General features: G+C 52.2%; 1 protein-coding gene and 22 non-coding genes across 23 annotated transcripts; 7 read left to right on the top strand and 16 right to left on the bottom strand.

The window, feature by feature from the left end:
* The first annotated feature begins 4,735 nt into the window (after window positions 1-4,735).
* Window positions 4,736-4,836, top strand: TRNAL-UAA (transfer RNA leucine (anticodon UAA)). Its single transcript is given in 2 exon segments — window positions 4,736-4,773; window positions 4,791-4,836. It is a non-coding gene; the product is annotated as a tRNA-Leu (tRNA).
* Window positions 4,837-11,418: 6,582 nt separating this feature from the next.
* On the bottom strand, window positions 11,419-11,490 carry TRNAC-GCA (transfer RNA cysteine (anticodon GCA)). Its single transcript has one exon. It is a non-coding gene; the product is annotated as a tRNA-Cys (tRNA).
* A 4,050-nt stretch (window positions 11,491-15,540) lies between these two features.
* TRNAS-GCU (transfer RNA serine (anticodon GCU)) lies at window positions 15,541-15,622 on the bottom strand. Its single transcript has one exon. It is a non-coding gene; the product is annotated as a tRNA-Ser (tRNA).
* Window positions 15,623-21,713: 6,091 nt separating this feature from the next.
* TRNAA-CGC (transfer RNA alanine (anticodon CGC)) lies at window positions 21,714-21,786 on the top strand. The gene has a single exon. It is a non-coding gene; the product is annotated as a tRNA-Ala (tRNA).
* A 6,580-nt stretch (window positions 21,787-28,366) lies between these two features.
* Window positions 28,367-28,439, bottom strand: TRNAF-GAA (transfer RNA phenylalanine (anticodon GAA)). Its single transcript has one exon. It is a non-coding gene; the product is annotated as a tRNA-Phe (tRNA).
* A 5,841-nt stretch (window positions 28,440-34,280) lies between these two features.
* TRNAK-UUU (transfer RNA lysine (anticodon UUU)) lies at window positions 34,281-34,353 on the bottom strand. The gene has a single exon. It is a non-coding gene; the product is annotated as a tRNA-Lys (tRNA).
* Window positions 34,354-42,680: 8,327 nt separating this feature from the next.
* Window positions 42,681-42,752, bottom strand: TRNAP-UGG (transfer RNA proline (anticodon UGG)). Its single transcript has one exon. It is a non-coding gene; the product is annotated as a tRNA-Pro (tRNA).
* Window positions 42,753-47,295: 4,543 nt separating this feature from the next.
* TRNAF-GAA (transfer RNA phenylalanine (anticodon GAA)) lies at window positions 47,296-47,368 on the bottom strand. The gene has a single exon. It is a non-coding gene; the product is annotated as a tRNA-Phe (tRNA).
* A 4,321-nt stretch (window positions 47,369-51,689) lies between these two features.
* On the bottom strand, window positions 51,690-51,763 carry TRNAT-UGU (transfer RNA threonine (anticodon UGU)). Its single transcript has one exon. It is a non-coding gene; the product is annotated as a tRNA-Thr (tRNA).
* A 9,475-nt stretch (window positions 51,764-61,238) lies between these two features.
* TRNAL-UAG (transfer RNA leucine (anticodon UAG)) lies at window positions 61,239-61,320 on the top strand. Its single transcript has one exon. It is a non-coding gene; the product is annotated as a tRNA-Leu (tRNA).
* A 4,926-nt stretch (window positions 61,321-66,246) lies between these two features.
* Window positions 66,247-66,319, top strand: TRNAR-UCU (transfer RNA arginine (anticodon UCU)). The gene has a single exon. It is a non-coding gene; the product is annotated as a tRNA-Arg (tRNA).
* A 7,701-nt stretch (window positions 66,320-74,020) lies between these two features.
* TRNAK-CUU (transfer RNA lysine (anticodon CUU)) lies at window positions 74,021-74,093 on the bottom strand. The gene has a single exon. It is a non-coding gene; the product is annotated as a tRNA-Lys (tRNA).
* A 4,110-nt stretch (window positions 74,094-78,203) lies between these two features.
* On the bottom strand, window positions 78,204-78,275 carry TRNAP-AGG (transfer RNA proline (anticodon AGG)). Its single transcript has one exon. It is a non-coding gene; the product is annotated as a tRNA-Pro (tRNA).
* A 6,512-nt stretch (window positions 78,276-84,787) lies between these two features.
* On the bottom strand, window positions 84,788-90,740 carry LOC142005749 (C-signal-like). The gene is made up of 6 exons (XM_074983099.1): window positions 90,594-90,740; window positions 89,696-89,747; window positions 88,808-88,995; window positions 86,810-86,968; window positions 85,826-85,945; window positions 84,788-85,000 (listed from the first exon to the last, which is right to left on the bottom strand). Exons 1-6 carry the CDS (start codon window positions 90,738-90,740, stop codon window positions 84,884-84,886), a joined length of 783 nt encoding a protein of 260 aa, XP_074839200.1. The 3' UTR covers window positions 84,788-84,883.
* A 3,711-nt stretch (window positions 90,741-94,451) lies between these two features.
* Window positions 94,452-94,523, bottom strand: TRNAQ-CUG (transfer RNA glutamine (anticodon CUG)). The gene has a single exon. It is a non-coding gene; the product is annotated as a tRNA-Gln (tRNA).
* A 3,049-nt stretch (window positions 94,524-97,572) lies between these two features.
* Window positions 97,573-97,654, bottom strand: TRNAS-GCU (transfer RNA serine (anticodon GCU)). The gene has a single exon. It is a non-coding gene; the product is annotated as a tRNA-Ser (tRNA).
* A 7,042-nt stretch (window positions 97,655-104,696) lies between these two features.
* On the top strand, window positions 104,697-104,769 carry TRNAA-CGC (transfer RNA alanine (anticodon CGC)). Its single transcript has one exon. It is a non-coding gene; the product is annotated as a tRNA-Ala (tRNA).
* A 5,023-nt stretch (window positions 104,770-109,792) lies between these two features.
* On the bottom strand, window positions 109,793-109,865 carry TRNAF-GAA (transfer RNA phenylalanine (anticodon GAA)). The gene has a single exon. It is a non-coding gene; the product is annotated as a tRNA-Phe (tRNA).
* A 3,983-nt stretch (window positions 109,866-113,848) lies between these two features.
* TRNAI-UAU (transfer RNA isoleucine (anticodon UAU)) lies at window positions 113,849-113,941 on the top strand. The gene is given in 2 exon segments: window positions 113,849-113,886; window positions 113,906-113,941. It is a non-coding gene; the product is annotated as a tRNA-Ile (tRNA).
* Window positions 113,942-119,546: 5,605 nt separating this feature from the next.
* On the bottom strand, window positions 119,547-119,619 carry TRNAR-UCU (transfer RNA arginine (anticodon UCU)). The gene has a single exon. It is a non-coding gene; the product is annotated as a tRNA-Arg (tRNA).
* Window positions 119,620-123,608: 3,989 nt separating this feature from the next.
* TRNAI-AAU (transfer RNA isoleucine (anticodon AAU)) lies at window positions 123,609-123,682 on the bottom strand. Its single transcript has one exon. It is a non-coding gene; the product is annotated as a tRNA-Ile (tRNA).
* A 6,842-nt stretch (window positions 123,683-130,524) lies between these two features.
* TRNAP-AGG (transfer RNA proline (anticodon AGG)) lies at window positions 130,525-130,596 on the top strand. The gene has a single exon. It is a non-coding gene; the product is annotated as a tRNA-Pro (tRNA).
* Window positions 130,597-138,282: 7,686 nt separating this feature from the next.
* On the bottom strand, window positions 138,283-138,364 carry TRNAS-ACU (transfer RNA serine (anticodon ACU)). The gene has a single exon. It is a non-coding gene; the product is annotated as a tRNA-Ser (tRNA).
* Between the last annotated feature and the right edge of the window lie 506 nt (window positions 138,365-138,870).

The following is a 138,870-nucleotide window of genomic DNA, read 5'->3' as shown; positions in this document are numbered from 1 at the left end:
GGCTGTTTGCCCCCATATGATACTCTTCCACTTAAGCTGTGTGTCTGCCTCTAGCGTGGGCTTTGCTCAGGGACCACGAGAGTGATCTGCCTCCAGCTGGGAGGTCATCAGGCCCCTGCCACCAGTCTGTTCCATCACTCAGTGCAGCCCAGGGAGCTAAGTCACCGTATGCTTGAGTGAAGCCGGGCAGGGCAGGGCAGAGCTGGGTGTGGCCCTGTGTCCGTGGCCATGTTCCCTGTCAGCTGTGCACTTGAGCAGCTGCTCAGGAGAGATTCCAAAGGTGCTCAGACAACTATTTGCTGCTATTGGTGAGGCCCATTTGTACATATCTCAGTGCAAATAGAAATTATCCCACACACGGCTGGAGAAGCTAAGAGGGAACATAGTCTCTGGGTGTCCCACTAGGCTGAGAAAAGGCTGCTCAACATGTGCTGGGCCAGGGAGGTTGTGTAAGTCCAGATGGGGATCCTGAGCTGGGTATGCTCCTGAGATTGTCGGGTTCCATAAAATTGATATTCTCTTTTAAGGTGCGGTGCTTGTTCTGGGGGCTAACGTTAATCCCCATGACACACTTCATTCTGGGATCATGGCTGGAGCCAGGACTCTGTGCCCCTTCCCAAAATACAAGGATCCTTCCCTGCGTCTGAAACTCTGGTCTACGGAAGACCCCAGAGCCATACGTTTGCTTGGCTGATGTCTCAGCTCACTCCAAAAGGTGGGGAGCCAGTCGAAATGCTCGTGTTCAATGGGAAAGGTCATGGCATTCATTTCTGAGTTCCCCAAAGAATGCGATGGCATTCCTTCTTCCTACATCAGTGCTCTAGCTCTTCCTTTCTCATCTCCTGGGTGGGCCTCCATCTTGTTAACAGCCGGCAGAAAAGCAAAAGGTGTCTGTCCCTGTGCCTTAGTGGGTCACAACTGAAAATATCAAAATCAGACCTGCTGAGAAATAGTCAGCCTGGACCCCAAAAGCAGTAGTTAGTCTCCCAGAAGTTGTAGGAAACCAGCCGCAAAAGGGAACATAACTCTATCACCACACTAGCTATCAAAAAATCACACAAGCTGTCTCCTTCTGTGTTTTATCCTTATTTCACCCCCCAAAACATGGACTTTTCTGATGAGTGGCTGTTTGAAACCAATTCCACCGTACAAAAGTATTCATCTGATCCTGAGGGAACAGCCACACACCCAGGTTGATAGACAGCTCAGATCTTTCCATCTATCAGTCTGTGGCCAATCTTTCTTTAGCTAAAGGATCCTTGATGAGGAAAGAGAAAGCTGAGAGTCCAAACTGGCCAATGCACTCAAAAAACCTACACTCCAGAAATGCCATTCAGCCCCATTCCATTGCCTCAGCTTTACTTCACAAGGCTCAAGATGAGGAATAGGCCAGTCTTCGATGGAAAACGCTCTGCTTTCCATCAGCCTTGCAAAGTCGCAAATGCATTTCTATAGGAAAATGCACAAACAAACGTTGATGTATCACTATCAGAGAGGTCATGGTGTTAGCCTGTATCGTTAAGAAATGCATCTGATGAAGCGGGTCTCTGCCCATGAAAGTGAGTGGGAGAAGCCAGGTCAGTGGGGGGAAGCTGTGGTGTGCACCTGGAGAAAGAAAGTTTAATCAAACCCCATTTGTAACACCACTCTGGCTTGGGACAGACAAAGGAACCTGGAAAAGAAGGGTTTGTCCTACAGGGACCTGAAGGTCAGTAACAGAAGCAAGAGTGAAACGTGGGTGTAGGTCAGTGGTAGAGTTTTTGACTTCAGACCAAGTGGTCTTATTTCAAATCCATTCCCTGTCCCCCCAACTTAAAAGGCAACTATTTGAATGACAATAGTTGTTTCACCTTTCTCAATGCACTTTGGGTTTCTATTGTGTGGGGATTCTTAAAATGGAGATGAACCATCAACGTTTGCCAGAGCTGTTGCATGTAAACCAAGCAAACCCATTCCACAGCTGAAATCTGGCTCCACAGGGAAACTGACAGTTGATACTGATATGAGGAGTTTTGGGTCTCCTTTCTATAAGGAGGTGCTCATTCATCGTCTATCAAATGTATCACATTCAGCGACAAGGTATCTGCACACTTTGTAAATGTGTGTATCGAGAGGATGTCAATTAGTCTGGGAATTCACACACAGGGCCATTATGTGCTTCCTCAGCCAGATATTCATACACAAGTATCACCAAGCTCCCCAGTTTCTGCATTTCTGTTAATTCTTTGGTGGCTGCTTATTGTAAAAGAAAAATGAACCTGTTTCTTCACTCTGGGGGTTTCAGAGAAATGTTGCCCTCCAGCCAGGAGGGGTTGACAGCAAGAAGGGCTGGGCTCAGTGGCTGTGCCCACACTTGGCCAAAACTTTGAAATGGTCATGGCCATGCAAAGATTGCTAATGAGGCACTCAATTGAATATTCAGCACCTCACTAGCATTAGGACACTTCTGGCTGCGGCGCTTCCAAAGCGCAACTTTTGAACGCTCGCAGCTCAGTGTGGCTACGTGGGGGTCCTTTTCGAAAAGACCCTGCACCTTTCAAAATCCCCTTATTCCTCTCCGAAACAGCTAAAATTTGTAAGTCCCATTCTGTAAATGGCAGCACCCAAGAGGCTGACTTCTGAAATCTGAATTCAAACCTCTGTGGGACCTTCTGATGCTGTCGTGGTTTGTTGTAAATGTCCCTCTCTCCAAGGGCTGGGCTTCTTTGTACACAGGTGTAGCTGAGTTAGAGCTCTTTATCCTGCTAGATAAGTGAGGCCCACTGGAGCTAGGCCTCTGGTTGGGCTGACTCACCCACATGCCTGTAACAGATTGGGGTTCTGGAACTCATCAGACTGTGTAGAGATACAGGGGGACTGAGGCTGTGCATTGTGGATGGAATTGAGGGGTGGAAAAACAATGGAGTAAGACCTTCTGTAGTGTAGCAGTTATCCCATTGGCCTACCACCCAAAAGGTCCCTGGCTCAGAATGAGGCAGAGGTGTTAAAGTTTTCATTCTTGTGCATCCCCTTTATGCCCAGGATGTCTCATCTCCTTCTGCCCTGGCCTGTCCCTCTAACGAGTCCAATTCCTGTGGGACAGAAGGTGGTGACATCAGTTGAGCATTCCCTTTGCTGTCCGCGTGGGTAAGCTACACGAATTAAACCAGCCATTTTTAGGAGGCTTGTGGCCTGGATCTCCTGCCCTTGGATATTGTCCCCTGGAGGCCAGGTCTTCCTGCTGACCTCCTTTGCTTGAGCTGCTGAAGGAAGAAGTGAGGCAGGAATGGGGCAGAAGAAGGAAGCCAAGACGAGGAAGACAAGAGGAGACCCAAATGGGAAGAAGGGGTTTTCGAATTGAGGGGGATTGTTTTGAAAGGTCCCCAGCTACATGGGCAGCATACGTTTTGAATCTGGCACTTTCGAAGCACCTGTGGCCACCATTATGCTAAGGATGTGCTGCCTATTCCTGGAAGCATCTCTTTAGCACCTTCTGAAAGGAGGAGCTAGTGTGCCCACAGCCAGAGAATCTGCCCTATTGCTGGATTATCCAACAAGCACATTGTCTGCTCCTCTGAAAGAAGCACCCATAAACAGCTGTTTTCTGTGATTTAATGGCGAGGGAGTCTGATTTCATAGCAGCCCATTGCAGTGGGTTTGTTTTGAGACTTTCTTCTCAGCTTCCCTGAAAAAAATGGTCTGGCTCCAGCTGAACTTCAGGAAGGAGTCACTGATTGGTTGTAAACCTTGGATACTTCCACTGGCCCCTTTACTGTCCTCCACTGGCCAAAGGAAGAAGGTGGTGGATCCAGGCTGATGTGTAAGGCACTTTCCCTCTTCGAGATGGGCACCTGGCTCTTTTCTGAGCCCATCGAGTGGGAGCAGGGAGAGAGGTGTCGGGGGCAGGCCTGGATTTCTGGCCATCTCCAGGCACCGGTCACAGAGGGGCAGCAGCTTCCCTGTGTGCTGGTCAGTGGGAGGCCTTCGGTGACTGGTTGTTTGTTGTGTGAGGGGGTGGAAGCAAACCAGGTGTGGTCTGTAGGGCTGTCTGCAGTCCAGGCATGGGCATGGTCCTCCCCTCCTCTCGCCTGGCCCTCAGCTGCTCCGTGGTTTTTAAGTCTCTCCTTGGAGCTGTGAGCACCAGCCGCTTCCTGCACCAGGTGCCTAGAGAAGGGAAGGTGTCTGGGCTCCAGCCTGGGGCCCTTCCTCCCTCCCTCCCACTTTCCCTGACTTTGGATTCTGGCCCTGCTCCTCCTTCCCTTTCGTGCCATGGGGGGGTGGGGCAAGGGGCACAGGAACCCCCCACCCTCACCCCCCCTTTGGACATAAATTCACATTTTGCTTTATTTCTAAGGAAGTTTGGTAAAAAGTTAAAGCTCTTAATCTGTTTAATTATTTTTATTTTTATTACTAATAACTCCTTTCATATGAATTATTACAACCCCCCCTTCTGTTCCAGACCTAATACCGCAATGTGAATAATTTAGTATTTGAGGTATTTTGAAGCAAAAACCAAAATGCATTTGTCATCGAGGTGGTTGGCTGGTGGCCCAGGAAAAGGTTTGTGTTGAGCGGGCTGGGCCAGGAGTCAGAAAGTTCAACTTTCACTGAGTCAGCAAGTTTCACTGCTCTGTTGAGACAAAGACAGGGGCGGTGACCAACCCCTGGGTGGGTGCTGTGGAACAGTGAGCACCAGATGGTCACCAGGCTCAAGGAGAAACTTGCATATGAATTATATTCAAAACTTAGGGCATTTGTCAGGATGGCCGAGTGGTCTAAGGCGCCAGACTTAAGGTGACGCTTTCTCAGTAATCTGGTCTCTGTAGAGAGACGTGGGTTCAAATCCCACTCCTGACACACCCTTTCTTTAGCCTTGTTATGACCTTGGGGCTGAGGGGCTCAGCAATGGTGGAGGGAGGTGAGTCAACATTGTGCCCTTGGAGCCAGGGAGGCTAAAAGCATCTTGGGGGGCCTTGGCAGGAGAGTTTCTGGCAGATCTTGACACTTTATTATCTCCCCCTTGATTCAGAATTGGTGAGGCCACAGCTGGGCCTCATCTTCACTAGCCACCTCCTGGGAAGGGGACATGTAAATGAGTCAGATCTGTGAATTGCAATGAGGTGCTGTATTGCATACGCAACACCTCATTTGCGTAATCCTCACAGCCCAAACCTCAAAGTTCCCTTCCTTCCAAAACACGTACTGAGCAGCATGTTGTGCGTATGTGGGACACAGGTGATAATGAAAGATTCAAAGAGAAGGCTACTGGCCTTTGAGAGGAGTTGTAGTAGAAAGCTCCGGAGAATAGGATTGTTGCGGAAACTCGCGGAGGAGGAATTCTACAGGAAGGCACAGCCAAAAGAGAATCTGTACAAGGGAAGATACAGCCGTTCGGGCATATCTGCAGAATAAATGATGAATTGAAAACCAAGAGCCTGGTATTAGGCATAAGGGAATGTTCAACAAGGAGAGGCAGAGCCCACAGAGAATGGGTAGATGACAAAGCAGATTGGTGCAGAGCTGGGCTACAAAAATGAAGCGACTCCTCATTGGACAGGGAAAGCTGGAAGGAAATAGTGAGACAGGCATGGGACACCAACGGGTGCTGAGCCAATGGTGGTTGATCATGATGATGATGATGATGATGATCCCAAAAGCATCCCTTGTGTGCTCCCTCAACAGCAGCACAGCCACTCTTCAGAGCAGGAAAAGGGGACCCGAAATCACTGATGGTTCTGGCTGGCAAAGGAGACAGGAGACTTTCACCTCTCACACACCAGCGCTTGACTTTCCAGCAGGCCGTCACGGGCACCTCTCAGGACAAATGCCACAAAAACGAATGGCATTTCAGAGCTGGGGTGAAAGACCTCACCAGTAGAGGGGCTTGTGATGTGCGCTTGACATGCAAAAGGAGCCCGAATCAAAAACGGGCAGAAACACGGCCTGTGGTTCTCTGCAGTTCCCCCTTCTGCCCTGCCAGCTGCTCCTTCTTCATCTACTGGGTCAACCCGGAAAGGAAGGTGGGAATGGGGCAAAGAAGTGGGCCAAGCTGAGGGGAGCTGGCAACACTCAGCTTGCCTGCAAGGGCCACAGGGAAGAGCTTCTTTCTCGTGCACTACGGCTGAGCTCGAGAAGCAGCAGTGGTGGAGGCTGCAGAGCAGCTGGCAAAGTACCTCAGCTGGACAAGTGTTGTGCTGAAGCTCTAAAGGTCTTGGGCCTAACCCCAGACTTCGCCAGAAACCTTTCTCACTCTGGAGAAGCAGATATTTGGCTGCTTTCGGGAGACGACAGCTGCCTTTTCCTGGACTCTCATTGTCTGCTCGATCACAGTGTCAGTGTGTGTTTCCTTTCTTCTCTTGTTTGGCAAAGTGGATGAAAAAGGACCTGCTCCTTCGAACTGGAGTTCAACCGGCCACTTGAGGATAACTTGGTGAACATTCCCTATCGTCTTGGACTCTGCCAGCTGAGCTATTAAAGGGCAGCTGGAAGCTGCCTCACTGTCCAGGGAGGCCCCTCTGCATGTGTCAGGTCGAGTGCCTCCCAAGCGGATGGCGTTTCAGGGGAGAAGCCAAAGAGGCCAGTGCAGATTGTGTTGCCCACTGGGCTCTCATGTTGGCCAGGCATGCAAAAGTGCCCCCCAGTTGAAAGCAGATGGAAACACTTCATCTCTTTCTATGCACATCCCCTTTCTGTTCTGTCAGGCGCACCCAGAGATGACGCTGTTCAGACTGTGCTCCTCAACACGTGCAAGAAATCCCATTCAGCCCGGTTCAAGTGCCTCTGGGTATGTCTGCACTAAAAAATTAGGTTAAATGAGTTCAGGTCAATTTTGTAGTGCCTCATTGTAGTAAGAGGGAAGCCAACCTTGGAGAAAAGAGATACATTTGCAGGTTGACAACACAGGGCTCTTGGGGGAGAGGAAAACCAGCAGCGGGAGAATATGGACATGGAACGGACTCACATCTCACCAGATAACACCCCACAGATGCAAGCAGTTTGAGACACCTGCCAAGCAAAGTGAAGGCTCCAGGGTTTCAAGTGGAAGAGGGTCAGGGGTGTGTGATGAGAGGGGAATATGTATATTGATGGAAAGGATCCTGAGTCCCAGATCCCAGCCACATGCTTTGGCACAAAAAGCAATGGCCCCTGCATCAGGTGTGTCGGGGGATAAGAGTTACCCCCACAAAAAGCACCACACCTCAGAAAAGAAAACCACTGTGATGTTACCCAACACGCCCAGCTGCACACCCAGCTCAGCATCCCCAGCTGGCCTTCCCCAAACGCTCAGTGAGGCGCAGCACACACTGAACAGCCCTCCCTTAGTCAGGCTGGGCACCCACAGACAATGGTCCCTCCAGCCTTTTCCAGCCTCATGTGGAATAAATTTCATAGGCTCTGAACTAGTCACCAATGTGTACCACCACCAATGGAAACCAAAGCCTCAGCGGTGAGCACTCTGCTAATCAGCTGAGTGACATTGGAATCTCTCCTGAGCAGTTGAAGAAGCCCACGGCTGACGGGGAACAGTCCCTCAGACACAGCGCCGCACCCAGCCCTGCCCCACATTGGCCCTGGGATGCACTGAGAGGGAGAGCCAAGTGCCCCTGAGCTCAGCCCATGCTGGAGGCAGCCAGACACCTAAAGCAGAACACAGTGTCAGAGCAGGGGTAGACAGATATATTTGGGGAAGGGGTCTGAGATCTGCATCCCAGCCCTGCCCTTGATCCATGGCCCCGACTTCCTCTTTCAAATTCAGCCTCCTGGTCACAGCCTTTCCCTTTCCCTCCCTGGGGGACGGGAGTTGTTCATGGTGCTCTCTTGTGCCATGGCAAATGGCTACACGTAGAGAGCCCCAATCCCCCCCCACCCCCGTGTGTGCTGGAAGCTGGGTTGCTGTTTGAATTCTGCAAACCGTCATTGTACCTAAATGCATTTCCCCTTCTACCAGCACAGCCATTCCTGGTGCTTCTGTGCTTCTCGCTGCTGACTCCAACGGGCTGCAGGGCCACATTTCTCTGAAGGCCCCAGAGTGATGAGATAGGGCCATTCTCCTGTTACAATAACCAGCTGGAGAAAAATAACGGAGATGCAGAGATTGGGAAAGTCGGGTGTGATTGGAGAGGAATATCCGGCCTAAGGAAGACATAATAGCCCTGGCTGTGAATTCCCAGAGTAACTGACATGCTCTCTGCACACACATTTACAAAGTGTGCAGACACCATTCAGCTGAATGTGACACATTTGATAGACTCTGAGTGATCATCCACCAAAAGAACAGTACAGCAGAAAGGGATCTAGGGGTTATAGTGGACCACAAGCGAAATATGAGTCAACAGTGTGATACTGTTGCAAAAAAAGCAAACATGATTCTAGGATGCATTAACAGGTGTGTTGTGAGCAAGACATGAGAAGTTAGTTTCCCGCTCTACTCTGCGCTGCTTAGGCCTCAGCTGGAGTATTGTGTCCAGTTCTGGGCACCGCAGTTCAGGAAGGATGTGGAGAAATTGGAGAGGGTCCAGAGGAGAACAACGAGAATGATCAAAGGTCTAGAGAACATGACCTATGAAGAAAGGCTGAAAGAATTGGGCTTGTTTAGTTTGGAAAAGAGAAGATTGAGGGGGGACATGATAGCAGTTTTCAGGTATCTCAAAGGGTGTCATAAGGCAGAGGGAGGGAACTTGTTCTTCCTTGCCTCTGAGGATAGAACAAGAGGCAATGGACTGAAATTGCAGCAGGGGAGGTTCAGGTTGGACATTAGGAAAAAGTTCCTAACTGTCAGGTTGGTCAAACACTGGAACGAATGGCCAAGGGAGGTGGTAGACTCTCCATCACTGGAGCTTTTGAAGAAGAGGTTAGACAGATGTCTTTCAGGGATGGTCTAGAAAGTGCTTGGTCCTGCCGTGAGGGCAGGGGGCTGGACTCGATGGCCTCTCGAGGTCCCTCCCAGTCCTACTCTTCTATGATTCTATGAAAACGAGCAAGCTGCTGACTTTTGCAGTTCACAAAACTGTCCCTGTTGCATGTGCAGCACCTGCCCATGTAGCTCAGCAAACCTGTGAGAGCAGGTAGGTGACAGGCCCAGCAGCACAGAGGACACCAAGAACCCACACCCCATACCCTGCCAGCCCCAACACCTGCCCAGCTTTGCTGGTGTTTGCATCCTTAAGGCAGCAGGGAAATCTTGGTTTGTGCTGGGTAGAGTCATACAGAACAGGCACGTAAAGGGGCTGTGAAGGAGTAAGGCCAGCACCACCAGTCCCCCCAGTTCAGGGTGTGTGAATCTGACTCTAGGCGGGAGGGAGTGTGGGGAAGGGTTTGGCAAGGTGAAATCAGGTGGAGTTGGTGTGAGAAAGGATGTTTGTTTTTCCTCCACAGCCTGGTTTGTTTTGCAAGGCCGAGTGTTACTCAGAGCGCAAGAAGTCTTGAGTTGAACTCCCTGATGGTCCCTCCCACAAAAAGTGTGTTTGCTGCTCTCCTTGACTGTGTGTTTCCTGACGTTTTTCTCCCACACAGTGTGGTTTGTGATTTGTAGTTGGTTTCTTGCTTCAGTGCTGTGAAGAGACCTTGGAAATGACCTTGGAAAGGTGAAGTTAGGTGTGGTACTTATCAGAGCACTGGCTATTTGTTCAAACCTCGTCATGGCACATATCCAGCACACACTTTCATAAAAGGTGTGTTTGGTCTGGGGGTTAGATACTCCCTTATGGTACCATAAGTTCTGTGTTCAAATCCCAAGCAACGCCTTCATCTGCTTCTTCCAGATTGTCTTTCAGGGTTTTTCCTTCTTATTTATGTATTTATTCTTATTCTTTTTCTTATTCTTCTGATTCTCTTTCTAATTTTTCTTCTGTTCATTTTTTCAGTGTGATGGAGCAGTTGCTTCCCACTGCATGGCTCAGCCAAGGCATTAGCTCTGCCAGGATGTGGCTCCTGCCAGTGACTACAGCCCCTCGTGTTCACTGAGGTAGGACCAGTTGCTGGCGGAGGCCACCAATGCCCAGCGTGCGACTCAGCTGTGTTTTGGATAACTTGGCATTTCCCATCTTCTGGGCTAAAGGCCCTTCAATTCTCTGCCACTCCCCCAGTGCACCAGGCAGTCCCCTTTTTCCCTGCCACAAGCCCAGTCTATGCTACTCCATCAGTGGCTGTTGGGGGAACTCAGGCTCACCAACCTCAGATTCCAGGCCATCCTATGCACCTATACACCCCATGTCTGGCCCTGCTGGGTTCCAGCTCCTCTGCTGGGCAGACTCCAAGCACAACCTAACGGCGTAAGGGTGGGGTGGGATGGTTTAATTATCCCCCATAGAGCCCAGCCTGTCCCCTGTGTCAGCCCCACAGTACCACACTCACCCCAGCTGAGCAGGGACTCAAACACACCTGGAGGATCTGGTGCTTCAACCAGGCACAGGCAAAAGGGCAGCTGTGAGACAGCTGCAGACAGGGACATGGCCAGTTGCTTGTAAGGGAAGGGTCTGTCCCCACAGCTGACTCAGGGGCTGTGGTCTCTCCCAGCTGCTGGGCTGGGCTGGGCTGTGCAGAGCTGGGGAAGGGGCAGATCATTGCCCTGAGGGAGTGAATGTCACACTCCCCACTCTGCCTCTGACAGCAACAGGTCAGTCTGCAGCACCAGCCACAGGTCCTCCTGTATCTCCAACCAGACAGGACATTTCTGGGGCCCCAATGTATCGCAGAAACGTTGGTGAACCAGCCCAAGCAGAGACCCAGCTGCAGGGGAACCAATTCAGCAGGCAGGAGGGAGAAGCCCTCACGCAGGGGCAGCTGGGGAGAAAGAAGCCCAGCCCTGACAGAGATGTATCATAAACCACAAAAAGCTCCCCCTGAGAGCTGAGCTCAGAGTCCTGAGTGCCAATCATTGCACCATGGAACCTGCAGTTTAAGCCCTTTCTGAGCACCTCTGACTCTTGGCAGGCTGCTCCCCTGCCCTCCTTGCCCCCCTCCAGCTCTTTCACCTCTCAGGACACTGCTTCCTGCTCCACTTCCCCTGCTCTCCTCGTCAGATGTCCATCTCCGCCCCTCTTGCTGCAACTCCAGAGTGAGGAGGCAGGTTCATTTTTCTCTGAAAGTGACCAGCCTGGAGAGAACTGGTGGAGAAGGAGAGACTGGAAAGGCTGGTGGTGATTGTAGAGGAGGATGTGGGTGGGGGAGGACACCACAGCCCTGGCTGTGAATTCACAGAGTAATCAACATCCTCTCTTCATGCACTTAAAGCTTCACAGATACACAGGCCTGAATGCGTTGCATTTCATTGACCTCTTTATAGGTATGAGGCCCAACATTGCTCATGTCACTATCTACTGGCAGGTTTATGTGTGTTAGCAGCAGCAATTGTTGAGGCTTCAGCTCTGTTTAAAGAATTCCCATAGAAAGGGAAACCAGAGTGTGTTGGAAACAGGGAGGTCAGTAACCATCTTTCAAAGGGAGTGCTTGGATTTGAACCAAGGGCCTCTTGATCTGCAGTCAAATGCTCTACCACTGAGCTACACCCCCTTAACCAGCCCTTTGCGGTCATTGATCTTGAGTCTCCTTCAGATCAAACACTGTTTTCCCAGCTCCTTCCCCTCCCTGAACCCAGAGTGGTTTCACAAACGCGCAGACGGGGTTTGATGAAACTTTATTTCTCCCTGTGCATGTTACAGCTTGTCCCCTGCTCACCTGGCTTCTCCTACTCAGAGTTACAGCCCCTCAGGGGGGCAGATTACCGGCATACGTGGGACAGTTCTCTCCCAGCCACTTGAAGCAACATCAGTGGTTACAAAGAACGAGGAAAAAACCTACTGCAGGACACACACCAATCAATCAGATATAGTTGGGTTTGCGGTCAGTGTCAGTAACTTCTCTACCTGGCACAGGTGGTGACCCAGCAGCCTGCTTCCCTGAGGTGCTGGACAACAGATCTTTTGCAGTGCTAACATGTCAGCCCTCGTGACAATATGAGCGCACTGTTTTCAGTAAGAAGGTGCTGGGATGCATTGAACATGCCCGTACCAGTGACATTTAATCCATGTAGAGTTTGGGGTTCAACACTTTCACAGTGTCACACACCTTTTAAACTGCTCTGGCAGCACAATTTCCAACAATCCCTTTACCAGTCATATAGTCAGAGGCACGTTGCTGCTAGGAAAGCTGGAGCGCCCTCTGCATAATAACAAACCTCTCACCATTTTCCAGTGATAGAGAGCCTGGCTCAGTGGTGGAACACTTGACTGCAGATGAAGCTCTCCCAGGTGCCCCTGTTTGGATGGTTTTCTTCATGGAAATCCATTTTCACCTCTGGCTCCAGTATGTTTTGGGGTTGCACTGGATGCTTGACATGGATTTAAACACTTCACACTTTCCTCTGCAAATGTGCGAAAACTGAGCAAACTCAGTTCCCAGCCTCTGAGGCTCAGGTTTCTGTTCCCATCGATCAGACAAAGGTGCAGTACGATGCACGTGCGCAGGGCTCTGCTTGCCATGGGCTGCACTGGGCAGGAGAACCGGACTCACAGCCGGGGGGCTCAGGAGTCTGACACAGAAATGCCCTTGGTGCAGGCTGACACACCTAGGCCGTGTCACACTCAGCCAGCAGCAACAGGGACTGACGCAGGCCCAGGAACAAGCCTGTGGCTCTGAGCAGTAAATAGTCACCAGGCAGGGGGCAGAGCTGGGCAGAGGGCCAGGCAGAGCCCTCCCACAGAGGGAGCTGCAGAAAGGACCAATGCAGCAGAGAAACAAACAAACATAACTGCCGAGTCTCACACATTGGCTCAGAGCTACCGAAGCAAGAGACGAGTGAGCCAGGCTGATGCCAGCCCCACAGCCATGGGTCAGTAATTCGCCCTGAGACTGAAGGGGCGAGAGGTCCAGTGAGTGACTCCTTCCCCCAAAAGGCTCATTTGTGAGTTTACCTCTGGGCACCCAGAGGGAACAGACCCTTGGGGCACAGCCGATGCAGAGCACAGTTTAGTAAGCATGAAAGGAAGCACAAAAATCTACCCCACGAGCCCCAGTTTGAACTCTTATTGTCAGAGACAACGACATCTCCACTGCGGCTGCTCTCAGAAAATGGAGCATCCACCAAAATGCTCACAAGTGGCAGACTTGTGCGGTTGACACAACCAGCCCTGTTGCATGTATCTCACCTGCCCAAGAAGCTCAGCAAATCTGTGTGACCAGGCAGGTGACAGGCACAGAAACACAGAGGATGCCAAGAACAGTAACAGCAGGTTACTGCCAGTCACCAGCACCCCTGGACAGAGGCATTTGGAATTCTTTTGGTGATGCCAACAGTGACACCCAGCAACCCCCCACCCTCCAGGCTGACCCCTGCACAGCCCCCTGGGCATCGTAGAGCCTATTTGTCCATTGCAGCCAGGACAACAAGCAAAGGTGAGCTAAACGGTACCGCAGGACTTGAACCCCTCATGGGAGCATTAGGAGACTCCCAATAACCAGTTCATCTTACCAGCCTCGGTGGAAAGGAGCCATGGGCAGCTGCAGAGAGTTTGTGGCCTCTGGAGTGAGATGCGTGGGTCAGGACATTGGCTTATTCCGAGGGTCATTAGCTCCAGGGGTAGAACAGTTGCTGAGCAGGTGAGCAGCAGTGGGATAGATTCCTTCTTTTCCAAGGATGTGCCAGCTGTGATGCTTTGGGGATGGTTAGATTGTGGTTGCTATTTAGGGACACAGAGGTACAGACATTTGAGTGCTCTATTCTGGTTCTGCTCCCCCTCCTGCAGAGAGGGCGAATGGAACCTTTGCAATTGGCCCACATTTCAAATAAGGTATTTCCAAATCATCCATGCAATTGGCAATGCACAAATTGCACCAGTTACTTTGAGATACACCTGCAGGCTAACCATAGGTGCTCAGTGTTTTCCTCTTCCTATTTGGCTGCCACCCCCAAAAAACCCATGCAGCGGTGAGGGCCTCTGAGCTGTTGAAACCAGCCTTGGCGGTGATTGAGCTGAGCTCTGAGGTCTACAAAGCGGTGAGCTGCTCGTGTTTCAGTAGTGCAATGGCTTGGGGCCAATATTGCAAAGAAACGTTCTGAGTTCAAGCTTCCTCTACTGTACCAGATGCTGTTTGGGAAGAAGGGGCTTTTGAAATCCAGGGGAGTGTTTCGAAGGGTCCCCTATTACACTCACAGTGTGTATTCTGAAAGCAGCACTTTCAAAGCATGTGTGGCTGCCATTATGTTAATGAGGTGCTGCATATTCACGGCACTGCCTCATTAACATCTGCCGAAGTGGCTCATTACCACAGCCCTGCTCAAACAAGAGGCTAGCGTGGCCAGAGCCTCTGTGACCTCCCAACCAAGGCTGTTGTGGCCTCCCTCAGCCAGAGATTCCCACCCAGTCACCACCAAGCTTGCCAATCTTTGCATCTCCATGACTTCTTTCCGGACTGGTAACTGGAAAAGCAAAGAAAAGAAAAATGAGCTCTGGGGGCTTCAGAGAAATGTTCCCCTCTGGCCAGTTGGCACGAGTAAACAGTTGGGAAAAAAGCTGGTGAAAACGGCCCAGGGGCAGAGAAGTGTTTCCCTGGACTCTCCAGCATTTCAGAAGATCTGGCTGCTTTGGAGCCAGGACACTGACCTGTCCTGCTGCAGTCGTTACCCCAAAGGGGCTTGGGGTTTCCAGTCTCAGACACAGCACACAAAGCCGCCCTCAGCAGCACTGCAAGAGCCACCCCACAGTGTGGCAGCCGCCATGTGCAGTTTGACCTGAAAGCCCAGAGCTGCTCCTTTCCCACAAGGACAGGAGTATCCAGGGGGCCTGAAGCACTGGCCTGTCACCAGCATGTGAACCTTCAGAACATCCATTGTGGGTCACAACAAAGGTCCCTCCAGCCCCATGTCCTGTCAGGGCCAACATCAGGTGCTGCAGAAGGTAGCAGCCCGGCACCCCTGGGAACTGAACCCAGCAGCTCCTGTGTGCTCCTTTCAGCTGTGGAGCAGGAGATATGTCCCAAAGAGGCTTTTCCCCAGCTGCTGAGAAGCACAGAAGAACTCTAGGGCTTGCTCAGGGGGGACAGTTGAACGGAGACCTGCCCCAGGCTCTGTGGCTGGTGCCGTGGCTGGATCTATTGCTGTCAGGGGCAGAGAAACATTCCTTCCCCCTGGGCAATATCTGCTCTTTTCCCAGATGTGCACTGCCCAGCCCAGGAGCTGGGAGAGACCAGAGCACTGCATCAAGCCTTGGGGAACCAGCCCTTCACTCAGAGGCAGCTGCACCTGTGCCTGACCTCAGCTAAGTCTGGGCTTCCCCTTTCTTGCCAGGGAACTACACCCCTGGCTGTGTTTGGGGCCCTGCTTAGCTCCAGGCAGCAGCACTGCAGGGGGCAGAGGTGGGTGGAGCCGACACTGGAGTCAGGCATTGGCACTTGCAGGGCAAATGAAATCATGCCACCCCCACCTCTGCCAGCTTGAGCTCAGCTCAGCCTCACAGAGTTGTCCTATGCTTGGAGTCTGCCCAGCACAGGAGTTGGGAGGCAGCAGGCTCAGCTGTGGTGGAAGTCGCATCCCACAAGAGGGCTGGGGATCAACAAAGAAAGAGGCGATGAGGACGGGATTTGAACCCATGCACGCAGAGCACAATGGATTAGCAGTCCATCACCTTAACCACTCAGCCACCTCATCTTCTCCTGTCATGAGCTTTTTCATATGTCCCAAAGTCAACGCAGCCAGGAACCTTTCTGCAACTCACTGGTTGGCCAGGGACACAGGATGGGCAGATTTGGCCCAGCAGTGCTACTCTCACTCCTGTTCCCTGCAGTGTGGCTTCCTGGGGTGAGCAGGGCCCCAAACACAGCTGGGGTGCAGTGCCCCAGCCAGACATGGGGAAAAGGTTGGGGGCAGCCCTGGCTCAGCTGCAGCCACTAACATGGGCAGCTACGTCTGAGAGAAGGGCCTGTCCCCAAGGCTGGCTCAGGGGCTCTGGTCTCTCCCAGCAGCTGGGATGAGCTGGGCTGTGCACAGCTGGCAAAGGGGCAGACACTTGCCTGTGGGGTTGAATGTCACACTCCCCTCTCTCTGACACTGAGAGCAATAGATCAGTCTGCAGCACCAGCCACAGGGCCTGAGGCAGGTGTCCATGTGCTTGTCCCACCCTGAAGACCCTGGGGTCCCTGCTCAGCAGTGCCCACAGAAAGGCTCTTAAGAAATAACATAAGAATATCACTACCCTTACCCAATCTATAAGGTGAACATAAGGATGGCCATACTGGGTCAGAGCAAAGGTCCATCTCGCCCACTATCCTGTCTGCTAACAGTAGCCAGTGCCGGGTGCCTCAGAGGAGGTGAACCGAAGACAATGGTGAAGCGATTTGTCTCCTGCCATCCGTCTCCCGCCTTCCACAAAAGGCTCAGCACCATACCTTACACCTTGCTGACAGCCATCTATGGACCTAACCTCCAAATATTTATCGAGCTCTTTTTTAAACTCTGTTCGAGTCCTGGCCTTCACAGCCTCCTCTGGCAAGGAGTTCCACAGGTTGACTGTGCTCTGTGTGAAGAAAAACTTTCTTTTATTAGTTTTGAACCTGCTACCCATTAATTTCATTTGGTGTCCTCTACTTCTTTTATTATGGGAACAAGCAAATAACTTTTCTGTGTCCACTTTCTCCACTCCATTCATGATTGTATTTACCTCTATCATATCACCCTCACTCTCCTCTTTTCTAGACTGAAAAGTCCCAGTCTCTGTCGCCTCTCCTCATGTGGGACCCCTTCCAAACCCTTTATCATTTTAGTTGCCCTTTTCTAAACCTTTTCTAATGCCAATATATCTTTTCTGAGGTGAGGAGACCACATCTGCACACAGTACTCAAGACGTGGAGATACCATAGCTTTATAAAGGGCAAGTATGATAGACATGTTGTGGCCGATATTCATTGTAGGGGTAATGGTTACGCTGGAACCCATCCTGCCCTCCACCTCTGCCCTGCACGGAGGGATCGCGTCCCACTCAGATGCCCTCAGGGATTCAGTGCTGTGCCCTGGGCTTCCAACCTCCTGCTGCCGCTTGCTTGGTTCCTCAAGCTGCTGGCATCCCAGAGTGAAGGTGAGCAGAGCTGCTGCTGTGAGGAGCTGGAGAGGGAGAGCTGGTCGTCATGCGCACCAGCTCGCAGGTACTTCCATGGGGGTGATATCTGTGATCTCCACCCAGTGTCCTCATGTACCCAAAACCCAACTCCCAGCCGTGACTCTGGACCACTTCTTCACCCCACTCCCTACCCAGAGCCTAAGCCCACTACAGCACCCCAGCTGAGAGCCTGGACCCCCATCCTCACACCCACCCACAGTCCTGAGCATCTTCCACACCCAGAGCTCCCTTCTGGCAGCCCAAATCCCTAATTTCCGGAACCTCCCTAAAGCCCAAACTCCCAGCCAGAGCCCTCACACTTCTGTACCCCAACCCTCTGTCCCAGCCCAGAGCCCATCCCCCACTCAGACCCCTTGGCCGCACTCCCACCACATGAATTGTGTTATGTGCACCAGGGTGAAGGGGAGGAGTCACACGTCAGCTGCGTGTTGCACCCCCTCACCTCGACACACATAAGAAAATTCATGCCACTCAGGTGTGGGACAATTCAAGGGAATGCCAGCTGGACCCTGCCTGTGGACCCCTGGTGTCCTGAGTCAGTCCCAGGGCAGGCTCCCCCCTAACTCTGCTTCCCCCCGCAGGCTCTACTGACGGTGGAGGCGAGTGTCCGAGGGATGCTGCACGTGCTCTCCACGCTCTGCGAGAAGGACAATGGGGCCTTTGGGAACTGGGAAGGGGAAGTTCTTCCCTGGTGAGATGTTCCCAGCCCTGCACCAGGACCTCTGGGCCAGGCCGTTCCAGTGACCGTGCTGTCAGCTGTGCCTGTGTCTTCAATAAACACACTGAGCTAACGCAGCAGCCCTGCCTGAGCCGGGCCTGCTCTGTCCTGTCCTAGAAGCCACAGGCTGCACCTGGGTGGAGCTGCCATGTGACCATTGGTTCCTCCCCGCACAGCCAAAGCACAGAGCTGGCCTGTGAAGGAGGAGCTTTGGGTGGGTGGCTGTCTGGAAGGGGGTGGCTGAGGGTGGCAGCCGGGGTGAGGAGGACACCCAGGACCTCACTGTTGCAGAGAAGAGGGCCCATGGAGATCCCACATGCAATGATACCACCTTTCCTGGACTCATGCAGTGTGTTGAATTCGCTGTGCCGAGATATCCCAGCCGACACTCCCTAACCTGGGCCGAGAAGCACCTGTCCCCAAGGCAGGCAGGGGTCACTGGGATAGGGGGGCCAGGAACCTCTCCATACACTGGATCTCTCTCTCTCTCTTCATGTGTCTGGAAGACAGGAGGATACTCTGGGCACAGCTGAGAGAGCCAAACCAGGGCAAATTGCTTCAAACTGGGTGTAGAGGTTGGGTCAGGCATGTGCGCCCCCTCTGGGGTGGAGCAGGCCACAAGACCTCTCCAAATCAAGGCACTGCCTGGTTCTGGGCAGACAGCAGTCTCCATGGGCCCCAGTCCCATTTAACAGGGCTGCAGGTGGGCAGTCAAGGCAGAAGCCCCAGCCCTAGGGCAGTCCATTAGTCAGACTCAGCCTCTACACAGCCAGTCTGTGCAGAAGCCCTGGGCCTGGGGCAGGGCTGGACGGCGTTTAATCAGCCTCAGCAGCTTGTTCGCAGGGCGGGGCAGTCCTAACAATATAAGAGCCCTGGGCCAGGGGCAGGGCGGAGCGGTTCAAACAGTTTGCCAGTGGGTTTTCCCTGAGGCAGGGTACAGCCCCAAGCACACCACCAAGGCACTCTGGGTTGGGAGAGGCAAAGGAGATGGGGAGGGGGCACAGGCACACCAGCTCTGGTCAGTGGGGATCCCCCAAAACACATCGACATGGGCTCTGATGGGGCGTTCCCCCGGCTGCTTCCTACCTCCACCTCCCTTGTCTCAAGGTCCCACGCCGTGTTATCTGGGAGGTTGGGCAGTTCTATGTCTTCTGGGTAAGTCGCCGCCATCAGGTCTGGAAAGTCGGGCACGCCTACGTCATTGGGCTAGTGCAGTGACAGCAGAGCTGTAGGCTCAGGCTGGTTCTGGACCCCTGGGTAGGTCTGGGATGCACAGGTAGCTGGCAGCCAGCAGATCAGGACCTTCCCTGGAGTGATTTCATAGAGGGGCAGAGAGCTCAGGTCAGTCCAGGACCTCTGAGTAGCAGGTAAGCAGGAGGGTCATCTCCACCTCTGGGGTCATGTCAAAGCAGCAGGTGGGCCCTCTGGCCAATCAGCCACCTGGGTGTATGGTCTTTGTCTCCTGATTCCAGGACCTCAGCCAGGCTCCTCTGCTTGGTGTAGAGGCCTCCCTTTTAGTGAGCCCTGGGTCCTGCCATCAGCATGTCCTGTCTCCTGTGTCAGTCTCTGTAGGGCTGGACACAGGTGTTCTGGGCTCACCCACTGAGGCGTCCAGCAGGCATCCCCTTCTTCTGGGGATGGGGATGCAACACCCCTTTGCTATACAGGGCTGCTTACAGCCCAGCACTGGGTGTTCTCCCCACATGGCACCAAATCAGTCACAAAGAGCACATCTGTTGCCAGCCTGACCAGCAAGAAGTCACACAAGCAGTTTTCTTCCACACCCCAGCTTCCCTTGTGCCTCAGCCCGTATCCTCCTCACACAGACGTAAACCAATCTCACCAAATCCACCCAGGTTCTTCCAGTTCCAAAGTACCTGCCACAGCCCCAGGTCAAGGCACCCAGAAGATCTTACCCAAAAGAGCCCACTGGGCCAATCCTTTTGCATTTATTAATTAAAAGAAAGATGAGGATGAGGGTAAAATTGCCAAAACAATCAAATAGTTGCAAAGTTTTTGATGCAGACTTGCAGCAGAAGTGGGGCAGGCTGGTATCTTCAAAGCGTCTACAGCTGGCAGAGAACCATTTTCATCCCTTGACCACTGGGTTATGGGCACAGCACACTTCTGCTACGCCACGCCACTCAGCTGTGACGGCTTTACCCAGCATGCAGTCTGGTGAGTATCCTTCACTGATGCTGGCAGAGGGCGAGTATTCTGCTGGCGAGTGGCTTTGCAGCCATGTGGTGGTCCTGTGGCTGTTAACCGGAAAGATGGTGATTCAAGCCCACCCAGGGACAGTGCTGTTAAGAGTCTGCTACTGACTACCTTTGTGTGAGTTTCCTTATAACTGGAAGCAGCCTTCCCTCTCAGCTTCTTACCCAAAAGGGCAGACTGTGCCAATACTGTATAATCTAAATTCGAAAGCTTTCTTCAGAAATAAGAAAGGGAGAAAATGTTGACAGTCAAATGGTGAGAGCCATCAAATTTCAGAGCCCAATTGCAAAGATTTGGTGCAGGCTTGAAGAGCTGCAGAGTGAACTGCCAGCTGGCTAAAACAAGACTCTAACCACCACCTCCTCCTCTCTGAGCATGGCTCAGAAGGCCTTTTGGGCTCACTTCTTAGCAGAGAGGTTCCACAAGAGAGGAGTTGGAATGAAGACCAAAGTGGAGGCGCCCACCTGCATTCTGGCGGCTCTTGGTCCCACAGGGGAGTGCACCAGGCTGAAGAAATCAGTTTCCCAAACTTGGCCAGAAAAATCACATGAATATCTGAGAGGTGTCAAGCAAAAGGAGTAGCATTGTCCCCTTCAGTGGTGTAACATCAAACAGTCTGCACATTCCCCGCAGTGGTGTAACATCAAACAGTCCACACCTTCCTCCCCCCATTCAATTCCAGGGCAGGGAGGAAAAGGTTTCTGCAGAACTATGCAGAATAACAGCTTCTGTACTGCATCCGTCCAGTGGTCTGGCCATTGGGGGAGGGCAGCAGCCCACGAGCCTCAACCTCTGCAGCTCTCATCCCTTCCTTTGTCAGCCACCAGAGAACCAAGGCCACATCCGTGTTCCCTCAGACATTGCCCATCCTCGGGCTGGTGGAATTTCCTTTGGGGCGGAAAGAATTGTTTATGGGTAACACCAATGCTGGGGTCATGTGTAGATTTGCCTCATGGGTACAAATAAACATCCTTGCTATAAATACATATTTGGAACAGCTCATAGGTATGGAAGACAATCAGATTTAAGCAGCTGATAACTGACAAGGAGCGATGCTTTTGATGATTATTTCATATGACGTCATTCTAAAAAGAATATTAACGCCCCATTTCAGAACCTCTATTTGATCACCCATTCTACCAGCTCCAGCTGTTATACACACCCAGATGGGACACTCTGAAAAAGGCTTGAGAAATAAATCACAGACTTGGCTATTCAGTAAAAGCTTAAAAATATGCCCCAGTGGAAACCCCTCCTCCCACAGACCACTAATTCTCCACTGCAGCTGCTCTCAGAAATGAAGCATCTGCCAAAGCACCGCATGCTACAGACCTCTGCAGTTCACAGAGTCACCCGTTACATGTATCTCACCTGCCCATGGAGCTTAATCAAGCTGAGTCCAGGGAAGGGACTCAGCCCCAAGAACCTGTGCAGAGGACACCAGGCACTACAAAGCCACAGGAGCCTCCCTATCCAGAGCAGCCAGGCCACTAAGTCAACATGCCCCAAGGGCTCACCTAGAGCTGGAAACTGTCATTTTGGCATTATTAGCAGCACTGTCTGAACAGCTCAGCCAGCCAGCTGGTAGGAACGGGTCTTACAAGTGTCGTCTTCGGAAAGGAGCCAGGGAGCTGCAGGGACGTGTGGACTCAACAGTGAGGGGGCTGGGGCACAAATCTGGTAAATAGTCAGGGGAATTAGCTCAAGTGGTAGAGCGCTTGCTTCGCATGCAAGAAGTAGTGGGATCGATACCCACATTCTCCAATGACTACTCCGTTCTCTGCACTTTTCTTCCAAGGCAGTGTGAGAGCAGTGCCTCCTTCCTCCTCCTTCTCGGTTACCCCCCAGAAAGCTCTTGATGTTTAGGGGGGGATCTGTAGCTCTCTGTGCTGAGCTGTGTGCAAGGGCTCAAGAGAGCACTTTGAGCATCTCTTCTCCCACCTGGTGGGAACAGACACACGTTTGATGTGGAGGCTGGATTTGAAAGAGGAGGCCGTGGCCATGGACCCCCTTGGCTGAGAGAAAGTGGTGATGCGCACGTGAGCCATTTACCTCATGCGGAGATACCCCTGCAGCAGGTAGGAACGAGTTGCAGGTGTGTCATTTGGTGTTCAGGCTGAATGCTGCATACACAGAGGTTCTGGAGTTGGGGTGACAGCTGTGGGGTCTGCTCCTGTGGGCTCTGTGTCTGTGGGTAAGAGAGCAGCCAGGGCAGCTGCTGCTCCAAGGCCATGTGCTCTGGGTGAGCTGGGAGCAGCTGAGCTCAGGAGCAGGCAGCAGACTGGGGTCCCTGCGTTGGAAGCACATTACAGTGGGTGGTGATGGTGTTACCCCTCTGCCAGGGAACATGGGCCTTGTTAGTGTCGTTCTCAGGGCAGTGGGAGTTGAGATAGGCAGGGTCTGAGGAAACACCCGGCAGGGGCCTAGGACAGCGGGTGAGGGGCAGCAGGGTCTGAGGGAATTCCTAGCCAGGGCTCAGGGCAGTGGGGAATGGGAGACACAGACTGGGGCGGGGGGCGGGGGAGCCAGGTTGGGGCTCAGGATGGTGGGGGGAGGGGGTTTGGGAATGCCCGGGTGGGATGCTGAGCTGTGGGGGAGGGACAGCGATCTCACTGCAGGGGTAATACTGTCCTTGCAACTGCCAGTTGCTCCTTTCTGAAAGCACCTCGGAGAACCCTGGTCCTCTGTGGGTTGGCTGGCTTGTTTGGTTAACACTGAGCCCTTTGCTACCTCGGAGACAGCTTCAGGGTGCTGGTCTGTTCCCCTTTGCTTGACTGCTAGAGACAGCAAGGGCCAAAGATCAAGGAAAGGCGTTGAGTGGCTTGTAGGGAGCAGGCCAGAGTCCTCCTGAGAGGAGGTGGCAGGATGCAGATGCTTTGCTGGGTGTGGGGGAGGCTCTGCCCTGTATTCCCCTCACTCAGTTACCATTCCAAATCCCCTGTCCCTGGGGTGCTGGTGAGTGACAACCTGACTTGCAGTGCTGGGTGTCTTCTGAGCAGCTGCTGCTGTGCCTGTCACAGCCCTGGGTTCATAAGGGGGTTCTACTCAGCAAAGCTATTTCAAAATAACTCTCCCAGCGTCTACACAAGGCAACCGCTGCTTTGAAATAATTCAGAAATAAATCGGGGTTGGCTTATTTTGAAAGGCGTAAACCTCATTGTACGAGTAAGAGCAGCTCTTGGGAACAGGGGCTGCTAAGACAGGGACTGGAGCCTATTATGAAATCAACCATAGCGTGTCCAATGGCTGCATCTGAAATAGGCTTCCTGTGTGTAGACACTGTATTTGGAAATCTTGATCTCGCCACTCACTGGTGCTGCAGCTCTCCCCAACACTTCCTACACCTCCCACAATATCGACACAACAAATTAAGGCTGACAAAATTGACCTCAGCGCGGAGCCAGTGCAGTTGGTAGAACAGGTCTCTTTTTCATGTACAGCTGCACTGCACATTTCAAGAGACTTTTCTGTGGCAGATGGCCTGGTAGCCCTGCGCCAGAGAAAAAGGCATTAGTGGCTCACAGACTGTTGCGCTTTCCAGCTCTGGGACAAGGGAGCTGGAAGGAGAATCCTGATTCATTTACTGTGCGGTTCCATTGGGGATTGCAGAACCTTAAGCTGTTGTTTTCCTGCCTTCAATATGCCCAGTACCAGCTGGATCAGACTCGACCTTCCCCACAGGGACGTCTGCCATCCAGCGCAGTTAGTGGTGGGGAAGGAGAACACGTCAAAGAGGCTTCTCCTCACGCTCATCTTCCTCACCCTGAATTCTCTCCCCAGCCTCCAGGGCAGAGCTCTCAAGAAAAAGACTCCCTGCAGCAAAGCCCTGGGGGGACTCTGAGATGGCCCCTGTCCTGCAGCCTGTCCCACCTGGCCATTGTTCTGCACTGTCTGTGAGGTCACCACTTCCCACCTCCTTTAACCAATCAGTGACTGCTCTGCAAAAGGTCCTTGTGATGTCACTGCCACACCCACCCCTGCTCTGCAGGGCTCATGTCCTGCCCCCCGCAGCCCCTTGGGTGAACACACCCGAAGGCTCTGGAACAAAAGAGGTACATAAAAAAGAACCCAAATAATCTGTCTGTCTCTCTGTCTGTCTGACTGTCCGTCTGTGTCTCTCTTCTAAATGTTCTGCCCTGCAGGGATCTTTCTCATAGTTCTGGAATTGTTTCCTTGAATTCTGGGGCCCAGAGGTGTGTCACTGTGGAGTGAAGGGCACAACTCTGTCCCAGTACATAAAGGGAGAGGGACATGGATGGTCCTTAGCCAGGAGAGTGAGAGAGGGGAGCTCATACGCTGGGTGTCCCTAGTCTCTGTGTGCCAGAGATGTGTGGTGCAATGGAAAGCGGTCTGGCCTTCTAAGCTATGTCCAGAGGTTGGTGTCTGGTGTTTGCCACAAAGCAGAGTGGTTACCCTCGACTTCCTTTTCTGCAATGTCCCAGTTTCCCTGTGCTACATCTCTGGGGACTCCATACTGCCCACCATTAGATGCAACGCACTTCTGCTTAACACCAACTTCCACATCCTGAGATCTTTAATCTCTCTCAAGGTCACATCCCTTAGTGCCAGGTCGCAACCCTCACACACCAGGGTGGACGCACCTGCTCCTGATGAGAGGCTCCATGTCACAGCACTACTGCTTTGGGATTTCCCAGACACTTCTTCCATCCAGCTCCCAAAGATCTCAGTTCAGCTCCGGTCGTGTCATTGACATGTCTTTTTTTGCCAACGTTCACACAGGCCCGTGTTTCCCAGCTGGTGTTCCGCAAAGTGACTGCCCTTCCGCAGGAGCCTCTGTGTTACCAGCTTCCATCTCTGACTTATAGGTCCACCTGCTCCTGCTAGCAATGAATCTCTCCTCCCTGCCTTTTCCTGCAGGTACAGCCAGAGCAATGGTGGGCGGATACCCTGGCACAGTTACCTTTTGGTTTCATTCATTCTGAGGATTGTAATTTGTTCCGGTCTCTGAATGTGTTTTGTGGCTCTGAGTGTTCAGTTCTTGATCTTCGATCTTTTTCATGGCCAATCTGAGCAGCAGGAAACATGTCAGGCTGCTGTTCCAGGTAAGAAACCCCTCATCCTCCAGACTCTGGCCTCTCTGGGAGTCCCAGGGTTAACTCATAAATGAGCCTTTTGGGGCAGAAGTCACTCCAGGGACCTCTCATCCTTTCATTCTCAAGGCAAGTTGTCACGATCATGAGGGTTAGCCAGCAGCCTGGAAGTAAAAGGATTACCCTCCTGAGCCAGGTGGGGTTGGCCTATAGGAATGGAGGTAAGAATTGAATTTTGGCTCCTCCCTCTTCTCTTCTCTGTCTTTTTCCTCCTTCTTCTTTCCAGCCATGAGGGAGAGAGACACAGAATATCTCCCTCCAAGAACAGACCCTCCAATCTTCTGTGAGTCGGGTAAAGTTTACATAGATCCATTAGGCTTCATTGCTCTATGGTTTGGGAAGTGGGGTCTGATGTCTGTGCACTTTTTAGAAATGTTCTTTTACTCTCCTTGTAACTAAGTTCTAGGCCCATGGTGGAGACTCCCCATGTGTTTTACTTTGTGACTCTTCCATCTCGTCATGAGGCTTGCAGCACAAATATTGTTGTAATAACAAAAGTTCTTCCTTTTTCTTTTTATTAACCTGGTTTTGGTTAATGTTTTTTGTGTCCTGGTTCTTACTTTTGGGGCTGAGATTTCCCACGTCGTCTCTCCCCAGTTTCCTTATTATTACTTGGCTGGTGGCAGTGAATTTTATCCCCAAAGTCTAAGGTTTTTGGATTTTTGAAGGGAAGTTTATACCAAAACCTGGTAGATAAGGTCTTGGAGGTACTTTTGCTGGGCCCCACTTCTGCATTTCTCTTGCTAGAGTGGGGAAGGAGCCATGACAGAAGTTTCTAACCCCTGGCTGTGGGGTTCGTGTTAGCGTGGCTCACTCATGTCTCACTTTGGGGGCTTTGGGCCAAGGCCTGGGGCTCTGCAGCTGGGAACTGTCAGTGACTTTTCTGAGATGTTTTGGCCCTTTCTGCAGCCCCCACTGTGGGAGGGTTTTGCCTGGTCCTGGGCTGGGTTCTTTTCTGGGGCTTCCAGCAGCTCTGCCCCTGCCATTTGAATGTTTCTTGGTCAAAGACACAGGCTTCTTCCTGTGCCTGGGGTGGGCCCTGACACTGCTGGACGAGTGTGATGAAGCCAAAGTGCTGTGAGCTCAGTCTGAACCAAGTGGCCTTTGTGTGTTAGATTCCTGAGCCCCCTGGCTTTGGGCCTGGTTCTCCTGCCCAGCACAGGCCACTGTGAGCAGGGCCCTGCATATCTGTGATGTACAGTACCCTCGTGTGTTCAATGGAACAGAACCCTGAGCTTTGCAGGCTGGGAACTGATCTCCGCTGAAGGATAGGTTTGCTCAGTGCTGGTACATTGGCAGAGGAAAATGATAAGTGTTTAAATCTATTTCAAACATCCAGGGAAAACCCCAAATGGACTGGAGATGAAGATCTATTTCCCTTAAGACAACCATCTGTGAAGGAGCACCTGGGACTTTTTCAGCTGCAGTCAAATGCTCCACCACGAAGCTGTACTCTATACCAGTGGAAAATGGTGAAAGTTTGGTTATGCTGTAGAGGCAAGTGTGATGGAGTGGGAGGAGTGCATGTGTGAGACTCAGGCTGGATGTGTGTGAGAGAAGCAGAGCAACTCCCAGCAGCTAAGGATGACCCTGGGGCTATAACCTAGGCTGGCAGGTAACACCTCTGCCCTGAACAAAGAGGAGGGAAGAGCTGATCTGGCTTTGAATCGGAGGGGGCAGTTAGAAGCTGGAGGGGAGAGGGAGCTTGAAGCCAGCCAGCCGGGCAAGGGGAAGCTACACCTCAGAGAGGAACCCCTCAGGCTCCTCTCCCCAGGACGAGATGGAATGACTTTCTCTGATTGCTGCACTGACTCTTCTGTGAGAAACTGGACCTCTGTCACCTAATAAACTTCCTACTCTACCTGCTGAGTGAGAGTCACTCCTGCCTACGGCCAGGGTGCAGTGCATGGGGACCCCTGAACCCCACCACAGCAACTCTACCTTTCTCAGAAGGAATGCATGTATGCCAGTATCAATAGCCAAGGTAAGCAGGGTGCCAACCTCCAAAGAATCACAGGTGCCCAGAAATTGTTTATCTGCAGGTCCCATGGCGTAATGGCAGTGTTCAGAGCTCTGCATTCTGCAATCTGATTTCAAATCTGTGGGTTTTGCTATAAATCTCTGTCTCTCCAGGGCCTTTCTTCTCCACAGGCGCACCTGAATTGGAGCTTTTTCCTCCTAGTGGATGAGTGAGGCCCTCTGGAGCTCCATCAACAGTATTTTAACTTTAGGGGAACCTCCCAGAAAATGGCCTACGTTCCCTAACTGCTTCAAAGCCCTCCCTGTGGACCAAGCACAAATCTCGTGCTGCATTTTGTTGGCTGGAAAAATATGCAAGGGGTTGCGGACTTTGTTGTCACTCCACCATTTCCTGTTTGTCAGACCTCCTTCCCTTTTTCAGCCACCCACTTGCCTGGCCACTCTTTCCTCATCCAGCAGCTTAAAGCTGGAAACTAAGAAAAGCGAGTCCTTAAAGGCTTCTCGGCCCACCACCTCAAAGGGTGTATCAAGTGGGGAGAGGCAATCTCACATCTCAGGGAAGATGAGCGAGCTCAGCAACTTCTGAGTTGGCTGCTTCTTATTGCCTCAAAGAGAAGAAATCAACAGCATACAGGCACCTAAGTGCAGCAAAGGGGACAGCTACTGTTGGTGGATGTTATTTGTTTCACTAATTACAAAAGTGTTCCCATGTCTCATTGAAAGGTACTGCAGGCTGTCTGATTGCTGGCACTCACGGGGCAGGGAATGCCCGGCTCCAGGCCAGCCATAGAAGCAGGAACACATGCCAGGACACAAATGACATACTGTGTTTTTTGCTGATTTCAGCTTGGAGAGTTCTGTGATTACCAGTGCACCACAGAATCTCGGCTGTGTTCCTCTGACCCTCCCCTGCAATGCCATCCACCACTGTGGCATTTGCTGTGACACCTGGATGGGCCAACCTGGAGAAAGTGGTGGTGAGAGGGCCTCAGAGCTGCCTTTCACTCGCTCGGCGGGTTGAGCAGTGGACTTTTGGGAACACTCAGCAAGATCTGTGAAGTTGGCTGGATCATACTGGGCACAATGGGGTCTTTTTTCCTCCCCTTGCTGCGGAAGAGCAAGAGAAGAAAGGAAGAGCACGCTAGCGCCTTGGTGTCCCAAAAGGGCTGACAACATCTTTTCCAGGAGCATTTGCCAGCAGTAAGGCCCCAAGCAGTCACTAATTGCTCTCTGGCCAACGTTCAGAAAAGCTCTGCTGAAGTTTGGGATTGAACCAAGGACCTTTAGATCTTCAGTCTAATGCTCTCCCAACTGAGCTACTGCAGCAGCCGTTTATGAGGTTTTCAGGTCATCACCTCAATATTGGAGATGTTTTTCTCAGCTATTGCTGTGATAGCAAGTGTCCTTGGGAGGCAGGAGGAACGTTGGCAGCTTCCTGAGTCAGAAGATTCTGTAGGTGTTTGTCTCTGTCGGAGGGGTTGGAGCAAATGCGGTTATATCTTAATGCTGGGCTGTAGACAATGGATCGTGTGGTGCGTCTGGGATGGAAGCTGGAGGTATGAAGGTAGGCGTATTGGAGATGTTTTTCTCCAATCACAAGGCCTTTTACAGAAGATACTTTACCTACAGCCTGAGTCTCACACATGCACCCACACGCCCCCCCCCCCAACACTATCACAATCTGTTTCATTTTTTCACCCCCCATGTGTTACCTGTGGGGGCGGTGAGTGGGTGGCGGGGGGGGCCATGTGTGTGTGTGATGGGAGGCAAGGTCAGGAGCATGGACTTGAAGGCTTTGCCCTCACTGATGTCACTGGCTGGGAATCACAGAGCTATCTTTGCTCCTCAGCCAAAAGAAGCTGTGCCAGGCAAGTGCCCCTGCCTGATCCCACATGTTCAGTCCCAGCCAGACCCAGCCAAAGCCTGCTCCTGAACCTGCCTCCCATCGGCCCCTCACAGACTGACCTGGCAGAGAAGGGGCCAATCCAGCTGGAGCTGCTGTGCTAACAGAGCAGCTGGAAAGGAGCAGAGCGTGACAGGAGGAGACACAAAGGCTGCAGACCCTGCCCATGGCCCTGCTCTGGACCCACCCAGCAGGGACACATGGGCTGAGCTGTGCTGCTCCCAGGGCAGGGCACTAAAGTCCCCTGCTCACCCCAGGACGCAGCTCTGCAGGGGACATGAGTGATCATAGCTCTGTTAGGCCAAACCTGCCCTTCCCGTGTCCCCGGCCAGCCGGTGAGTGGCAGAAAGTTTCCTCGCAGGGTTGAAGTTGGGACATATGAAAAAATTCCAGGCACGTTGGGTGAGGTGCCGAGTGGTGAAGGCGATGGACGGCTAATCCATTGTGCTCTGCAGGGTTTGAATCCCATCCTCACTGAACCTTTATAGGCACCATCCTGCTGAGCTTTGTTGAGTTCCAGTCCTATTGTGTGATGCTACTTCTAGCACAGCTGAGCCTGCTGCCTCCCAGCGCCTGTGCTGGGCAGACTCCAAGCACAGGCCAACTCTGTCGCTCACTAGTGTGGGGTGTCTCTGCAGAGGCAGGTCTGGGGCAGGAGAGGGCCAGGAGACAATACCCACTGTGAATGGGATTCCCCAGTGCTCAGTGGCCCAGGACCTAATGCTGAGCCCTTGGCTGCATAGACCTGTTGGTGAATAACAAGAATCAAGGGCATCACCTCCCTGCCTTAGTAACAGACAAAGGGCTTTGGGGTTCCTCCCATGCTGCCCACACCCACTCTACAGCCCGCTCAGCTGTCCACCTGTCAGTGTCTGTTACTTCTTCCTCCAGAAGGACGGCAGCTGCCTCCTGCAGCTCTCTGAACTCTCCAGCACAGCCCAGAGGTGCTGCAAGGCAGGTGAGAGGCAGCCAGAAAGATTTGTCCATGTCACCACTGGGTGCTGCTTTCCTAATCTTCCCTTACCTGGGAGGTCCATGGGCAGGGGAGCCACAGAGCCTCTCTGGGACTTTTCTCCTAACTCGTTTGGGTTTTGTCAGTGACAAACAAAGGGATGTGAGAGGAGAGTAACTCTCCCTCTCCTGCCCTGCTGAGATTGCGCTGTCAGCAGCTGTGCACAGGCAGTGCCAGAAAGCCACAGGGCTGGGAGGATCAGTCTCTGTTCTTGTAGCCAGAGGAGCCACCTGCCCAACACCAGTTTCCGCTGTGTTTGCCTGAGCTCTTGTCTGTGACTGGATTCTTCCCAATTCTCCTCTCCCATCAGCCTTTGCCTCCCCCAGCCATGACTGGGATTGCCAAGGGAGGGCTTTTTGGTTCCCCAGACACCTGTAGGAAAATGTTGCTCATGATGCACAACAAGGCACCACTGGGAGTTGAATGCAGGATCTGCTGTTTACAAAGCAGGTGCTTTTACCAGTTCAGCCCTGGTGCCCACCTTGCTTGAGCTGTGGGTCCTGACAGGGAGGTATCTGTGTTCGTCTATGTCTTCAGCCAAAAAGCCGTCCTGCAGCACTTTAAAGACAACCAAACGAATTTATCAAGTGATGAGCTTTTGTGGGGCCGACCCACTCTGATGGATGCCCACAACAACCCCTTCCCATTGCCCAGCACAGACATTGTGCCTGACGGAAGCTGGAGTTGCTGCCGAGAGGACATTGCGGATGAGAGGAACGAAAAACCCCCTTTCACTTCCTGTCCCCTCTGCCGTGTGCAGATCAGACTCCACCAATCTACCCTCCTCCCACTCCACCTGCCCCAGTGCCAGGGTCCCACCAGCAGAGCCTGGAGTCCTGCCCCCCTTTGCTCCCTCAGCCTGACTTTCACTCTGTGCTCCCCACACCCTCCTTTCTCCCTCTTCACACCCCAGGGGTGGGGCGAGGAGGGCCCAGCTGTGGGGCAGAGTTATCGCCTGTCTCTCACGGAGTGGGGGATGGGCTGTGCTGCCCCGGCTGGAGCTTTTCAGGGTGAGCATTTGCTGCGGTGTAACTAGCAGAACATTTTGCCTTTCTGTCTCCTTCTGCCCTTCAGTCCCATTTGTGACCCTCCACACAACCCCTTTGGTTTATTACCAGCCCAGTGCAAATCACTGTGCCCTGGGGGTGGGGCTGACTTCCCAGCTTTCCCTGTGTGAAACCTTTGAGCAGGGCCTGGGGCTGTTACTGTGCAGTTGCAGGTCGGGGTCTGCTGGGGGTGTGGGGCTCCCAGTCATGTCTGGTGCCCCCGTCCCGTGTCACAGAGGTGTGTGCCGTGTGGGGTACATACCTGACCATCCACTGCCGCAGTTGGGGGTACCCATGTGTGGGCAAATCCTCCTTTCTGAACAGCTGCAGGTGGGCCATGGCAAGACCCATGTAGGCATCAGTGGGGAGCCACAGACCCCCCCAATCTGCCCTGGATGAAGACTGTGAATGCAGGGACATGAGCTGGGGATCATTGTTGGTCTCTACAGGGTATGAGTAGGATCCATGGCTCCGCACACCTTCCTGGGTGAGGCTCCTGCTTCTGGGCTGGCCGGGGGCTGGGCATCAGTGGGAAGAGCAGAGACCCCCCCATTCTGGTGCCCAGCTTCACGAGCAGAACTCTGGTTCCTTTTCTGACCCCAAGCCTGCTCTGCTCTCCCCTCTGCCCAGGCCTTCGTACCCTTGCTGAAGCAGGCTGCCCAGGGAAGCCCCCAGAGAGGGCTGAGCTGCAGCAAGGTGGCCATCGTCAACATGTGCAGCATGGCTGGCTCCATCCAGAATGTCTGTGGCTCTTATATGGTCCAAATCATCTCCTATCACTGCAGCAAGGTACAGGGCACACCCAGCAGGGCCTGACTGCTGCCTGGGTTTGCTACTTGCACAAATCGCTGTCACTCGGTGTATTCCCCTTGTTCCCCATCCTACTGCCACCATTCCAGCCTCCAGCACTGTGTTGGGCGGGGCCAGCAGATTTTGTCTGCCTGCAATTCACTTGGGCTTTAGATCAGAGTTCCCATCCAGTGAGGAACTTTCTGTTGCGCCTGTATCCCGCCGGAGAAATCCCCACCCTGAGATGGGCTGGGACAGCTCAGCCCCAGTCCAGCCAGTCTTAGCTAAGGGAAGCGCCCCTGAAGACCTCTTCATCCTACCCACTCGTAGTGGGGGACATACCCCTTTTGGAGACCATCCTACCAGCTCAACTCCAGGAGGCCAGATCCTAAGTGTGCCTGTGATGAAGTGGGGGATACCTGTGTGTGTGTGAGTGGCTCACAGAGGGTGTGGGGCTCCTGCTGAGGGTAACCTTGACGACCAGGTAACACCTTTGTACTGCAGACAAAGGAGGAGGTGGAGCCTGAGGGGTTTGAATTGGAACTGGGAGTTGGAAGCAGTTAGTCTGGGCTGAGGGAGAGAAAGACAAAGGAGGGGGCAAGGCCCCAGCTCTGGGGGCCCCTCGGGGCCTCCTCTCCCCAACATGGATTGGACTGGCTGTCTCTGCCAGCTGCACTGACTCCTCTGTACGATGCTGTGTCCTGTCGGCTAATAAACCCGCTGTTCTCCTGCTAAGTGAGAGACTCTCCTGCCTACGGCCGGGGTGCAGAGCTTGGGGGACCCCAGAACCCCATCACAGTGCCGAGTAAAATTATGGGAGAACCAAAAGGAGCAACAATGTTACATTTTCACTTTTTCATATCGGCCCAGATCCTGCATAACCGAGAGCAGCCTCAGCACGGCTCTCAGGTGTGCTCACCTGTCACAGCTCACTGGAAGCTTCTCAGGATCAGTGGCTCATCAAAGTGCAGCTCCACCCACATCTCTGTGGGTTGCTGTCATCACTGAGAGCATGAGAGAGTGCAGCTCCCAGGAGCGTTTTCTTCTCACGAGTGCTTCTGATAAGCTGAGCGCTTTAGTGGTCATGGAGCAGACACCTCAAATGCTGCCCAACTGATTAGCAGAGCTCCCACAGCTGGCAGTGACTGTTTTTATTGGTGGTGCCCATCCGCACATGCTTTGGTGCACATACGATTTATTCTGCACATGGAAAGATGAAATTAAAAGGAACGCTGTTCTCACCCCTTTGTCTGTCTGTCCCATCCCTCCCTTCAGCAGTGTGGGTCATTTCCTACAGGGTTCATTCCCTCCCCCACACTCTGCTGTCTCTGCTCATGGCATCTCACCCGCAGTTCCCCCATCCCCATGTGCCCAGGCAGAGAGGTGCAAGGGTGGCTCTCAACAAAGCCCAGGTGGTGCGTGAGGGAACTCCTTGAAGAAGTGCAGTGAGACTGGAGCATTTAAGTATCAAGAGGGTAATAACAAGACAACCTGGGGCTTTGTTTGGTAAGAAACCTGCTCAGCACACAAGTGGTGGCCACCAGGACTTCAGCGTTTCTGTAGCTGGCAGGATATGAATCCACACAGGGCAATCCCCCCGGTGTCTTTGTCCCTCAAACTCACCCCAAACCCCTTGCTTGCAGTGCCAGGCTTCTGCTCTCAGCCCTTGGTCCTCGCCAGAGGTTTGCTGGGAGCTTCCAGCACATTGGGAAGCCCAGGTCACACGTCTCATGCCAGGTGGCAGTGGTGACTCTGGGTGGTGCTTGGAGCACAGTGTGCCACCCCAGGGCACTCACGCTGCAATGGAGACAGGCACCTCTATGGTCAGTGCCTGTCAGCATCATGTAAAGCATCCAAATGTCCATTGTGGGTCAGGCCAAAGGTCTGTCTGGCCCAGTGTCCTGTCCTCTGGGAGGGGCAACACCACGTGTTCCTGAAGCCAGCAGGCAGGTACCACTGGGAGTTGAACAAAGGATCTCCCCTTTACTAGGCAGGTTCTTTACCAACCAGGCCATGGTGCCTGCTCTAGTTAAGCTCTGCCCTCTGCCCACACCTGACTCCTGCCAGCCCACCCCAGGGCCTGCCTGGCTTCAGTGGTGTTTGGATCCTGTCAGGCAGAGGCTGGAGCAGTTTTACTCCCAAAGGGGGGTGACTCATTGCACAGCCTAGAGAACCAGGTCAGTGTCACTGTGTGAGTCAGGGCTGTAAAACCCACACCCCCTCCTGAGTAAGAGGGACACTGACCTACCCCTGGTGCAGACAGTGCCCTGCCAACCAGACAGCTTTTCCCACGGCACTGCTGGTGGTGGTGGTGGTTGGGCAGTGCAGGCTCAGCACACCGGTGGCCTGTGACAGTTGCAAAGGAGAGGGTTTGAGAATTGTTAGGCAGGTTGAGAACATGAGTGCAAGAAAGGAAGTGCCCAGCATGGGGCTTGAATCCCTGACCCTGAGATTAAAAGTCTCATGCTCTACAAACTGAGCTAGCCAGGCCACAAAAGAAAAGGTCCATACAGCCTATCACAGAGTAGAAAGAGTCAAATGTGCCTGTCAGCTGAGTAAAAGTCAAATGTGAGTGTCAAAGTGCTCACAAGGGCCGGACTCCAGTCTTTGTTATCTGGGCTGCAGGAGGTGAGATGCAAAGAAAACAGACTGTTGGAGTGAATCTTGGCCAAGCCTCTCACTGGTGCTGCTACATCTCCCGAACACCTCACACACCTACGGCAATTTCTGCACAACAAATGAATGCTGACACCATTGATCTCAGCGCAGAGCCGGTGCAGTCAGTAGAAAACGTTTCTTTTTCATAAAGACTGAACACACATTTGCAGAGAGTTTTCTGTGGTAAATTGCCTGTTAGTGACTCTCCAGAGAAAGGGGAGTTAGTGGCTCACAGACTGTTGTGCTTCACAACAATGGGCGATGGGACGAGAAAGGAGGACCCTGATTCATTCACTCTTCAGTTCCACTGGGGAGGGCAGCACCTTAACCGAGTGTTTTCCCTGCCTTCAATTTGCTCAGCATCAGCTGGATCAGGCTCTGACCTGCCCCAGGTGAACGTCGGTCGTCCAGCGCAGTTAGTCAAGAGGGAAGGAGAACGGGACAAAGAGGCTCCTTCTCATGCTCATTTTCCTCACCCTGATTCCTCTCCAGCCTCACGGGCAGAGCGGAGGAAGGAGACTCCCTGTGGGGAAGCCCCGGGGGTGTCTGAGATGGCCCCAGCCCTGCAGCCTGTCCCACATGGCTGGTGTCAGGGACTCTCTATGAGGTCATCACCTTCCAACTTCTTTTAACCAATCGGCTGGGGTGCTGTAAAAGGCCCTTGTGATGTCACTCCCACACCTCCCCCTGGCCAGCAGGGCTCATGTCCTGCCCCTGGCAGCCCCTTTGCATGGCTGAGCTGCTACCCCTGTGTCACCCCCACTCTCTCAGGGACATTCTGGGGCTCTAGCCGGCTGCACATGGGAACAGCAGAGGCTGCTCTGTGCCACAGGCTCTTTGCAGAGATCATCTCATCTGACGACCCTGCAGATCACAGGCCTCCTGTATGGTGCAGTCGGGAGTGTGGCACCAAAGCGCACACCAGACAGGCACTTGGTCTGCACTGGAAGGCGCCCAGGGCTAGAGAAAGCCCCACGCCCCTGGGGTGTTTGGAGGACATTAATGCAGTGACAGGAAGGGAAAGGACCCAAAGTTCACACTTGTGGGTCTGTATCATAATTCACATGCAGAACAACTCTGTGCTCAGGTCTGCACATTGCACAATTTTATTTCTCTCTCAAGTTTAAATTTAATTCTTTGAGCAGTGAGTTCTCCAATCCCTAATCTGGCCACAGTAATGACCAATAGATAGATAGATAGATAGACACCAAACATCAATCAATCAATCTATCCAATTGGGAATAAAGCTACAAATCATAAAATTCCTTCCCTTTAATTTTAGTTAACTTGAATTCCCCTTTAATTGCAGCAAGGGAGGTTGGATATTCGGAGATATTTCCTGTCAGGGCAGTTAAGCACTGGAATAAATTGCCTTGGGTAAGGGCAAAATCTCCATCTTTGGAGATATTTTAGAAGCTGGATAAATATAAAGAAGGAAACTTTTTACATTGGTCCCCACTTTTCATCCCTGAAATGAGCAGCTCCCCCACAACCTGTCTCATGTCATCAGAACCTACAGAAATGTCAGTGATGTTCATATATATAAAAGCCCATTTGGGCGTGTGTAAGGAAACAAGTCTGTAGAACGGAAAAACTTTATTCATCGGTGTATAAATATGATGACGCAGACAACGAAACAGTCACAGATTTTGTCATTTTTATTGAGGCGGATGAGCCTGAGACCCAGCAGCTCACTGGGCTGTGCCCCCCTTATGAAATTTCAGGCCCCCTGAGGATTGCTCACCCTACTAGAGATGGTGCTTGGTCTTGTCATGAGGAAATGGAACTAGACTCAATGGGCACTTCAGGTCCCTTCCAATTACTGAGCCCTATGAATCTGTGGCTCCCACTGACGCTGGCCCTGCTTCACTTCTTCAGACTTTGGATCTTCTGTGCCCTGCTCCTTGGCCATGGAGTCTCAGCTCTTCTCTTTAGTGTCTGACACATCCCCTGCAGCCCCTGAGGGAGGCAGTGAAGGTGGAAATCACAAATGCAGGAATCGCCCCTGCATTTCCCATTGGCCAGGAAGGGGGAACCACAGCCAATAGGAAGTGGTGGGTGGTGCCTACGAGTGGCAGGGAGTGCATGGAGCCACTTTCCTCTCACCCCCAGGAGCTGCTGTCAGTGGGTGGTGAACCTGCTTTACCCCACTGCACAACCAGACAGCTTAACCAGAGTTTGATATGCCCCCAATCTACGCTGCTGCACAAGGGATACTGCTGCAACCCAATGCCCTGCAGCCCCTGGAGGATTTGCTGGAGGCACAGGACTGTCTACGCAGAGTCTCTGAGCCTGTATATCAGGTCTGGCATCCCCAGGGCCTCTCTGTTCCCTGGCAGCCCGGCCCACACAGCACAGAAGGAACACAGGGCTGGGACTGGGGACTCAGGTGCCCAGCTCCCATTGCAATGAATGGAATCAAATGGGAAATGCTGAGGTGCCCTATGCAGCTGTGCAGTCAGCATTTGGGTAATCAAGGCCCTGCCATGGTTTACTTAGCTGGCAGGGAGCCATCTAGAGCCCTGATGGGAGGAGATTCCAGCATGCACATGTGGTGAGGCTGGCCAGCCTGTTGGGAAGGGGCTTTGGCCATTTCCATCCCTCCTCTCGCTTGGCTACTTACTTCACCTGACTGAGAAGGACTTGGGCCCAGGACACAGCCTGGCCAGCCTTTCCCCACCCCAGGAGATGTTCTTCATCAGAGGGGTCTTGTCCTGTCGTCATTGTGTTGACCTGACGGCCAAAATTCTTACTGTCCAAATACACCCTGCCCCTGGCAGGGTCTCCAGCCCTTGTCTCAGAAGAAGGCTTAATAGTCACTACCTTTACATAAAGGACAGGCTTCCTCATGGGTCTGGAAAAGGTGAGGCTTGGACTTGCCCAGACTCCCAAAGCACATAAAAGCACATAAAGCACATAAGCTCACACTGCACCACACACCTCCCACGGGAAGGTGCAGCAGGAGCACCCTGCCAGTGGCACCTGCCCTCCACAGAAGTTCCAGTGGTTTTCTTTAATCTGCGTTTCCTCCCCAGTTCTGCTGGCCTCAAAGCTCCAGGAATCAGGGAACTGATAAACACAGGAGACCACTGCCCCAGCCACTCATGGTCCCCAGCACTTCTGCAGAGGTTGTTGTGGAACTCTAGAAATCCTCTTCAGTGACATTCAAGTGTCTAAGTGTCTGGCTGAATCACTGCCCAGGCTGCACCTGCAGGAAGAGGCTGGGAGCAGAGATTGTCAGCAGGAGCAGATAGGGCTAGAAATCAGGGATGGAAGCTGGTAAGACAGAGGCTTCAGGTAAAGGGCAGCCCCTTGTAGGGCTGAGGGTTCATAGCCAGCACAGCCAAATGAAGGGGAGTTGTAGGAAGCAGTCCAGGGAAGGAGAAGTGGAAGCTGAGAAGGGAAAGCCGAGAAGTGCCGCATGTGGAGTCCATGCTGAGCTGCAACCAGAAGGAGGGATTCCTCCAACAGCCACTGAGGGTGTGGCACAGATGTGGCTTGTGGCAGGGAACAAGAGGACTGCCTGGGTCGCTGTGGGAGTGACAGGGAATTAAAGGACTGTAGCCTAGAAAGGGGAAATGCCAATTTATCCAGGAAAAAGGCAAAGCCGGAAGCTGGACATATGTGGCTTCCGCCAGCAAGTGGTGCTGCCCCAGTGACAAGGAGGGACATAAACGCTGGGAGGACAACATCTTAACAGAGCTAATGCCTGAGCTGAGCCATCCAGTAGCAAAAGGCTGCTTCATCATACTGAGCAAATGAACAGAGGGAAAACATGCAAAGAGACATCAGTCCCCCCAGATGTCTTGGTAAGATATCAGAGAAAGGCAGAAGAAGGGCTAGTCTGGGACTTGAGCCCCAGAGCTCTCCCACCCCTTGAGCAACATGCCACCATCAGAATGGAGGCACTGGGCATACTCCAGAAGCAGCCTGGAACACACAGCCAGTGCTCTGAGAAGTCCTGCACCTAACTTCACCTTTCCAAGGTTATTTCCAAGCTCTCTTCACAGTCCTGAAGGAAGAAACAAACTTCCCACTTGGAAGAGGTCACAAACCACTCTGTCAACACAAAAATCAGTCAAGTAGCGCTTTAAGGACAAGGAAAACAATTTATGAGGCAAACTTTGATGGGACAGACCCACTTCTGCAGACCATAGCCATACCAGAACAGACTCGATATTAAAGGCACAGAGAACCTAAAAGAGTAATCAAGGAGAACAATTCAGAAAAAAATGATCAAGGTGAGCAAATCACAGAGCAGAGGGGTGGAAGCCGGGGGTGGGGGGGAGGTCAAGAATTAGATTAAGACAAGTATGCAAATAAGCCCCTTTAGTGAATCAGAAAATTCCCATCCCAGTTCAAACAATGGGTCAATGTGCCGAATTTGAGTAGAAAAGACAGCTCAGCTATTTCCCTTTGAATAGTGGTGGGAAATTTGTTTTTTCAGTAACATGCATACCCTTAAGTCATTAATAGAATGGTCAGTCCATTAAAATGTTGACAAACTGGTTTGTGGATCTGGAGTGTTTTGATGCCTCTTTTGTGCCCATTAACCCTTTGTTGAAGGGAATTAGAAGTCTGTCCAATACACAAAGCATCTGGGCATTGTTGGCATATGATGGTAAGAGAAACATAGGGAACACAAAGTCAGGGAGAGCAGCAAACATACTCTGTGGCGGGAGCATCAGGGAGTTCAACTCAAGACTTCTTGCTCCCTGAGCAACACTCGGCCTTGCAAAACTCATCTTTGGAGGAAAGGCAAACATCACATGTCAGAGTTTTAGACAAAAACAAAACCAACCAACCCCCGCCACACAAACCCCAGCTGCACTTGACTTCTCCTTGCCAAAGCTTTCCCCACACTTCCTCCTGCCTGGAGGGAGATTCAGCTGGTGCTGCTGGGCTCAGTCATTCACACTCTGCCTGGTCTGTGTGACCCCACTCACCACAAGTTGAGCTTCCTCCGGTGCCTTATAAGATCCAAGCACCATCAAAGCTGGGCAGCCCCAAGTGTTGGGGCTGTCAGGGAGTCAGGTGTGGGCACATAGCAGAGCTTTATGTCATATTTCAAGGAAAGAATATGAAAGAGTAATGGTACGACTATAGAAAAACAAATGCTCGAGAAATAAGATCATGCGAGAGATGATCAAATACAGCAGAGAAAGTACATGTCAGGAAATACACCGACTATATAAGATTGCAGGGAAGGAAGGAAAGTCCACTGAGGAATGGACAACAACCGTGCCAGCGACAATACACGAGAAAGGCAGTGCACAGAAGGATTGCCCTAACAAGTCCTCTAGGCAAGCTACTGCTGATGATACTGATGGAGAGATTGAGATAAAAAATAAAAGAACATCTAACAGGCAAGCAGGTGGGATTTGGGAAAGATAAAAGGACCATACAGCAAATATAGACGCTAAGATTAATAATAGAGAAAGCTCACTGAAAGAACAAGGACGTCTGCAACTGCTTCATTGATTGGGAAGGAGGCTCTTGAAGAATTCCACCAGAATTTCAATTTTCTACCCCACCATCAACCTTAGTCTGGACCAGTCCACAAAAGTGATCCACTTCCTGCACACTACTGCAACTGTGCAGATAAGCGATGGTCACTTAAATATCACCCTATACGGAAAACCCAGAGACCTCTTTGCTTATCTATACGCCTCCAGATTCCATCCAGAGGAGACTACATGATCCATTGTATACAGCAAGGCACTAAGGAACAACCATATTTGCTCTGCTCCATCAGAGACAAACATCTACAAGACCTTTACCAAGCTTTCCTCAAACTAAAATATCCACTGAAGGAAGTGAGGAAACAGATTGACAGAGCCAGACAGGTACCCAGAAGCCACCTGCTGCAAGTGGTCTCACAAGGAAAACAAGAGAACACCACTGGCCATCTCACTAACAGCCACTACTTTAGACCTCTCCAACGCATCATCCATGATCTGCAAACCATCCTGGACAATGACTCTTCACTCTCACAGCCCTTGAGAGGCAGGCCTGTCCTCGCCAACAGACAGACTGCCAACCTAAAACAACTCCTCACCACCAACTAAAGATCACAACATAGTTACACTAAATAGGGAACCAAGCCCTGCAACAAACCTTGCTGCCAGTTCTTCTCGCATATCTACACCACGAATATCCTCACAGGACCTAACAGCAACCATACCATCAGGGGCTCCTTTACCTGCACATCTCCTAATATAATACATGCCATCAAATCGAGAGAGAAATCTCTGAGCTGCAATTTATTTGCAAATTTAACTCCATCAACCAAGGATTAAACAGAGACTGGGAGTAGCTGGCTCCTTCCAAAAGCAGCTTCTCTGCCCTGGGTGTTAACAGCTCCACATTAGACTCTGACAATGGGCCACATCCCCCTGTGTGATCTGACTTACTTTTTCCTCTTTTGATCCAAACTACTGATCATGGGCCATTTCCACCCAGACAGAATAGACCTTGTCAGCTCTGGCCCTCCCTCTTACTGGGACCCCACTCTTAGTGTTAGGAGAATCATACTCACACCAACTGAGCTAGCCCGCCTGCACAGTGACAGCTCACAAGGGCCCTTTCAGAAAGGAGCAAGAAGCAGCTGCAGGGTCCCTGGGGCCTCTGGAACTAGCTTGCTACCCCTCCCCCACTGCTCAGAATCCCCACAGCAGGGGGGAGAGAAGATGTTCCAAGTGCTCTTTTGTGCCCTTGCACACAGCTGAGCACAGACACCTCCAAATGGCCCCTCTGAATGGAGAGCTTCCTGGGGAGCAGCCAAGAAGAAGGAAGTGGGGAGGGGTCTCCCATTGCCTTGGAAGAAAAGTCAGCAATGGAGAACATGGGTATCGATCCCACTACCTCTTGCATGCAAAGCAAGCGCTCTACCATTTGAGCTAATTCCCCTCTGGGCAAGGGAACGTTCTGCCCCAGCCACCTCATTGTTGAGTCCATATGTCCCTGCGGCTCCCCTGACTCCTTTCCTCAGATGACACTTGTAAAACCAGTTCCAACCAGCTGGCTGAGCGGTTTCAACATTGGTGATAATAACGTCATCGTGACGGTTTCAAGCTCCAGGTGAGCCTTTGGGGCATCTTGACTAAGTGGCCTGGCTGCTCTGGATGGGGAGGTTCCATCATGCACAGGGAGTTGTGCAGGTCCAGCCTTGTGGGAGGGCTCTATGGGAATCCCTGCCTGCATCACAATGCCACTGCCTGGGGGTGCTGGTGGTGCTTTCTAACAGCTCTGGCTAGTAAACACACCCAGATCGGGCACTCCAAAAACAGCTCTAGAAATAAATCACTCACATGGCCAGTAATGAAAAGCATAAAAATATGCCCCAGAGCCCCAATGTGAACCCCTCCTCCAACAGACACTGACTGTCCATGATCTCCTCTGCAGCTGCTCTCAGAAATGAAGCATCTGCCAAAGCACCACATGTTACAGACCTCTGCAGCTCACAGAGCCACCCATGTTGCATGTATATCACCTGCCCATGTAGATCAGTGAAACTCTGAGCCCAGGGAGGTGACACAGCCAGTGGAACCTGTTCAGAGGACACCAGGCACTGCAAAGCCAGGCTGCCAGGCACCAGCAGCCCCAGGCAGTGGCATTGTGATGCAGGCAGGGATCCCCACACAGCCCTCCCACAAGGCTGGCACTGCACAGCTCCCTGTGCGTGATGGAACCTCCCTGTCCACAGTAGCCAGGCCACTTCATCAAGATGGCCCAAGGTGTCACATAGAGCTTGAAACCATCTCCTTGGCATTATTAGCAGCACTGTCTGAACAGCTCAGCCAGCCAGCTGGTAGGAACTGGGCTAACAAGGATCATCTTAGGAAAGGAGCCAGGGGAGTGAGAGGGACATAAGGAGTCAGCAATGAGGTGGCTGGGGCAGAACACTTTTTTTTCCAGAGGGGAATTCCCTCAAATGGTAAAGCACGTCCTTCGCATATAAAGGGTTGTGGGATCGATACCCACATTTTCCAATGAAACTGATGTTGTTGTAACTTCCTGCCCAAGGTGAGCTGCAAAAAAAAGCAAACATGATTTTGGGATGCATTAGCAGGTGTGTTGTGAACAAGGCACGAGAAATCATGAAAGAGGACATGAGCCCCAAAACCATCTGGATCAGCTATTAGACAATGGTAGAACAAGGGCTTGTCTGGGATTTGAACCCAGGACCTCTCCCACCCAAAGGGAGAATCATACCCCTAGACCAACAAGCCCTTCTTGAAAAGGGAGCACTGGGCTTTCCACAGAATCAGGTTTCAATAAACCTCCAGTGCTCTGGTAAATCCTACACTTAACTTTACCTTTCCAAGGTCATTCTACCGCTCTACTCTGTGCTGGTTAGACCTCAGCTGGAATATTGTGTCCAGTTCTGGGCACCCCAATTCAAGAAAGATGTGGAGCAATTAGAGAAGGTCCAGAGAAGAGCAACTAGAATGATGAAAGGTCTGGAGAACATGACTTTTGAAGAAAGGCTGAAAGAATTGGGCTTGTTTAGCTTGGAAAAAAGAAGATTGAGGGGGGACATGATAGCGGTTTTCAGATATCTTAAAGGATGTCATAAGGAGGAGGGAGAAAACTTGTTCTTCTTGGCCTCTGAGGAGAGAACAAGAGGCAATGGACTTAAGCTGCAGCAAGGGAAGTTTAGGTTGGACATTAGGAAAAAGTTCCTAACTGTCAGGGTGGTCAAGTACTGGAATAAGTTGCCAAGGGAGGTTGTGGAATCTCCCTCGCTGGAGATATTTAAGAACAGATTAGATAGATGTCTATCAGGGATGGTGTAGATAGTGGTCGGTCCTGCCGTCGGGGCAGGGAACTGGACTCAATGGCCTCTCGAGGCCCCTTCCGGTCCTAGTGTTCTATGTTTCTATGATTCTATGAAAAGCTCTGCAAAGACATAGGCCAAGTCATCCCTCCAACCCACCCCATATGCTGTGGCCTGAAGCAGCTCCCGTCATTTCCTCCCACACAAATTACAAAATTTGCTGTTGGGCACATTCTGATGGGAACCCTGACAGAAATCTGGGGTGGGTGTGTGACCCTGCAGCCTGTGGTCTGCTGGATTGCTCGTGAGCTTGCTCAAACCTGAGTAATGTTACCATGTGTCCTGCATGCAGCAAATGGAAATAAGGTCATGCAAGGGAAAGTGCTGCCTTGCATTGTGTAAGAGACCCCTTGTGGAGAACTCGACCTTGCGTCTTCTAACAGTGTAGGAACCTCTCCAGCTCTAGCAGGGCTGGGTACAGGCACCTGACTGATTCTCACTACCTCGACAATCGCACATCTACATCCTTAGCTGTGCAGAGTTTTGCCCTCCGCTTTGGTGCCAAAATTAACAAGCCATAGAACTCTACAGGAAAATCCTGACCTCCTGATCTCTGAGTGTCTTTTGTGGCTCTGAGTGTTCAGCTCTTGATCTAGGATCTTTTTCGTGGCCAGTCTGAGCAGCCGGGGACATGTCAGGCCTCAGTTCCAGGTAAGAAACCCCTCATCCTCCAGACTCTGGCCTCTGTGGGAGCCCCACGGTTAACTCGTAAATGAGCCTTTTGGGGCAGAAGTCACTCCAGGGACCTCTCATCCTTTCATTCTCAAGGCAAGTTGTTATGATCATGAGGGTTTGCTAGCAGCCTGGGAGTGAAAGGGTTAACCTCCTGAGCCAGGTGGGGTTGGCCAAGAGGAATGGAGGTAAGAATTAAATTTTGGCTCCTCCCTCTCTGTTCTCTATCTTTTTCCTTCTTCTTCTTTCCAGCCATGAGGGAGAGAGACACAGAATGTCGCCCTCCAAGAACAGGCCCTCCAATCTTCTGTGAGTCGGGTAAAGTTTACATAGATCCATTGGGCTTTATTGCTTTCTGGTTTGGGAAGTGGGGTCTGATGTCTGTGCGCTTTTTAGAAATGTTCTTTTCCTCTCCTTGTAACTAAGTTCTAGGCCCATGGTGGAGACTCCCCATGTGTTTTACTTTGTGACTCTTCCATCTCGTCATGAGGTTTGCAACACAAATATTGTTGTAATAACAAAAGTTCTTCCTTTTTCTTTTTATTAACCTGGTTTTGGTTAATGTTTTTTGTGTCCTGGTTCTCACTTTTGGGGCTGAGATTTCCCACGTCGTCTCTCCCCAGTTTCCTTATTATTACTTGGCTGGTGGCAGTGAATTTTATCCCCAAAGTCTAAGGTTTTTGGATTTTTGAAGGGAAGTTTATACCAAAACCTGGTAGATAAGGTCTTGGAGGTACTTTTGCTGGGCCCCACTTCTGCATTTCTCTTGCTAGAGTGGGGAAGGAGCCATGACAGAAGTTTCTAACCCCTGGCTGTGGGGTTGGTGTTAGCGTGGCTCACTCATGTCTCACTTTGGGGGCTTTGGGCCAAGGCCTGGGGCTCTGCAGCTGGGAACTGTCAGTGACTTTTCTGAGATGTTTTGGCCCTTTCTGCAGCCCCCACTGTGGGAGGGCTTTGCCTGGTCCTGGGCTGGGTTCTTTTCTGGGGCTTCCAGCAGCTCTGCCCCTGCCATTTGAATGTTTCTTGGTCAAAGACACAGGCTTCTTCCTGTGCCTGGGGTGGGCCCTGACACTGCTGGACGAGTGTGATGAAGCCAAAGTGCTGTGAGCTCAGTCTGAACCAAGTGGCCTTTGTGTGTTAGATTCCTGATCCCCCTGGCTTTGGGCCTGGTTCTCCTGCCCAGCACAGGCCACTGTGAGCAGGGCCCTGCATATCTGTGATGTACAGTACCCTTGTGTGTTCAATGGATCAGAACCCTGAGCTTTGCAGGCTGGGAACTGATCTCAGCTGAAGGATAGGTTTGCTCAGTGCTGGTACATTGGCAGAGGAAAATGATAAGTGTTTAAATCTATTTCAAACATCCAGGGAAAACCCCAAATGGACTGGAGATGAAGATCTATTTCCCTTAAGACAACCATCTGTGAAGGAGCACCTGGGACTTCTTCAGCTGCAGTCAAATGCTCCACCACGAAGCTGTACTCTATACCAGTGGAAAATGGTGAAAGTTTGGTTATGCTGTAGAGGCAAGTGTGATGGAGTGGGAGGAGTGCATGTGTGAGACTCAGGCTGGATGTGTGTGAGAGAAGCAGAGCAACTCCCAGCAGCTAAGGATGACCCTGGGGCTATAACCTAGGCTGGCAGGTAACACCTCTGCCCTGAACAAAGAGGAGGGAGGAGCTGATCTGGCTTTGAATCGGAGGGAGCAGTTAGAAGCTGAAAGGGAGAGGGAGGTGGAAGCCAGCCAGCCGGGCAAGGGGGAAGCTACACCTCAGAGGGGCATCCCTTGGGCTCCTCTCCCCAGGACGAGATGGAATGACTTTCTCTGATTGCTGCACTGACTCTTCTGTGAGAAACTGGGCCTCTGTCGCCTGATAAATTTCCTATTCAACCTGCTGAGTGAGAGTCACTCCTGCCCACAGCCAGTGTGCAGTGCATGGGGACCCCTGAACCCCACCACAGCAACTCTACCTTTCTCAGAAGGAATGCATGTATGCCAGTATCAGTAGCCAAGGTAAGCAGGGTGCCAACCTCCAAAGAGTCACAGGTGCCCAGAAATTGTTCATCTGCAGGTCCCATGGCGTAATGGCAGTGTTCAGAGCTCCACATTCTGCAATCTGGTTTCAAATCTGTGGGTTTTGCTATAAATCTCTGTCTCTCCAAGGCCTTTCTTCTCCATAGGTGCACCTGAGTTGGGGCTTTTTCCTCCTAGTGGATGAGTGAGGCCCTCTGGATCTCCATCAACAGTATTTTACCTTGAGGGGAACCTCACAGAAAATGGCCTATGTTCCCTACTGCTTCAAATCCCTCCCTGTGGACCAAGCACAAATCTGGTGCTGCATTTTGTTGGCTGGAAAAATATGCAAGGGGTTGTGGACTTTGTTGTCACTCCACCATTTCCTGTTTGTCAGACCTCCTTCCCTTTTTCAGCCACCCACTTGCCTGGCCACTCTTTCCTCGTCCAGCAGCTTAAAGCTGGAAACTAAGAAAAGCGAGTCCTTAAAAGCTTCTCGGCCCACCAGCTCAAAGGGTGTCTCAAGTGGGGAGAGGCAATCTCACATCTCAAGGAAGATGGGCGAGCTCAGCACCTTCTGAGTTGGCTGCTTCTTATTGCCTCAAAGAGAAGAAATCAACAGCATACAGGCACCTAAGTGCAGCAAAGGGGACAACTACTGTTTGTGGATGTTTTTTGTTTCACTAATTACAAAAGTGTTCCCATGTCTCATTGAAAGGTACCGCAGGCTGTCTGATTGCTGGCACTCATAGGGGCAGGGAATGCCCGGCTCCAGGCCAGCCATAGAAGCAGGAAAACAGGCCAGGACACAAATGACATATTGTGTTTTTTGCTGATTTCAGCTTGGAAAGTTTTGTGATTACCAGTGCACCACAGAATCTCGGCTGTGTTCCTCTGACCCTCCCCTGCAATGCCATCCACCTGTGTGGCATTTGCCGTGACACCTGGATGGGCCAACTTGGAGAAAGTGGTGGTGAGAGGGCGTAAGAGCTGCCTTTCACTTGCTTGGCGGGTTGAGCAGTGGACTTTTGGGAACACTCAGCAAGATTCGTGAAGTTGGCTGGATCATAGTGGGCACAATGGGGTCTTTTTTTTCCTTCCCTTGCTGAGGAAGCATAAAAGAAGAAAGGAGGAGCATGCTAGCGCCTTGGTGTTGCACTAGTGCCGACAATATCCTTTCCAGGAACATTTGCCAGCCGCAATGCCCAATGCAGTCACTATTTGCTCTGTGGCCAAAGTTCGGAAAAAACTCTGCTGAAGCCTGGGATTGAACCAAGGACCGTTAGATCTTCAGTCTAACGCTCTCCCTACTGAGCTACTTCAGCTGCTGTTTAAGTGGTTTTCAGGTCATCGCCTCAATATTGGAGATGTTTTTCTCAGCTATTGCTCTGATCACAAGTGTCCTTGGGAGGCAGGAGCAATGTTGGCAGCTTCCTTCAGCTTGAGTTCCTCTTTTGCCCCATTTCTGCCTTACTTCCTGGGTTCACCCAGGGACCGCAGGGGACTGCAGGATACTGATGGCAAGGAAGGAGATGGGATTTGACTCTTTTGCCACAAGAGTCTCTTTCCACATCCTAGCCACTTGGCCCCAGGATCATTGTGTAACCGGATGGTGCCCAAGCTTTTGGTGAGGGGCAAGAAGTAGGCAGGGCCACTCGTTTGTAAAGGCCAAGAGTTACAAAGACAAAGCAACCCCAGGAACAGTCTTTGAAGAAGTGACCCCGAATGAGGAAACATCTAGAGGTCCTCGGGTGCTCTCGGCCGTACTCCATGTTGAAGGAAAAGGTCCAACACCATTGGAGATAAATGCGTGGTTTTGCAGAGAGCTATGTTTTCTTCAACCATGGGATTCTGTTCTGGGCACACACAGTGCTAGGCTGAGATGCGATGACTTAAAAAAGAGAAGATTCTATGTTTCTATGACCTTATTGTGTAACTATATAAGGGGAGTTGGGAGAGAGTTAAAAAACTATTTAAAAACAAGCCACAGACCTGGTCTTGAGCTCCAACAGCACCTCAGCTCAAGAGAGTTTCTCTTGAAAAGAGAACTGGCTCCACAACCCTGAAGTTTTTATACCATTTTAACCCTTTGTTCAAAAAAAAGTCTGTAATTATCAGGTTGATTAACCCACCACCCCTCCCTATTATTCTCCTTTTCTTAAAGGAAGGGTAGTGGGGCGTGGGGGTAGTTAAGATGCCTGCACAACTGGGCTTTTTTCTTTGGGCTATTTTTTCCTTTTGGCTTAAAGTCCATTTTTTTCCTGTTTCATTGGAAATTAGAGCCCTGAATGACCTTCTTATAGGATTATAAAGTAAATCACGACACTTAACAATCCTTATAATGTTGTGTCCATATCTGAGCTGGTTTTGCGGTTTTAGCCCCTCTTAGTTTAAAATCCATTCTGTTTTCTGTGTTTCAGTGGGAACCAGAGCCTTGTAGGACTTTCTTAGCATATTTAACAGTAAATCACCATGCACAACAATCCTTGATGTCAATGTGACCTTGTCTGGAATGAGGACCCTTTGCAAATATCAAAGTTTTTTTTTTAAAAAGATGCTTCTTTCATATTTTGGAATAAATCTATTGCAAGCATAGGGTGCATTGTACAAATACCTCTATGTTTGTAATATTTGTTAATTTTAACAGCAATTGCGTGTTCAGAAGTATGGTAGAAAAACTAGGAATCCTTGAAACTTTTCAGTTTGGGTTAAACTTGGGGCTTTTTTCCCCCCGAATGTTCCTGAGTTACTAGAAAGTGTGACTGATAGGCTGTTTCTACACAGGTCACTTCCTTTGGAAGTGGCATGCTAATACACGGAGCGAAAGATGCTAACGAGGTATGGATACAAATTCCCTGTGCCTCATTAGCATTACATCACCTTCCGGACTCCAAAATGCCATGTAGAAGCGTGGCCCAGGGGGCCGTTCCAGAAGCCCCTTCTTCCCAAAAATTTTCAGGGGCCCAGCTTCTACATGATGTTCAGGAGTCTGGAAGAGCATCTTCTGGACTCCAAATCACGTGACCTGATGCTAATGAGGTATAGGAAATTTGTAGGAAACCCTTGCTGGGTTCTGGGCAGTCTCAGACCAACCCTGGACCAGCCCGGCAGCCCTGTTTACCCTGATTCATGTTAGACAGTCACAGGGTCAGGTTACCACCTGTAGCTCTTTCTGAGCCCCTTGAGGCTATTGCCACTCCCACCACAGTTCCCATCCCCTGTGTGAGTGGTGTGGAGGATGACTGAGCATCTTTCCCTTTCTCCCACGAGAGCACCACAAGCACCACAGACAGGTGTGGGGCTCCCTCCCTCTCTCATGGCATCATTCTGGCCACAGGCTGAGACTAAACAGCTATCACAGGGGACCACCACAAGGTGGGGAAGTGACCTACAGGGGCAAAATCTCCTTTGGCGTATTACAAACCTGGCATTCTTGTAATTCTCAGAGCAGAAAATAGGTGACTGGTACAGGTGCTGGCTTCATAACTGTGCGGCTGCAGTGCGAGTTTCTCCATTAATTTCCCATGAAGTTCCTGTCTGAATTGTGCCTCAGTCGTGCCACTCGTCTAACAGAAACCCATAGCAAGGGCTGGCGCAATGTTAGCAGAGACATTGAAAGGAGGCCAGCTGAGCATGTAGAGAATAGAATTGATGTTAGGAGTGGGATTTGAACCCACACCCCCCTTTGGAGACCAGAATACCAAAATAAGGGACAGACAAAACCTTGAGTTTGGAATCATAGACCAATTGAGCAGTGGTGAAAAGGGGAACTCTCAGTGCTAGCTATCTTTAATGTTTGATGAATTGCTCAGGCACACCACAGTAGCACGTCTTTTTCAACACCAAACTGGTGTTGTCCAGCACAGCTGGTTTTCATAAAGAACCACCCTCACCTAACATTTGGAGGTGCTTTGTCATTAGCTAAAAAGTTTTGGACAAAGTGGGAACTGCCGTCTTGCAGAACTCAGGGCTGGAATTCTTCTATGCAAATATTTGCTAAACAGGTGGTTGATGGGAGCTCTAATGGGCCGTGTCTACACTTACACAAAACTTTGAAATGGATTTTCCCACCAGCTTCTCTTCCCCACTTACACCTGTGAGGTAAGTAAGAACATAGAACTCCTGGCTACCAAGTAAACTTAAACCCACCAACTTGTTGTTATTACAATAAGAAGCCAAACAGCTAAGCTAGCCAGCCCACCTGAAAAATGCCTTGGAAGTGGCCCTTTCAGAAATGATTCAGAGGGCAGAGAGAGGCCCATTAGGGGTTCAGGAACAAGGTGAGTGTGTTAAGAGTTGCTCCTAGGTAGAGGTGTTAGTTCAAGTGGCAAAGCACTCAAACCCTTGTCCTTCTGTAAGTGAATACCACAAATTCAGAGTAAAACTGGTGTTTAAACATTTGTTTGTTCTATAGTTGTTAAAAGAATTGTTGTGTTCTGTTATGAACACACACATTTCTTTGTTATAAGCTGTTGCAATTGTTTTGGCTGCAGCCTGGATCTACTTTATTACTTCTTTCCCCATGGCTATGTCTGCACTAGAGAGTTTTATTTCAAAAAAGCCACAGATCTTTCAAAAAGTCCCGTGGAGCAGCTACACAGCAAGGCTGTGGCTACAGTGCCCAGCCCTTTTGGAAGTGGCGTGGAAATGTGGCCGATAGGAAATGCAAATGAGGTGCAGACTTAAATATTCCATGTCCTATTTGCATAACCGGTCAGGACCTGAATTCTGGAAGAGCTGATATTGAAAGTCCCAGTTGTGAGTGCAGCTGCTTCCCTCTCCTCGAGCAGCTGAGCCGGTAAAATACTTCCCTCAATTTCTAGAAGGTCCCCCATCCACATGTGGCAGGGCAAGCAGTGGCTTGAGGATGCAATTTAGGGGAGGGCAAGACATGAGAAAGTAGAGCTTCTGTAGTGTAGTGGTTATCACATGTGCCTAACATGCAAAAGGTCTCTGGTTCAAAATGAGGCAGAAGCATGAGTGCCTCTGTTTGTGGGGCTCACTCTTATGCCCAGAAGGGCTCATCTCTTTCTCCTCTAACCTCTCTTACAGATAAGCCCAGCACCCATGTGACAGAAGATGTTGAACCAGACCCTGTTGTACAGCAGGACAGCCCAGCAGATGCGTTGCTGCTCGTGCACAGAAACTCTGTCCCAGCATGTACTTGAAGGCTTTTCCCTCACTGGTGTCACTGGCTGGGAATCACAGAGCTGTCTGCCTGCCCCTCAGCCAAAAGAGGCTGTGCCAGGCAAGTGCCCCTGCCTGATCCCACATGTTCAGTCCCAGCCAAAGCCTGCTCCAGAACCTGCCTCTGCCTCCCATCAGCCCCTCACAGACTGACCTGGCAGAGAAGGGGCCAATCCAGCTGGAGCTGCTGTGCTAACAGAGCAGCTGGAAAGGAGCAGAGCGTGACAGGAGGAGACACAAAGGCTGCAGACCCTGCCCATGGCCCTGCTCTGGACCCACCCAGCAGGGACACATGGGCTGAGCTGTGCTGCTCCCAGGGCAGGGCACCACAGTCCCCTGCTCACCCCAGGAAGCAGCTCTGCAGGGGACATGAGTGATCATAGCCCTGTTGGGCCAAACCTGCCCTTCCTGTGTCCCCGGCCAGCCAGTGAGTGGCAGAAAGGTTCCTGGCAGGGTTGAAGGCACCACTGGGAGTTGAACCCAGGATCTCCTGTTTACAAAGCAGGCGCTTTTACCAGTTAAGCCTTGGTGCCCCCCTTGCTTGAGCTGTGGGTCCTGACAGGGAGGTATCTGTGTTCGTCTGTGTCTTCAGCCAAAAAGCCGTCCTGTAGCACTTTAAAGACAACCAAACGAATTTATCAAGTGATGAGCTTTTGTGGGGGCCGACCCACTCTGGTGGATGCGCACAACAACCCCTTCCCATTGCCCAGCACAGACATTGTGCCCGACGGAAGCTGGAGTTGCCGCCGAGAGGACATTGCGGATGAGAGGAAGGAAAAACCCCCTTTCACTTCCTGTCCCCTCTGCCGTGTGCGGATCAGACTCCACCAATCTACCCTCCTCTCACCCCACCTGCCCCAGTGCCAGGGTCCCACCAGCAGAGCCTGGAGTCCTGCCCCCCTTTGCTCCCTCAGCCTGACTTTCACTCTGTGCTCCCCACACCCTCCTTTCTCCCTCTTCACACCCCAGGGGTGGGGCGAGGAGGGCCCAGCTCCGGGGCAGAGTTATCACCTGTCTCTCACGGAGTGGGGGATGGGCTGTGCTGCCCCGGCTGGAGCTTTTCAGGGTGAGCATTTGCTGCGGTGTAACTAGCAGAACATTTTGCCTTTCTGTCTCCTTCTGCCCTTCAGTCCCACTTGTGACCCTCCACACAACCCCTTTGCTTTATTACCAGCCCAGTGCAAATCACTGTGCCCTGGGGGTGGGGCTGACTTCCCAGCTTTCCCTGTGTGAAACCTTTGAGCAGGGCCTGGGGCTGTTACTGTGCAGTTGCAGGTCGGGGTCCGCTGGGGGTGTGGGGCTCCCAGTCATGTCTGGTGCCCCCGCCCCGTGTCACAGAGGTGTGTGCCGTGTGGGGTACGTACCTGACCGTCCACTGCCGCAGGTGGGGGTACCCTTGCGTGGGCAAATCCTCCTTGCTGAACAGCTGCAGGTGGGCCATGGCAAGACCCAAGTGGGCATCAGTGGGGAGCCACAGACCCCCCCAATCTGCCCTGGATGAAGACTGTGAATGCAGGGACATGAGCTGGGGATCATTGTTGGCCTCTACAGGGTATGAGTAGGATCCATGGCTCCGCACACCTTTCTGGGTGAGGCTCCTGCTTCTGGGCTGGCTGGGGGCTGGGCATTAGTGGGAAGCGCAGAGACCCACCCTCCATTCTGGTGCCCGGCCTCACGAGCAGAACTCTGGTTCCTTTTCTGACCCCACGGCTGCTCTGCTCTCCCCTCTGCCCAGGCCTTCCTGCCCTTGCTGAAGCAGGCTGCCCAGGGAAGCCCCCAGAGAGGGCTGAGCTGCAGCAAGGCGGCCATCATCAACATGTCCAGCATGGCTGGCTCCATCCAGAATGTCTGTGGCTGGGAAATGGTCCAAATCATCTCCTATCGCTGCAGCAAGGTACAGGGCACACCCAGCAGGGCCTGACTCCTGCCTGGGTTTGCTACTTGCACAAATCCCTGTCACTCGGTGTATTCCCCTTGTTCCCCATCCTGCTGTCATCATTCCAGCCTCCAACGCTGTGCTGGGCAGGACCGTCAGATTTTGTCTGCCTGCAATTCACTTGGGCTTTAGATCAGACTTCCCATCCGGTAAGGAACTTTCTGTTGTGCCTGTATCCCGCCGGAGAAATCCCCACGCTGAGATGGGCTGGGGACAAACCTCTCACCATTTTCCAGTGATAGAGAGCCTGGCTCAGTGGTGGAACACTTGACTGCAGATGAAGCTATACCAGATGCCCCTGTTTGGATGGTTTTCTTAATGGAAATCCATTGTCACCTCTGGCTCCAGTATGTTTTGGGGTTGCACTGGATGCTTGACATGGATTTAAACACTTCACGCTTTCCTCTACAAACGTACAAAAACTGAGCGAACCCGTCCCTCAGCTGCCTCAGTTCCCAGCCTCCGAGGCTCAGGTTTCTGTTCCCATCGATCACACAAAGGTGCAGTGTGATGCACATGCGCAGGGCTCTGCTTGCCATGGGCTGCACTGGGCAGGAGAACCGGACCCACAGCCAGGGGGCTCAGGAGTCTGACACAGAAATGCCCTTGGTGCAGGCTGACACACCTAGGCCGTGTCACACTCAGCCAGCAGCAACAGAGACTGACCCAGGCCCAGGAACAAGCCTGTGGCTCTGAGCAGTAAATAGTCACCAGGCAGGGGGCAGAGCTGGGCAGAGGGCCAGGCAGAGCCCTCCCACAGAGGGAGCTGCAGAAAGGACCAATGCAGCAGAGAAACAAAGAAACATAACTGCCGAGTCTCACACATTGGCTCAGAGCTACCGAAGCAAGACACGAGTGAGCCAGGCTGATGCCAGCCCCACAGCCATGGGTCAGTAATTCGCCCTGAGACTGAAGGGGTGAGAGGTCCAGTGAGTGACTCCTTCCCCCAAAGGCTCATTTATGAGGTAACCTCTAGGGACCCAGAGGGAACAGACCCCTTGGGGCACAGCCCATGCACAGCACAGTTTAGTAAGCATGAAAGGAAGCACAAAAATCTACCCCACGAGCCCCAGTTTGAACTCTTATTGCCGGAGACAACGACATCTCCACTGGGGCTGCTCTCAGAAAATGGAGCATCCACCAAAATGCTCGCAAGTTTCAGACTTGTGCGGTTGACACAACCAGCCCTGTTGCATGTATCTGACCTGCCCAAGTAGCTCAGCAAATCTGTGTGACCAGGCAGGTGACAGGCACAGAAACACAGAGGATGCCAAGAACAGTAACAGCAGGTTCCTGCCAGTCACCAGCACCCCTGGACAGAGGCATTTGGAATTCTTTTGGTGATGACAACAGTGACACCCAGCAACCCCCCACCCTCCAGGCTGACCCCTGCACAGCCCCCTGGGCATCGTAGAGCCTATTTGTCCATTGCAGCCAGGACAACAAGCAAAGGTGAGCTAAAAGGTACTGCAGGACTTGAACCCCTCATGGGAGCATTAGGAGACTCCCAATAACCAGTTCATCTCGCCAGCCTCGGTGGAAAGGAGCCATGGGCAGCTGCAGAGAGTTTGTGGTCTCTGGAATGAGCTGTGCGGGTCAGGACATTTGCTTATTCTGAGGGTCATGCGCTCCAGGGGTAGAACATTTACTAGTGCTCGTGGCTGAGTGCCCAGGGCTGGGGCTGGGAAGTGGCCATGTCAGTGTCTCACTCAGGTCAACGCTGGACGGGAGTTTGGCCCATGAAAACAGCCCGGGGCAGGGAAGTGTTTCCCTGGACTCTCCGGCATTTCAGTGGGTCTGGCTGCTTTGGGGCCGGGACACTGACCTGTCCTGCTGCAGTCGTTACCCCAGAGGGGCTTGGGGTTTCCAGTCTCAGACACAGCACACAAAGCTGGGCTCAGCAGCACTGCAAGAGCCACCCCACAGTGTGGCAGCCGCCATGTGCAGTTTGACCTGAAAGCCCAGAGCTGCTCCTTTCCCACAAGGACAGGAGTGTCCCAGGGGGGCCTGGAGCACTGGCCTGTCACCAGCATGTGAACCTTCAGAACATCCATTGTGGGTTAGAACAAAGGTCCCTCCAGCCCCATGTCCTCTCAGGGCCAACACCAGATGCTGCAGAAGGTAGCAGCCCGGCACCCCTGGGAGCTGAACCCAGCAGCTCCTGTGTGCTCCTTTCAGCTGTGGAGCAGGAGATATGTCCCAAAGAGGCTTTTCCCCAGCTGCTGAGAAGCACAGAAGAACTCATTACTTGCCCAGGGTGGCACAGTTGAATGGAGACCTGCCCCAGGCCCTGTGGCTGGATCTATTGCTGTCAGGGGCAGAGAAACATTCCTTCCCCCGGGCAAGTATCTGCTCTTTTCCCAGATGTGCACTGCCCAGCCCAGGAGCTGGGAGAGACCAGAGCACTGCATCAAGCCTTGGGGAACCAGCCCTTCACTCAGAGGCAGCTGCACCTGTGCCTGACCTCAGCTGAGTCAGGGCTGCCCCCTCCTTGCCAGGGAGCTACACCCCTGGCTGTGTTTGGGGCCCTGCTTAGCTCCAGGCAGCAGCACTGCAGGGGGCAGAGGTGAGTGGAGCTGACACTGGAGTCAGGCTTGGCACTTTCAGGGCAAATGAAATCATCCCACCCCCCACCTCTGGCAGCCAGAGCTCAGCTCAGCCTCACAGAGGTGTCCTGTGCTTGGAGTCTGCCCAACACAGGAGTTGGGAGGCATCAGGCTCACCTGTGGCAGAAGTAGCATCCCACAATAGGGCTGGAAATCAACAAAGAAAGATGCAATGAGGATGGGATTTGAACCCATGCAGGACGCAGGGGTGAGAATTATACCTGCAATGTACTTTTGTGCACATTTAATGGGAAGAGCTCTTTAGACTGAGGCGTCTGGTCCTCAAATGGGTAACTTTTCACTTGTAATCTAATTGGCATGTCATATGTCTCATCCTACCAGTAGTTAAGAAGATAGAGCAATAACCGTGTAACCATTAAGATTCTTGTTTCTGCTTTTAATAAATAGCAACCACTTAACCTTTCAGCCTGACTCCTTCCAGCTCCTGTAACTCAGCCGAACACAAACAAAGAACCTCAACCGTTTGGCTATATCAGCCTGGTCAGTGGTAAGGTGAAATAAAAGCTGAGCTAGTCATGCTGCCTCCACAGAGCAGACTCTTGGGGCACCCGTCAGCCGCCCTGGCTGCCCACTGTGAAGGAACTGCCTGTCCTAGCAGTTAAAGACTCACATGTGATAAGGCTCACAGACCACTCATTACCCGGCCATCGGCTAACAGGTCCCTGCTCAGCAGTGCCCAGAGAAAGGTTGTTGAAAGTGCTGTTTTCTCCTGCTGCCCTGGGAGCTGGGCACTTCCCCCTGGCACAACAGCGCAGGCAGAATATGGCCCCTGGCTGCACTAAATGCAGTGTGGGGAGCTCCTGAGAAAGTACCAGTGGGGAGCACATGGGGCTGTGCACAGAGAGTGAGGGGACAAACCCCACGGGTGGGAGAAAGTGCTGGGGGTGCAGAGACACACACAGGGCTGGCAGCCGAAAGCTTTTCCACACTCGCTCCTACTGCTCCCAGGGACTGGACCAGAGCGGCAGCTGCAGCTTTTGGGGCTGTAATAGCCTGAACGTCCAGCAATCCGCCTTCCTCTGGCAGTGGGTCTGTGCACACCCGAGCCCTCCCTCCCCATGGGTGGGAACAACCAGTCTGAAGTGTGGTGGGTCCCTCCCCACTCCCTCACTGCCTGTAGCCCAGGGGTTACTGATTGTCCCCTGGACTCATCTCTCCCTGTCAGACCCACACACTGTCAGGCCAGGCAGCCCCCGCTGGTGCCCTGCTCTGACCTCCTGCCCATGGCCAGTCCCAGGGCCTCCCTCACCTGCAGGGCAGGGGGATATGTGTGGGTGCAGCACCCACTCCCACTGCACTCACCATCAATGCTGCCGGAGGAAGAGGCGGGGCAGAGACAGGGACAGGGAAGGGGTAAACCAAGGGGGAAGGGACAGGGCTTGGGACAGAGGGGAGCTGTTCCAGCCCTTCCCAGGGCTGTGGAGCACATGACCAGTGCTAACCCTGAACCCCCTTCACCCGTTGCCTCTGCACAGTGGAACGGAAAATGCTGATAGACGGACCTGGGGCAAGGTCTGGAGCAAAGCTCCCTCTTCCCCTGCTGCAGTGTCCTGCCCTGGGCACAGCACAGCCCATGCATGGCCATGCTCTGCTCTAGGGCTGGGCCCTGCCCCAGCTCTGTCAGTGTGTCCCTGCTCGATGGGGGCAGACCAGGGCTATGGCTGGCCATAGGCAGGGTTTGGTGTGGGGCTGGCCCCACCCTGGATCTGTGCGTGTGCCCCTGCTGGGCAGGTACAGACTGTGGTTATGGCCAGTCATGGGCAGGGTTTGCAGCCTTTGTGTCTCCCCCGACACTCTCTGCTCCTTTCCATCTGCTCTGTTACCGTAACGACCCCAGCTGGATCGGTCCCTTCTCTGCCGGCCAGGCTGTGAAGGCTCTGCACTGCACTGCCCATGCCGTCACCGACCCCAGCCCTCCCATTGGCTGTGAATCCTGAGCAAGGGTGTCAGTGAGGGAAAAGCCTGCAAGTAAGTGCAGGGACACAGCTTCTGTGCACTCTCAGTGACGCATCTGCTGGGCAGTCCTGCCGCAGAGCAGGGTTGGGAGGCTCGGCCCACCTGGGGCTGCAGCTGGGGACTGGAGCTGGGCTTATTCACCCACGTGGGGTTGCAGCTGGGGACCACAGTTGGGGTCCCCGACTCAACCCAATGTTGCAACCGGGAAGCCAGAGTGGGTGAGGGACTTGCCCTGCTCTGCCTCCCTGGCGCTGCAGCTGGGGAGCGTACAGCCCCCTTCTCCCATGGCCCATGGTACTGAGTGTCAGAGTTCACCAGAGCTGCTCCCTGGAAATGCCGCGGAGGGAAAAGCTTCCAGGCCTGGAGTGCGTGGGGAGCACACAGCCTGTAACAGAGGGACGTGAGCAGCACATCTCGCCCACACCGGCTAGGAGTGAAGGGAACTGTCTCTTTTGCTGCAGCTGTTTGCCTAACACCTCTGAGAACCAGCTGCTCTGACTCACCCCAGGTAAAACCCTCCCCACCAGCCTCTCCCTCCTGGCCACAGCCACCTCCCTGGCCTGGCCAAGTGCCATCTCCCCCACCCCCACCCCCACCCATTCAGGAGGTGACTGCGATGGGCCTTCCCCTGGCCTGCTGCTCACACAGCTCCCCTGTCTTTGTAACCTTCACAGCCTCCCCCTTCTCCACCCCCTCAAACACAGGTTGCAGCTCTGCACTCACCAGGCCCTTCACAAGTGACCCTGTCACACACACCTGCTACCCCAATCCAGCTCCCACCTCCTTCTTCCCTTGCTCCCCCTCTGCCTCTCTGCTTGCAGCTGCAGTCCTTCGCCTTGGCCTGGAAGCTTCCTGTCTGCGTCTGTGCAGCCCCTAGCAGCCAGGACTGACACACACAGTGCCAGGGACGCACAGATCGTGTGCTCTACGACAGCACTGTGTGAATTCAGACAGGACTCTGAGTAGCGCGACTCCCCCAGGGTGGTTGCTGATGGGGAGAATCTTCACCGGCTGTGGCCTCCCTGGCTCTGACTCAGAGCATGTGTGGAAGTTCACTGGCACCAAGGCGCAGGTGGGGCCCCCCAGTATAAAAAGGATGTGGATTTGCTGGAGCAGGTTCAGCGGAGGGGAAAAAAAATGATGAAGGGTCTGGAGCACAAGACCTATGAGAGAGGCTGAGGGATTTGAGCTTTTTTAGTGTACAGAAGAGAAGACTTATGGGTGATTTAATAGCAGCCTTCAACTTCCTGAAGCGGAGCTCTGAAGAGGAGGGTGAGAAACTGTTCTCAGTGGTGTCAGATGGCAGAACGAGGAGTAATGGTCTGAGGTTGAAGAGGGAGAGGTGTAGGTTAGATATTTGGATAAACGACTTCACCAGCGGGGGGACTGAAGCATTGGAATGTGTTGCCTAGAGAGGTGGTGGATTCTCCATCTCTCAACGTTTTCAAATCCCGGCTGGCTGGGATGACTTAGTGGGGGTGGATCCTGCTTTAAGCAGGGGGCTGGACTTGAGCACCTCCTGAGGTCCCTACCAGCCCTATGAGTCTGTGATTCTGTGAGCCTGGGGCAGCCCACCCTGGAAATGCCATGTCTCTCCTGCTCAAGGCACTGGTACAGCAAGAAGTGATTTAATCTACCCACTCGCATGTACACAGTGCTCTTCTCACCCCAATAGGCCACCTGCCACCCATCCCTTCAGGGTGTCAAGAGCAAACAAATGAACAGGACAGGAGGTGTTCCATGGCAGGTCACAGGCGCACAAAGCCGGCAGAACCCTTCTTCCAAGCAGTGCTGGGGAGTTTGCAGGCATGAAAGTCCTTCTGCAAAACACCCCCAGCTGGGGTGGGTCATTCAGTGCTTTTCTCAGAGCTCTGCTTGTAGAGAGGGGACCCCAGAGGGGAGGAGCCGGAAACTGGGAAAGATGCAGCTGCCTCTGATCTTCCTGGTGCCATGTGGCTTGTGTTTCCTCTGTCCCAGCCACAAACTACCCAGCATGTAGCTTGGAAGCCTCAGGGTTATGTGCATGGGCAGAGCAAAGCCGAGCTGCTGCGCCTTCAGCTGTACCCCTCGCTTTCCCAATGAGCCAACAAGAGAGCAGGTGCTACAGGATGGGCCATTAAGCAGGCGAGGCAGTGTATTGCCCAATCGTCTGTGAGTGTGACCCAGAAACCTACCACACACTCTGTAGCACAGACAGACAGACGGACAGACACATCCTGCACCCAGCTACAAAGGCTGTTCACACACAGAAAAGAGGTTCTGATATTTGACAGCTAAACCATTTCCCTCAAATGTCATATTAAGCACATCTGCCCATCACACAGGCAGGTGGAGGGTTTGTGGTCCCAGTTGCTCACAACCGGACACATCCAAAGCCATGAACCACCAGCGTGGCTCAGTCACAAAGGGACAGTGGTCCCTGCTGCCCCAAGGCTGACAGAGAGTCCCTCAAGACCACCACTGCCCAATCCACCCAGGACCTGCTCCTTACTCACTCAGACAGAGCTTTGCTTGTTTTCCTTCCACCCAGAATCCCACTTCTCTTCCTGGGTTACCAGGAGCCACTCCTGGAGCACCATTGGACAGGCACAGGATTCTGCCTCCCTGCAGCCAGCCTCACCTGCACAGGCTTTGGCAGGAGAGAGAGTGGTGCTCCATTAACTGCACTGAGGTGCTAAGCTGCTCTCCTGCCTGCCTCAGCTTTACTTCCTTCTTCTGCCCCATTCCAGCCTCACTTCTTCCTTTAGCAAGTCACGCAAAGGAGGCCAGCAGGAGAGCCGGCCTCAGTCGGTCAATCCTCAAGGGCAGAGGAGGCCAAGACACAAGCCTCCTGAAAAAGACCGGCCGAACTTGTGTAGCTTCCCCAGTCTGAGAGCGACGTATATGCTCTGCTGATACCTCTACCCTTTTTCACACAGCAGTTGGGTTTACCCCGGAGACAGAATGAGACCAGCTCTTCTCAGCCCCAAAGGGGAGCAAAGCAACCAAAGCACTGGTGTTTTCATGGGGCTTTAAACAAGTACATTGCACATGTAAAGCAAATGTAACAACCACAAAGCTACAGAAGTTCTATCTGTGTTGGATTCCCCTCCCATCACGTCCATCCACAAGTCACTGCTTACCCTGGCCCACGTGGGGAGCCCTTCAAAGGCTCAGCTGCTAGAGCAGAGGATGGCAGCTGCACCCAGGAACTGTGACTCCAGCTTTAAGAGTATCATGACCAGTAATCCCCATCACCTTCCTCTGTGTTTCAGTGTGATCTGGGATAAAAAGCAGCCGAGAGAGACGTCAGGGGAAGGTTAGGATGTGCTAAAAGCCATCTTTTTGGAATACTGTGTCACAGCCCCCTTTTATTGAAAACATGCTGACATTTTCACTAGGCATGACATATGAGGCGTTTTAAAACTTCCTATGTCCTCTTGGTGTAAACTGTTCTGAAACTGAGGAAATGTCAAGAGAGGTTGATGCTCGCATGAGACACCTCTTGTAGGTAGTGTGGCCGAGTGGTCTAAGGCGCTGGATTTAGGCTCCAGTCTCTTTGGAGGCGTGGGTTCAAATCCCACCACTACCATCTCTTTATGAACTGGAAGATGGATAGAAAGCTGCGTTGATGGCCAGACCCCAACAGTTGGAACTGAAATCTCTGTTTGGAGATGGGTTTCAAATATGATGTCCTCATGATCAATTCTCTGTCTTGCAAGGTTCAACATCTTTATTGAAAAGCTGGATGAGGGGGAATACTACACCCTTAGCAAATTTGCAGATGACCCTAAACTAGGGGAAGAGGTAGATCTGCTGGAGGGTAGGGATAGGCTCCTGAGTGACTTGGATAAATTGCAGGGTGGGGTCAAAAGAAATGTCATGAGGATCAATAAGGACAAATGGGCTTTGGCCACATTTGGCCAAAACCTCAAAATAACCATGCTAATGGCCAGCTACTCTGCTGATAGGAATAGGGGGATTTCAAAGTCTGCGGGGTCCTTTGGAAACCTGCCTGTGCACCAAAAGGAGATGATGCCAACACCCAACCCCACTGGATGACTTCACCGTACTTGCCAACACAACAAGATATTGCATCAGGAACTGGATTTGAGAGAAGGTCTGCCAGATCCAAACGACCACCTGTCGAGACTAGAGACCATGGTGTGTAGTATTTCCAGTGTTTTCGATGAAGTATTTCTGCCAACAGTACAGTGGCTTATTCCATATTTGTTGCTGTAGTTAGATCAGTTTTATTTTAAAATGAAGAGGGCTTCTCAAGAGGGGAGGGAATGTGGTGCTTTAGGTGTAAGACTGCTTGTAACTACTAGAACTGTGAATCCAGGCTGCTGGCAGTCTGGAAACACAGAAAACATGAAGAAGAAGTTGGAAGATTCGCAGGGGCCTTACAGAGAGCTACAAAATGGTGCAGCAGCTTTGTCAAGAGGTCTCACTTTTGGAAATAAAGTGTGTGGAAGTTTGTTAGCGCCTTGCTTGTACGGTACCACAGGCTGGTGGGAGCAGGTCCCTCACAATCCTGGGTGTCCCTGAGGAGCGTCACACTCAGCTTAGAAGATTGAAAAGCTGAGTTCCCTTGTTCCTGCTCTGCCCTGTTTGTGTGCAAAAGGACACTTGCCTCCTCTGTCTGCCTCCACATCAGCTGCAGTAGCTCCGCACCACAGCAGTGGTTCACAATCCGTGACCTGTTTGCAGCTTAGTCAGCACCCACTTGTGACATCCTCACAAACACACAGGTAGTATTGGACACAGCCCACATTATGCACTGTGGTTTCATATGCAGCCTACAGTAGTGAACAAGTTGAGAACCATTGTGCTCGAGATGCTCAGAAGAGCCAAGTTTGGGTTAAAATTCCCCTCTGGCTGGTTCACCACCCATTCAGCCCAGCCCAGACTCTGGGAATGGGAAAGAAAGTAACTTCTGGAGGACATGAAATACCCTCAACAAGTTCAGCAGCTCCAGATCAACCAAGAGATTATCAGAGTGAGAATCGGGTGCCAGATAGAGGGGTCTGTAACTGTACCCGCTGAGCCGCAGGGGAGGGAAACCATCATTCATTGCTTCTGTGAACTCCAGCACAGACAGATAACTGCTGCCTGGTTCTTCTTTCCCCTGCAAGTTGTTTAGGGACAGAGGTCATCGATGGCCTTGGAAAGAAGCTGTAACATTTGTAAGTTCTCCCTGGTTGTTTACACAGCTTTTCATTCCTGTGCTGGCTAAAGTAGGGCCAGCCAGCCAGTCAGCTGCTCTGGGACTGTCATTAGGGCTGCAGGGAGTTGCCTCATCAGAGACCTAGGCTTCATTACTTGCTTGCCAGAGGGTGGTCTGGAGGGTTGTTACTCATTTAAACCCTGACAGTCTGACATTGGGATTTCTGAGTGCCCCAGAACACACCTTACTGTCTCCTCTTCACTAGCAAGTAGCCCCTTTTTGCTTTTTTGTCACATGGCTGTCAGTGTGAAGAGGCACAGCTCGGTGAAGTGCATGTACGGTCCCCCGACCTGCTCATGAACTCTCTGCAGGGAGACACCAGCTAATCTCCTGCTTCTCAGAAATTTTCTTCTTCCTGTAAAGAATGTGCCAACAGGAGCTTTGTACTGCTGAAGGATTTGGGGAATGTGTCCTCAAATGTAAAGGTGAGCCCATGTAATGCCTTGAAAACAAAGCCTGATGGGAGCAAGTGAAGCAAAGCGTTTTCATCTCTTGTAAATAGCTTGTTGTTGGGAAGTCACATTTTATGACTTTACCCAATGTAAGAATTGTGGAGTCTCACCAGTGCTTGAAGTTGTTGTGGGCTACAGGGCACTCATGACTGCTGTGTCAGATATGGATTACAGAGGGATCCCTTCATGGAAACATTATGAAGTGAAAAAGGGTAGGACTAGTGGTTGATTCAGCTTGCTGGAAGCCTTTGGGCTATACAGCGGTAAAACTGGTTTGACTATTTCTTCCCCCCGCTGTTAGAAGGTGGACCTAAAAATGGGTCAATAACTATTCTGCTAGAATTCATCCTGGTGAATACGGAGATGCTGTACCTTGATGCAGAGCTGAATACCAGTGTGAACTGAAATCCCCTGTGAGATGGTAGCTGAGGCCCTGGAGTGCTTCAAACACAGGGTTCTGTCTATTGCAAAACCCACAAGATAGGAGAGGGACATCTGGGCTACGTCTACACGTGCACCCAACTTCGAAATAGCTTATTTCGATGTTGCGACATCGAAATAGGCTATTTCGATGAATAACGTCTACATGTCCTCCAGGGCTGGCAACGTCGATGTTCAACTTCGACGTTGCTCAGCCCAACATCGAAATAGGCACAGCGAGGGAACGTCTACACGGCAAAGTAGCACACATCGAAATAAGGGAGCCAGGCACAGCTGCAGACAGGGTCACGGGGCGGACTCAACAGCCAGTCGCTCCCTTAAAGGGCCCCTCCCAGACACACTTTCATTAAACAGTGCAAGATACACAGAGCCAACAACTAGTTGCAGACCCTGTATATGCAGCACGGACCCCCAGCTGCAGCAGCAGCAGCCAGAAGCCCTGGGCTAAGGGCTGCTGCCCACGGTGACCACAGAGCCCCGCAAGGGCTGGAGAGAGAGTATCTCTCAACCCCCCAGCTGATGGCCGCCATGGAGGACCCCGCTATTTCGATGTTGCGGGACGCGGATCGTCTACACATCCCTACTTCGATGTTGAACGTCGAAGTAGGGCGCTATTCCCATCCCCTCATGGGGTTAGCGACTTCGACGTCTCGCCGCCTAACGTCGATTTCAACTTCGAAATAGCGCCCAACAAGTGTAGACGTGAAGGGCGCTATTTCGAAGTTACTGCCGCTACTTCGAAGTAGCGTGCACGTGTAGACGCAGCCCTGGTGTGAGAAGCAGCCAGCAGGTGTGAGCGGCAGGTGGGCAGCTGGCAGGGGAAGCGGAACGCCAGTCCAGCACAAAGGTTGCATTACCTCCAGTTCAGAGAGGGAATGCAGCAAGGGCCATGTCTACACTAGCCTGTTCCTTTCGGAAGGGGCATGGTAATGAGTGAGGTCGGAAGATGATAATGAGGTGCTGCCATCAACGTGCAGTGCCCCATAAGCATAATGGAGCACATGGCGATTGAAAAGTGCCACTTTCGAATCTTGTACCATCTGTGTAGGGGGGGGGGCCTGTCGAAAGGACCACCTATTATTCAAATGTCCCTTCTTCCTGTTTAGCTTTATGAAGGGGCGAGTGTAGGCAAGTCGAAAGTGATGTGTCAGGGAGTGCAGGGACTGGGAAGACTTGGAAGTGGGGCATTTGAAGTGGGTACGGAGAAAGTTTGGGTGTGTGGATTGGCTCTTTCCAGTATAGGACGGCTGAGCCTGAGAGGCAAAGGACACGGCTCCATCTACTTGAGCAGGGACACTTACTTGAGGCTTGGTTGTGAACTCTGGGTGTGGTATTTTCCCAAGCTTATGCCATATGACTTTTCTGCCTCTTTCATTAAAAGCTCATTTTCTACACTCAGACTCTGTGCTTGTGAGTGGGGAAGCATTGCCCCTGCGAGGCACCCAGGGCTGTGCTAATTTCCCAGGCTTCTGGGTGGGGGCTTCAGCTGGTTCTATGTGAGATGGATGAAAAGGGACCCCTCATTGTTGAAACACACCCTGGTTGCTCCCAACTCATTCTGACAAAAGACTTACATTACACAGCTGTAGACCCTCTTATCAGACTGAGCTCCTTCATGAGTCCCTCAGTAAATCAAAGGGGTGACTATCCTCCAGTCTCTTTCATAGAGTACTAGAAGTGGAAGGGACCTCACGAGGTCAACAAGCCCAGTTCCCTGCATGTTTCCTCACACGGACTCCCCAAATGTCAATCAAAACTCCAGTAGCTGAGATTTATTCCCCACAAAAAGATCAGTTGCATCTGTTTCCAGGTGGTATTGGTGCAGGAGTCCAGAACTGTGACAAGAGAAAGAAAAGAGAAGTTCCAGTCTAATTCCTAAATGTGCTCACGCTGAGCCAGATTGGAAGGTTTCCCTACCGCATAACTTCCAGCAGTTTGTGCTTCCTGGGATGCTTTTCCAATTAGGCCACGTCAAAGGCTTCTTTGTTTTTCCAACATTGTTGCTGCCTTCAGTGTAGGTACAGGAGGAGAGGAGAAATGATCCTGTCAATGTCCCTTACTTTACACGCTCCTCTGGGTGCCAGAAAGATCCTCAGTGTGTCTCAGAGCCAGGCACCTCAGGGCAAACAGCCCATTGAGCAGCTGCCTTTCATGGCAATTGTCAACCTGTTGCCTACATGTCCCTTCCTGGTGAATGGCCAGGGATGGTAACTAAACATCTAGCTGGGTGTGGGTCACTCCTTTGTTGCTACTGCAGAGTTAGTCCCTGGGCGTTTCTCAGATTCACAGCAAAGAAAGAACAAACACAAAGAAAGAGCAATTTTTTTGTCTTCCAAGGTAAGAAAGGTACATTTTTGAGAGAATTTTATCCCTCATTACTTCACCTTACTTGTGTACTCCAGTGGCCTAATGGATAAGGCGTTGGCCTTCTAAGCCAAGGGTTGTGGGTTCAAATCCTACCTGGGGTGAAGCCCTCTTTCCCACCTGTCAGCCTCAAAGTAAAGAATAATGTGAGCTTTCTAAACCAGACAGGGTCACTTGAGCAGTTCTGTGCCAGGGGTGCTCCCTGAAGGGCAGGAGGTTCCATTTATGCAAATGAGTTGTTGCATGTTCATATCACGGCCTCATTCAAATCTGTGATGGGGTTTAGGCTTCCTGAAGCTCTGCAGGCAGGAGTGACTCTTACTCAGCAGGAGAAGAGCATGTTTATTAGCTGACAGGACACAGCATCTTACACAAGAGTCAGTACAGCAGGCAGAGACAGCCAGTCCAATCCATGCTGGGGAGAGGAGGCCCTGAGGGCCCCCAGAGCTGGGTCCTTGCCCCCTCCTTTGTCTCTCTCCCTTCCAGCCCAGACTTAACTGCTTCCCAACTCCCACTTTCAATTTAAACTCCTTGGGCTCCACCTCCCCCTTTGTCTGCAGTTCAAAGGTGTTACCTGGTCACCAGGTTACCCTCAACAGGAGCCCCACACCCTCTCTGAGCCACTCACATACACACACACACACACACATGCCCCTCCACATCACAGTATCTTCTGAAGTGGCACACTCCCATAGCCCCTGCAAAAGAGAGGCTCGTGTGGCCACATCCTGCGGGTATCAGACAGAAGTTGGGCTGTGGAGAAGGAGAAAGGGGTTGCTTGAGAAGAAGCAGATCGTGAAAATAGGCCACTCTGGGAAAGGAAGAGACTCAAAGCTGTGGGTACCCAAGAGACTCTTGTTACTACCTGCCTTCAGCCTGAGGAGACTGATGGAGTGAGCTCTCTCCCGCTGGCAGCACAAGCCCTCTCCTCTTCCTGCCCTGGGCTTTGCCGTTCCTCTGTACGCAAGTGACAGACACTCTCTTTTGAGTCATTGATCTTCAGGCCCCTGCAGGACAAACCCGGCTTCCCCAGCTCCTTTTCCTCCCCATGTCCAGAGTGGTTTTACAAATGGAGCTTAATTAAACTTTCTCTCTCTGGAACAAAAAAGCAGTAAAGTAGCACTTTAAAGACTAACAAAATAGTTTATTAGGTGAGCTTTTGTGGGAGAGACCCACTTCTACAGACCACAGCCATAGAAGAACTCACTCGATATTTAAGGCACGAAGAACCAAAAATAGTCATCAAGGTTGACAAATCAGAAAAAAATTATTATCAAGGTCAGCAAATCAGAGAGTAATGGGGGCGTGGGAGTCAAGAGTTACATGAAGCCAAAGATACAAAAGAGCCCCTATAGTATCTCAGAAAATTTGCATCCCAGCTGAAACCACATGTTAATGTGTCGAATTTGAATACGAAAGAGAGTTCAGCAGTCTCGTTTTCCAAAGCAAACTGAAAATTTTTCTTCAAGATGCAAACTCTTAAGTCATTAACAGAATGGCCCACTCCATTAAAATGTACACTAACTGCTTTGTGAATCAGGAATGTTTTGATGTCTGTTTTGTTCCCCTTAACTCTTTGTCTGAGAGAGTTTGAAGTTGTCAACTTTGATTGCTGTTTTTGGTTCCCTATGCCTGAAATATTGAGTCTGTTCCAGTCTGGCTGTGGTCTCAAGAAGTGGGTCTGTCCCATGAAAGCTCACCTGATAAATTATTTTGTTAATCTTTCAAGTTCTACTTCACTGCTTTTTTGTTTGGATAGTATACAGACTAGCACGGCTTTCTCTCTGTTACTTTCTCTCTCCAGGTGCACCCTACAGCTGCCTCCCACAGACCTGGCTTCTCCCACCCACAGAGCTACCGCTGCTAAGGGACGCAGGTGATTTGTGCATGAAGGGCACCTTTCTCCCATCTGCCTGGAACCTCAGCAGTGATTACAAAGAAGAAGGGGAGAACCTAGTGACGTATACCATGTTATCCAACAGGTATTGCTGGGTTTGCGTTCAGTGTCAGTAACTCCTCTCTGGGTCATTCCATACAAGCCCCCTCCTTCCAATGGGGCGTGCTAAGCAGGCATGCTGGAGGAGGCTAATGAGGTGCTGTGATGCATATGTAGCACTTCATAATCGTAATGGCCACCTTGGGAACTTCAAAGCTGCTGACTTTGAAGCACTGACAGGCAGCATAGCAGCAGTCAGAAGCCCGGGGGTGAGGGCCAGGCACACCCCGCACACCCCTCACCAGTGCTCTCTCATGTCCTTCCCCTGCAGGTCGTCCATGCAATCAATGCCCTGCTCCTCCAGAGGCTTGTGCGGCTTGGGAACCTGGATGCTGCCATCGCGGGGTTTGCCAGCCTGGCCTCCCAAACTGTTTTGGGGCTCCCAGGCAGAGGAGTTAGCTCAAGTGGCAGAGTGCTCAAACCCTTGTCCTTGTGTAAGTGAATAGCTCAAATTCAGAGCTCCTCCTTTCCTGGCTATGTAAAGATCATTTATAGGTCCAGGGCACAAATGGAGCTGATGTGGAAAGACAAAATACGACAGAGTGCTGAGGAGGACAGTGAGCTGGCGAAGGGTTGTTTTCTGCCCTCTCGGGGCATGTGGGGATCGAACTGAAGAGAAGAAAATCCTCTTCTGCTCTCTGAGGGTGACAGAGATACCAATTTTTCCCCTCTAGAACTGAGGACGAGAAGAGACTTTTCCTGCCTAAGGCCAGGAGCTCAAAGAGACAGAGCAAGAGAGAGAGAGAGAGCAGAGTCTTGGCTGGGCATCTCCTAGGATAAGGATTGGAGCTAGTTCAAATAGCTATTTTGAAACAGGAGCTTCAAAACCGGCTCCATTTTTTGTAGATGTTGAATGTCAAAATAGCAGAGCAGAATTTCAAACTCCATGTTGTGTGCAGCTGAGCTACATCGGAATCAACAACTCTGGAATCCCTCTTCTGGAACCGCTTATTCAGGAACAACACTGCTGTGCAAACACAGCCTTTGCCACCCTTTGCCGTAGCCACGGGTGGCCACAGGGATGTTTTGGCCTCTGGAATAAGATTGGTGAGTCAGAAATTATGCTCAGACACAGGGGAATTTGCTGAACTGGTAGAGCGCTCACTAAGCATGCGAGAGGCTTTGGGATAAATGCCCACGTTCTCCAACAGAAGTGGGGTCTTTTTTCCTTCTTTTCCAAGGCAGTTTCAAGCCAGGAGCGAAGCTTCTCCAGTGCCCCCTTCCATTTCCTACATTTTGCCCCCTGCAAAGAAACAGCCCATTTGGGTTCGAAAGCTGCTGGACCCCGGCCTCCTTGGCCTTAAACATTTCTGTTTAAAACAAAGGTTAACCTGCGTCATGGGCTATGATTACCTAATCTTTCAGATGTCGCCAGTTCCCCATTTCTAGGGAGCTTCCAGCACTGACCACAGTCTCCCCACTACAGCAGTCACAGGACACCTGTCCTCTGGGTCTTCACTGGCCAAGGCCTTTCCCCAACCAATGTGGACGATGAAGGCCCTGTGGTTGCCATGGCAGTCTGAGCACTGGAGTAGGTCTGTATTCTTCCGGAGGTGGGGGACAGTTTCTTACACCCCTGAGTGACACCACCTAATTCTTGAGCACAGACCTGTGCCAAGAGTCACCCGCCCCTTGGGAGTTAAACTTCCCCAGCTCCTCTGTCTGACAGGATCGAAACTCCAGCAGAGCGAAGCAGGCCCAGGTGGGGCTGGTGGGAGTCAGGTGTGGGCAGACAGGAGAGCTCGCCTAAATGCAGGCACCATGGCTTAGGTGGTTAAAGCACCTGCCTTTAAAGCCAGGGGATCCTGGCTTCAACTCCCAGTGGTGCCTTCATGGGGTCACCTGTTTGTGGACAAGATGTGGCCTTGTGCGTGTTAGCTATGACCCCCCAAAATACATATTGATGATTTCCTTTATGTGGGGAGGGCTGCTAAAAGCTCAGTGCTCCTGGCTCCTCTGTGTGGAATGGCAGAGCCTCATCAGCATTTCCCTTTCAAAAGTGAAGCCATGGCCCAAGTAAATAGCTCTTATGGGAACCTTTTGATAGACATTTCAGTGTACTGAGAATTACTTTTTTTGAAGCAAGTGTGAAGAGAGAGAAGAAAACTGGAGTTTAAACATTTGTATGTTCTGTAGTTGTTAAAAGAATTCTAGTGTTCTGTTACGCACACACACATTTCTTTGTTATCAGCTGTTGCAAATGTTTCGGCTGGAGCCTGGCTCTGCTTTTCCACTTTTTTCCCCACGGCTATGTCTGCACGAGAGAGCTCTTTTTTCAAAAAAGCCGCAGCTCTTTCAAAAAGTCCTGTGGAGCATCTACAGAGGAAGGCTGTGGCTCCACTGCCCAGCCCTTTGGGAAGTGGCATGGAAATGTGGCCAACAAGAAATGCAAATGAGGTGCAGACTTAAATATTGCATGTGTCATTTGCATAACCACTTGGGACCTCAGATCTGGAAGAGCTGATATTGAAAGTCCCAGTTGTGAGTGCAGCTGCTTCCCTCTCCTCGAGCAACTGAGCCGGTAAAGGACTCCCCTCAATTTCCAAAAGGTCCCCCATCCGCATGCGGCAGGGCAAGCAGTGGCTTGAGGATGCAATTTAGCAGAGGGCAAGATAGCACGAAAGCTCCAGTACAGCTTCTGTAGTATAGCAGTTATCCCATTTGCCTAACATGCAAAAGGTCCCTGTTTCAAAAGCACGAGCATCTTTGTTCGTGTCACTTTCTCTTATGCCCCTGAGGGCTCATCTCTTTCTCCTGTAGCCTCTCTCTCTGACAAGCCCAACATCCATGTGACAGAAGAAGTTGAACCAGACCCTGTTGTCCAGGAGGGGAGCCCAGCAGATGCATTGCTGCTCATGCACAGAAGCTCTCTCCTGGCACGTACTTGAAGGGTTTTCCCTCACTGATTTCACTGGCTGGGAACCACAGAACTATCTTTGCCCCTCCTCCAACCGAAGCTGTTGCAGGCCAGTGCCCCTGCCCTATCCCAGGTGTTCCCTCCCAGCCACAGCCTGCTCCTGAACCTGCCTCCCAGCAGCTCCCTACCTCACAGACAGGCCTGGCAGAGAAGGGGCCAATCCAGCTGGAGCTGCTGTGCTAACAGAGCAGCTGGAAAGGAGCAGAGCGTGTCAGGAGGAGACACAAAGGCTGCAGACCCTGCCCATGGCCCTGGTCTGTACCCACCCAGCAGGGACACATGCACAGAGCTGGGGCAGGGCCCAGCGCCAGAGCAGAGAATGGTCATGGCCGGGCTGTGCTGCTCCCAGGCCAGGGCACGACAGGGCCCTGCTCGCCCCAGGAAGCAGCACTGCAGGGGACAGGAGTGAGCGTAGCCCTGTTGGGCCAAACCTGCCCATCGTGTGTCCCCGGCCAGACTTCCTGGCAGGGCTGAAGTTGGGACATATGAAAAAGTTCCAGGCGCGTTGGGTGAGGTGCCGAGTGGTGAAGGGGATGGACGGCTAATCCATTGTGCTCTGCAGGGTTTGAATCCCATCCTCACTGAGCCTTTATAGGCACCATCCTGCTGAGCTTTGTTGAGTTCCAGTCCTCTTGTGTGATGCTACTTCTACAACAGCTGAGCCGGCTGCCACCCAGCTCCTGCGCTGGGCAGACTCCAAGCACAGGCCAACTCTGTGAGGCCGAGCTGAGCTCTGGCTGCCAGAGGTGGTGGGGTGGGATGATTTCATTTGCCTGACAGGGCCCAGCTCATCTCCAGTGTCAGAACAACAGTGCTACACTCACCTCAGTCCCCTGCAGCCAGAGTGCAGGGGTTCAGTGCCCCAGCCAGACAGCGTGGCAAGGTGGGGGCAGCCCTGTCTCAGCTGCAGCCAGTGACATGGGCAGCTGCCTCTGAGGAAGGGCCTGTTCCCAAGGCTGAATCAGGGACTCTGGTCTCTCCCAGCTCCTGGGCTGGGCAGTGCACAGCTGGGAAAAGAGCAGATACTTGCCCATGGGGAATGCCCCTACTGCAAGGGATTCTTCCACAGCAACATGCCCTGAGGCAGGTCTCCATTTGACTGTGCCACCCTGGGCAAGTCCTGAGTTCTTCTGTGCTTCTCAAAAACTGGGGAATGCCTCTTTGGGACACTTCTCCTGCCCCACAGCTAAAAGGAGCCCCACAGTTAAGAGGCCCCACTTGGGGCTTGCCCAATTTTCCAGCACCTTGTGATGCTGGCCTCAGCATGCCTGCTGCTTGGGGGCGGGTTTGGTGGAGGGGAGAAGCCCGGCGGGTGGCGGGGGAGGGGGCTGTTTATGGAAGTCTTCTGGCCACATATAGTAATGGTCCTCCCATCTTCTTAAGCTGTCCTGAGGTGCTCTGTGGCATTACAGCCATCCCATGGATGCGTCAGTTCCAGCAGCTGCACCTCCAGGTGCCCGAAGGAGGACAAGTGAGCTGGGCTGCTGCCCGTAGCCATCAGCAAGACTGGATCCATCTCTGACAGGCCCTGTGGGAGTACTTTAATTGTGGGGGATCAAGTGAGCACCACCCAGGGTAAACCATTGCAACCCCCCCCCCCCCCGCACACTCCCACCACTACCTGCAAACTGTACCCACCACTCACTCACTGCCCCCATCACCCCCACACCAGCCCCACCACACACACACACATTGTCCCCACCAGCTGCTCACCGGCCCCACACATAACATATTGGGGGGGTGTGAAAAATGAAACTGATACCTTGCTAAACAACCTAAAAGCTCACATCTGAGCATGGAACATAACAACCACCACCAAAACTAACTATGTACAATGGGGGGATAACTATATACACTAACTATTTACATGGGAGGCCATGGGGCACATGGGACTTTCCAAGGGTGAAGGTGCTGGTGGCCGTGGTCTTCTCCATGGGCTGTGGTGTGCCCGGGCCCTGGCATGTGGGGGTCATGCCCTGGGGGCGTGTGCCCTGTGAGGTTCGTGCCTGACATGACAGTCCACCGCCATGGTCTGGGAATGATCATTGAGCAGATGTCTGGCTGGAGCTGTGGGAGGGGACGTCCAGCACAAGCTCAAACTCTGTGCTGGATCACTTGGATGGTGAGGGTGGATGGTCCCTGCTCTGGCCCTGGGGGTGCGGGGCTGCACTCTGGTCCAGACTCAGACTTCACATCCTGCTGGGGCTCCTCAGCCATGGCGTCAAGGAAGGCCAGGGGAGAGGAGGTGTCCCTGGGGCCCAGGGTGGCTTTGAGCTCCCGGTAATAGGGGCAAGTGTTGGGGACAGGGTGCCGAGTCCTGCACCCAGGCATAACCCTGCTACAACTCCTTGCCCTGACGCTTGATATGGTGAGACATGTCGGCAGGGCGACCACAGGTGGTCAGGCCCTTGGCCAGCTGGGTGAACACTTCTGCATTCCATTGCTTGCGTCCCATTTCGTGGAGCACCTCCTCCTCACTGCACAGGTCACAGAGCTCAGAGTCAGTGCAGGAAGGGCCCCACTTCCTGTTCCACTGCCTGGAGGCCTGAGAGCCATGGGATGGCCTGGTGGGTGAGTCCTGGGGGCACTCAGGGCTGGCTGACGTGGTCTCTGATGAAGCACCTCACGACGTGGCTGCTGCCTGCATGGTCTCAGCTTCCAGCTCCAGGGTTTCCAGGTCCTTGAAGCTTTAAGAGATGATTGCTGCCATGGCAGACCCCACTACTTTGAAGTAGAGGGCTGCAGAATGTCTATACCAATCCTCCTTGTGCTGTCTTTGTTTGTACTAGAGCCAAGGACAAGAACACACATTTCCTGCCTTAGGCCCGGACATCAGTGAAAACTGTTTGAGTATTGTTAGGTCGGCTGAGAACATCAGGGCAAGAAAGGAGGCACCCAGCATAGGGCTTGAACCAATGACCCTGAGATTAAGAGTCTCATGCTCTGCCAACTGAGCTAGCCAGGCCACAACACAAACAGCTGCTCACAGCCTGTCACAGAGTACAGAGCCAAATGTGCCTGCCAGCTGGGTAAAACTCAAATGTGTGGGGCAAAGTGCTCACAAGGGCTGGACTCCAGTCTTTGTTATCTGGGCTGCAGGAGGTGAGATGCAAAGAAAACAGACTGTTGGAGTGAATCTTGGCCAAGCCTCTCACTGGTGCTGCGAGCTCTCCCGATCACCTCACACACCTACGGCAATTTCTGCACAACACATTAATGCTGACACCATTGATCTCAGCGCAGAGCCGGTGCAGTCTTCTTTTTTCTTTTTATTAACCTGGTATTGGTTAACGTTTGTGTCCTGGTTTTAATTTTGGAGCTAAGATTTCCCAAGTCGTCTCTCCCTGGTTTCCTTATTCTTACTTGGTGGTGGCAGCGAATTTTATCCCCCAAATCTAAGGTTTGCAGGATTTTTGGGGGGAAGTTTACACCAAAACCTAGTAGATAAGGTTTTGGAGGTACTTCTGCTGGCCCCCACTTCTGCATTTATCTTGTTAGATGGGGAAGGAGCTATGACAGGGTGGCAGTGGTGTTAAGAACCCAGGACTCTTTTCTGATTGTTAAGATACAGACTAACACAGCTACTTCCCTGACACCAAAGAGAGCTTTTCTGAGAGAAACACTGTGTCTTAGCTGCTCTCACACACCTGCTAGTTCACAGGAGATCTGGAGTTCAACTCTCAGGAGTGCCTTGCCCTACGTCTCTCTTAAAGTTTTCCTGTGTCTGCCTGTGGAACAGAGGAGACCTTCCTTGGCGAGGCCAGTCATTGATGTGGAAGGAAAAGGATGATGGGAGAGGAGTGTTGGAAAGAATCCAACCACAACCTGGAGTTTGGAGAAAGGCAGCTGTGACAGGCCTTGGGAACGTGGCAACCTCTGCCTGTGGGGCAAGGCAGGACAAGAAGAGATACTCTCCCCTCATGTCCCTTTGTCATTGACAACACCCACATAAGTTAGGAGAAACGTCCCAGCAGGGCACTGTGGCTCCCCTGGCCCTGTGCCTGCCAGGGAAATGGAGGTTAGGGAAGCAGCAGCCAGTGGTGCCTGGCCACATATTTCTGGCAGCCTCTCACCTGCTTTGCAGAACCACTGGGCTGTGCTGGAGAGTTCAGAGAGGGGGAGCTGTTCCAGTCATTCCCAGTGGTGGGGCACACAGGGACCGTGCTGTCCCTTAAACCCCTTCACCCATTGCCTCTGCACAGTCGAAAGAAAAACCCTGAGGCACAATCCTGGGGTGAGGCCTGGAGCAAAGCTCCCTCTTCCCCTGCCTCTGCTAAGCTCACAACCCTGTAACAGAGAGACATGAGTGCCACATCTCACCCAACACTGGCTTGGAATGAAGGGAACTGCCTCTTCTCTGACCCACCCCGGGTAACCCCCCCAGCACCAGCCTCTTGCTCCTGGCCACTGCCTTCTCTCTGGCCCAGCCAAGTGCCACCTCCCCCACCCGCACCCATCCAGGAGGTGACTGTGATGAGCATTCTCCTGGCCTGCTGCTCACACAGTTCCCCTGTCTTTGTAGCCTCCACAGGCTCCCACTTCTCCACCTCCTCAAACACAGGCTGCAGCTTTGATAGACAGAGAAGGTCAACAATGAGGTATTTGATTGGCAGATACAGCCACAGAGAACCTGCTCCAGAAGGTTCCACAAGCTATTCGGGCTTATTTCCCAAAGGAACAATGAATTGAAAATCAAGACCCTGATATTCGGCATAACGGTCAGTTCAAGTAGGAGCGGCAGAGCCCAGAGAAAATGGGTAGATGATATAGTAGATTGGTGTGGAGCTCATCTACCGAAACCAAGGCGCAGCGCACCGGACACGGAAAGATGGAAGGAAATCGTGATGGAGTCATTGGACACCAATGGTCACTGAGCCCATGATTGATGATGATGATGATGGTGATGAAGATGATGATGATGCCAAAAGCCTGGCTGGTGTGTTCCCTCAGCAGTCGCATGACAAAATCACCTCCAACTGATAAGGAATGGCTTCAGAATTGTTGAAGCTGGTGCTGAAGTAGCTCAGTAGGGCATGTGGGACAGTAAAAATCTAAAGGCCCCTGCTTCAAACCCAGGTTTCAGCAAAACTCCAAGTAGAAGGGGCTGTAAAACTACAGGTGCCAAGTCTTTCTGATGCTCTGTAGAAAAGCCTCCTAAAAGACCTCCTAATGTCCAGCTGGCCTGGCAGATTCTGGCGTGGATTTCTTTGTCAAGAGAGCTGTCATTGGCTTTCACGCTGCCAAGGCACTTAAACTCTTCTACTGTTCTTAACTTTGTTCCTTTAGTTAAGGTTGAAGTGGGGAACAGCAACAGATCCTGGAGCTGGTTGAAACAGTACCTCAGTCTTTCCCAGGCTGATGGTCAAACCAAAGAAGCCAGGGGCATCAGCAAACTTGTTGACAATCAGCTGGAGATCAGATTCCTTGTGTGTCATCAGCGCAGAGTCATCAGCAAAAAGGGTTTCAAGGATGAGCCTCTCAAGCATCTTGATTTTAACATTCAGAGGACAAAGGTTGAAAAGTGACCCATCCAGTCTGTATTTTATGCAGACTCCACACATCACACTGACGCATTCCCTCATCGTACCTGAGCCAATGTCAGCATTGCCCTGTTACAGCACTCAGTTTGCTCCCTCTCAGCTGCCCCACCCATCCACTGCTGGTGCTAATAACCAACTGCTAGTCATTGTATTTGCTGAAGATTTTCTTTGAAACCAAGTCCTACGATTGTAGCTCTTGGGCTACGTCGACAGTAGCCCCAAACTTCGAAATGGCCACGCAAACGGCCATTTCGAAGTTTACTAATGAAGTGCTGAAATGCATATCCAGCGCCTCATTAGCACGCGGGCGGCCGCGGCACTTCGAAATTGACACGCCTAGCCGCCGCGCAGCTCGTCCCGAGGGGGCTACTTTTTGGAAGGACCCTGCCTACTTCGAAGCCTACTTCCCAGCGGCGGCGAGGCATGTCAATTTCAAAGTGCCACAGCCACCCGCATGCTACAGAAGTGCTGAATATGCATTTCAGCACTTCATAAGTAAAGTTCAAAATGGCCTATTGCGTAGTCATTTCAAAGTCTGGGGCTAGTGTAAGTACAGCCTCAGTGATCTTAATTACCATTAAAACACTAGTTTTCATTATTATCTTTATCAGGTGCAGAAAAGTAGTAAAACCAGATCCAAAATAATAAGATATCCACAGTCAGATAACTAACTCAAGCTGTACTTCTCTATCTTTTGTTTTACAATGTTTTAAAGCAGGGGAGCCCTGTGCAATCCGTGTCTTGTGCACTTGTGATGACTGCCCTGTCCCCCACAACAACTTGGAGCATTGGTGAGATTTCACAATTCTTATGCTGTGTGAACATAAATTGTGATTTTACAACAATGTCTTTAAAATAGACAATACTCATTGCTTCCTTGCTACCCATCAGGCTTTGTTTGCAAGGTACCACATATGCCCCCCGTTGCACTCTCATGCAAATGATCTCTGGGAGACACATTCCTCCCAGCCTTCAGCAGCACTGAGTTCCTGCTGGCACGTTCCTTACACTGGAATGGCTGAGGGTTCATAGCCAGTGCAGAGAAGTGAAGTGGGAGTTCTAGGAAGCAGTCCAGGGAAGGAGCAGGGAGAGGTGGGAGGAAAAAGTCCAAAAGTGCCCAGTGTAGGGTCCCTGCTGGGCTGCAACCAGAGGGAGGGAGCACCTGGGTTGCACCAACTCCACTGAGGGCACAGGTCAGGCTTGTGTCAGGGAATGAGAGGATTGTTTTGGTCACTGAGAGTGACAGAGAAATGAAGGACTGTAGCTCAGAAGGGAGAACAGCCAAGTCATCCAGACTAAAGCGGGAGTCAGAAGCTGGACAGTGGCAGCTTCTACCAGCAACAGGGGCTGCCACAGTGAACAGGAGAGGTGTAGTCACTGGCAGGACCATATCTTGACAGAGCTGATGCTTGAGCTGAGCCATCCAGTAGCAAGTGGCTGTTCCATTAAACAGAGCAAATTAAGAGAGGAAAATCATGTAAGAGGACATGAGCCCCAAAACCATCTGGATCAGGTATTAGACAATGGTAGAACAAGGGCTTGTCTGGGATTTGAACCCAGGACCTCTCCCACCCTAAGGGAGACTCATACCCCTAGACCAACAAGCCCCTCTTGAAAAGTAAGCACTGGGCTTTCCACAGAATCAGGTTTCAATAAATCCCCAGTGCTCTGATAAATCCTACACTTAACTTCACCTTTCCAAGGTCATTTCCAAGCTCCCCTCCCAGCTTTGAAGCAAGAAACCAACTACACACTCAGAACAGTTCACAAACCACACTGTGTGTAAGAAAAATCTAGGCAACGCAAGGTCAGGGAAAGCAACAAACACACTCTTTGGGGGGAGCATCAGCGAGTACAACTCAAGACTTCCTGCTCCCTGAGCAACACTTGGCCTTGCAAAACAAACCCGGCTGCTGACAAAAAGCGAATGTCACTTCTCACAATTTTAGACAAAAGTAAAACCAAACAGCCCCACACACCAGCTGCACCTGACTTCACCTTGTCTAGGTCTTCCCCACACAGCCTCCTGGTTGGAGTGAGATTCACAAGCTCAGGGGGCTGGTGTGGCTGGGCTCAGTCCTTCACCACTCTTTACCTGCCTGGTCCATGTGACTCCACCCAGAGCAAGCTCAGCTTGCTCCCATGCATTACAAGATCCAAACTCCATCAAAGCTGGGCAGGCCCAGGAGTTGGGGCTGGCAGGGAGTCAGGTGTGTGCAGATAGCAAAGCTTCATCTGGTGTTTAGCAGGAGGAAGCAGAAAGAGCAGAGAGATGACTAAAGAAAACAAAAGCCCTGGAAATGATAAGCTCATGGGAGAGATGATCAAATACAGCAGGGGCTTCTGGATGGAGCGTTTCCTTCTGTAAGATCCCCGTGGGCTGCACGTCTGAACGTGTATTTTGGAGTTTGGAAGAGCTTCTTCTGGACTCCACATAACGCGCCCATGTGCTACTGAGGTACAGAACATTTCCATCCATGCCCCATTCGCATCTCCTGGACAGCTCATTATTACGCCACTTCTGGAAGAAGCAGCACGTGAAGACAGAGCCGCAGGATCCCCCCAGGCAGGGGCTGCACCCACGGGCTGTCTCTGTTCTGACACAGCCTGTGGCAGGGCCCAAGACCTCAGTGGGTGACAAACAGTGCAGAGGGAGGGGGAGGCCGGGTGCCAGGGGGGGACGGGTGGCAGGTGTGAAGGGGAACCCGGCCAGGGATTGTGGCTGAGGGAGGAGGGGAAAAGGGCAGTGGGGGGTCAGCAGGGTCTGAGGGGACAAGGGGATCAGGGCTCTGGGGAGGGGTGGGAGAGACAGGATCTGAGGGGACCCACTGCAGGGCCCAGGACAGCTGGCAAGGGGCAGCCGGGGCTGAGGGAACCCCCAGCTGGGCTCAGAGCAGTGGGGGATGGGTGAGAGAGTCTGAAAGGGGAGGCCAGGCTGGTGGGGGAGGGGAGGAAATCTCATTCAGTGGCCAGGGGCCCTGCAGCTGCCTGTTGCTCATTTCCAAGGTCCTGCTCTGCAGGCCGGCGAGCTCAGTGCTTTGAGCATTGGCCTGTTCAACCCAGGGGGGTGAGCTCAGCCCTTGAGGGGAGCCATTTAGGAGTCTGAGGCAAATGGGTCTGTCTCCACCACTGCCCTCCTTCAAAGGGAGGCTGGTGAGCAGGGCGTGAGGACGTCATCAATGAAGTGCTGTGCTGCATACGCAGCACCTCATTCAGCTAATTCTCCCCCGCCCCCGGCAACTCCAAAGTGTTAAACTCCTCCACACTTTGAGGACTCAGGGGACTTTGGGGTACCCCAGGCAGTGCAAAGTACGGGCAGGTGAGCCACAGCTACACACCAGCCGACACTAAAGAGTTGCTGGTGGGGGGGAATTAGCTTAACGAAGCGCTGCCTGTGCAGCACAGCACTTCATTAACAATCTCCCTACACCCTACGTACCATGCTCCCTTCCAAGTGGGGAGGTAGAGGCAGTGTAGACAAGCCCTATATAGAGATAAAAAAAAAACAAACCTGTCAGGGAAGGTGTTAGGTCCTGCCAGGAGGGCAGAGGACTGGATTCAATGACCTCCTGAGGTCCCTTCCAGTTCTATGACGTGTATCCTCATATGTGTGTGTGTATATATATATATATATATAAACTCTGTAGTGTCGACACACCCGAAATAATCCCACACTGTGACTGGTTGTAATCAGGAATTTGTCTTTACACATTGCCAGTTCACCACCATTGTTATTCCCCAGGGCAGAGGTTTTCCAGGTTTGTCTGCACTACAGAGTTATTTCAGAACAGCTTATTTCAGAATTATTCCTCCCAAATAAGCCATTTGATAATGAAGCCTTCACGTGACAAGGAAGCCCCAGAATAAACAAAACCTATAGGAAAACAGCACGTCCCCACACCAGAGAGCCTAGCTCAGATTAGAGCCCTTGAAGCACACTGGTGCTATGGCGACACAGCAGCATTATTTCGGAATAAACTATTCTTTGAAAGAGCCCCACTTACCTGTCCATACAGCCCCCATTCTCTCTTTTGGAATAGGCACTATTTCTCGTAGAAAGAGGCTTAAAGACCTCGAAAAAAGCCATCCACTGTTTCCTAATGAGTTCAGTAACCTGCCTGGCTGTCTCAGGCTGTGTCTGCACTGGCTCCCATCTTGGAAGGGAGCATGGGAAATAGGGTGTTGGGAGATTACTAAGGAAGAGCTGTGATGCAAATGCAGCACTTCATTAAGCTAATTCTCTCCCCCCCCCCCCCGGACAACTTTGAAGCTGCAAACTTGGAAGTGCCAGCTTGTCTCTCGCAGTCCTGGGTGTCCTCCTCACCACTGGCTTCCACCCTCAGCCACCCCCTCCCAGACAGCCACCCACCCAAAGCTCCTCCTTCAGAGGCCAGCTCTGTGCTTTGGCTGTGCGGGGAGGAACCAATGGTCACATGGCAGCTCCACCTGGGCGCAGCCAGTGTCTTCCAGGACAGGACAGAGCAGGGCCGGCTCAGGCAGGGCTGCTGCGTTAGCTCATTAGGTTTATTGAGGCCACAGGCACAGCTGACAGCACGGCCAATGGAAAAGCCTGGCGCAGGGCTCTTGGCGCAGGGCTGGGAACATCTCACCAGGGAAGAACTTTCCCTTCCCAGTTCACAAAACATCCATTGTCCTTCTCGCAGAGCGTGGAGAGCACGTGCAGCATCCCTCTGACACTCGCCTCCACCGTCAGTGGGGCCTGTGGGTGGGGGGAAGCAGAGTGAGGTGAGGGAGTTGGAGTTCCCTTGAACTGTCCCTCCCCTGAGTGGCATGAATTTTCTTGTGTGTCCAAAGGCAGAGGGGTGTGCAAAACACAGCTGTGTTGTGATGCGTGACCTTCACCCTGGTGCACGTAACACAATTCATGTGGTGGGAGTGGGGCCAAGGGGTCTGAGTGGGGGAGGGGCTCTGGGCTGGGACAGAGGGTTGGGGTACAGCAGTGTGAGGGCTCTGCCTGGGAGTTTGGGCTTCAGGGAAATGCTGGAAATTAGTAATTTATTCTGCCAGAAGGTGTGGAAGGTGCTCAGGACTGGGGGGTGGGTGTGAGGATGGGGATCCAGGCTCTGGGCTGGGGAACTGGAGTGGGTTTCAGCTCTTGGCTGGAGAGTGGGCTGTAGAAGTTGTCCAGGGTCCAGGCTAGGAGTTGGGCTTTGGGGTACATGAAGATACTGGGTGGAGAGCACAGACATGAGTGCATGCAAGTACCTGTGAGCTGGTGCCCATAAAAACCCCACAGCAGCAGCAGCAGCAGCAGCAGCAGCAGCAGCAGCTCTGCTCACCTTCACTCTGGGATGCCAGCAGCTTGAGGAACCAAGCAAGGAGCAGCAGGATGTTGGAAGCCCAGAGCACAGCATGGAATCCCTGAGGGCATCTGAGTGGGACACGATCCCTCCATTCAGGGCAGAGGTGGAGGGCAGGATGGGTTCCAGCACAGCCATTACCCCTACAATGAACATCTGCTCCTAACACTTGGCAATCACTGTCCGCTCCGAGCGAGGTACCTACCTGGATGGAGCCAGAATTCCCCATGTCTGCTCCCAGCCAGGATGGACAGCGACACTCAGGATCCCGTCTCCACCATACCCCAAGGCCTGGCACTTGGTGAGCATGTTCAGAGCAGTCTGTGGGTGAGACACCATGAGCAGAGACAAAAGATTGTGGGGGAGGGAATGAGCCTTGCAGGAAACGACCCACCCTCCCGAAGGGAGGGATGGGAGAGACAGAGAGACAAAGGTGTGAGAGCAGAGCTCCTTTTATTTTTCTCCTTCTATGTGCAGAATAAATTTTGTGTGCACTGAAGCATGTGTGGATGGCACCCACCAATGAAAACACACGCTGCCGGCTGTGCGCGCTCTGCTGATCACCTGGGTGGCATGTGAGTTTTTCCCGGATGACTGCCCAAGGACTCAGCCTGTCAGAAACACTAGTGAGAAGAAAACACTCGTGTGAGCTGCAGTCTCTGATGGGCTCAATGAGGACAGCAAGCCACCGAGATGCAGGTGTGGCTGCACTCTGATGAGCCACTGATGCTGACAGGCCTGCAGTGAGCCGTGACAGGTGAGCACACATGAGAGCCGTGCTGAGGCTGCTCTCTGTTATGCAGGATCTGGGCAGTTAGAGTAAAGTGGAAATGTGACATCGATGCTCCTTTGTGGTACCCCACATTTGCACCAGGCACAGCAAGGATCTGACCCCCTTGAGTTGAACTGGGGACAGTATCAAAGTGGGGTATGTCCACCCCAGGGGGGATAGAATTCACGGCTCTGCAGTGACCTTCCCTGAGCTGAGACTGGCTGGACGGGGGCTGAGCTGCCCTGGACCCTCAGAGTGTGAGGATTTCTCCAGCGGGATACAGGCACAACAGAAAGTTTCTCACCGGATGGGAACTCTGATCTGAAGCCCAAGTGAATTGCAGGCAGACAAAAATCTGCCGGACCTGCCCAGCACAGCGCTGGAGGCTGGAGTGTTGGCAGTAGGACAAGGACCAAGGGGAACACTCCGAGTTAAACAAATTTGTGTAAGTAGCAAACCCAGGCAGCAGTCCGGCCCTGCTGGGTGTGCCCTGTACCTTGCTGCAGCGATAGGAGATGACTTGTCCCAGATGCCAGAGGTAAAGATTCTGGATGGAGACAGTCTTGCTGGACATGTTGACGACGGCCGCCTTGCTGCAGCTCAGCCCTGTCTGGGGGTTTCCCTGGGCAGCCTGCTTCAGCAAGGGCAGGAAGGCCTGGGCAGTGGGGAGATCAGAGCAGCCGTGAGGTCAGCAAAGGAACCAGCCTCGTGCTCACGAGACAGGCCACCAGAATGCGGTGGGTCTCTGCTCTTCCCCCTGAAACTCAACCCCCGGCCAGGCCAGAAGAAGGAGCCCCACACAGGCAGGTGTGGGGAGCTGTGGACCCTGCTCATGCCCAGGTAGGAGCCCAGAATGACCCAACTCATGTGCCCGCCTTCGGAGTCCCCATCCAGGGCAGATAGATGCGGGGGTCTGCGGCTCCCCACAGCTGCCCACATGGCTCTGAGCATGGGTCAGCTGCAGCTCCTCAGCTGTGAGTCTTTGCTGGGCCAGGCTGCAAGCCAGAGCCAGGGCAGGGGAAGAGTCATGTGGACACCTGTGGGAACGCCCCCTATATCCTGGGCAGAAGGCCCCAGGATCAGGGACTCAGGCTGGATGTTGCTCCCCCACCTGCCTCCCCTGGGCAGGTAAATGATTTGAGTTGCCCAGCCAGGCTACAGTTTGTGGCTTGGCCAGGAGCCAGGGTGTGTGGGGAGAGGAGTGGAAGGATGAGGACCAGGGAGGGCACAGAGCCTCCCCACAGCCCTGCCGGGGTTGGAAGAATCTCTTTCCCCTGCTCTGAGGCATCTCCCCACCAGCTGCCCTTGCCGTGAAGCGAACTGGTCTGTGCTGGCTCCGGAGCAGGTGCCTGAACCCCCCGGCCTCTGGCCACACAAGCCCTGACTCCCCGGCCTGCGCCAGACTCGGTCTCTGCACACAGGCCAGGGACAGACTCACCCAGCTTGGAGCCCTCCGGGCCTGTCCTGCCGCCCCCCAGCCCCTTGTGCTCCATCACACGCAGGGTCAGCAGGCCTCCTGCTCCCAAGGGAGCCAGGGTGAGCCCAGCCGGCACATGTCCCTGGCCCACGTTTCTACACCTTGTGTTAGCAATTTGCCCTGGTTTGGCTCTCTCAGCTGTGCCCATAGAATCCTCCTGTATGACAGACACATGAAGAGAGAGACCCAGTGTATCCAGAGGCTCATGGCCACCCCATCCCAGCGCCTTCTGGGCTGCCTTGGGGGCAGGGGTGTCTTGGCTCAGGTCAGGTAGCATCAGCCGGGATAGCGCGGGGTGGCAAATTCAATACACGGCACGAGAGTGGGAGAAGGGGTGTTAGTGCCCATTGGGTCTCCCTGGGCCTCTTCCCTGAAGCAGCGAGGTCCTGGTTGTTTTCCCCACCCCTGACTGCCACCACCAGCTCCTCCCTCCCAGGCCAGGTCTAGGCTTTGGGTGTGGGGAGAGGAACCAAAGGCAGCTCCACCTGGGTGCAGCCGGTGGCTTCCAGGAGAGGACAGAGCAGGCCAAGCTTAGTCAGGGCTGCTGCATTCGCTCAGTGGGTTTATTGAGGACACAGGCAGGGCTGACGGTGTGGTCACTGGAACAGTCTGACCTGGGGCTCCTGGAGCAGGGCTGGGAACATCTCACCAGGGAAGAACTTCCCCTTCCCAGTTCACAAAGGCCCCGTTGTGCTTCTCGCAGAGCGTGGAGAGCACGTGCAGCATCCCTCGGACACTCGCCTCCACCGTCAGTGGGGCCTGCTGGGGGGAAAGCAGAGTGAGTCGGGTGAGATGCTCTGGGAGTGATCCAGGACCCCAGGGGCCCAGCTGGAGTCCCCTTGACCTTTGCCTGCCCTGAGTGGCACAAATGTTCTTATGTGTCCCAAGGCAGAGGGACGTGCAACACGCAGCTGTTGTGTGACACCTTCCCTTCACCCTGGTGCACAAAGCACAATTCCTGTGCTGGGAGCATGGCCAAGGGGTCTGAGGGGGGAAAGGGCTCCTGGCTGGGACTGAGGGTTGGGGTGCAGGAGTGTGAGGGCTCTGGCTGGGAGTTTGGGCTTTAGGGAGGTGCTAGAAATGAGGGATTTGTGTTCTCAGAAGGGAGCTCAGGGTGTGGAAGGTGCTCAGGACTGGGGGTGGGTGTGAGGATGGGGGTCCAGGCTCTGGGCTGGGGTGCTGGAGTGGCTTTAGGCTCTTGTTTGGGAGTGGGGTGCAGAAGGGATCCAGGGTCCAGGCTGGGACTTGGGCTTTGGGGTACATGAGGGTACTGGGTGGAGATCACAGATATGACCCCAATAGAAGTACCTGTGAGCTGGTGCCCGAGACAACCAACTCCCCGTCTCCGGCTCCGCACAGCAGCAGCTCTGCTCACCTTCACTCTGGGATGCCAGCAGATTGAGGAGTTAAGCAAGCACCAGCAGGAGGTTGGAAGCCCAGGGCACAGCACTGAATCCCTGAGGGCATCTGAGTGGGACATGATCCCTTCGTGCAGGGCAGGACAGGTTCCAGCATAACCATTAACCCTACAACGAACATCTGTCCCAACATATGGCTACCACTGGCCTCTCCCAGCAAGGAACCAACCTGGGCAGAGATGGAATTCCCCATGTCTGTCTGCACCCAGCCAGGATGGACAGCGACACTCAGGATCCCGTCTCCGCCGTACCCCAAGGCCTGGCACTTGGTGAGCATGTTCAGAGCAGCCTGAGGACGAGGTGCCATGAGCAGAGACAGCAGAGTGTGGGGGAGGGAATGAGCCCTGTAGGAAATGACCCACACTCCTGAAGGAAGGGACGGGACACATGGACAAAGGGGCGAGAGCAGCGTTCCTTTTAATTTCATCTTTCCGTGTGCAGAATAAATGTTATGTATCCTGATGGACGGGCGGATGGGCATCACCAACAAAAACACAAGCTGCCTGCTGCTGGTGCTCTGCTAACCAGCTGGGCAGTATTTGAGTTTCTACTGGATGGCTGCTGAAGCACTCAGCTTTCAGGACACACTCGTGAGAAGAAAACGCTCCTCTGAGCGGCTCTCTCTCATGCTCTCATAGATGATAAGAACCCACAGTTGTGTGTATGTAGCTGCACTTTGGTAAGCTACTGATGCTGAGGCCTCCAGGGAGCTGTGACTGGTGAGCACACCTGAGAGCTGTGCTTAAGCTGCTCTTGGTTATGCAAGACCTGGGCCGATATGGGAAAGTGGGACTGGGACATTGATGCTCCTTTGGGTTCCTCCACAACTCTGGCAGGCACAGTGAGGATCTGGAGCCCTGGACCTGAACTGGGGATGGTCTCTAAATGGGATATGTCCAACCTGAGCATGACTGCGTGGGGTTTTCTCTGGCGGGATACAAGCAAAACAGAAAGTTCCTCACCGGATGGGAACTCTGGTCTAAAGCCCAAGTGAATTGCAGGCAGACAAAGAACTGCCGGCCCTGCCCAACACAGCGCTGGAGGCTGGAGTGGTGGCAGCAGGATGGGGAACAAGGGGAAGACACCGACTGACGGGGTTTGTGCAAGTAGCAAACCCAGGCAGCAGTCAGGCCCTGCTGGGTGTGCCCTGTACCTTGCTGCAGCGATAGGAGATGATTTGGACCGTACGCCAGCCACAGACATTCTGGATGGAGCCACCCTCGCTGGAGATGTTGACGATGGCCGCCTTGCTGCAGCTCAGCCCTGTCTGGGGGCTTCCCTGGGCAGCCTGCTTCAGCAAGGGCAGGAAGGCCTGGGCAGAGGGGAGAGCAGAGCAGCCATTGGGTCAGAAAAGGAACCAGCATCATGCTCGTAAGGCAGGTCTCCAGAACGGGATGTGTCTCTGTTCTTCCCCCTGATGCCCACCCCACAGCCAGGTCAGAAGCAGGAGCCCCACCCAGGCAGCTGTGCAGAGCTGTGGATCCTACTCATGCCCTGTAGAGGCCAACAGTGATCCCCAGCTCATGTCCCTGCCTTCAGAGTCCCCATCCAGGGCAGATGAGGGGTCTGCAGTTCCCCACAGCTGCCCACATGGGTCTCACTGTGGCTTAGCTGTGGCTATTCAGCAAAGAGGCTTTGCCCAGGCAAAGCTGCAAGCCAGAGCCAGGGCAGAGGAAGAGTCATGTGGACACCTGTGGGGACCCCCACTGTGTCCTCGCCAGGAGCACCGAGGATTAGTGACTCAGGCTAGATGCTGCTTCCCCACCTGCCTCTCCTTTAGTTCAAGAAGTTCCAACATGCTCAGCTTGGCTACAGCTTGTGGCTTGGCCAGGAGCCAGGGTGTGTGGGGAGAGGAGTGGAAGGGTGAGGACCAGGGAGGGCACAGAGCCTCCCCACAGCCCTGCCGGGGTTGGAAGAATCTCTTTCCCCTGCTCTGAGGCATCTCCCCACCAGCTGCTCTTGGCGTGAAGCTAACTGGTCTGTGCCGGCTCCAGAGCAGGTGCCTGAACTCCCCGGCCTCTGGCCACACAAGCCCTGACTCCCCGGCCTGCGCCACACTCGGTCTCCACACACAGGCCAGTGACAGACCCACCCAGCGTGGAGCCCTCCGAGCTTGTCCTGCCGCCCCCCCAGCCCCTTGTGCTCCCCCACACGCAGGGTCAGCAGGGCTGCTGCTCGCAAGGCAGCCGAGGTGAGCCCAGCCGGGGTCCATCACTCTGCTGAGCACCCAGCACTGAGATGGGTTCGAAGTGAACACACGGGGAAGCTCATTTTCTGGGCTGTCGAGTTAGTGCCAGTTCCTGGTGCGAGTGACTCAAAAATCCCCTCAGGCTGGGGATGAAGTGGGGGTGGGGCTGAGTGTGGGTGCAGTGCGGGTGGGGCATCAGGGGAACAGGCTGAGTGGGGGCAGGGCATGGGGTGGAGCAGGCACCAGTGGCCCCTCCTTCACCCAGACACCTGCCAGCGCTCGGACCCAGACCCCCATTTGTGAGCCTCATGAGCTGCCCAGGGGGCCCAGGGGCTTCAGACAGATGCTCACAAGCACTCGGTGCCTTTGGTAAAGGAGGAGAACAGCCCTGACAGCCCCTTCCTGCTGCTCATCCCACTGGGGACTGTCTGTCAGGAGAAAGGACACGTTTCTGTCCTCACAGTTCGAAGGGCCGTAGTTCCTGACTGGCCCTGTGTCCATGAGCCTCAGCCCAGGCATCCAGAGAGCATCTTGCAGCTGCAGGCTGCAGTCACCCTCGGCCCTGGAGGAGACAGGTGCCTCTCTGCTGCCAGGGCCCCATCCGAGGGGTGTGGGGAGAGGCCACTTAACCCGACACATAATGGTGAGATGAGGGGGACAGGGAGTCTCTTGTATGAGGAAACTGGGGCCTCGTGCATCGCACTGTCCTTGCTCTGATGCTCTGGGTGCTGAAAAGTGAGGGACTGAAGCTCTGTGGGTGCAGAGCCAGGGCCATGCAGGGATCTGGGGGTGAGGTTTTCTTTCTGAGAGGTTCAAGTTCCATGATGCAGCTGCAGCCTTTGAGCTCCCAGCCAAGGCCCCATATTGATCCAGTGACCCAATCCCAGGGAAGGGAGGACTCCTGGCCCAAGCGCTGTCAAACCCTGGTGCATTTGTCCATGTGCTCTCTGTCAGGGCCCTTACCTGGCTCACCAGCAAGGGCCCCGTCACGTTGGTCGCGTACACCAGGGCCATGTCCTCTGGTGTCTCTGACTCCAGTGTGTTCAACTTCACTATCCCAGTGTTGTTTATCAGCAGATTAAGCCCCGAGCCTTTCAGGTGTGTCTCAACTCTGGCTGCCGCCGCCTTGATGCTGGCTGGGTCTGTGACATCTACAGCGACAGAGCAGGGGGTCAAGAGCATGATTCCCCCTCTCCGATGTCACCCCCACCACAGCACAGCCCCCTGGGCCAGAGGGCTTCTTCCATTGGGCTCAGAGGTGGGAGGGGGGTTGGGGAAGGGAGGTGCGGGTGGGGACTGCTGCTGGGTCCAGGCATGGGGAGCTGTGCTGGAGCAACAAGAGGAAAAGCTAGTTCAGAGAGACAATTATGATCAGTTCCTTGGACAATCTGAGTAGCCCAGAAAATGGAAATGTGCTGGAGTTAGTGATTAGTTCATACGTGTGGCATTGATCTCACTTAGACAAAGGAAGTGGATGATTTAGAATTGCTTGTCATGCATTGTAGGTGAGACAAGTCCCCAGCTGGACATACAGGGCTCCATCTCAGAGGTGGGAATGCCGGACAGAGCTGCCCATGTGTGACTCTCACAGGAGGAACCTGCCACATGGTGGTCCTGGGGCTTTCCAGCCTCTCCAGAGCCAACCAACCCTGCCAGAATTTCCACTCACACCTGCCTCCTCTGGGGCTGGGGAAGGTGTCAATGGGCTCTCAGCGATTATTGACTCTGGTCCTGTTCTCCTCACTGGGATTGGGTGAACCTGGGAGGGGGGATGCAGAGGGGGATAGGAACAGGAAGAACATGCTGCAGGGAGATGGAACCTCAGCTCTGGGCCTGGGGCCGGGCACCCACCCAGTGCAACGATCACCAGGTTCGGATGTTTGGCCTCCAGCTTCTGCAATTCCTGAAAAAGAACAAAGTAAATGGTTATTGACATTGGGCCCACGCCCAGGGCCAGGCTGGGCAGAATCCAGGTCCCCACTGACCCTGGGAACCGAGTCAATGTCTTAACTGCTTTTCTCCACCAAGCCTCCTTGTGCAACAACCTGCCCTGGGTTCTGCAGCAGTAGGAGGCTTCTAATTGCCCCTGAGCATTTCCAGTGCCATTGTCTAACTGAGTGTGGTGGAGTCTGGGACACAAATCACTTCCCCATCACTAATGGGGAGTGGGAGGAAGGGGTTGGAGGGCAGTTCCTCCAGGGGAGGTAAGGGAAGTCCCCTCCCAGCAGCTGGGGGTTGACAGTGTCGCAAGCTCTCATGAGCTGGTTGTGAGCGGGGATTTTGTCAGCTGTGGAAGGAGCAGGTGCCCTCAACCAGAAGTTACTCAGAACCTGCAGTTCCCCAGGCTGGGTGTGGGAGCAGAGCTGAGAAGACAGAGGGCCTGAGGCAGTGGCAGACAAGGGAGGTGTCAGACTCATGAACTGGGCTCCCTGGAGGCTGGTGGGACTGGGTATAGCTGTGCTATAGTCATTATTCACCTATGCTGGGCAAGACGGTCCACAGCCCCTGGGTAGTTGCCCCAGGCTCAGCCAGTGCTGCCACAACCTCACCTCTCTGGGACCTGAGCTGCCAGGTGTAGAGGGTTTGGGGTGCAGCTCCGCACCTTCGAGCTGGAGCAGGGTCAGCAGTCATTGCCTGCTCTAGTGTGTGGGTCTCAGCCCCAAGTGCTGCAACACTGGAAGCCCCTTGGGCAGCTTCTGCTTCCCCCTCCAGCTACTGCTAACTCCACCCCCTCTCCCCGTGATCTCACCTGCATTCGCTCTCCTGCTGCATCCCGGCAGGTGGCAAAGACCCACTCCGGTGGGTTGGAGTTCCCCAGAAGCTGCTTGACGAGTTCCAGGCCAATTCCTTGCTTGGCCCCGGTCACCAGAACGCTGCAGAGATTTAAGCCAGCCATGGTCCCTCCCTGCCTCTGCTCAGTGAGAGCTGCACTAGTCAGAGCCGTGAGTTCCCTGCCTGCTCACAGCTGGGGTTATGGAATGATACATCCGGGGAAATAACTCTGCTGCTATCAGGTGACAAAACAGAAAGTGGTCCAATAAGCCAGACCTTATTTGTCTATTTGTTACTCCTCCTCTCAGGTGAGCGGCTTGGTCGGTTTGGTTTGGTTTACTACTTCCTCATCTTTTGGTGCAGGGCCAGTCAAATTCTGGCTGCCTTCCTGTGCAAAACGGCAACACTACTGCGGTGACTGTGCTGTGACCGAGGAGTCACTGCAATGAAGATCCATTTTCCACAGCTCTCAGAGGTGCTGTACGCAGAAGAGGGAGAAAGTGGGAATGGGTGAAAGACTGTAAGATTATGTAGATGGAGGCCAGGATTTTGCAGTAGAGTTCTATGGCTTGTTGATTTTGGCTCCAAAGCGGAGGGCAAGGCTGTGCACGGCTAAGGATGTAGATGTGTATTTGTAGGGGCAATGACAATGGGTCAGGTGCCTGTACCGAGCCCCTCTAGGGCTGGAGAAGATCTTACACTGTTGCAAGAGACAAGGTCGGGTTCTTGTCAAGGAGTCTCTTCCACAATCCAAGGCAGCACTTTCCCGAGAGTGACCGTGTTTCCGTTTGCTGAATACAGGACACCCGTAAAATTCCTCAAGTTTGAGTAAGTTCAGTTGGATTCCAGCAGAACGCAGCCTGCAGGGTCACACGCCCAGCCCAGATTTCTGTCAGGGTTCCCATCAGAATGTGCCCAGCAGCAATTTTTGTAATGTGTGTGGGAGGAAAGGGACAGGAGCTGCTTCCAGCCACAGCATATGGGCTGGGTGGGAGGGATAACTTGGCCCACGTCTTTGCAAAGCTCCTCTTTTCTCCCCACCCTCCACTGTGGCTGGAAACAAGTTGTCCTTTCTCGTCTGCACAGAGTCAAAAGGCAGCAAAGAGCTCCAGGCTGCTGCTGTCCACCGACATAAGCCAGCCAGCTCACGTCCCCAGCTCCAGTGTGGACAGGCATTCTGTCTGTACTGTCCGTGTGCCTGGATCATTTCTGTGTTTCCAGTTTCCATAGGCTGCTTTCCAGGTTGGGTCTATCATAGAGGCGGCATATTGCCTTCTGCCCTGGAAATGATCCCGTGTGCTGATTCTCAGCCAGTCATTCCCAGGCTGCTCTGTGGAGCACTGGTGCTCCATGCAATGGGAATGGCCGTTCTGGGAAAGAATTTCCATGTGAGTGATATTTTTCCTTCTCAACTATTAACTAAGAAGTGACGTGTCTCTAAAAACCCTGGTGGGTTTGAATAGTATTTCGGAGGGCCGGGACCAGCAGCTTTCTGCCCTGCGTGGGCTTGTTTTGGTGGGGGGCTACCAAGTGGGAAGAGGAAGGAGGCACTAGAAGCACTTAGCCCCTGGCCTGACACTGCCTTGGAGAAGAGGGAATAAAAACACACCTCCCCCTGGAGAACGTGGGCATCAGTGCTACAGTCTCTCTCATGCTGAGCAAGCGCTGTGCCACTTGAGCCAATTCCCCTCTGGCTGAATGAGATCTTCTGACCCACTGAACTCATTCCAGAGGCGACAGCGTTCCTGCAGCTGCCTCATGGCTGGGGCTCAGGCACACAAAGTTACGTCTGCACAGTGGTAGTCCTGAAGTTTGACATAGGACTTATCAGTAGGACTGACGAAACCCACGGAAGCATCTGCTCCTAAATAGCTGCTCGTCTGTGAGGCGCCAAAGGACTTCTTGTTGTTTTTATCAGCTACTGGCTCTTTGCTGAAACGTGGTCCTGAAGAGCCCCCAGAGCTTCTTTTCTGAGGGTGGTCTCAGGGTGCGCTTCTTGCTCAGGATGAGAAAGCTCCAGGGTTCCAAAGCCCAAACTAGCCCTTCTTCTGCCTTTCTCTGACAGTGTGTCAGGACAAGTGGGGGCTGGTGTCCTTGTGTGTGTTTTTCTTCCCTTCATTTGCTCAAGATGTGGCCCCTGCTGTGACGACACCTGTCCCATTTGCTGTGGCAGCACCTCTCACTGGCAGAAGCTGCAAAGGTCCAGCTTTTGATTCAGCATTTGTCTGGATAACTTGGCATTTCCCCCCTCCTGGGACCAAGTCCTTCAATTCTCTGTCACTCCCACAGTGACCCTGCAGTCTTCTCATTCCCTGCCACAGGCCTGGTCTACACCATGACCTCAGTGGCAGCTGGGGGAACCTAGGCCCATCCTCCCTCTGGTTCCAGCCCCGGAGGGACCCTACTCCCAGCACAACTGGGCTTTCCCCTCCCAGCTCTCACTGCTCCTCCCTGGACTCCTTCCTACACCTCCCCCTTCAGTTGGCTGGACTGGCTCTGAACCCTCAGCCACTCAAGTGTCACTCTGTGAATGTCTTGTCTCTTCACTCTCAAGGCCACCTTCTGACCCATGGCAGTGGTGCTGGTGTTAGCCTGCCTCACTCATGTCTTGATTTAGGGGGCTCTGGGCCAATGCATGCAGCCAATGCAAGCCCAGCTTCCCCGGCACACTCACTGCCATGTGGTGTGTGTGCGCTCAGGGACAGGATTGGAGTCTGGGGTGTTAATGATACGACTGTCAATGGTTGTAGAGGGACAGTGGAGCTGCACAGGCCAGAGCCCAGATGAGGCCAATTCTCTCTCTCAGTAGTCGGCTGCCCTACAGCACCCGAGGCAGAGGCCCAGGCCAGGCAGCTGCAGGGACATAAGCTCAGCACAGGTGCCCACTGAGTGTGTGTCTACAGGACAAGGTGAGCCCAGGGGAGGAGCAAAGAAGTGCACAATAGCACAGGGGGCCTCTTTAAACAGCCACACCTGCCCCTCGGGTGTCCCCAGCCAGCCAAGGAGTGGCAGAAAGGTTCCTGGCAGTGCTCACCTTGGCATGTTTCAAAAGCCCAGGCACCACTCAGGTGAGGTGGCTGAGGGGAAAAGGAAAAGGATTGCTAATGTGTTGTACTCTGCACACTGCATTCAAATCCCGTTATTGTTTGGCCTTTCTGCTTCCTTTCCTACTGAAGTCTCTTGTGCATCTCCTGCTTTCTGCGCACCCCATCCCTGACCCTGCTGGCTTCCAGCTCCTCTGCTGGGCAGACTCCAAGCACAAGGTAACTGCATGAGGCTGGAGGGGGATGCTTTAATTTTCCATGGCAGGGCCCAACATATCTCTGATGTCAGCTCAAAAGTGCCACACTCCCCCCTGCTAAGCAGGGCCCCAAACACACCTGGGGAATGTGATGCCTCAGCCAGGCAGAGGGGAAAGGACAGCTGTGACTCAGCTGCAGACAGGGGCATGGGAACCTGCCTGGGAGGGAAGGTCCTTTCCCCAAGGCTGCCTTAGGGGCTCTGGTTTCTCTCAGCTGCTGGGCTGAGCTGTGCAGAGCTGGGAAAGGGGCAGACATTTGCCCTGGGGAAATGAATGTGGCACTCCCCTCTCTCTGGCCTTTACAGCAATGCATCTATTTGCAGCACCTGCCACAGGTCCTCCTGAATTCCTAAGAGGGTTGCTGTGTTCCAGAGGCCCAACTTATTGCAGGTATATTAGTGAAACACCCCAACAAGAGACCCAACACCAGGGGGCCTCATTAATCAACCAGGAGGAAGAAATCCTCACTCACATGCATAAAGACACCCCCCCTTGATTTATAGATAGGGAAGAGGCTTAGAGTGAACAAACAGAAGGTCCCACTGAGATTTGAACTCAGATCACAGGATTCAGAGTCCTGAGTGCTGCCCATTACACCATAGGACCTGTCACTTGCTTTTTTTCTCACCTCCTGTAACTATTTTTAAGCTGGCACCTTGCAGTGCTTGCCACCCTCCAGCTGTTCTGCCACTCAGGACACTGCTTCCTGCCCCATCTCTGCTGCTGTCCTCCCCCAGACATCAATCCCTGCCCTTCTCTCTGCTAAGCCCAGAGAGACTAGACAGGTTCATTATTCTTTTCAAGTAACCAGCCTGGAGAGAAGTAAGGGAGAAGCAGAGACAAGAAAGGCTGGTGGTGATTGTCGAGGAATATCTGGGTGAGGGAGGGTACAATAACCCTGGCTCTGAATTCACACACATTTAAAAGTGTGCAGATAGATGTGGCTGAATGTGATACACTTTATAGACTCTCAGTGAGCACCTCTTTGTTCATATCACTCTCTCTTGTCAGCTGAGGGAAGGGTTTGCTAGGGTTATATGCATTGGCGGTAGCAAATGTTGAGGGTTCATGTCCATATGAGAAATACACGTAGAATAGAAATCCAGAATGTGATGGGAAAAGGGAGGTCTTTAGATCTGACCAAAAAATCTCTAAAACTGTATTTAGACAGTCTACCACTGAACTATACCACCACACAAAGAGTGCCCCTTGGATTCATTCACCTTCACCCTCCTGCAGGACAAACACTGTTTCCCCCAGCTTCTGTCCCTTCCCCAGCTCACAGTGGTTTTACAAATGAGGTTTGATTAAACTTTGTTTCTCGATGCACATATTACAGCTCATCCCCTGCTTCTCTGGCTTCTCCCACAAACAGAGCTACAGCCACTTAGGGAGACAGATTTCCACCATGTGTGGGGCACCTCTCTCTCATCTGCTTGGAGCATCATCTATCATTACAAAAAGAACCTGCTGAAGGACACCCACCAATCAATCAGATGCTGCTGAGTGCAGTCAGTGGCAGTAACTTCTTTATCTGGCACTTTTGATGATCCTGCAGCTTGCTTCCTGGGGATGGTTAGACTGCAGCTGCTATTTAGAGACACAGAGGTACAGACATTTCAGTGCTCTGTTCTGGTTCTGCTCCCCCTCCTGCAGAGAGGGCAAATGGAACCTTTGCAATTGGCCCACATTTCAAATAAGGTATTTCCAGATGAACCATGCAATTGGCAATGCACAAATTGCGCCAGTTATTTTGAGATACACCTGCAGTCTAACCATAGGTGGTCAGTGTCTTTCCTCTTCCTTTTTGGCTGCCACCCCCAAAAATGCCATACAGCGGTGAGGGCCTCTGAGCTGTTGATCCAGCCTTGGCAGTGATTGAGCTGAGCTCTGAGGTGTACATATCGGTAAGCTGCTCGTCTTTCAGTAGTGCAATGGCTTGGGGCCAATATTGCAAAGAAACGTTATGAGTTCAAGTTTCTTCACCTGTACCAGATGCTGTTTGGGAAGAAGGGGCTTTTGAAATCCAGGGGAGTGTTTCGAAGGGTCCCCTATTACACTCACAGTGTGTATTCTGAAAGCAGCACTTTCAAAGCAAGAGTGGCTGCCATTATGTTAATGAGGTGCTGCACATTCACGGCAGTGCCTCGTTAGCATCCGGCGACGTGGCTCATTACCACAGCCCCTCTCAAACAAGAGGCTAGTGTGGCCAGAGCCTCTGTGAACTCCCAACCAAGGCTGTTGTGGCCTCCCTCAGCTAGATATTCCCACCCAATCACCATCGAGCTTGCCAATCTTTGCATCTCCATGACTTCTTTCCAGACTGGTAACTGGAAAAGCAAAGAAAAGAAAAATGAGCTCTGGGGGCTTCAGACAAATGTTCCCCTCTGGCCAGTTGGCGCGAGTAGCAACAAGGGTTGGGAGCGATGGCTGGGAGTGGGCAGGGGGAGATGGGGCAGGAAGGAGCACTCAAGGTAAGTGACTCCCCTGGCATTTTACAGCCTTGCAGCACAAGACAACCCCAGCTGCCCCAGCTCTGAGAGCAGCACCTGGATGTGCTGGTGGCTGAGTGCCCTGGGCTGGGGCTGGGAAGTAGCCGTGTCAGCGTCTCACTCAGGTCAATGCTGGAAGGGAGTTTAGCCCATGAAAACAGCCCAGGGGCAGGGAAGTGTTTCCGTGGACTCTCCGGCATTTCAGTGGGTCTGGCTGCTTTGGAGCCAGGACACTGACCAGTCCTGCCGCAGTCGTTACCCCAAAGGGGCTTGGGGGTTCCAGTCTCAGACACAGCACACAAAGGTGGGCTCAGCAGCACTGCAAGAGCCACCCCACAGTGTGGCAGCCGCCATGTGCGGTTTGACCTGAAAGCCCAGAGCTGCTCCTTTCCCACAAAGACAGGAGTGTCCCAGGGGGCCTGGAGTACTGGCCTGTCACCAGCATGTGAATCTTCAGAACATCCATTGTGGGTTAGAACAAAGGTCCCTCCAGTCCCATGTCCTGTCAGGGCCAACACCTGGTGCTGCAGAAGGTAGCAGCCCGGCACCCCTGGGAGCTGAACCCAGCAGCTCCTGTGTGCTCCTTTCAGCTGTGGAGCAGGAAATATGTCCCAAAGAGGCTTTTCCCCAGCTGCTGAGAAGCACAGAAGAATTCAGGGCTTGCTCAGGGTGAGACAGTTGAATGGAGACCTGCCCCAGGCCCTGTGGCTGGATCTATTGCTGTCAGGGGCAGAGAAACATTCTTTCCCCCTGGGCAATCTCTGCTCTTTTCCCAGATGTGCACTGCCCAGCCAAGGAGCTGGGAGAGACCAGAGCACTGCATCAAGCCTTGGGGAACCAGCCCTTCACTCAGAGGCAGCTGCACCTGTGCCTGGCCTGAGCTGAGTCAGGGCTGCCCCCTCCTTGCCAGGGAACTACACCCCTGGCTGTGTTTGGGGCCCTGCTTAGCTCCAGGCAGCAGCACTGCAGGGGGCAGAGGTGAGTGGAGCTGACACTGGAGTCAGGCTTGGCACTTTCAGGGCAAATGAAATCATCCCACCCCCACCTCTGGCAGCCAGAGCTCAGCTCAGCCTCACAGAGGTGTCCTGTGCTTGGAGGCAGGAGGCTCAGCTGTGGTGGAAGTAGCATCCCAATATAAGGCTGGAAATCAACAAAGAAAGATGCGATGAGGATGGGATTTGAATCCATGCGTGCAGAGCACAATGGATTAGCAGTCCATCGCCTTAACCACTCGGCCACCTCATCTTCTCCTGTTACATGTTTTTCATATGTCCCAAAGTCAACACAGCCAGGAACCTTTCTGCAACTCGCTGGTTCGCCAGGGACACAGGATGGGCAGATTTGGCCTGGCAGTGGTACTCTCACTCCTGTTCCCTGCAGTGCGGCTTCCTGGGGTGAGCAGGGCCCCAAATACAGCCGGGGTGCAGCACCCCAGCCAGACATGGGGACAAGGTTGGGGGCAGCCTTGGCTCAGCTGCAGCCACTGACATGGGCAGCTACCTCTGAGAGAAGGGCCTGTCCCTCAGGCTGGCTCAGGGGCTCTGGTCTCTCCCAGCAGCTGGGATGAGCTGGGCTGTGCACAGCTGGGAAAGGGGCAGACACTTGCCTGTGGGGTTGAATGTCACACTCCCCTCTCTCTGACACTGAGAGCAATAGACCAGTCTGCAGCACAAGCCACAGGGCCTGAGGCAGGTGTCCATGTGGCTGTCCCACCCTGGAAACCCTGGGGTCCCTGCTCAGCAGTGCCCACAGAAAGGCTCTTAAGAAATAACATAAGAACATCGCTGCCCTTACCCAGTCGATAAGGTGAACATAAGAACGGCCGTACTGGGTCAGAGCAAAGGTCCATCTAGCCCAGTATCCTGTCTGACGACAGTAGCCAGTGCCGGGTGCCCCAGAGGAGGTGAACCGAAGACAACGGTCAAGCGATTTGTCTCTTGCCATCCGTCTCCCGCCTTCGACAAAAGGCCAGGGGCACCATCCCTTACCCCTTGCTGATAGCCACCTATGGACCTCACCTCCAAATATTTATCAAGCTCTTTTTTAAACTCTGTTCGAGTCCTGGCCTTCACAGTCTCCTCTGGAAAGGAGTTCCACAGGTTGACTGTGCCCTGTGTGAAGAAAAACTTTCTTTTATTTGTTTTGAACCTGCTACCCATTAATTTCATTTGGTGTCCTCTACTTCTTTTAGTATGGGAACAAGTAAATAACTTTTCTGTGTCCACTTTCTCCACTCCATTCATGATTGTATCTACCTCTATCATATCGCCCCTCACTCTCCTCTTTTCTAGACTGAAAAGTCCCAGTCTCTGTCGCCTCTCCTCATGTGGGACCCCTTCCAAACCCTTTGTCATTTTAGTTGCCCTTTTCTGAACCTTTTCTAATGCCAATATATCTTTTGTGAGGTGAGGAGACCACATCTGCACACAGTACTCAAGACGTGGGGATACCATAGCTTTATAAAGGGGAAGTATGATAGTCTTATTTCACCCACTGCCATTTTCTCCCTCCCCTGCGTACAACACCACTTACAGCCGTGGAAGGTCACAGCTTTAGATCAGAGCTCCCATCCGGTGAGGAACTTTCTCTTGTGCCTGTCTCCCGCCAGAGAAATCCCCATGCAGTGATGGGCCGGGTGCAGCTCAGCGCCAGTCGAGCTAGTGTTAGCTCAGGGAAGGGTCACTGAGGAGCTGTTAACTCTACCCCTTTCTAAGGGTGGGCAAACCCCATTTAGAGACCATCCCCAGTTCAACTGAAGGGGGGCCTGATCCTCACTGCATCCGGAAAAGTTATGGGAAAACCAAAAGGAGCATCCATGTCTCTTTTCCACTTTTCCCTAACCAACCAGACCCTGCATAACCGAGAGCAGCCTCAGCACGGCTCTCAGGTGTGCTCACCTGTCACAGCTCACTGGAGGCCTCAGCATCAGTGTCTCATCAAAGGGCAGCTATACCCGCATCTCTGTGGTTGCTGTCATCATTGAGAGCATGAGAGAGTGCAGCCCACAGGAGTGTTTTGTTCTCACGAGTGCTTCCCAGAAGCTGAGTGCTTGAGTGGCCATCCAGGAGAAATTCAAATGCTGCCCAGCTGATTAGCTGAGCACCCACAGCCGGCAGCATGTGTTTTTATTGGCGGTGCCCATCCACACATGTCTCAGTGGACATAAAATTTGTTCTGCACATGGAAAGACAAAATTAAAATTAATGCCGCCTCACTTCCTTGTCAGCCTTTCCCGTCCCTCCCCTCGGAAGGGCAAGTCATTTCCTATAGGGCTCATTCCCTCCCCCACACTCTGCTGTCTCTGTTCATGGCATCTCGCCCGCAGGCTGCTCTGAACATGCTCACCAAGTGCCAGGCCTTGGGGTACGGCGGAGACGGGATCCTGATTGTCGCTGTCCACCCTGGTGCTGTGCAGACACACATGGGGAATTCCGGCTCTGACCAGTGAGCTATCTCGCTGGGAGAGGCCAGTGGTAGCCACATGTTGGGGCAGATGTTCATTGTAGGGGTGATGGTTACGCTGGAACCCACCCTGCCCTCCACCTCTGCCCTACATGGAGGGATCGCGTCCCACTCAGATGCCCTCAGGGATTCAGTGCTGTGCCCTGGGCTTCCAACCTCCTGCTGCCGCTTGCTTGGTTCCTCAAGCTGCTGGCATCCCAGAGTGAAGGTGAGCGGAGCTGCTGCTGTGAGGATCTGGAGAGGGGGAGCTGGTCGTCATGCGCACCAGCTCACAGGTACTTCCATGGGGGTGATATCTGTGATCTCCACCCAGTATCCTCATGTACCCAAAAGCCCAACTCCCAGCCATGACCCTGGACCCCTTCTACACCCCACTCCCAACCCGGAGCCTAAACCCACTCCAGCACCCCAGCTCAGAGCCTGGACCCCCATCCTCACACCCACCCCAGTCCTGAGCATCTTCCACACTCAGAGCTCCCTTCTGGTAGCCCGAATCCCTAATTTCTGGAAACTCCCTAAAGCCCAAACTCGCAGGCAGAGCCCTCACACTTCTGTACCCCAACCCTGTGTCCCAGCCCGGAGCCCATCCCCCACTCAGACCCCTTGGCCGCACTCCCACCACATGAATTGTGTTATGTGCACCAGGGTGAAGGGGATGAGTCACACGTCAGCTGCGTGTTGCACCCCCTCACCTCGACACACATGAGAAAATTCATGCCACTCGGGTGTGGGACAATTCAAGGGAATGCCAGCTGGACCCTGCCTGTGGGCCCCTGGTGTCCTGAGTCAGTCCCAGGGCAGGCTCCCCCCTAACTCTGCTTCCCCCCCGCAGGCTCTACTGACGGTGGAGGCAAGTGTCCGAGGGATGCTGCACGTGCTCTCCACGCTCTGCGAGAAGGACAATGGGGCCTTTGGGAACTGGGAAGGGGAAGTTCTTCCCTGGTGAGACGCTCCCAGCCCTGCGCCAGGAGCTCTGGGCCAGGCTGTTCCAGTGACCCTGCTGTCAGCTGTGCCTGTGTCCTCAATAAACCCACTGAGCTAACGCAGCAGCACTGCCTGAGCCGGGCCTGCTCTGTCCTGTCCTGGGAGACACTGGCTGCGCCTGGGTGGAGCTGCCATGTGACCATTGGTTCCTCCCCGCACAGCCAAGGCGCAGAGCTGGCCTGTGAAGGAGGAGCTTTGGGTGGGTGGCTGTCTGGGAGGGGGTGGCTGAGGGTGGCAGCCGGGGTGAGGAGGACACCCAGGACCTCACTGTTGCAGAGAAGAGGGCCCAGGGAGAGCCCACGTGCAATGATACCACCTTTCCTGGACTCATGCAGTGTGTTGAATTCGCTGTGCCGAGATATCCCAGCCGACACTCCCTAACCTGGGCCGAGAAGCCCCTGTCCCCAAGGCAGGCAGGGGTCACTGGGATAGGGGGGCCAGGAACCTCTCCATACACTGGATCTCTCTCTCTCTTCATGTGTCTGTAAGACAGGAGGATACTCTGGGCACAGCTGAGAGAGCCTAACCAGGGCAAATTGCTTCAAACCGGGTGTAGAGGTTGGGTCAGGCATGTGCCCCCCTCTGGGGTGGAGCAGGCCACAAGACCTCTCCAAACCAAGGCACTGCCTGGTTCTGGGGAGACAGCAGTCTCCATGGGACCCAGTCCCATTTAACAGGGCTGCAGGTGGGCAGTCAAGTTAGAAGCCCCAGCCCTAGGGCAGTCCATTAGTCAGCCTCAGCCTCTACCCAGCCAGTCTGTGTAGAAGCCCTGGGCCTGGGGCAGGGCTGGGCGGCGCTTAATCAGCCTCAGCAGCTTGTTAGCAGGGCGGGGCAGTCCAAACAATATAAGAGCCCTGGGCCAGGGGCAGGGTGGATTGGAGCGGTACAAACAGTATGCCAGTGGGTTTTCCCTGAGGCAGGGTACAGCCCCAAGCACACCACCAAGGCACTCTGGGTTGGGAGAGGCAAAGGAGATGGGGAGGGGGCACAGGCACACCAGCTCTGGTCAGTGGGGATCCCCCAAAACACATCGACATGGGCTCTGATGGGGCGTTCCCCCGGCTGCTTCCTACCTCCACCTCCCTTGTCTCAAGGTCCCACTCCGTGTTATCTGGGAGGTTGGGCAGTTCTATGTCTTCTGGGTAAGATGCCGCCATCAGGTCTGGAAAGTCGGGCATGCCTACGTCATTGGGCTAGTGCAGTGACAGCAGAGCTGTAGGCTCAGGCTGGTCCTGGACCCCTGGGTCGGTCTGGGATGCACAGGTAGCTGGCAGCCAGCAAATCAGGACCTTCCCTGGAGTGATTTCATAGAGGGGCAGAGAGCTCAGGTCAGTCCAGGACCTCTGAGTAGCAGGTAAGCAGGAGGGTCATCTCCACCTCTGGGGTCATGTCAAAGCAGCAGGTGGGCCCTTCTGGCCAATCAGCCACCTGGGTGTATGGTCTTCGGCTCAGCCAGGCTCCTCTGCTTGGCATAGAGGCCACCCTTTTAGTGAGCCCTGGGTCCTGCCATCAGCATGTCCTGTCTCCTGTGTCAGTCTCTGTGGGGCTGGGCACAGGTGTTCTGGGCTCACCCACTGAGGCCTCCAGCAGGCATCCCCTTCTTCTGGGGATGGGGGTGCAACACCCCTTTGCTACACAGGGCTGCTTACAGCCCAGCACTGGGTGTTCTCCCCACATGGCACCAAATCAGTCACAAAGAGCACATCTGTTGCCAGCCTGGCCAGCAGGAAGTCACACAAGCAGTTTTCTTGCACACCCCAGCTTCCCTTGTGCCACAGCCCGTATCCTCCTTACACAGACGTAAACCAGTCTCACCAAATCCACACAGGTTCTTCCAATTCCAAAGGACCTGCCACAGCCCCAGGTCAAGGTACCCAGAAGATCTTACCCAAAAGAGCCCACTGGGCCAATCCTTTTGCATTTATTAATAAGAAGAAAGACGAGGTGGAGGGTAAAATTGCCAAAACAGTCGAATTGCAAAGTTTTTGATGCAGACTTGCAGCAGAAGTGGGGCAGGCTGGTATCTTCAAAGTCTCTACAGCTAGCAGAGAACCATTTTCATCCCTTGACCACTGGGTTATGGGCACAGCACACTTCTGCTACACCACGCCACTCAGCTGTGAAGGCTTCACCCAGCATGCAGTCTGGTGAGTATCCTGCACTGAGACTGGCAGAGGGTGAGTATTCTGCCGGCAAGTGGCTTTGCAGCTCTTGTGGTGGTCCTGTGGCTGTTAACCGGAAAGATGGTGATTCAAGCCCACCCAGGGACGGTGCTGTTAATAGTCTGCTACTGAATACCTTTGTGTGAGCTTCCTTATTACTGGAAGCAGCCTTCCCTCTCAGCTTCTTACCCAAAAGGGCAGACTGTGCCAATACTGTACAACCTAAATTCAAAAGCTTTTTTCAGAAATAAGAAAGGGAGAAAATGTTGACAGTCAAATGGTGAGAGCCATCAAATTACAGACCCCAATTGCAAAGATTTGGTGCAGGCTTGTAGAGCAGCAGAGTAAACTGCCAGCTGGTTGAAACAAGACTCTAACCACCTCCTCCTCCTCTCTGAGTGTGGCTCAGAAGGCCTTTTGGGCTCACTTCTTAGCAGAGAGGTTCCACAAGAGAGGAATTGGAATGAAGACCAAAGTGGAGGCGCCCACCTGCACTCTGGGGGCTCTTGTTCCCACAGGGGAGTGCATCAGGATGAATAAATCAGTTTCCTAAACTTGGCCAGAAAAATCACATGAATATCTGAGAGGTGTCAAGCAAGAGGAGTAGCATTGTCCCCTTTAGTGGTGTAACATCAAACAGTCCACACCTTCCTCCCCCCATTCAATGCCAGGTCAGGGAGGAAAAGGTTTCTGCAGAAGTATCCAGAATAACAGCTTCTGTACTGCATCCGTCCAGTGGTCTGGCCACTGGGGGAGGGCAGCAGCCCACGAGCCTCAACCTCTGCAGCCCTCATCCCTTCCTTTGTCAGCCACCAGAGAACCAAGGCCACATCTGTGTTCCCTTGGACATTGCCCATCCTCGGGCTGGTGGAATTTCCTTTGGGGCGGAAAGAATTTTTTATGGGTAACACCAATGCTGGGGTCATGTGTAGATTTGCCTCATGGGTACAGATAAACATCCTTGCCATAAATACACATTTGGAACAGCTCATAGGTATGGAAGACAATCAGATTTAAGCAGCTGATAACTGACAGGGAGCAATGAGTCTGATGATTATTTCATATGACGTCATTCTAAAAAGAATATTAACTCCCCATTTCAGAACCTCTGTTTAATCACCCATTCTACCAGCTCCAGCTGTTAAACACACCCAGATGGGACACTCTGAAAAAGGCTTGAGAAATAAATCACAGACATGGTTATTCAGTAAAAGCTTAAAAATATGCCCCAGTGGAAACCCCTCCTCCCACAGACCACTAACTCTCCACTGCAGCTGCTCTCAGAAATGAAGCATCTGCCAAAGCACCGCATGCTACAGACCTCTGCAGTTCACAGAGTCACCCGTTCCATGTACCTCAGCTGCCCACGGAGCTTAATCAAGCTGAGTCCAGGGAGGGGACACAGCCCCCAGAACATGTGCAGAGGACACCAGGCACTACAAAGCCACAGGAACCTCCCTGTCCAGAGCAGCCAGGCCACGAAGTCAAGATGCCCCAAGGGCTCACCTGGAGCTGGAAACCGTCATTTTGGCATTATTAGCAGCACTGTCTGAACAGCTCAGCCAGCTGGCTGGTAGGAACGGGTCTTACAAGTGGCGTCTTAGGAAAGGAGCCAGGGAGCTGCAGGACATAGGGACTCAACAGTGAGGGGGCTGGGGCACAATCTGTCCCTACAGCCAGGGGAATTAGCTCAAATGGTAGAGCGCTTGCTTCGCATGCAAGAGGTAGTGGGATCGATACCCACATTCTCCAATAGCCACTCCATTTGCCACACTTTTCTTCCAAGGCAATGTGAGAGCAGTGCCTCCTTCCTCCTCCTTCTCGGTTGCCCCCCAGAAGGCTCTCAATGTACAGGGGGGGATTGCAGAACCTTAAGCTGTTGTTTTCCTGCCTTCAATTTGCCCAGCACCAGCTGGATCAGACTCGACCTTCCCCACAGGGACGTCTGCCATCCAGCGCAGTTAGTGGTGGGGAAGGAGAACACACCAAGGAGGCTTCTCCTCACGCTCATCTTCCTCACCCTGAATTCTCTCCCCAGCCTCCAGGGCAGAGCTCTCAAGAAAAAGACTCCCTGCAGCAAAGCCCTGGGGGGGACTCTGAGATGGCCCCTGTCCTACAGCCTGTCCCACCTGGCCATTGTTCTGCACTGTCTGTGAGGTCATCACCTCCCCACCTCCTTTAACCAATCAGCGACTGCTCTGCAAAAAAGCCCTTGTGATGTCACTGCCACACCCACCCCTTGAATTCTGGGGCCCAGAGGTGTGTCACTGTGGAGTGAAGGGCACAAGTCTGTCCCAGTACATAAAGGGAGAGGGACATGGATGGTTCTTAGCCAGGAGAGTCAGAGAGGGGAGCTCATATGCTGGGTGTCCCTAGTCTCTGTGTGCCAGAGTTGTGTGGTGCAATGGAAAACGTTCTGGCCTTCTAAGCTGTCGTGATCACCTTGAGCTGAAGCTCATCACCAAATGGATTGTCATGTTAGTCTTTAAAGTGCTGCATTTGTGCGGTTTTGTGCTGTGTGGTTACCTTGAGTTAAGGCCAATCATCCAAAGGGTGTGAGTTCAAATGCTGCCAGACTCACTTTGGTGTGCATTACCCGTTGGGAGGGCTGGTGAAGATGGCAGAGCAGGGACTTCAAACAGCCGGGATCTACACTTCAGAGACCTCAGCTCTGTTTTCTCTTGTCTTACGCCACAACTGAGTGAGGCAGCTCCTGCTGCAGGGAATCTCCTCCATGGGACAGCTGCCCCTTTCCCCAGCATGGCAGCCCCACTGCCAGGAACCCCTGCTGCATTTCCTGACCCCCGCCCCCGGTGAGAGCTTTCACAGTCCCTTTTCTCAGCACACACCCCCACCAGGAGATTCTGGGGCTCCCTCTCCTTTGCTGCCCCTCATCTCTGCTGTTGCACCTCCACCTCTGGTGTCTCTCCATGGGGCACAGCCCCCCATCACCATGGAGCCCTGACACAGGACAGCAGCTCCCCTATATCTGGAGATGGGTGTCCAGTATTTGCCACAGAGCATTTGACGAAGGCTTTTGACTTGGTCAGCAGGGATGGTCTGTTCAAACTGCTGCACAAGATAGGCTGTCCTCCACGGTTACTCCAGATGATCCAGTCGTTCCACGAAAACATGAGAGGAACCATCCAATATGACGGCGCATTATCGGATGCTTTCAGAATCAGGAGCGGCGTCAAACAAGGATGCGTGCTTGCTCTGACATTGTTCGGGATCTTCTTCGCACTCCTCCTGAAGCATGCCTTTGGATCTTCAACAGAGGGCATCTTGCTGCACACAGGAGCTGATGGGAAACTGTTGAACCTTGCAAGGCTGAAGGCTAAGACTAAGGTGCGAGAAGTCCTCATGAGAGACATGCTGTTCGCAGACGATGCTGCTGTAGTGTCTCACACAGAAAACCAGCTTCAAAAACTGCTGGATCGGTTTTCCAAAGCGTGCAAGGACTTTGGGCTTACCATCAGCCTAAAGAAGACAAATGTACTTGGTAAAGATGTTGCTGAATCCCCATCAATCAGCATTGACAAGTATACGTTAGCGGTTGTCCACGAGTACGTTTACCTCGGGTCCACCATCACTAACACCCTGTCGTTGGACACTGAGCTGAACAGGAGGATCGGAAAAGCGGCCACAACTCTGTCCAGACTCAGCAAGAGAGTGTGGAATAACAACAAGCTGTACACTCACACCAAAATGCAAGTCTACAGAGCCTGCATCCTCAGCACCCTCCTTTATGGCAGCGAGACTTGGACCCTGTATGACCGCCAGGAAAAGAGGCTGAACGTCTTCCACTTGCGCTGCCTCAGGCGCATCCTTGGAATATCATGGAAGGACAGAGTGACCAACACAGCCGTCCTCGAGCAAGCTGGAATCCCAACCATGCACACCCTCCTCAGGCAGCGTCTACTCCGCTGGCTTGGCCACGTCCACAGGATGAACGATGGAAGGATTCCAAAAGAAATCCTGTATGGTGAGCTAGCCTCTGGCAAAAGAGCCCCCGGAAGCCCCCAGTTGCATTACAAAGATGTCTGCAAGAGAGACCTCAAAGAGGTAGACATCGAGCTGGACAACTGGGAAGAACTAGCAGATGACCGCAGCAGATGGATGCAGGGGTTACACAAGGGCCTTCAGAAGGGCGAGTTGAAGATCAGACAGCTAGCAGAGGAGAAGCGGGCACACAGAAAGCACAATAAGGACTTGCCAGACACCCACTACATCTGCAAGAGATGCAGCAAGGACTGTCACTCTCGTGTGGGTCTTTATAGTCACAATAGACGCTGTAAATGAAGTCTTACATTGAAACTTTAAAGGGCGCGATCCATAGTCTGTGCAGACTGAAGGATGCCTACTGCTACTGCTGCTTGGGCCAATGCATGGGGCTCTGCAGCTGGGAACTGTCAGTGACTTTTCTGAGATGTGTTGGTCCTTTCTGCAGCCCCCACTGTGGGAGGGCTTTGCCTGGTCCTGGGCTGGGTTCTTTTCTGGGGCTTCCGGAAGCTCTGCCCCTGCCAGTTGAATGTTTCTTGGTCAGAGACACAGGCTTCTTCCTGTGCCTGGGGTGGGCCCTGACACTGCTGGACGAGTGTGATGAAGCCAAAGTGCTGTGAGCTCAGTCTGAACCAAGTAGCCTTTGTGTGTTAGATTCCTGAGCCCCCTGGCTTTGGGCCTGGTTCTCCTGCCCAGCACAGGCCACTGTGAGCAGGGCCCTGCATATCTGTGATGTACAGTACCCTCGTGTGTTCAATGGAACAGAACCCTGAGCTTTGCAGGCTGGGAACTGATCTCCGCTGAAGGATAGGTTTGCTCAGTGCTGGTACATTGGCAGAGGAAAATGATAAGTGTTTAAATCTATTTCAAACATCCAGGGAAAACCCCAAATGGACTGGAGATGAAGATCTATTTCCCTTAAGACAACCATCTGTGAAGGAGCACCTGGGACTTTTTCAGCTGCAGTCAAATGCTCCACCACGAAGCTGTACTCTATACCAGTGGAAAATGGTGAAAGTTTGGTTATGCTGTAGAGGCAAGTGTGATGGAGTGGGAGGAGTGCATGTGTGAGACTCAGGCTGGATGTGTGTGAGAGAAGCAGAGCACCTCCCAGCAGCTAAGGATGACCCTGGGGCTATAACCTAGGCTGGCAGGTAACACCTCTGCCCTGAACAAAGAGGAGGAAGGAGCCAAGCTGGGTTTCAATCGGAGGGGGCAGTTAGAAGCTGAAGGGGAGAGGGAGATGGAAGGCAGACAGCCGGGCAAGGGGGAAGCTGCACCTCAGAGGGGCATCCCTCGGGCTCCTCTCCCCTGGACGGGATGGAATGACTTTCTCTGATTGTTGCACTGACTCTTCTGTGAGAAACTGGGCCTCTGTCACCTAATAAACTTCCTATTCTACCTGCTGAGTGAGAGTCACTCCTGCCTATGGCCAGGGTGCAGTGCATGGGGACCCCTGAACCCCACCACAGCAACTCTACCTTTCTCAGAAGGAATGCATGTATGCCAATATCAGTAGCCAAGGTATGCAGGGTGCCAACCTCCAAAGAGTAACAGGTGCCCAGAAATTGTTTATCTGCAGGTCCCATGGCATAATGGCAGTGTTCAGAGCTCCGCATTCTGCAATCTGATTTCAAATCTGTGGGGTTTGCTCTAAATCTCTGTCTCTCCAAGGCCTTTCTTCTCCACAGGTACACCTGAGTTGGGGCTTTTTACCCCTAGTGGATGAGCGAGGCCCTCTGGAGCTCCATCAACAGTATTTTACCTTTAGGGGAACCTCCCAGAAAATGGCCTACGTTCCCTACTGCTTCAAATCCCTCCCTGTGGACCAAGCACAAATCTGGTGCTGCATTTAGTTGGCTGGAAAAATATGCAAGGGGCTGTGGACTTTGTTGTCACTCCACTATTTCCTGTTTGTCAGACCTCCTTCCCTTTTTCAGCCACCCACTTGCCTGGCCACTCTTTCCTCAGCCAGCAGCTTAAAGCTGGAAACTAAGAAAAGAGAGTCCTTAAAGGCTTCTCGGCCCACCACCTCAAAGGGTGTATCAAGTGGAGGGGGGCAATCTCACATCTCAAGGAAGATGGGCGAGCTCAGCAACTTCTGAGCCAGCTGCTTCTTATTGCCTCAAAGAGAAGAAATCAACAGCATACAGGCACCTAAGTGCAGCAAAGGGAACAACTACTGTTGGTGGATGTTTTTTGTTTCACTAATTACAAAAGTGTTCCCATGTCTCATTGAAAGGTACCGCAGACTGTTTGATTGCTGGCACTCATAGGGGCAGGGAATGCCCGGCTCCAGGCCAGCCATAGAAGCAGGAAAACAGGCCAGGACACAAATGACATACTGTGTTTTTTGCTGATTTCAGCTTGGAGAGTTCTGTGATTACCAGTGCACCACAGAATCTCGGCTGTGTTCCTCTGACCCTCCCCTGCAATGCCATCCACCAGTGTGGCATTTGCTGTGACACCTGAATGGGCCAACCTGCAGAAAGTGGTGGTGAGAGGGCCTCAGATCTGCCTTTCACTCACTCATCGGGTTGAGCAGTGGACTTTTGGGAACACTCAGCAAGATCTGTGAAGTTGGCTGGATCATACTGGGCACAATGGGGTCTTTTTTCCTCCCCTTGCTGAGGAAGAGCAAGAGAAGAAAGGAAGAGCACGCTAGCACCTTGGTGTCCCAATAGTGCCAACAATATCCTTTCCAGGAGCATTTGCCAGCAGCAAGGCCCCAAGCAGTCACTAATTGCTCTCTGGCCAAATTTTGGAGAAGCTCTGTTCAAGCTTGGGATTGAACCAAGGACCTTTAGATCTTCAGTCTAACACTCTCCCAACTGAGCTACTTCAGCAGCTGTTTAATGAGGCTTTCAGGCCATCACCTCAATATTGGAGATGTTTTTCTCAGCTATTGCTGTGATAGCAAGTGTCCTTGGGAGGCAGGAGGAATGTTTGCAGCTTCCTTCAGCTTGAGTTCCTCTTTTGCCCCATTTCTGCCTCACTTCCTGGGTTCACCCAGTGACTGCAGGGGACGGCAGGATACTGATGGCAAGGAAAGAGATGGGATTTGACTCTTTTGCAACAAGTGTCTCTTTCCACACCCGAGCCACTTGGCCCCAGGATCATTGTGTGACCGGATGGTGCCCAAGCTTTTGGTGAGGGGCAGGGCCACTCATTTGTAAAGGCCAAGAGTTACAAAGTCAAAACAACCCCAGGAAGAGCCTTTGAAGAAGTGACCCCGAATGAGGAAGCATCTAGAGGTCCTCGGGTGCTCTCGGCCGTACTCCTTGTTGAAGAAAAAGGTCCAGGACCATTGGAGATGAATGTGTGGTTTTGCAGAAAGCTATGTTTTCTTCAACCATGGATTCTGTTCTGGGCATACACATTGCTAGGCTGAGATGGGGTGACTTAAAAAAGAGAAGATTCTATGTTTCTATGACCCTATTGTGTCACTATATAAGGGGAGTTCAGAGAGAGTTAAAAGACTATTTAAAAACAAGCCACAGACCTGGTCTTGAGCTCCAACAGCACCTCAGCTCAAGACAGTTTCTCTTGAAAAGAGAACTGGCTCCACAACCCTGAAGTTTTTATACCATTTTAACTCTTTGTTCAAAAAAAGTCTGTAATTATCAGGTTGATTAACCCACCCACCCCCATTGTTCTCCTTTTCTGAAGGGAAGGGGAGTGGGGCGTGGGGGTAGTTAAGATGCCTGCACAACTGGCCTTTTTTCTTTGGGTTATTTTTTTCATTTTGGCTTAAAGTCCATTTATTTCCTGTTTCATTGGAAATTAGAGCCCTGTCTGACCTTCTTATAGGATTATAAAGTAAATCACGACACTTAACAATCCTTAGAATGTTGTGTCCATAACTGAGCTGCTTTTGGGGTTTTAGCCCCTCTTGGTTTAAAATACATTCTGTTTTCTGCTTTTCAGTGGGAACCAGAGCCTTGTAGGACTTCTTAGAGTATTTAACAGTAAATCATCATGCACAACAATCCTTAATGGCAATGTGACCTTGTCTGGAATGAGGACCCTATGCAAATATCAAAGTGTTTTGTTTTTAAAAGATGCTTCTTTCATATTTTGAAATAAATCTATTGCAAGCATAGGGTGCACTCGACAAATACCTCTACGTTTGTAATATCTGTTAATTTTAACAGCAATTGCTTGTACTGAAGTATGGTAGAAAAATTGGGAATCCTTGAAACATTTCAGTTTGGGTTAAACTTGGGGCTTTTTTCCCCCAAATGTTCCTGAGTTACTAGAAAGGGTGACTCACAGGCGGTTTCTACACAGGTCACTTCCTTCAGAAGTGCCATGCTAATACATGGAACGAAAGGTGCTATGAGGTACGGATACAAATTCCCTGTGCGTCAATAGTATTACATCACATGATTTGGAGTCCAGAAGACCATTCTTCCGGACTCCAAAATGCCATGTAGAAGCGTGGCCCAGGGAGCCCTTCCAGAGGCCCCTTCTTCTCAAAAATTTTCAGGGGCCCAGCTTCTATATGATGTTCAGGAGTCTGGGAGAGCATCTTCTGGACTCCAAATCACGTGACCTTATGCTAATGAGGTGTAGGAAATTTGTAGGAAACCCTTGCTGGGTTCTGGGCAGTCTCAGACCAACCCTGGACCAGCCTGGCAGCCCTGTTTACCCTGATTCATGTTAGACAGTGACAGGGTCAAGTTACCACCTTTGGCTCTTTCTGAGCCCCTTGAGGCTATTGCCACTCCCACCACAGTTCCCCTCCCCTGTGTGAGCGGTGTGGGGCAGGACTGAGCATCTTTCCCTTTCTCCCACTCGGGTACCACAAGCACCACAGACAGGTGTGTGGCTCCCTCCCTCTCGCATGGCATCGTTCTGGCCACAGGCTGAGACTAAACAGCAATCCCAGGGCACAACCGCAAGGTGGGAAAGTGACAAAGGGCTTTGGGGTTCCTCCCATGCTGCCCACACCCACTCTGCAGCCACCTCAGCTGTCCACCTGTCAGTGTTTGTTACTTCTTCCTCCAGAGTGGTGGCAGCCACCTCCTTCAGCTCTCTGCATGCTCCAGCACAGCCCAGAGGTGCTGCAAAGCAGGTGAGAGGCAGCCAGAAAGATTTGGCCAGGCACCACTGGGTGCTGCTGTCCTAATCTCCACTTACCTGGGAGGTCTATGACCAGGGGAGCCACAGAGCCTCTCTCGGACTTTTCTCCTAACTTGTTTGCGTTTTGTCAGTGACAAACAGAGGGATGTGAGAGGAGAGTAACTCTCCCTCTCCTGCCCCTGCAGACAGCCCCAGAGAACCAGAGGGCTGGGAGGATCAGCCTGTGTTCTTGCATCCGGAGGAGCCACCTTCCCAACACCTCTTACACCTGCCTTTGCCTGAGCTCTTGCCTGTGACTGGATTCTTCCCAATGCTCCTCTCCCATCAGCCTTTGCCTTCCCCAGCCATGACTGGGATTGCCAAGGGAGGGCTCTGTGGTTCCCCAGACAAACATAGGAGAACATTGTTTAAGATGTCTATTAAAGCACCACAGGGAGTTGAACCCACAACTTCCTGTTTACAAAGCAGGTGCTTTACCCAGTTAAGCCTTGGTGCCCCCTCACTTCAGTGGTGGGTCCTGACATGGAAGTATCTGTATTCGTCTGTGTCATCAGCCAAAGAGCAGTCCTGTAGCACTTTAAGGACAACCAAACTAATTTATCAAGTGATGAGCTTTTGTGGGGGCCGACCCACTCTGATGGACTGCCCACAACAACCCCTTCCCGTTCCCCAGCACAGACATTATGCCCGAGGGAAGCTGGATTTGCCGTCGACAGGACATTGAGGATGAGAGGAACGAAAAACCCCCTTTCACTTCCTGTCCCCTCTGCAGTGTGCAGATCAGACTCCACCAATCTACCCTCCTCCCACCTCACTTGCCCCAGTGCTGTGCATTCTGTCTGGACTGTCCGTGTGCCTGGATCATAAGAAATAACATAAGCTGTTTGTGACCCTGACCTACCCCCACATTTCACTCTTGCTTGTGCCACTGATCTTCTGGCCCCTTTGAACAAACCTTTGTTCCCCAGGTTCCCTTTTCTGTCCCAGCCCTCAGGGGTTTTACAAATGGGGTTTTATTAAACTTTCTCTCCCCAGGTGCACACCACAGCTTCCCCCGACTGACCTGGCTTCTCCCACTCACAGAGCTGCCTTCACTCAGGGAGGCTGGTTTCATGTGAGTGGGGGACGGCTCTCCCATCCACTTGGGCTTTAGCCACACTTGGCCACAACTTTGAAATGCCCATGCAGATGGCCATTTTGAAGATTACTGATGAAGTGCTGAGTTGAATATTCAGCACTTCATTAGCATTAGGACGCTTCCAGCTGCAACACTTCGAAAGCGCTGCTTTCCAAAGCACGTGGCTCAGCACGGCTACACGGGGGTCCTTTTCGAAAGGACCCAACTCCTTTCTAAATCCCCTTATTCCTCTCAGCGGAGGAGCCCTTTTAGTGCCTTATACACAGCAGCTGTGTGGAATAGCAGAAGCACAAGCTGGAGTTGGAGGAGAGGCAGCCAAGGGGGCTGAGCGGGGGTAAGTGTGGATGGGCCCCAAGCTGCTGCCCCAGTGTAAAGAGGGGGAAGGATCCTGATGCCATGTCACAGCCTGGGAGAGGGTTTGTGATCTGCCCTACACTGGCCCCCCAGACAGATTCTGCTCTGTGACTCCCCCACTGGGTCCCAAGGCCATAGCGGCATTTGGCAACATGGATGCGATGGAGGTGAGGGGCTGTGACCTGTCCAAACAGGTCCTGCTGCTGAAATATGACCTGACCCCTAAGTCACAGTGGTCCTTTCTAAAACACAGCTCCAGTGGCGCAATGGGTTAGCGCACAGTACTTATAGAGCAGTACTGCCCTAGACATGCTGAGGTTGTGAGTTCAAACCTCACCTGGAGCATTGCTTTTTCACCTGGTTGGCTCTGAATCATCAAATACTTTGACTGGAAGGGACCTCGAGAGGCCAGTGAGTCCAGGCCGCTGCACTCATGGCAGGACCAAATACTGTCTAGACCATCCCTGATAGACGCTTCTGTAACCTGTTCTTAAATATCTCCAGAGATGGAGATTCCACAACCTCCCTTGGCAATTTATTCCACTGTTTGACCACCCTGACAGTTGGGAACTTTTTCCTAATGTCCAACCTAGACCTTCCTTCCTGCAGTTTAAGTCCATTGTCTCTTGTTCTATCCTCAGAGGCCAAAAAGAACAAGTTTTCTCCCTCCTCCTTATGACACGCCTTCCGATATCTGAAAACCGCTTTCAAATTCCCCCTCAATCTTCTCTTTTCCAAACTAAACAAGCCCAGTTCTTTCAGCCTGTCTTCATAGGTCACATTCTAAGAACATAAGAACGGCCATACTGGGTCAGACCAAAGGTCCATCCAGCCCAGTATCCTGCCTGCCAACAGTGGCCAGGGCCAGGTGCCCCAAAGGAGGTGAACTGAAGACAATGATCAAGCGATTTGTCTCCTGCCATCTGTCTCCAGCCTTTGACTAAAGGCTAGGGGCACCAAACTTTACGACTGGCTAATAGCCATTTATGGACCTAACCTCCAAAAATGTATCAAGCTGTTTTTTAAATTCTGTTAGAGTGCTGGCCTTCACAGCCTCCTCCAGCAAGGAGTTCCACAGGTTAACTGTGCACTCTGTGAAGAAAAATTTTCTTTTATTAGTTTTGAACCTACTACCCATTAATTTCATTTGGTGTCCTCTAGTTCTTGGATTATGGGAACAAGAAAATAACTTTTCAATATTCACCTTCTCCACACCATTCATGATTTTCTCTACACCTTTAATCATTCTTGTCTCTCTTTTCTGGACCCTCTCTGATTTCTCCACATCTTTCTTGAAGTGAAGTGCCCAGAACCGGACACAATACTCCAGCTGAGGCCGATTCAGCGCACAGTAGAGAGGAAGAATGACATCTTGTGTCTTGTTCACAACAGACCTGTGAATGCATCCCACAATCATGTTTGCTTTTTTTGGAACAGCATCACACTGTTGGCTCATATTTAGATTTTGGTCCACTATTTCCCCTAGATCCCTTTCTGCTGTTGTCATTCCAAAACAGTCTCCCCCCATTTTGGGCTGGTACATTTGCAGAGGAAAATGTTAAATGTTTAAATCCAGTTCAAACATCTAGTGTAACCCCCCACATACTGGAGAGGGAGCTGAAAAGATATTTCTTTTCAGGAAACCCTGTGAAAAGGAGATTTTGGGACTTCTTCAGCTGCAGCCAAGTGCTCCACCACTTTGCTGTTTACCAGTGGAAAATTGTGAGACATTTGTGGAAGCAACTTGACCTTTCTCAGAAGGAATGTGCACATGACAGTCTGGCTAGCCAAGGAGTACATGGTGCCGGCCTCCCAAGACTGTCCAGAAAAGGCTTAAGTTGCAGGTTGCCTGGTGTAATGGGCAACACTCAGAATTCTTAACTGTGCAGTCTGAGTTGAAATTTCAGTGGGACCTCCTGGTACAGTGAGTGTTGGCTGTAAATCTCTGTCTGTTCAAGGACTGGGCCTTTTTTATCCACAGGGACACCTGAGTGTGGGACTTTTCCTCACGCTGAATGAATGAGGCCCTCTGGAGCTTCACAAAGAGTATCTCACCTTCAGAGTAACCGTCTGGAAATTGGCCTGCATCCCCCACTGGTTCAAAGTCCTCCCCGTGGACCCAGCCAAAGGGGAATTGTTTGCTGTGTTTAGCTCAGCTGCTCTGAGGGAGGCTGTGGCTGAAACCCTCCTGCAATCTCCTCCCACTCAGCCAGACACTGTTTTACTGAGAGAGGGGCCCCTCCTAATCTCTATTATCTCCCCTCCACCAGCAGCCACCACAAACCTGGCACTGCACTTAGTTAGCTGGAGTAAATGCAAGTCATTGTCATGCCACCATTTCCCACTGGTGTGGTCTGTCCCCTGGCTCAGCCACCCACCAGCCTGGCCCACTCTCCTCCTCAGCCAGCACTGGAAAGCTGAAAACCAGCAAAGCAGACCCCACAAACCAACATGCTCTTTCTTGTTCCTTCCACTGAACCAACTGAGCTGTAAACAGAAGGGAAGGAAGAAACTCAGGCATTGAACGCAGACCACCTGCTCGGAAGACAACCAGGCTAACACTTACACCAAGCCCTCTTTGCCCTCCTTGTAACACCCAGAAATAGGGATCACTGAGAACCTGTCTTCATCCCCGGTGCAGCCACAGCACCTCTGGTGCAGTTCAGTTGTCTTCTCCGCTGGATATTAACTTTCTCTGAGAGGCGCGGGGGCTGGCTCCAAGCACAGTGCTCTGGTTTGGCTGCCACTTGCTGCATGGACAGTCTCAGGTGGGACTTTGACAGGGATTCTGCACCAGTCACACCTAACGTAGGTGTCATATGGCCAGCTGCCTTCTGCTCTGTAGGGGCTATTTTGGGATTGGCAACAAACAAGGAAGAGGAAAGGCCCTGAAAGGCTGAGTGGTTGTAACTGAGAGAAAGGCTGCAGGTGCATCTCAAAATAACTTACACAGTTTGCATATTCGGACATACCTTTTTTTGAACTTGGGGCCTATTTTGAAGGTTCCATTAGCCCTCTCGTGATCAGGGGAAGTGGAACCGGAATACCACACTCAAAGTATCTGTATCTCTGTGTGATGAGCTAGCAGCTGCAGCCTACTGTTGGGAGTGAGGGAACTTGGACGTTCGGCAGGTACTTCGAAGCGCCTGCTGCTACACTGCCTGTCAGTGCTTCAAAGTCAGCCGCTTTGAGGTTCCCAAGGTGGCCATTACGCTTATGAAGAGCTACATATGCATCACAGCACCTCATTAGTCTTCTCCGATATGCCTGCTTAGCACGCCCCATTGGAAGGAGGGGGCTTGTATGGAAGCACCCAGAGAGGAGTTACTGACACTGAATGCAGACCCAGCAATACCTGTTGAATAACATGGTATCCGTAACTTGTTTCTCCCCCACTTCTTTGTAATCACTGCTGAGGCTCGAGGCAGATGGGAGAAAGCTGCCCTACATGCAGAAACCATCTGCCTCCCTTAGCTGCGGTAGCTCTGTGGGTGGGAGAAGCCTGGTCTGTGGAGGCAGCTGTAGGGTGCCCCGGAGGTAGAAAATAACAGAGAGAAAGCCGTGCTAGTCTGTATACTATCCAAACAAAAAAGCAGTGAAGTAGAACTTTAAAGACTAACAAAATAATTTATCAGGTGAGCGTTTGTGGGACAGACCCATTTCTTCAGACCAGAGCCAGACCGGAACAGACTCAGTATTTAAGGCACAGAGAACCAAAAATAGTAATCAAAGTTGACAACTTCAAACTTTCTTAGACAAAGAGTTAATGGGCAAAAAAAAGACATGAAAACATTCCTGATTCACAAACCAGTTACTCTACATTTTAATGGAGTGGGCCAGTCTGTTAATGACAAGAATTTGCATCTTCTTGAAGAAAAATTTTCTGTCTCCTTTGGAAAAAGAGACTGCTGAACTCTCGTTCATATTCAAATGCGACACGTTAACATGTGGTTTGAACCAGGATGCAAATTTTCTGAGGTACTATAGGGGCTCTTTTGCATACTTGCCTTCATCTAACTCTTGACTCTGACCCCCCCCCCAACCTCCCACCGCATTACTCTCTGATTTGATGACCTTGATAATAATTTTTTTCTGATTTGTCAATGTTGATGACTATTTTTGGTTCTCTGTGCCTTAAATATTGACTGTGTTCTGCTATGGCTCTGGTCTGAAGAAGTGGGTCTGTCCCACAAAAGCTCACCTAATAAATTATTTTGTTAGTCTTTAAAGTGCTGCTTTATTGCTTTTTTGTTCAAGAGAGAGAAAGTTTAATTAAACTCCATTTGTAAAACCACTCTGGACATGGGGAGGAAAAGGAGCTGGGGAAGCCGGGTTTGTCCTGCAGGGGACTGAAGAACAATGACTCAGAAGAGAGTGTCACTTGCGTACAGAGGAATGGCAAAGCCGAGGGCAGGAAGAGGAGAGTGCTTGTGCCGCCAGCGGGAGAGAGCTCACTCCATCAGTCTCCTCAGGCTGAAGGCAGGTGGTAACAGGAGACTCCTGGATACCCACAGCTTTGAGTCTCTTCCTTTCCCACAGTGGCCCATTTTCAGGATCTGCTTCTTCTCAAGCAACCCCTTTCTCCTTCTCCACAACCCAGCTTCTGTCTGATACACGCAGGATGTGGCCACACTAGCCTCTCTTTTGCAGGGGCTGTGGGAGTGCACCACTTCAGAAGATGCTGTGATGTGGGGGGGTACGTGTGTGTATGTGAGTGGCTCACAGAGGGTGTGGGGCTCCTGTTGAGGGTAACCTGGTGACCAGGTAACACCTTTGTCCTGCAGACAAAGGGGGAGGTGGAGCCCAAGGAGTTTAGATTGAACCTGGGAGGTAGGAAGCAGTTAGTCTGGCTGGGAGGGAGAGAGACAAAGGAGAGGACAAGGCCTTAGCTCTGGGGGCCCTCAGGGCCTCCTCTCCCCAACATGGATTAGACTGGCTGTCTCTGCCTGCTGTACTGAGTCTTCTGAAAGATGCTGTGTCCTGTCAGCTAATAAACCTGCTCTTCTCCTGCTGCTGGATGGGGTGCAGAGCCTGGGGAAGCCTGAAACCCTCCCAGATGTGAATGAGGCAGTGATATGAATATGCAACAACTCATTTGCACAAAGGCAGCCCCATGGACTTCAAAAGCTCCACCGGAGCACACAATTGATCAAGTCATTCTGTCTGATTTTGAAAGGCCCCCCTTTTTGTTTACCTTGACACTACCAGTTGGGAAAGGATGCTGTTGTCAGAGTTGCCACCAGCGTGGTGCTCTGCTCTCTCCAATGTATCACTCAGCTGCATGCGTGTGTTCCCTCTGTGCGCTGCCCCAGCTCAGCAGATAGCTGACACAGCAGACTCGAAGAGAACCCGCAATGACCACAGAGTCTAGTAAGGTGCGAAGGCACGTCGGCCAGGTTTATTGCCATATTGGATACAGTAGTAGTTCCCTGTAGATTTCTTAGTCTAAGTCAGGGCATACTACAAATATGCACCCACAGTCAATGGACTCAGCTCAGTCAGTGGCGGGACTTTCCACTGCCCCCTCTGCCAGACCCAGACCACATCCCAAGATTACATTCTTATACACAGGCACAAACAGCTTACTCATCACTCCTGACATATTGAGGTACAGCCCTTTTACATAGTCAGGCGCCACCTCTCACCTTGTACATGGTGGTTTGAACAAAACCCTCTCCATCATATTACCCTTTTGCCCCTGTCATTGGGATGGGTCAGCCTTTTCTTTCTGATGTGTGGAACATTCCAGGGTCAGGTGTGCTGGCTACCACATTCCTGTTTCAACACACAAACCAGACAGGTTTCTGCAACATCAACCCTCTTCTTGCCAACTTCTGAGAGCACTGCATTCCTTTTGCTTACAGATGCACTTTGCTTTCTGTTAGCAAAGTTTTGACCATCACTGTGGTTCAGACCTAAGACTAGAGGCCTGTACTTACTACAGATGCTTCACCCCAGGTGGGATTTGAACCCACAATCCTTGGCTTAGAAGGCCAATGCCTTATCCATTAGGCCACTGGGGTACACAAGCAAAGGGAAGCAATGAGGGATAAAATTCTCTCTCAAAAATGTACATTTCTCACCTTGGAAGACAAAACATTTGCTCTTTCTTTGTCTTTGTTCTTTCTTTGTTGTGAATCTGAGAAATGCCCACGCACTAACTCTGCAGTAGCAACAAAGGAGTGACCCACACCCAGCTAGATGTTCAGTTACAATCCCTGGCCATTCACCAGGAAGGGACATGTAGGCAACAGGTTCACAATGGCCATGAAAGGCAGCTGCTCAATGGGCTGGACACCATGAGCTGCTTGGCTCTGACACACACCGAGGATCTTTCTGGCACCCAGATGAGCATGTAAAGAAAGGGACATTGACATGATCATTTCTCCTCTCCTCCTGTACCTACACTGAAGGCAGCAACAATGTTGGAAAGACAAAGAAGCCTTTGACATGGCCTAATTGGAAAAGCATCCCAGGAAGCACAAACTGCTGGAAGTTATGGGGAAGGGAAACCTTCCAATCTGGCTCAGCTTGAGCACATTTAGGAATTAGACTGGAATTTCTCTTTTCTTTCTCTTGTAACAGTTCTGGACTCCTGCACCAATACCACCTGGAAACACATGCAACTGATCTTTTTGTGGGGAATAAATGCTTTTTAATGTTTCATCGAAGCTGCTGCAGTTTTGATTGACGTTTGGGGAGTCTATGAAAGGAAACGTGCAGGAAACTGGGCCTGTTGACCTCGTGAGGTCCCTTCCACTTCCAGTACTCTATGAAAGAGACTGGAGGATAGTCACCCCTTTGATTTACTGAGGAACTCATGAAGGAGCTCGGTCTGACAAGAGGGTCTACAGCTGTGTAATGTAAGCCTTTCATCTGAATGAAACAGCAGCAACCAGGGCCTGTTTCAAAATCTAGGGGTCCCTTTTTCATTTATCTCACATAGAACTGGCTCAAGCCCCCACCCAGGAGCCTGGGAAATTCGCACAGCCCTGGGTGCCTCGCAGGGGTAATGCTTCCCCACTCACAAGCACAGCCTCTGAGTGTAGAAAATGAGCTTTTCCTGAAAGAGGCAGAAAAGTCATATGGCATAAGCTTGGGAAAATACCACACCCAGAGTTCACAACCAAGCCTCAAGTCAGTGTCCCCGCTCAAGCAGATGGAGCAGTGCACTGTGCCTCTCAGGCTCAGCAGTCCTATACTGGAAAGAGCCAATCAACACACCCAAACGTTCTCCCTAACCCCTTCAAAAGCCCCTTCTTACAATTCTTCCCAGTCTGTGCAGGCCCTGACACATCACTTCAGACTTGTGTACACTCACCCCTTCATAAAACTTGAGCATATGAGCGGACAGGAATAAGGGGACTTCGAAGTAGTCGGGTCATTGTCGAAGTGCCACAGAAGCCCGCATGCTAATGAGGTGCTGAATATGTAGTTCAAAACAAGACAGGCAGAGCAGCAGCTGCTCAGAAGACACCCAGCACTGCAGGTCAGGCGGTCACTCATCAGCACCGCAGTGAAGGGGTATTAGGAATGGTAATGGAGTGAAGGGAATAAAGGGCAGAGACCCTCCCAGCAAAGCAGAGTGAAGCCTCCTGCTAGGTTTCACCTCAGACCCTGCCTATCCCCTCCCTCTTCAGCTGTGAGCAGGGCACACGGCCCATGTTCCCTGGCAGGGGGTAACACCATCTCCACATTCTGCAACTTGCTTCTGATGGAGGGACCCCAGTCTGCTGCCTGCTCCTGAGCTCAGCTGCTCCCAGCTCACCCAGAGCACATGGCCTTGGAGCAGCAGCTGCCCTGTCTGCTCTCCTACCACAGACACAGAGCCCACAGGAGTCACCCCAACTCCAGAACCTTCTGCCTGCTAAACCTGCCCACCGAAAGTGATGCAGACACAACTCCCCCCCGTCCCCTCCAGGGGTGTCTCCCTGTCAGGTGCATGGGTCACATGTGCATCACCACGTTCTCTCACCAGAGGCAGCCCAGCCTTGTGGGAGGGCTCTATGGGCATCACTGCCTGCATCACAATGCCACTGCCTGGTGCTGCTGGGGTCTGGCAGCCTGGCTTTGCAGTGCCTGGTGTCCTCTGAACAGCTGCTGCTGGCTGGGTCACCTCCCTGGACCCAGAGTTTTGCTGAGCTACATGGGCAGTCTCACCAGATCACACCAGCATGAGCCCTCTAGGGATCTCTGGGCACACCGCCAAGTTCTTCAGCACCATCCAACTGCCCCAACCCCTCCAGCCAGCTCAGCCAAAGACCGAGATCCAGCAGGCATCATGAGTCACCTCACTTTCTCTCTTGCATTGGATGAGAGAGGGAAGCAGCACAGAGCCCCAACTAAATCACCCCAGTCAGGGTCTGTTCAAGCCAGGACTGGAAAACCTCTAGGGATGAAGATTGCAACACCTGTCTAGGTAAAGCATTGCAGTATTTCACCATCCTCCTGGTGAAATAAAAGCAGCACTACTCAAATACTGGACTGTTACTGCTGTGACCTGCATTTGAAACCAGGTTGCTGCAGCCACAATGCGGAGTACGAACCCCTGTTCAATCACAGCAGGCTGCAGAAGGCCAGGATGCTGCTTTCTTTAACTTTCTCAGGTTTCACCTGACAGTCTGGGACCCAGCACATGGCCCCAGGCATGGGCAGGGTTCTTGGGTTCCTGATGCACAAGGCAAGGTGAATGCAGCTTTCCCAGCCTGGGACTCAAACCCTGAAACCTCCAAATAAGGTCCTAACCCTGAGACAGCCGGGCAGGTCACTGAAATAATATAGAAATAACAGACAGCTTTTTGCAAGGCAGTAAACCTCATTCTCGTCCAACAGTGCCAATTCCAAAACAGAGATTTTGGAATGGGGCTGTATAGGCAGGTAATTGGGGCTATTAAAAAATAAGTTATTCAAGAACAGCGTATTCCAAAACTACTCTGCTGTGCAGTGATATCCCCAGCATGGCCTCCAGGGTCTCTACTCACAGACAGGCTCTGTTTGTGCATGGAGGAGCCATTTTGAAATATGTTTTCTTTATTCTGGGGCTGCCTTGTGGCGTGAAGGCGTCATTGTGAACTAGATTATTTTGGAGGAATAATTCTGGAATAAACTCTTCTGAAATAACTCTGCACCTCTCTGGTCAGGGTCTGTCAGCATCATGTAAAGCACCAGAATGTCCACTGTGGCCTGTGATAGCTGCACTGGGGAGGCTGGTGCCAGCGCTGGAAGCTCCCGAGGAGTGGGAGGGGATCTGGTTTGCTTGGCCTGTTCCCTCTGAGGCCACCTGTGCTCTTTCTCCCATTTCACCTCTTCCAATCCCAGCTCTGCCTCTTCCCCTGAGCTCTGCTGCCAGCTGCCTGCTGCTCTCTCCTCTCCTCCCCACAGGCCTCTCCCCGTTCCCCAAGGACTGGCAGCCAACCCCACCTCTGCAGAGACCCCCCCACCCATCCTGTCACCTCTACCTCTCTGCCCCTCACCTGAGCTCCCATGGCCAAAGCTGCTCATCATGGACTTCCTCCAGGGCCTTCTCCTTGTGCTTCTGCACCCCACCCCCAAGGGCCCTTCCTGTGCCTTCCCCAGCCCTCTGCCCACCAGAGCAGCAGCTGGGGGACCTGAGTGAAGAAGCAGAACTCAGGCAGGAAGAGGAGTAGGGCAGGCAGGGACTGGCACCACTGGTGAGTTACCTGGGCCTGTGGTGCTGCAGTAGCAGGTGTCCAGGGAGGGAGCCTGTGAGGCCAGAAGGCCTTGGGCAGGGGGGAGATGGGGAGCAGAGAAAGCCAAGGGAGCTGCTGTCAGGGGCTGGTGCCCTTGGTGCAGGGCTCCTGCTGCTCCTTCCTGTGGGAGGTGTGTGTTGCAGAGTTGGGAATCTGGGGAACCTCACCTCCCCCAGGACCACTCTGCAGCCCTTCCCTAAGCCTCTGACTTGCTCCCTGCCAACCTGTCAGCCTGGTCCTTCAGCTCTTTTGGGCTTGTGTCCAGAGCAACCACATCAAGGCCAGCAGAAAAGACCTGCCCATGGCCAGCATGGGGCTGGAACCCATGACCTTGGCGTTATTCACACCACACTCTGACCAACTGAGCTAGCCGGCCAGTTGCAAAGGGTCTCACAAGGGGCCTTTTTGGAAATGAGCAACAGGCAGCTGCAGGGCCACTGGACTGGGATTTCCTCCCCTCCCCCACCAGCCTGGCCTCCCCTTTCAGACTCCCTCACCCATCCCCCACTGCTCGGAGCCCAGCTTGGAGTTCCCCCAGCCCCGGCTGCCCCTTGCCAGCTGTCCTGGGCCCTGCAGTGCGTCCCTCAGATCCTGTCTCTCCCGCCCCTCCCCAGTGCCCTGATCCCCTTGTCCCCTCAGACCCTGCCAACCCCCCCCCCACTGCCCTTTTCCCCTCCTCCCTCAGCCACAAGGCCTGGTCAGGTTCCCCTTCACACCTCCCACCTCTCCCCTGGCACCTGGCCTCCCCCTCCCTCTGCACTGCACAGTCACCAGCTGAAACCTTGGGCCCTACCCAGGGGCTGTGTCAGAACGTCTCCCACCTGCACAATTCATGTCCACTGCAGGAGTTTTGCTTCCCAGCAAGGTTAGGAAATGTTGGTGAGGAAGCAGAAGGAAGCTACAAGAGGGATCTCAGGTGTGTCAGGTCAGCACTGGGGACAGCTGGGGTGAGAGGTGAATTACCGCTGGGGTGGGGGCAGAGCTGGGTGTGCCTGGGAGTGAGACGCTCCGTGTCATGCACTAGTGTGTGCACAGACAGGGCTGGGGGGTGTCTCTGCAGCGGCAGGGCTGGGGCAGGAGCTTCTCCCGCAGACAGGGCAGAACAGAGCTCCTGCCGACAGGGAATTGTGTCTGTGTTACAAACGTGCTGGAGGAGCTGGCTGGCACAGGCAGCCCCCAGAACCACAAAGCTGTGAGGCACAGACTCTCTTCTGGCAGCCACAGCAGCACCTTCACCACACCAATCACAACTGCCTTTTCCCGAGCTCCAGGCTGTGACTAGATTCTTTCCAATGCTCCTTTTCCATCAGCCTTTACCTTCCCCAGCAGGGAGAGAGATTGCCCAGGGACGACATACAACAGGGAACCACTGGGCATCTCCTGTTTATGGGGTGGGTATGTTAGCCAGCTAAGCCACAATAGTCTCCTTGTTATGTTACTGCTTCCTGATAGGAAGGTAACTGTGTTCGTCTGTGTCTTAAACCAAAAACCAGCCCTGTAGCACTTGAAAAAAATGTGTTTTCGTGGGGCCGACCCACACAGCTGGACTGCCCACAACAACCCCACCTTCCCATTCCCCAGCACAGACATTGTGCCGGAGGGAAGCTGGAGTTGCTGCCCAGAGGACATTGAGGACGGGAAGAGTTAAAATGCCCCTTTCATTTATTGTGCCCTCTGCAGTGTACAGGTCAGAAACCACCAATCTCCCCTCCTCTCTCCCCACCTGCCCCAGTGCCAGGATCCCACAGGACACTGAGGATGGGAGGAGTTCGGGTTTTTGTGTTTTTTATGTGTCTTTCGTGTTCCAGACCCTTGGGGTGCGTTTCCAAAGGGGGCTGCCAGGGGCAGGACATGAGCCCTGCAGGGCACTGGTGGGTGTGTCTGTGACATCACAAGGGCCTTTGGAAGAACCTCAGGGTTTGTTCTGTTTGAGACCTCCTGAGGCCCCTTCCAGTTCTATGACATGTGTATACTCATATGTATAAATATATATATATATAAACTCTGTAGTGTCGACACACCCGAAATAATCCCACACTGTGACTGGTTGTAATAAGGAATTTGTCTTTACACATTGCCAGTTCACCACCACTGTTGTTCCCCAGGGCAGAGGTTTTCCAGGTTTGTCTGCACTACAGAGTTATTTCAGAATAGCTTATTTCAGAATTATTCCTCCCAAATAAGCCATTTGATAATAATGCTTTCACGTGACAAGGAAGCCCCAGAATAAACAAAACCTATTGGAAAACAGCACGTCCCCACACCAGACAGCCTAGCTCAGGTTAGAGCCCTTGAAGCACACGGGCGCTATGGCAACACAGCAGCATTATTTCGGAATAAACTATTCTTTGAAAGAGCCCCAGTTACCTGTCCATACAGCCCCCATTCTCTCTTTTGGAATAGGCACTATTTCTCGTACAAAGAGGTTTAAAGACCTCAAAAAAAGCCATCCACTATTTCTAAATTAGTTCAGTAACCTGCCTGGCTGTCTCAGGCTGTGTCTGCACTGTGACTATCCTCCAGTCTCTTTTATGGAGTACTGGAAGTGGAAGGGACCTCACGAGGTCTTTAAACCTCATTCTATGAGAAATAGTGCCTGTTCCAAGAGAGAGAATGGGGGCTGTATGGACAGGTAAGTGGGGCTCTTTCAAAGAATAGTTTATTCCGAAATAATGCTGCTGTGTCGCCATAGCGCCCGTGTGCTTCAAGGACTCTAATCTGAACTAGGCTCTCTTGTGTGGGGACGCGCTGTTTTCCAATAGGTTTTGTTTATGCCGGGGCTTCCTTGGCGCGTGAAGGGGTTCTTATCAAATGGCTTATTTGGGAGGAATAATTCTGAAATAAGCTATTCTGAAATAACTCTGTAGTGCAGGCAAACCTGGAAAACCTCTGCCCTGGGGAATAACAATGGTGGTGAACTGGCAATGTGAAAAGACAAATTCCTTATTATAACCAGTCACAGTGTGGGATTATTTCGGGTGTGTCGACACTACAGAGTTTATATGGGAACTTCTCAAATTGGAGACTTTCTGTCTCCTTCTGCCCTTCAGTCCCACTTGTGCAACTCTACACAACCCCTTTGGTTTATTATCTGCCATTAATAATTATCTGCCATTCAGCGCAGAGCCGGTGCAGTCAGTAGAACACTTTACAAGCAATTGACTAACCCGCCAGTGCTTCAAAGTGCCTGGGCTACTTCAAAGGAATGGCAGCTTAGCCGTGGCTGCACACAAGCTGCTAACAAGGTGCTGAGCCTGATTAAAGACGGCCCAGCCCTGCCCCAGAGCCAGGGCTGCTACACAGACTGTGTGTGCCCTGCTCTGCCGTAGGGGTTGAGCCTGACTCATGAACTGTGGCCCTGCCCTTACACCTTGACTACCTATGTGGGACGTGGCCAATCCTGCCCCAGGGCCAGGGTCCATCACCAAAGTCCCTTGAGTCCTCAAAGTTTGGAGGAGTTTAACACTTTGAAGTTGCCGGGAGCGGGGGAGAATTAGCTGAATGAAGTGTTGCGTATGCAGCACAGCACTTCATTGATGACGTCCTCACGCCCTGCTCACCAGCCTCCCTTTGAAGAAGGGAAGTAGTGGAAAGAGACCCATTTGCCCCAGACTCCTAAATGGCTCCCCTCAAGGGCTGAGCTCACCCCCCGGGTTTAACAGGCCAATGCTCAAGGCACTGAGCTCGCCGGCCTGCAGAGCAGGACCTCCCAAGGGGCCTTTTTGGAAATGAGCAACAGGCAGCTGCAGGGCCCCTGGCCACTGAATGAGATTTCCTCCCCTCCCCCACCAGCCTGGCCTCCCCTTTCAGACTCTCTCACCCATCCCCCACTGCTCTGAGCCCAGCTGGGGGTTCCCGCAGCCCCGGCTGCCCCTTGCCAGCTGTCCTGGGCCCCACAGTGGGTCCCCTCAGATCCTGTCCCTCCCACCCCTCCGCAGAGCCCTGATCCCCTTGTCCCCTCAGACCCTGCCAACCCCCCCACTGCCCTTTTCCCCTCCTCCCTCAGCCACAAGCCCTGGCCGGGTTCCCCTTCACACCTGCCACCCGTCCTCCCTGGCACCCGGCCTCCTCCTCCCTCTGCACTGTTTGTCACCCACTGAGGTCTTGGGCCCTGCCACAGGCTGTGTCAGAACAGAGACAGCCCGTGGGTGCAGCCCCTGCCTGGAGAGATCCTGCTTCTGTGTCTTCACGTGCCGCTTCTTCCAGAAGTGACGTGGTAATGAGCTGTCCTGGAGATGTGGGTAATGTGGGTAAGTGTAAGGTAATGCACATTGGAAAAAATAACCCAAATTACACGTACAACATGATGGGGTCAAATTTAGCTTCGACAGATCAGGAAAGGGATCTTGGAGTTATAGTGGATAGTTCTCTGAAGACATCCACGCAGTGTGCAGCGGCAGTTAGTAAGGCAAATAGGATGTTAGGAATTATTAAAAAAGGGATAGATAATAAGACAAAAGATATCATACTTCCCCTATATAAAACTATGGTATGCCCACATCTTGAGTACTGCATGCAGATGTGGTCTCCTCACCTCAAAAAAGATATATTGGCATTTGAAAAGGTTCAGAAAAGGGCAACTAAGATGATTAGGGGTTTGGAATGGGTCCCATATGGGGAGAGGCTAGAGAGACTGGGACTTTTCAGTCTGGAAAAGAGGCGATTGAGGGGCGATATGGTAGAGGTATATAAAATCATGAATGGTGTGGAGAAAGTGAATATAGAAAAATTATTTACCTTTTCCCATAATACAAGAACTAGGGGACACCAAATGAAATTGATGGGTAGTAGGTTCAAAACTAACAAAAGGCAATTTTTCTTCACACAGCGCCCAGTCAACCTGTGGAACTCCTTGCCGGAAGAGGCTGTGAAGGTCAGGACTCTATTAGGGTTTAAAAAAGAGCTTGATAAATTTTTGCAGGTTAGGTCCATAAATGGCTATTAGCCAGGGGTAAAGTATGGTGCCCCAGCCTTCAGTACAAGGGCAGGAGATGGATGGCAGGAGATAAATCACTTGATCATTGTCTTCTGTTCTCCTTCTCTGGGGCACCTGGCATTGGCCACTGTCGGCAGACGGGATACTGGGCTGGATGGACCTTTGGTCTGACCCAGTATGGCCATTCTTATGCTCTTATGATGCAAATGAGGCATGGATGGAAATGTTCTGTACCTCATTAGCATATGGGCGCATTATGTGGAGTCCAGAAGAAGCTCTTCCAGACTCCAAAATACACGTTCAGACGTGCAGGGCACGGGGATCTTACAGAAGGAAACGCTCCTTCCAGAAGCCCCCTCTTCCTCAGTTTTTCTTTCCTTTTTTATTCATTAATTTTTAGTCATTTCATTTTTTAATTCCTCATGAGGGCTGTTCAGTATTTTCACATTATTGATGCATTTGGGGACAAAATTCTTTGAGACAAGATTCCAACATTTAATCTCCTCCTCATAATGCCATACCAAAACTAATTATTTTCTCCAGACTGGGGGAGGTCTCGGGGGGGGCGAGCTATTTTGTAGCATCACAAAGCAAGCAGTTCTGTCACACCTTAAAGATGAACACATTCCTGTATGAGGGAAAGAGCTAAGTGGTAGTTTCATTCATGGTCACAGTTAGATTATTGCTTTGGTAAGGGGACTGATAATAGGAAGATGGGTCCTCGAGCCTGAAGGTGTGTGGCCACCACCAGAAGAACTGTGGAACATGCAGCAGGGCCAAGGGATGGGAGGGAAGCTGGAACATGCATGGAACGAACTGTGATCTTCCCTTTCCTTTCAGAGATGGGGGTTCATGATGTCCTCATGCCACAATGTCTGGCTGTGTGTTTTCTTTTAATCATTCTCAGTTCTCCATATTTCCTTACACGCATTGCTGGTTAGGAAACTTTCTCCGCTATTAATCTTTGTGCCTATATATGCTGTATGGTACTTCTATCTTTCCCAAATCCCATGTGCTTGTCTGCTAGATGTTCTTTTAGCAGTGATCTCAATCGCTCCATCAGTATCATCATCAGCACCTTGCCTTGATGATTCATTAGTGCAATAGTTCTGTGCACTTCCTTTCTTCTGTGTTGTCACTAGCACAGACCTTCTCCATTCCTTAGTGGCCTTTCCTTCTTTCCTTGCGACGCTACAGAGTTGGTGTATTTCCTGAATCACACTGAATCATACTTTCTGTGCTCTATTTGATCATCTCTCCCATGAGCTTATCATTTCCAGGGCTTTTGTTTTTCTTTAGTCATCTCACTGCTCTTTCTACGTCCTCCTTCTAAATATCAGATGTAGCTCTGCTATCTGCACACTCCTGACCCCTGCAGGCCCCAACTCTTGGGCCTGACCAGCTTTGATGGAGTTTGGATCTTGTAATGCATGGGAGGAAGCTGAGCTTGTTCTGGGTGGAGTCACATGGACCAGGCAGGTAAAGGCCGTGTTTACACTAGTCCCAAACTTCAAAATGGCCACGCAAATGGCCATTTCGAAGTTTACTAATGAAGCACTGAAATGCTGAAATGCATGAGCAGATGGGAATAAGGGGACTTTGAAGTAGGTGGGTTCTTTTCAAAAAGGAGCCCCATCTGGATGAGCCACGCAGCAGCAAGCCACGTCAATTTTGAAGTGCGGCGGCTGCCCGCATGCTAATGAAGAGCTGAATATGCATTTCAGTGCTTCATAAGTAAACTTCAAAATGGACATTTGCGTGGCAATTTCAAAGTCTGGGGCTAGTGTAGACATGGCCAAAGAGTGGTGAAGGACTAAGCCCAGCCGCACCAGCACCCTGAGATCATGAATCTCACTCCAACCAGGAGGGACTGTGGGGAAGTCCTTGGCAAGGTGAAGTCAGGTGCAGCTGGTGTGTGGGGCTGTTTGGTTTACTTTTGTCTAAAATTGTGAGAAGTGACATTTGCTTTTTCTCAGAAGATGGGTTTGTTTTGCAAGGCCATCTGTTGCTCAGGGAGCAAGAAGTCTTGAGTTGAACTCCCTGATGCTCCCTCCAAAGAGTGTGTTCGTTGCTGTCCCTGACCTTGCGTTGCCGACATTTTTCTTACCCACAGTGTGGTTTGTGAACTGTCCTGAGTGTGTAGTTGGTTTCTTGCTTCAAAGCTGGGAGGAGAGGTTGGAAATGACCTTGGAAAGGTGAAGTTAAGTGTAGGATTTATCAGAGCACTGGGGGTTTATTGAAACCTGATTTTGTGGAAAGCCCAGTGCTTCATTTACAAGAAGGGCTTGTTGGTCTAGGGGTATGATTCTCCCTTAGGGTGGGAGAGGTCCTGGGTTCAAATCCCAGACAAGCCCTTGTTCTACCATTGTCTTATAGCTGACCCAGACAGCTCAGGGACTCATCTCATCTTGCATGATTTTCCTCTGTTCATTTGCTCAGTGTAATGGAACAGCTAATTGCTTCTGGGTGGCTCAGCTCTATCAAGATATGGTTCTGCCAGTGACTCCACCTCTCCTGTTCAGTGTGGCAGCCCCTCTTGCTGGTAGAAGCTGCAACTATCCAGCTTCTGACTCACCCTTTTGTCTGGATGACTTGGCCTTTCTCCCTTCTGAGCTACAGTCCTTCATTTCTCTGGCACTCCCAGTCACCCAGACAATCCTCTCATTCCCCGCCACAAGCCTCATCTATGCCCTCAGTGGAGTTGGTGGAACCCAGGCGCACCCTCCCTCTGGTTGCAGCTCAGCAGGGACCCTACACTGACCGCTTCTGAGCTTTTTCCTCCCACCTCTCCCTGCTCCTTCCCTGGACTGCTTCCTAGAACTCCCACTTCACTTCTCTGCACTGGCTATGAACCCTCAGCCATTCCAGTGTTAGGAATGTGCCAGCAGGAACTCAATGCTGCTGAAGCAGCAATGAAGGGTCCTGTGGTACCTTATAGACTAACAGAAAAATTTAGAGCATGAGCTTTCGTGAGTTAACTCACTTCTTCAGATGCTGGTCCTGGAAATCTGCAAGGCCAGGTATAAATAGGCCAGAGCAAGGCTGGGGATAACGAGGTTAGCTCAGTCAGGAAGGCTGAGTTGTATTGTCATCAGTAGATCTGGAGGTGTGAACTCCAAGAGAGGGGAAGCTGCTTCTGTATTTAGCCAGCTATTCACAGTCTTTGTTTAATCCTGAGCTGAGGGTATTGAATTTGCAGATGAATTGTAGCTCAGCAATTTCTCTTTGGAGTCTGGTCTTGAAATTTCTTTGCTGTAGGATGGCTACTTCTAAATCTGCTACTGTGTCCTGGGAGATTGAAGTGCTCTCCTATGGGTTTTTGTATATTGCCATTTCTGATGTCTGAGTTGTGTGCATTTATTCTTTTATGTAGAGACTGTCCAGTTTGTCTGATGTATATGGCAGAGGGGCATTGCTGGCACATGATGGCATAAATTACATTGGTAGATGTGCAGGTGAACAAACCCACGATGGTGTGGCTGATCCAGTTAGGTCCTGTAATGATGTTGCTGGTGTGTATATGTGGGCAGAGCTGGCAACGAGGTTTGTTGCATGGATGGGTCCCTGAGATAGAGTGACTTTGGTGCGGTGTATAGTTGCTTGTTAGGATTTGTTTTAGGTTGGCAGGTTGTCTGTGAGCAATGATAGGTCTGCCTCCCAAGGCCTGTGAAAGTGTGGGATCGTTGTCCAGGATGGGTTGTAGATCCCTGATGATGTGCTATAGAGGTTTTAGCTGAGGACTGTAGGTGATGGCTAGTGGTGTTCTGTTGGTTTCTCTCTTGGGCTTGTCCTGTAGCAGGAGGCTTCATGGCACACGTCTGGCTCTGTTGATTTGTCTTCTCACTTCCTCAGGTGGGTATTGCAGTCTCAAGAATGCTTGGTGCAGATGCTGTAGGTGTTTGTCTCTGTCGGAGGGGTTGGAACAAATGCGGTTATATCTAAGTGCTTGGCTGTAAATGATGGATCGTGTGGTGTGTCTGGGATGGAAGCTGGAGGCATGAAGGTAGGCGTAGCGGTCAGTGGGTGTACGGTACAGGGTGGTACTGATGTGTCCATTGGGTCCATTGATGTGTCCAATGCTGCTGAAGGCTGGGAGGAATGTGTCTCCCAGAGATCATTTGCATGAGCGTATAAAGGGGTGCATATGTGATACCTTGCAAACAAAGGCTGATGGGTAGCAAGGAAGCAATGAGAATTGTCTATTTTAAACACATTCTTGTAAAATCACAATTTATGCTCACACTTAGCATAACAATTGTGAAATCTCACCAAGGCTCCAAGTTGTTGAGGGGGACAGGGCAGTCATCGTAACTGCACAAGACATGGATTGCACAGGGCTCCCCTGCTTTAAAACATTATAAAAGAAAAAGTAGAGAAGTATGGATTGAGCTAGTTATCTGAATGCTTTTGTCATATTGTTCTAAACCTGATAAAGAAATTAGTGAAAACTAGTGTTTTAAGGGTAGTTAAAGTCACCAAGAGCTGTAATTATTGGACTGAGTCTCAGGGGAAATTTTTAGCAAATAGACTGACTAGCAGTTGGTTATTAGCTCCAGAAGTGGATGGGTGCAGCAGCTGAAAGGGAGCAAACTGAATGCTGGACCAGTGCAAAGATGGCTTTGGCTCAGGTTCGATGAGGGAATGCATCAGTGTGATGTGTGGAGTCTGCATAAAATACATACTTGATGGGTCACTTTTCAACCTTTGTCATCTGAAAGCTAAAACCAAGATGCTTGAGAGGCTCATCCTTGAAGCCTTTTTTGCTGATGACTGTGCACTTGTGACACACAAGGAATCTGATCTCCAGCTCATTGTCAACAAGTTTGCTGATGCCCCTTGCTTCTTTGGTTTGACCATCAGCCTAGGAGAGACTCAGGTACTGTTTCAACCAGCTCCAGGATCTGTTGCTCTTCCCCCACTTCAAACTTAACTAAAGGAACAGAGAGTTAGGAACAGCAGAGGAGTTCAAGGACCTTAACAGGCAGTGATGTCTCTCTTCATAAACAAATCCATGCAAGAATCTGCAAGGCCACCCAAGCAATTAAGATATGTTTTCAGAGGCTTTTCTACAGAGCATCAGACAGTCTTGACACCTCCAGTTCTACAGCCCCTTCTACTTGGAGTTCTGCTGAAGCCTGGGATTGAACCAAGGACCTTCAGAATTTCAATCTAACACTCTCCCTACGGAGTTACTTCAGCCACTCCTCCAGCTGTTGTGAGGCCATTCCATGTCAGTTGGGGATAATTTGATCAGCCATCCCCAGCAAGAAATAAGTGATGGCAAGTGGCCATGCCTGCTTCCCTCAGCTTGACTCTCTTCATTGTCCTTTCCTACTTTATTTCCCACATTGACCCAATGGTCAGAGGGGACTGCAGCACATTGATGGTGGGGAAGCAGCTGGGATGTGACATGACACCCTAGAGCCAAAAGGATCCGACTGCCTTCTGCTAACAGGATCCTGGCGTGACCTGCTGGTGGCCAAGCTTTCGGGGAGGGGAAGGAAATTGGCAGGGCTACTCTTGTGTGAAAGGGCTAAGAGTTACAAAGATGAAGCGGGTGTTTGCCGATGAAAGTTTATGCCCCACAATATCTCTCAATCTGAAAGCTTCTTCAGGACTTCTTGTTGTTTTACTGAAACAAAGCACCCCCGAGATGATCCTTTGAAGAAGTGACCTGTAGGAATGAAGGACCCAATTCTGAGACTGCCTGAGGGAAGTTGGGAGAGACTAATTTCCCAGAGGAAGGTGAAATCTCAAACAACCAGCTGGTTTGATCTTCTAAAAGTGAAGGTCTCTGCCAGACTCTCAGCCTGTTTCCTTCACCTCTTTTGGCCTCCCTGACTTTTGCAGTTAGGTAACTAAAAGCAGGGAATCACCTGAAAATTGGCTTCACCCCATGACTTTAGCATTGTGAGCACCACGTTCAAAGCAGCAGAGCTAGCTAATTGACTCACGCACAGCCGATAGCCTGTATTTTCATTGGTGGTGCCGATCCGCACATGCTTCGGTACTCATTGTCTGTTTGTCCCATCCCTCCCCTTGGAAGGCCAGGTCATTTCTACAGGGCTCATTCCTGCCCCCACACTCTGCTGTCTCTGCTCATGGCCTCTCGCCTTCACGCTGCTCTGAACATGCTCTCCAAGTGCCAGGCCTTGGGGTATGGTGGAGACAGGCTCCTGAGTGTCGCTGTCCATCCTGTCGGGGTGCAGATGGACATGGGGAATAGCAGCTCCATCCAGGTTGGTACCTCCCTGGAAAAGGCCAGAGGCAGCCAAGTGTAGCCCCATGAGGCGGATGTCCTCTCTTCCTGCCAGAAAGGTGGGCATGAGGGAACACACCAGCGAGGCTTTTGACATCACCATTATCATCAATCATGGGCTCAGCACCCATTGGTCTCCAATGCCTCCATCACTATTTCCTTGGTGTCGGTAGATGAGCTCCACGCCAATTTACGATATCATCTTCCCATTTTCTCTGGGCTCTGCCTCTCCTATTCAAACCGACCATTATGCCGAATATCAGGGTCTTGATTTTCAATTCATTGTTCCTTTGGATAATAAGCCCGAATAGCTGTAACTTCCATTGTGGAACCTTCTAGGGCAGGTTCTCTTTGGTTGTGTCGTCCGATGGAATACCTCATTGTTGACCTTCTCCGTCTATCAAAGCTGCAGCCTGTGGTTGAGGAGGTGGAAAAGTGGGAGCCTGTGGAGGCTACAAAGACAGGGGAACTGTATGAGCTGCAGGCCAGGACAATGCTCATCACAGTCACCTCCTGGATGGGTGAGGGTTGGGAAAGTGGCACTTGGCTGGGCCAGAAAAAAGGCAGTGGCCAGGAGGAAGAGGCTGGCAGGAAGGGTTTTACCTGGGGTGGGTCAGAGAAGAGGCAGTTCCCTTCATTCCGAGCCAGTGTTGGGTGAGACGTGACACTCATGTCTCTCTGTTACAGGGTTGTGATCTAAGCAGAGGCAGGGGAAGAGGGAGCTTTGTTCCAGGCCTTACCCCAGGTCCATGCCTTAGGGTTTTCCTTTTGACCGTGCAGAGGCAATGGCTGAAAGGGTTTAAGGGACAGCACGGTCCCTGTGTGCCCCACCCCTGAGAATGACTGGAACAGCTCCCCCTCTCTGAACTCTCCAGCACAGCCCAGTGGTTCTGCAAAGCAGGTGAGAGGCTGCCAGAAATATTTGGCCAGGCACCACTGACTGCTGCTTCCCTAACGTCCATTTCCCTGGCAGGCACAGGGCCAGGGGAGCCACAGTGCCTTGCTGGGATGTTTCTCCTAACTTATGTGGGTGTTGTCAATGACAAAGGGACATGAGGGGAGAGTATCTCTTCTTGTCCTGCCTTGCCCCACCCGCAGAGGTTGCCACGTTCCCAAGGCCTGTCACAGCTGCCTTTCTCCAAACCCCAGGTTGTGGTTGGATTCTTTCCAACACTCCTCTCCCATCATCCTTTTCCTTCCACATCAATGACTGGGCTCGCCCAGGAAGGTCTCCTCTGTTCCACAGGCAGACACAGGAAATCTTTAAGAGAGACGTATGGCAAGGAACCCCTGGGAGTTGAACTCCAGATCACCTGTGAACTAGCAGGTGTGTTAAAGCAGCTAAGACACAGTGTTTCTCTGAGAAAAGCTCTCTCTGGTGTCAGGGAAGTAGCTGTGTTAGTCTGTATCTTAACAATCAGAAAACAGTCCTGGGTTCTTAACACCACTGCCACCCTGTCATAGCTCCTTCCCCATCTAACAAGATAAATGCAGAAGTGGGGGCCAGCAAAAGTACCTCCAAAACCTTATCTACTAGGTTTTGGTATAAACTGCCCCCCAAAAATCCTAAAAACCTTAGATTTGGGGTATAAAATTTGCTGCCACCACTCAAGTAAGAATAAGGAAACCAGGGAGAGACTACTTGGGAAATCTCAGCCCCAAAAGTAAAAACCAGGACACAAACATTAACCAATACCAGGTTAATAAAAAGAAAAAAGAAAGAACTTTTATTATTACAATATTTGTGCTGCAAGCCTCATGACTAGATGGAAGAGTCACAAAGTAAAACAGATGGGGAGTCTCCACCATGGGCCTAGAACTTAGTTACAAGGAGAGTAAAGGAACATTTCTAAAAAGTGCACAGACATCAGATCCCACTTCCCAAACCAGAAAACAATAAAGCCTAATGGGTCTATCTAAACTTTGCCCTACTTACAGAAGATTGGAGGGCCTGTTCTTGGAGGGAGATACCCTCATGGCTGGAAAGAAGAAGAAAGAACAGAGAACAGAAGTTGGAGGAGCCGAAATTCAATTCTTACCTACATTCCTTTTGGCCAACCCCACCTGGGTGAGGAGGTTAACCCTTTTACTCCCAGGCTGCTGGCTAACCCTCATGATCATAACAGGCACTTTAAAGACTAATGAAATAATTGATGAAGTGATGAGCTTTAGTGGGACTGACCACCATGGACTGCCCACAACAACACTTTCCAAGTCCCCAGCACAGACATGAGGGGAGCTGGAGTTGCAGCCTGGAGGACTCTGAGGATGGCAGGACTTGTTGGGTGTTTTATGTGCCCTTTTTGCTCCAGAGCCTGAGAGTGTGTTTACACAAGGGGCTGTCAGGGGCAGGACATGAGCCCTGAAGGGCAGGGGTGGTTGTGGCAGTGACATCACAAGTGCCTTTTGAAGAACCTTAGCTGATGGGTAAAAAGAGGCTGTGAAGCTGTGACCTCAGACAGTGCAGAACAATGGATGGACGGGACAGTCTGTAGGACAGGGGCCATCTCAGAGACACCCCCCTCCCCAGGGCTTTGTCCCAGGGAGTCTCCTTCTTGAGAGCTCTGCCCTGGAGGCTGGAGAGAGAATTCAGGATAAGGAATGTGAGCACGAGGAGGAGCCTTTTTGGCGTCTTCTCCTTTCCCACCACTAACTGCGCTGGACGGCAGACGTCTGTGTGGGGAAGGTCAGAGTCTGATCCAGCTGGTGCTGGGCAAAGCGAAGGCAGGGAAAACACTCGGTTAAGGTTCTGCAGTCCCCAATGATACTAAATAGCAGAAGTGAATGAGGGTCCTCCTTCCAGCTCCCTTGGCCTAGTGCTGTTCAGTACAACAGTCTGTGAGCCACTAATGTCCCTTGCTCTGGAGAGGAGCAAATAGGCCCAAACAGAACACGTACCACACAAAACTCTCTTCAAAAGTGCAGTGTAGCCAGCAGGTGCCTCTGACCTTCAACTTGGGCTGCAAGAAACAGAGCCCTGAATGGTGGCCTGCACCCCTCCCCAAATGCTTCTTACACCTTTGGATAGGCTGGCATTGCACGCTGGGCACCTCTCACCAGCATGTGAACCTTCAGAACATCCATTGTGGGTCAGAACAAAGGTCCCTCCAGCCCCATGTCCTGTCAGGGCCAACACCAGGGGCTGCAGAAGGTCGCAGCCCGGCACCCCTGGGAGCTGAACCCAGCAGCTCCTTTGCACTCCTTTCAGCTGTGGAGCAGGAGATATGTCCCAAAGAGGCTTTTCCCAGCTGCTGAGAAGCACAGAAGAACTCAGGGCTTGCCCAGCGGGGAACAGTTGAATGGAGACCTGCCCCAGGCCCTGTGGCTGGATCTATTGCTGTCAGGGGCAGAGAAACGTTCCTTCCCCCTGGGCAAGTATCTGCTCTTTTCCCAGATGTGCACTGCCCAGCCAAGGAGCTGGGAGAGACCAGAGCACCGCATCAAGCCTTGGGGAACCAGCAATTCACTCAGAGGCAGCTGCACCTGTGCCTGACCTCAGCTGAGTCTGGGCTGCTCCCTCCTTGCCAGGGAACTACACCCCTGGCTGTGTTTGGGACCCTGCTTAGCTCCAGGCAGCAGCCCTGCAGGGGGAAGAGGTGAGTGGAGCTGACGCTGGAGTCAGGCTTGGCACTTTCAGGGCAAATGAAATCATCCCACCCCCACCTCTGCCAGCTGGAGCTCAGTTCAGCCTCACAGAGGTGTCCTGTGCTTGGAGGCAGCAGGCTCAGCTGTGGTGGAAGTCGCATCCCACAATAGGGCTGGAAATCAACAAAGAAAGATGCAATGAGGATGGGATTTGAACCCATGCGTGCAGAGCGCAATGGATTAGTAGTCCATCGCCTTAACCACTCGGCCACCTCATCTTCTCCTGTTACAAGTTTTTCATATGTCCCAAAGTCAACCCTACCAGGAACCTTTCTGCAACTCACTGGTTGGCCAGCGACACAGGATGGGCAGATTTGGCCCGGCAGTGCTACTCTCACTCCTGTTCCCTGCAGTGTGCCTTCCTGGGGTGAGCAGGGCCCCAAACACAGCCGGGGTGCAGCACCCCAGCCAGACATGGGGACGAGGTGGGGGCAGCCCTGGCTCAGCTGCAGCCACTCACATGGGCAGCTACCTCTGAGAGAAGGGCCTGTCCCCAACGCTGTCTCAGGGGCTCTGGTCTCTCCCAGCAGCTGGGATGAGCTGGGCTGTGCACAGCTGGGAAAGGGGCAGACACTTGCCTGTGGGGTTGAATGTCACACTCCCCTCTCTCTGACACTGAGAGCAATAGATCAGTCTGCAGCACCAGCAACAGGGCCTGAGGCAGGTGTCCATGTGGCTGTCCCACCCTAGACCCCCTGGGGTCCCTGCTCAGCAGTGCCCACAG

Source organism: Carettochelys insculpta, unplaced genomic scaffold (genome assembly GCF_033958435.1).
Source record: "Carettochelys insculpta isolate YL-2023 unplaced genomic scaffold, ASM3395843v1 scaffold_0035, whole genome shotgun sequence".
Classification (NCBI taxonomy): Eukaryota; Metazoa; Chordata; order Testudines; family Carettochelyidae; genus Carettochelys; species Carettochelys insculpta.
This window is presented reverse-complemented; position numbering and strand designations above follow the sequence as displayed.

Coding starts and splice junctions, on each gene's coding strand:
- LOC142005749 (XM_074983099.1), bottom strand. CDS start 90,740: ATGGCTGGCTTAAATCTCTGCAGCGTTCTGGTGACCGGGGCCAAGCAA. Junction 85,946..86,809: donor TCTCCTATCGCTGCAGCAAG/GTACAGGGCACA, acceptor CCTCGTCCTCAG/GCTGCTCTGAACATGCTCAC. Junction 85,001..85,825: donor GGAATTCCATCTCTGCCCAG/GTTGGTTCCTTG, acceptor CTTTCCCCCCAG/CAGGCCCCACTGACGGTGGA.